This window comes from Rhinichthys klamathensis, unplaced genomic scaffold, assembly GCF_029890125.1.
Source record: "Rhinichthys klamathensis goyatoka isolate OS25496 unplaced genomic scaffold, OSU_Roscu_1.1 h1tg000485l_1, whole genome shotgun sequence".
Lineage (NCBI taxonomy): Eukaryota > Metazoa > Chordata > Actinopteri > Cypriniformes > Leuciscidae > Rhinichthys > Rhinichthys klamathensis.
Window position 1 is genome coordinate 2,092,570 of NW_026606972.1, and position 121,860 is coordinate 2,214,429.

The following is a 121,860-nucleotide window of genomic DNA, read 5'->3' on the forward strand; positions in this document are numbered from 1 at the left end:
AAAACGAAATAATAGCCTATATATTCTTTTTTATACTTGTCTCAACCTGTGTTTCTAACGATTTATAAGAAGTGTCAAATAAAATACAAGATCAGCTTTTGGTATTTGAAAACGAAAGAATGTAATGTGATAATAGGCCGCCGCCTAACGAATTAACTGATCTAGGAATGCATGTATGCGTTTTGCCTGTTTATTGCCGCCAACCACTTTTCTCCGTTTTGTTTCTTTTGGGATACGGTATAAAGATATTCCTTTTGTATGATCACGTATCTGATCGCATCCAAATGCACAGCATCGCTCGGGCATGATATGAATATTTCGCGACGAGCTGTATTATCACCGGCGGTTTAGCATTTTCTATACCGTCAAGATGGCTGCTCCAAATGGCGTGACGTCACGCGGGACGTCCCTATAAGGTTTTTTTAATTCTATAAATTATAGCATAAAAAGTGTTGTAAAAATAAAAAGTCTGAATGCAGATCGAGAGTGAGAGAAAAACCATTACCTTGTTTTAATAACACTCATATATCGATATAACATAATATTGTGTGCAATCTGCCAACTGGAGCCTCAATGAGCTGAACATCTCTGAAGTAAACCTAAACCTGGAACGGAGCTTATCCAGAGCAGGTTATGTTCAGAACCTTAGGTAACAGAAGAGTAGGTGGTTGCTATGGCTTCTTACCCTGAAAGTTAACTCCGTTATTGGAACCGAAAGTTGAGGTTCTCCGCTTACTTACCTTAAACATACCCGGGTATGTCACAACCTGCGTTCTGGAAAACACCCAAGGATGACAATGTCAAGATTTATCAGGCTCAAATTGTGAACGAATGGTTAGGAGGGACGGAGCATGAATAATTATTTTCACTCATGAATCCAGACCTTAAATTCATTGAAAGTCTTTGGGATGTGCTGGAGTATAGAGTGCTCAACTCTTGCATTGTCAATACAAGATCTGGACCAAAAATGTATGCATCGCTTGATGGAAATTGTCACAACATTTATTTCCTTTAGGAGGTGCATAATTTTCGGTCAAGATCTTGTATTGACAATGGCCATGATGGGTCTTCCTACATGGTCGTTTTAGAAATGAAAAGCTACTCAATGAATTAGGGTTAGAAGAACTGTTGCCACACATATAATGCTTGAAACATAATCACTACAATGATCCAGTCATAGACTCTTAAGCATTTGCCCATGTTCAAACAGATACTTTTTTTTTTTGGCCAAGCAGTGCATTAAGCACTGCATAGTAGGAATGACCTCCTGACAGTTGGGAGCCTGTATGCGTGCGGGATATGCCAAAAGAAGAATTAAAGGCCGATTCCAACAAAATTTTCAAGAATTAGACAATCATTTCACCCATTTGACCACAAAATTCAAAAGCACAGCATGTGTCAGCACAAAAAGGGTTTATTTTTATTAAAACATTTAAAAATGACAAGACAAAAACTTAAATCTAAATGTTATTTAGACTTTTTAAACGGGTCTTGAACGGTCCTTGGGCTGAATAAGAGGCTTGTATCTTCTCACTGGATGAGCTTTAAAATTTGAACTCTGGAAAATAAGTCAAAAATATTGATTTACACAAATTAGATAGCCTAAGTTATAGTTTCTTCAGAGTAACAGGTTTTTCAGAGGACAACACTCACCCATAGCTGTTCTTGCATCTGGCGCATCTCTCGCAATCTCCTCTCACGTTCGACTCTCTGTGCAGAATCACGCGCATCAAAAGAGAAAGGCCGAAAACTAGTCAAGCTCCTCCGTCTTGCACGCCTGCAGATAAGGTAAAAAAAATATATATATATAATTATAAACATAACTGAAACATTGTTGTAAGTGAATTTCACCTTTGTACCTTGGGATTTCAAAGGTGATTTCTTCTAATATGTTGTTTGAATGAGCAGGTGAAGATGTTCCAGAAGAGCTACCATCTGCAAAGACTGGTCAAGTCACAAGTGAATCAGATATAGGCCTTGTCACAAATGGTGCACTCATTTGATAGCACCAGGCCAGTGCAGTCAGGATGCTCAAACTGAGGTGAATACTGCACTGCATACTACCTACTGTATTCAGCTAAATTTAGCTGATATTATGGACTTAAATATTTCAAACAGGATCACCTTGTCCTGGCAGTCCAAACAAATGAAAAACAAAAATGTGACTTTCTTTCTTCGAAAGTGTAACTGGATTGATGGAAATTGTATTCTAGTCTGCTGCTGCACATTTTGGAAAATGTAGGTTATTAAGGTAATGTTAATGCAGCTTTTCTTTGCATAGTATGCATACTACACACTGCAGAAATATGCAAGTATACAATTTTGATCCAAAGAGTGCACACTTCAAGGGCTTCAACGTGTTCTCTTCATATTAAACTTAGATTTTAGTTTGGCCAATTGCTATATTTTTAAATCTCTACACTCATCTTTATTTTATACAGTATGGAAAGCATCCTTATTCCTTACCAATTTCACGGCTGTCGTGTTTTTGCAGAGGGGAGATAACGGCCAAACCGTACTGGCGCTTCGGCGAGAAAGTTAACGGCTTTCTACGTTTAAATACATCAGTGCGCCTCTTATCCGATGTCGTATCTGCAATAAATAAATAAACTATTAAAAAGGTTTACCAAGGAGGAGAAACCATAGTAAAGCTAAATCAGTTAAATTCTCTTATGCGCATGTGAGCAGGCTGGAGCAGTTGCTATAGAGACAGTGTCGCGCGCACCTAAACAATGACTGAAACTGCAGAGATTTAAGACTCCACGGCAAATGAACGTAAACATTGAGGTAAGTTTTAAATATTGTCGCACGAAATAACATGCTTGACTACAACAACATGGTATGGTTTGAATCAAAATAAACAAGTCTTAATTAAACATTAAGTTTTAACTTAACATTAAATAACTGTTACTACATTAAATAACTGAATAAACGGTCAGGAGAGTTTGAAAACGAACACACAGCAATGGTAGCTATAACGTTAGCTGCTAGCAGCTACCCGCTTAATATGACTAAAATACCATTAAAACTATTAATAACTTAACGTTACCTGAAAGACTTTGTGTGACGGTCTCTGGTTCTGCGTTATGTTGACCCATCGTAACTGTCGTCTGTTATTGTAACATGCATCGATTAAAAAGTTTTTTTCCCCCTTCAAATGCATGAGTCGAATTAGAGAAGAGGTTGATTGTTAAGGCCTAAGTTAATTGTCTACACCTGCAGTGAAACCTGCCACAAACGTGCTCCAAATCACGCAGAGGCATAGTTTAAGATTTAAGAGTCAAACTTAATTGTTTGTAAAGCAGTGGGAAATAATTCATGAATTGTTTTAGCTGATTAAAATATAATTTTAAAAGTAAATGCGTATGTGTGTGTGTGTGTGTGTGTGTGTGTGTGTTTAGCTCATGAGTCATGCAGAGGGGCGGAGCTCTACTCCACCAGAGGAGGAGGAGGAGGACGAAGGCTTCACTCCCATTTCTGCAATAGCTCCGGAGACAGATTCACATCTTGAACAACCTGCTGTCTTATTATCAAATCCAGCCCTGCAGTGCCTGGAACAGGTAGAAGCTCTTTTACATTTGTTAGTTCATTGTATCAATAACAGAACTTTTCGCATTGATCATCATCAGTCATTTACATTGCAATAAAAGGTGTCTTCAGAACTTCAGAAAAGGAAAATACAGGACAATCGTGGTTCTTCCAGCTTTGACAATCACCATGTTACAACCATCCCCAGTCCATCCCCAGTCTCCCACTATAGGAAAATAAGGGACACCCAAAATATTTGTACTGTATCACACAGTGTTTGTCATTTCAGTGTCTGCAGTTAAGTATGTGTATAAAAGTTTCTCAGACACTTAACCTATTTATGTACAATTTAATTCTAAAACAAATTTTAATGTCATACAAAAAATTTTACCATCGTTCAAAATAATAGCATTTATCTGAAATACATTATACATTTTTTGGGGTCAGTAATAATAAAAAATAAAAAAAACATTTCAAAGAAATTAAAGAAAGTAGCCTAATAGCCTACATTTATTCAGCAAAATGCATTAAATTAATCAAAAGTGACATTTCTAATGTTACAAAATCTTTCTATTTCAGAGAAATCTTTGAAATTTCTATTCATCAGAGAATCCTGACATTTATTTTTTAAACATTAATAATAATCAGAAATGTTTCATGAGCAACAAATCACATCAGCATATCATTCCCTCAGGTAGATTTTCATGTTTTCATGATGATGATGATTATGTTGACTGTGTGAGAAAGCTTTGAATCACATTCAACTCTCAATGTTGATTATAGTTTTATTTGTTTCATAAAAAATATGAATGTACCTTTAAAAGCACAATTTGAAATGTTTGATATAAATTCTCCAATATACAAAGTTTCTGAAAAAGTAGGCTAATAATTTCATTCTCTTAAGAAAACTCAGCAAAAAACATTCATAAAGGCCTGCCTAGTCACACAGCAATACTTAAAATATTCTTTAAAAGAAATCATCTGATGCTTTGAAAATAAATACTGTACATTTCCTCCTTCAATGTCACAGTTTCTTTTTAACAACCCTATGAGCCTTTAGTCCATGTCTGTTTGCTATCAGGCCATCTATATAAAAACATTTTTTTTTTAAATAGTAACTTTCAGTAAATATATGCATTTAAATTTTGAAACATTCGTACAGGAAAATGGAGTAATGCATTACTTATTTTGCATTAAAGGACATAAATGCTCTCCCTCTCCCTAATCCCACCAGCAAATCAGGATGGCTGTAATATAAATGCTCAATATGTCCCATGACTCCCACCAAAAGAAAAAAATAAGCTTATCAGGAGTCTACAAAGGCTTTGGTGTAGTAAACTAATTAAACACAAGATGGCAGTAGCAGGCACGCACGCACACACACACACACACACAAACGTGAAACCATAAATCAAAGTCCTGGTATTTAGAATAGAAGCTGGATTGTATTCCTATATGCCTATATTTGAAATACAGAGCTTTATAAAAAAATTTTTTAATGCAGTTCTTTTTAATATCTGAGGACTTTTGATGTATCAGGTTATTTAACAGTTATTGTTGAGGAACAGTACCCCCAAAATAATTCTTTAATTATACACAATTTGGCTTAGGGTGCATAATTTTTTGGCCTTATCATCATTTTGACATTTTTAAAAGTTTGTCTGTAGTTTGTTGGATAGTACTCAGAAGTCAGGTTGTGCCACGAGCCCCAGAAGATCCCATCCCTCTTCCCTTTGTACTTTGCTTTGTAGTATTTCCCATTGAGGTTTGCTGACATGCAGGCATCAAACCACCAGCCCGATCCGTAGTACGCCCCACAGTTCCCTGAGGGGTACAAGTCGTTGTCTCTGTCTGGCGTAGTGAAGAACTTCTGATCATGGTTGAAGTGTTTGCTAAATTGCAGAGCGTTTCCAGCAGTCCCCGAGTACCCACTTACAGACAACCGATAATTGAGGAACTCATTCGACACATAGAACTGTTCGTACTTGGCATACCCACGTGTGCCCTCAAAGTCTTCAAGCTCAATACGGAGGATCATGTCCTTGGTTTTGGTGAGCAAGTGGATTTTATCATTTCCAAGCCAGAACTCGCCTTTAGGGTTACCAAAGCCATTCTTGTATTCAGCCCAGGTGCGGTTGAAACTCACGCTGCCATTGATTCGACGCTGCAAGACAGTCCACCCACTACCGAATGACTCCATCTCACAATACACTGCAAAGCTGTCGTGTCTGGGGTCAGGAGTCACCTGGTACACCGCGTTTTTCCTCTGTCCCGGCATGCTGATATCAGAGCAGTCTCTCGGAGTGAGTTTTGAGAGGGCTGTGTAGAGAGAGACTTTTAAGCATGCTTTATAATTTTACATGCATCAGATGCTTAAGATTATTTATTTTTAAAATAGGGGTATCCATATCTGCTCCTTGACGGCCACTGTCCTGCAGAGTTTAGCTCCAACTTGCCTCAACACACCTGCCTGGAAGCTTCTAGTAAGACCTTGATTAGCTGGTTCAGGTGTGTTTAATTGGGGTTGGAGCTAAACTTTCCAGGACAGTGGCCCTCCAGGAGCAGGATTGGACACCCCTGTTTAAAATATAAAGCTTTATAAAATATATATAACAAAAATATAAAATGTATTTATGTTTCTCTTTTGATGCGTGATAAAATTGTGTAGATGACCCAAGACTCTATTATTAGATTTATTTCATCATCATGTGATTCTGTGGCCAGGGTTGATTCCTGCAGCAAGTTTTCATTTTTGAAATTTATGAAATCAGAGACAGAAGATTTCATTGAGGATTTGCGAAACTGTTCCTGCAGAAGCCTCTCTCCTGGCAGGCAACTTGCTTAATATTAAACAGAAGAATCTTCAATGCGATAGCCTCTGTTTGCGGTGGGAGCTTGAAAGCATTCCTTTGAGGAACTTCTTTGTAAATGGTCTAAATCAGTGGTCTCAAACTCGCGGCCCCCTACTTGACATTAAAGTTTAATGTTAGTGCGGCCCGTCGTTGCGTGTGCCGCGTAAAAAAAAAAAAAAAAAAAAAAAATTGTATCCCTTACGGGCTACCATAGATTGGTATGATTGGTACCATAAATTTTCGTGACAGCTGGGTTTGTTGTCAATAGTTGTCATAGACAACCGCGAAGTACAAACATACTGCGCCTGGAAAAAATGAGCGCGTCGCTTCAATTATGAGCGCGCTTGCCGCGCGCCTACATTTGAAATAACGAAAGCGCGCAAAATATGTGAGCGCGATATGTGAACGGCCCCTTGTCGAGCTACCACCAATCAGGCCACGAGCTACTGGCAGCTCGCGAGCGACGTGTTGGAGAGAGACCCTGCTCTAAAACAATGTGAGAATAATCATTTTGAGCTTGTAATATGTGTCCAACAGGTTGATAAGAAGGTTTGCTTTGATTTGTGCAGTCAGTAATTTGAGACACTATACATGTGTAAAAAGAATTCAATAAGACGGGCAGACATGACTGCAAATATTTGTATTTCAAAAGCAATAGTTGTTTTTCTAAGTATAATAAAAGGAAATGTGCCTTCCAAAAAAAACATTCAATATCGTTAATGTGTTGTATAAAGAAAATAAAAAGGACATAAGCAAATATAAATATCACAAATATGTGTTATAGACAAAGAAAGTTTGTAAAATGAACTTCAACTGTCAGAAGGACAGCTCATGAAGAACCAATCATGTACAGAAAGGAATGTTCAAATTCAGAGGAACAGTTCAGAAGAAACGTTAATAATAAATATTGAGAAGATTGGATCAGTTGTGCTCCTTTTTTGTAATACTTGAATACTATTTTTTGTGGAATACTTGATGCGGCCCAGCCTGACCCCGACTCTACCTCCAGCGGCCCCCAGTTAAGTTGAGTTTGAGACCCCTGGTCTAAATGATTCTCTAGTTTACCTCAGTTCTGCATGTCCTAAAAAAGCTAACGCCATTTCTATTTCAAATAAATTCTGTTCTTTTGCACTTTTTTTTTACATCAAAGAATCCTGCTTTCCTCACAGTTACCACAAAAATATTAAGCAGCCCAGCTGTTTTCAACATTGATAAGAATTTTTTTTGGAGCAACAAACCAGCATATTAGAATGATTAAGACTGGAGTAATAATGAATGATAGTAGCTATATATTTTTTAAATATAATAAAAATGTATATACAATAATATAAAAATATTAGTGGTCAAATCGCTTAATCGCATCTAACATAAAAGTTTTTGTTTATATAATATATGGCTATATAATATATATATATATATTAATATATATATGTGTGTGTGTATATATGTATACACACACACACACATATGTTATATGCACATATATAAAACTTTTATGTTAGATACGATAAATCACGATGAATCTAATTGACAGCAGCAGTAAAAAATATGTAAAATAATACATAATATTATAATATATATTATATTATAGTATTATGACTGCAAAAATGATCTTTTTTTGTCTTATTTAACTTACGTTGAGGTTGTTGTTGACCTGTACAATTTGAGGTGCAGGTGCTGCCAATTTTGATGACCATCCTGGTGACGTTCTCAACTTTTCTGTCCACTATATCCTCCACATTTTGCAGATTGAGGAGGTTAAGTTCCTCCAGACGTCCCTGAAGGGAGTTAATCTGCACACGTGCGTTCTTCAGGCTGTTAGACATGCGGTTCATCTTTACCTGCATTTGTTGTACATTAATGCTATTATCACTGTCGTTCCCATTCTGGTAGACTCTCTTGATGGTATCCCCTCGACTCTCCTCTGCGCTGTTTGTTGGAGGGTCTCCACTGTCCTTTTGCAAGTTGAGGTCCACTTGCTGCGAGCTGCACTCTAGACAGGAGCTCTTCAACCTGTTTACTGTCTCCTTCAAGCTTTGCAACTCCTTCATGGTCTTCTCCAGTAGTCGGAATTGCTTGGGAAGCTGTATGGTCAGCGGTGGTATTTGAATCTGGTATGGGCACTCCTCATCTTCACACTGCCCAGCTGGTTTCAGTCTCAACTGGGAGCAGCTGGAACTTCCAGACACCCTGTCTAGAACCCCAGAAGGGCCACTACCAGAAGCCTCTACCTCCTGCCAGACCATTATCAGCAGAGAACAGCACACGTACACCAGCTTCATGGTCTCAAAAACAGTGATCCAAACTGAGAGAGAGGATAGAAGAGAACTGCGTCAAAGTGCAACAGCTTTGCCATTAATATCAGAGAGAGAGAGAGAGAGAGAGAGTGAGAGTGTGTGTGGGTGGGGCAGCAGTGCATTGCATAATTGCACAGTCGACATCAACGCAGGAAGAATTTGGTGAATAAAGGACCTCTCACCCTTTCTCTTAAAACAGCACTATGACTCATGATATTTTTCTTTAATTTTAACCGTGAGTTTAATGAAAGATTCAGTGAGTCAGATAATCCAGACGAGCAGTTTAGTGTTGTGAAGGCAATTGATGATGTTTTTCATTAAGTCAGAATCAGATTTCACTCAAAAATTAACATTCTGTCATTATTTACTCACCCTCATGTCGTTCCTTACCTGACTTTCTTTCTTCTGTGGAAAAGAAAACAAGAATGTTTTCAAAAACTGTTTTTTCAGTTATTCTTCAGACTTCAGAAGAATGTTTTAACTAAAAGAAAGAAAGAAAGAAAGAAAGAAAGAAAGAAAGAAAGAAAGAAAGAAAGAAAGAAAGAAAGAAAGAAAGCCAAAGAGGTTTGAAACAACATGAGGGTGAATAAATAATGACAGAATGTTAACTTTTGAGTGAACTATTCATTTAAAATGAAACTTCATATTTCTTTCCATTTATTCCTGTAAATACTGTGGTGTTCTGCAAAACATTGTCTGTCATCATTCATTTATTGCTGTCATGTGTTTACATTACGCATTGCTAATGTGTTTTATATTGGCATAGGATCATGTGTTGTCACAAAGCTACACTTTACTGTAGTATTGGCTGTAATACAAACAAGCTTTGTTTGGGACTTTGTTGTAATAAAGAAACTGTATTTATTTAATCGTGTGCAGATGTGATCAGTCGTCTGCCAGAAATAGCTTCACAGTTTTTTCTTTTCTTTATTTCTGCATTGAATTGGTGCTGCAATTTTCTGCAGAAATTAAAGTCTGTTCTTTTGTTTTTCCCTACTAGTTTAGCACAGAGAAATGTTATCCAAACTGCCTATTAAATGTGCTCCAGTGTCTTACTTCAAAGCTGGTCCTCCACATGTGTTCCTCATGATTTCCCATAAATTTCACAGTAACCAACTTTAGATTCCTGCCTTGGCTTGGTGCAGGAAGTTTCAGAATAGAAGTGCTATAATATAGGAACTGATAAAGCACAAGCTGCTTTTTAAGATAATGTCCAGTAAAAGTCAACTTTAGCAAATTACATTTTTTGTGACATTATGACAAAAGTCTTTGAATGTGAAAATTAGAGATGACCATGAAGTTGTGGTCACATTCACCAAAGGTGTTTATTGAATTTTCAAGGCAAAATAGAATAATTTAAAAGGAATCCATGCAATTTGGAATTTCTTGTAAAGACAAAAGATTTCCACAATGCTTGTTTTGAAAGTGAGCTGTGTGAAATGTGCTTCATGCGTCGCTACATTATTGACAATAGGCAACGGGTCTTTTTTGTCCATGAAATTTTGCCAATTTTTTTTAAAATTGTGACAGCATCTTAAGAAAGTACAAACAGTCAGTGCATCTCACAGAGCCTGTTTTTCATTTGCGTATTGTCTTTAAGTGAAATTAAACTTACATCATAGCAGTTAATATTATTTATGAAGGACTTTCAACAATAGATGGATCCAAGCCTTGAACAGCAAGCATAATATTTTCAAATCTGGAAGATATTTACTGCATATATTGAATACGAGCTCTCCAACCTCATGTTTAGTTTGTTTGTCTCCACTATAAAGGGGAAAAACACACTTTCAGACTTTGATATAAGCATCTCTGATAATCAGAGATGCTTATATAGAAAACTTCAACTTCAGTGGTCAGATAAACAACACTCAAAGCTTAGATCCTAGCTTTCCATGCTGGAGTTCAAATGTAAGTTAATGTGTGGCACACATATGGATCCACTCTAAAACACACCTGAAATGAGTCCCAGCAAATCCCCATGAACCTGTGTAGCTTTTAAATGCATTTAGGCTAATGTTTATTCGGCTGTTGGATCATTGATAGTTCTTTTTCATCTTTGTCTTCAGCTGTTCTCCATGGGAAAGGTCAGTGGGGAGAAAGTGGCTCGTCTTAGGGCCAGTTTTAACCTCTTGCATGAAACTATGAGAAGTTCTCAGGAATCAGAAATGCATCTGCTGTTGGAGGCGAAGGCCTTACGCACCAAGCTGGAACAGCAGAGGCAAGAGTTGGAGAAGGCCGAGCTGTTTCCTGAAGGACCGGACACAGAGGCCAGCAGACTGAAACAGACACTTCTGCAGTACTACAACCAGCTGAATGAGGACGAAGAAAGAGATTATCAGATACATTTCCAGTTGGAATGGTAAGATGCTCTGCAGGACCACATCAAGTTGTGTGGCTCTGCTTAAGCTCCATGTAAAACACGCAGAAAGAAGATTTGTATATGTATTATTGATGACTTGCTCTGTGCATGGTGCATTTGGTCTCCTTGCAAACCAAAAGGCATTGACTCCAAGCCACTTTATCTTGGCTTCTTGACTTGCCTCCCTGTGTCCAGAAATGTAGTCTCGCCTCCAAAAGGCAGCATGGAAAGCACACTCTATGCTGAGTCACGGCCCACACTGCTGCTGGACAGCGTTTGCTGACATTTTTCTAAGTGGCTTGTGCAAAAAGCATATGTGTATAACTTTGAAATAGGGCAGAAGCTACTTCATCAAGTATTTTTTAAGGTGAGGGGATACCAAAGTTTAATACCAAAACCCCAGTGCTAACATTACATTATATATTAACTCATTAAAACAAAAAATAAAATATTTGTTACTGACAAAAAGCACAAACGGTAAATTAACTGATTGTGTTAACATTCATTTTATAATTTAATAAGTGCTTCAGTAGTCTCGCTTCAATAAGAGAAAACCAAAGTCAAACCAGCATTGGGGAAAAATTATGGATTAAAATAAAAATAAAGTTCATGATATCGGGTATAATTTATACCTTACTTAAAACTATCTGCAATTCTTTTGATGTTGCTGGTGGTTTTCACCAGACTTGGGAAGTGTTTCTGCTGTATTTTATAATGTACAGTACCGCTTTTTTTGTCTTATGCTCACCCAGGCTGCATTTATTTTATCAAAAATACATTAAATACTGTAGAACAATAATATTGTGAAATATTATTGCAATTGAGAATAGCTGTCATCTATTTTAATATATTTTAAAATGTAATTTATTCCTGTGATGGCAAAGCCGAATTTTTAACAGACATTAATAGAGAATAAAGTGATTCTCAAATGATTCAGATTTTTTTTGATGAATAGAAAGTTTAAAAAACAACAGCATTTATTTCAGAACCATTGTACTAGAGATATATTTTATGTATACTGTATCAATTGGTTAGTTAAGTATTCATACAGCAGGCATATTACAGCCAGATGTAGTTTCTGCACATGTGGCTATGTCCTGAGCGGATCCTTCATCCTTAGCCAAACTGACATGGATTCACCTTGCACAGCATACTTTTGTTCACTGTAATCTCTTTTTTTGATGGGACAGTCCAACTCACACTGACAGCAGTCCTAATGCTCAGCTAGAATATTTGTTCATGTGGCTTCAAGTTTTTGCACCGCTTAATTTAAAATGTTCAAAAACCCTTGCCACAAATGTATAATTGTGAAATATTCTTTGTGCTTACCGTGTAAATCTCACGTATTTGAGTTCCTTTTTGCATGAATTGCTTCACATCCTGATTTCTATAAAATGCATAAAGTTTGTTTCACAGAATTGTATTTCTCCTTTTTAGTCTCGAAGAGGAGAAGCTCTGTCTTGAGAAAGAATACCAAGACCAACCTAAACAGACTGTAAGTATCGTTGGGCCATGATGCTTCCGGATTAATACATCATTGGGTTCTCCAGACAATTCATGCTGGTTCACTAGGGAGACCAAATACTTAAAAACACAAAACAAATGATTAGTAAAATCCATCTACTTCATCTAAAATTCAAGAAAGTTCCTGACGAAAATCACACAAAAACATTCTGTTTATATTTTATATTATATCTTTTTATACTTATTAACTAATTTCAATATCTATAAATCAGTCATATAATCATTGTCATCATAATAATCCTAATCAAAGTTGTAATGAAAATGAATATTGTAAAATATAAGGAGCAGCTGTATCAGCTTCTTTATTGTGTGTCATTTGTTTCAAAATCACATGTATGTCTGTGTATGTCCTCACTCAGGAGCTAGAAAATAGGTACATGGACCTGAAGAACAGTTGTGAGGAGGTAAGGAAAGAGGTGGTTTATCTTAGACAGGAAGTGTGGACTTTAACTGAGAGCTTGGAGACTCAACAGAAACATATAAAGATGGAACAAAATGAGCTGGAGGATTTAAAAGATTGTGTTGAGAGCAATGAGGTAAGCAAGACCTGTTAATGACTACTATAGGTTGGAGTATTTAGGATGGGGATTTCAAATGTTAAAAATGTCTTTTACCAGGCTGAGCTGGCTCAGGTGCTTCTCATACCTGTTCAGCTGCGAAAGGAGGTCGACAGGGTCACCCACAATAAATCGTATGTGGCTTGTTATAGTCAAGTTACGCAAAGCACTGGCTCTATTTGACTGACTAATCTGCACTGTATCTATTTGTGTGTCATAGGGAGCTGGAGAAGCAGGTAACAATAATTGAGCAACATCGTATTGAGCATATAGAGCATCAGCAGAAGATGAAGGCAAAGTGCGAGAACCTGAAGGAGGTCCAAAGGGAGGTGGTACGAGAACTAGTAGGCCTTAAGGCTCAGCTGGTGGCTGCAGAGAACAGACAAGATAGACTTCTCAATGAACTGCAGATGACCAAGGAAAAAGAGGCCATCTTCATGGATCAAAGGTCATAATCTCACACCGTTTCTCACACTTTAAAGCCAAATTGATTCAAATTCAAATCAGAAGGCACCCAAACTGTGTTTGAGATAAAGACAATTCAGAAGTACCCATTTTAAAATATAGGGGCTTTCGCACTGGAGGAACCTACAGTAGAACTATTGGCGGAAATACCTGGATTTTCCTGCGTTCTCACAGCAGGAACTAGGAACGATCTTAGTTCTAGGAACTCCCTTTGGAGGAACTAATTTAGCTCCTACTACAGAGTAGGGTCTAACCCAATACTATAGAAACTACCAGTGACGTTAGTGTACGCTGATTGGCCGAAGGCACATGAAACACAAGCACCCGCCATTTTTGAAAAGGGTGTCTAAACACACAGATTATAGCCTATGTATTTACTCCAGAAACTAACTCTACGAACATGGAAAACAGTGATAGATGGGCCTCTTAGCCTTTACGCTGAGGAGAAAATCCAACGCAACTTTGAGGGGACCAAGCTCTGTTCAGCCAGCAGCAACACTGGACATCAACCACACGGCAACATGCCTTTTCATATACTGTCTACTTTATATGTATAAGAGTTCTATCTAATAACGTATTAGACAAGACTGTTAGACAGATCGTAAACTAATGAACACAGAGAATGTGAGCACTGTGAGTTCAGACACTGGCGTCCTCAGCACCATCAAAATAAAGTTCCGCCGCATCGTCAAAATAAAAGTCACTACAAGCACGGCTTACGTCAATTCAGAGTTCCTGCTGGCGGTGTGAATGCAACCAGCAAAACGTTTCTAAGGGTGGCAACACCCTCGTGGCTAGTTCCTAGAACTAATTTCCTAGAACTACCCTACCCTAAACCCCCTTATGTAATTAATGCACCCTTTTAACATTACAAGCGGAATTCATCATAGTTGGGAAAATGTCTGTAGCCAAAATAATCCTTTTTTATTTATTTATTAAATCTACTGTATTAATTGTTTTGGACTACAGGGGTCTGCTGGACATCAACATGGAACAGATTGTTGCTGAGTGCAAGTCTCTACGTGATAAACTGTCCCGAGATACACGGCTGAAAGACAAACTTATGCAAGTCCTGAAGAGGAATGAACTGCAGCTGAAACAGGCCAGAGACTCTCTTGCTGACACTCAACAGCAGCAAGAGAGGACCCAGGCTCAGGTGAACCAAAACAAAATCTAGTTTCTTATACGTATATACATCTAGAAGCCCACATCTAGATACAATATTGTCACCCACACTCAATCCTAATAAAAAATAAATAAATAATAATCAAACATCATACTGTAAGAGGATTTTCCGAGGTTTACAGATTTTGCAACATTTACAACAATTACTGCAGACGCAAATATTTTGTGATGTCCTGCATTTCAGAACTGCTGTGGAATCATTTCGTTCTCACGTTATGTACGGAAAGACTGATGAATCATGGTCATTTTATAATAACAGGAACTATCAGTTCCTTTGGATTTTAAAGATGTTCATTGTGTCATAGACGTGGCCTGGAGTTTATTGCAGCACTTGTTAATTAAGTATTAATTAATATTTTTTTCTTTTCAAATTTATTTTATCACACAGTTTAAATGTAGTGAAGCTACAAAGGTGATCTTTGAAAAACTTAAGTAGCAGTGACCAGTTACAGGACCTACACTTTGCATATATCTATAGACATATCAATTGATTATTTCATATATGTTAATTTTTTTGTGCAGAGAGACACAGTCCCAGAAGGTGACAGCTTGTTGCAGAAAAGAAAAGATCTGGAAGAGGAAGTGGAAATCCTAAAACGCAGTTTGATTAGCAAGGTACCATGCACATTATGACAAGTGACTTGAAGTTTACTTTATCTATGAACTGTTTGGCAAGATTCAGTATCACATTTGTGTGTGTGTGTGTGTGTGTGTGTGTGTGATGTAGCAATCTATGGCAGGGCTGAAGGTCCAGCTGGTTCAAGAGTATGTGGAGAAGGAACAGGCTTTGATTAAAGAGTCCTATCAGCGTAGAGATGAGCTTCATCACCTTTATCATCTCATACCTATCAAATCAGATGAGAGACAGCAGAAGAGCCATGAGCTGCACAAAGCGCAGGTTAATCCCTTTATTTACAACTCAATCCAAAACAGTTACATCAGCATTACTGAATTTTTTTCTGAGCTCAAAAAAATCTAAATATGAGAGCAACCAACTTTTTTACTATAAATTACATCCTGTAGCATTTACTCACCCTCATGTCATTCCAAACCTGTATGATTTACTTACAAAATTAAAGGTACAATATGTAAGAATTTTGTGATAAAATATCCAAAAATCACTTCATGCACTTATATTTCCTGCAGTTGTGTACTTAGAATATCCCAAAAGTTCCCAAAGATTTTTAATTTCAGAGAAATTCACATTTTAAATAATTGGCCGTCCTGGAATCCCTGTGTTTACTCGTCGCCTGTCACTGACGTAATATTCGCGTTATCCCTAGTTTCCTTGTACTGCCATTGCAACCATGGCAAGAGACGTGGACAACAGCGTTACGTCTAGCTGCACGCTGTTGTTGTTTCGTTCAAACATTATGGACCATGGCAAGCAGACTTTGGGAAAAAAGGGAGAACTTAACTGCGTTTTCGAGATGCCGAGAGATCCATGTCCATGACAAACTTCGACTTGACAGAGCTCATACATGTACTTTATTAGACAGGTGTGCAAATGTACATAAAACTAATCAATGTTATATAGTTCAACATGATGAAATGTTAGAATATGATCTGTATGTTATTCTAATGTTGATCAACTGTAGCTTACTGCTAGTCTCATATAGCCAACAAACTAACACATAGAATAACATTATAACTTTCAACACACTCAAATGCAATTTAGTATGATAGTGTAACGTTAGACCAAGTGAAACAGCGCTGCGTCACAAGCTTCATCCATCTAATAAACTGACATGTGTGACTATTAATTCAGCACTTGCGGGTAGTTTGATTGAATGAAACGTCCATTCCTTTATATGACGCGAGGCACGCAGGACTCGCGTGTGGCGCTGATATCTGTCTCTCATTAGCAATCGAGCCCTGCTTCATAGCACAGTCATGATAAAAACATTAACGTATATTCACTCATCCATAAACATTATTAGATCCATCAGCTTGACGACAAAATTACATATTGTATCTTTAAGTATACAATGACAAGGGCCAAAAAGGACAAAAAACACTATAAAATTACAATAAAATTGCTATATTCTAATTATATGTGTTAGTTTTTAAGTCTACATTGATTTAAACTTCTGTCTTTTTCTCATGCTGGTTTGGAACAACATGAGGTTGAGTAAACTATGTCTTAATGCTTGGTGATTGATATTAATATCGTTGCAGCTAAAATATAAGCGCTCCAAACAAGATCTGCAAGAGAAAGGAATGGTTATTCAAGAACACTTGAAACAGTCTCAAGAGACCCAGTCAAGGTACTTACTGGTGATTGGCATGAACTGTATATATGGGATGAAATTGAACTAAAACACAAGCAAAATACTTAATTATTTATTTTTATTATGTCCATTTTTCCTATTATTCAAACAGAAAATCACTGGCTCTTTTACCTGATTTAGAATGAATCCACTTTGTTAGCCTATAGTCTGCTCAGTAAATGCATTCTTAAATCCAATCTTACCCTCACCAGGCTGGGTGTGTCTGCTAAGCTGTATGAAGTCACCAAGGCTGAGCGGAACAAATACCTGAGTCTGATCCACATCTCAAACCAGAACCTGGCAGAGATGACAGAGAAGCTGGCTATCCTGGAAGAAAATAATAAGACTCTGCAATTGACTGCTATCAACACAGACAAGTACATTAGCTATCACGTTACATGCCTAGTATTTTCCCCCCCAAAATACATTCTGACAACACCACACATCATAAGATATTGGGTAATGCTTTACAAGTTTAATTTGTTAACATTAATTAACTATATTAGTTAACATGAACTAACAAAGTACTTCTGCATCATTACATCATGTTATTCTCAGCATTTACTAATAATTTTTTTAAATCAAAAGTTTTATCTGTTAACATTAGTTAATGCACTGTGAACTAATATGAACATGAACATTTTTATTAGCTAACATAACAAACAGTGTTGGGGGTAGCGTTATGTAAATCAAAGTTATGTAATCTGACTTTTTTCAAGCAACGAGTAAAGTGACACATTACTTTCCATAAAACGTAACTAAGTAATGCAATCAGTTACTTTTTAGGGAGTAACGCAATATTGTAACTCATTACTTTTAAAAGTAACTTTCCCCACCATTGTTAACAAAGGTTCATAATAAATGCTGTAAAAATATTTTTTTCAGCATTGATTCATGTTAGTTAATTCATAAATTAACAATGGTGACAAATTAAATCTTATTGTAAAGGGTTACCAGATAAGGTTTCTATAACACAGAGATACCATGAGAACAGATTAAGGTGTGTGACAGCAAAATATTTCCCCCAACGCAGATTTTGCAATGGTGAAAGTTGGTCACGCCACGCGGATTCACCGCATTGATCTTCATACATCGCTGTACTATTGACAATAGACAATGGACCTTTTTGGGCCATTAAATTTCTCCAACATTTCACTAATATAGTGCACCTTTATAAATCTTGTATTCCTTGTTTTCACTCTAGGAAGCTGCAAAAGTCCAATCTACGGCACTCTCAAAACTTAAAGCTCAAAGACCATATGACACGTGAAATCAAACGGGTGGAAAAGGTTTTGAAGGAAATGCACCAGAAACGAGAGGAGCAGAAATTGAACCTCAGCAAGCTCACGTACACAATCGACATGCAGGAGCAAAACCAGTTGCGTATTTGCAAGAGCTATGATGCCGCCTTCCAAGAACGCAAGAAGCGGTGAGAGAGAGTTTAGGGAAGTTTACAGATCTGTCAGGTGAATTCTTACAGTCTGGACTTGCATGTGCACCATAACTTTGTATGTTGTTCGTTTGTTTGTGTTGCCAGGTGTGTGCAGCTTGAAGAAAGAGAGCAGGAATTGTGTGTTTTCTATGAGAGGCTAAATGTGCTGGTTAAAATGATTGAAGAAAGCAACCTAAAGATACAGAACAAGAAGGATGATATTAGCAAACTGAAAATTGAACAGAAAGAGCAAGAAAGACAGACCAACCTGCAGAAGAAACAGTTGTCAATCAAACGGACCCTGGAGGAAGAGAGCATCTTATTACAGATACAGGTACCTGCAACCCAGTTCTGAAATCACTCTGCAACCCAGTTCTGAAATCACTGTGCAACCTCTATATGAAAAAAAATAATTAAAAAATATGACAGGCTTCTCAGAGGGTCGGCCAACTTTTGCATGAGATTGGGGAGAAGAAGCCAAAGAGACGATCTGTCATACATAATTTAAAAAGAAGGTCCAATAATATAAACATTGAGTAAATGAACACACTATAATGCAGTAGAATTAATGTAAGTAAAGGTTCGATTGTATATATTATTCCAAAAATGTATTGCCCTCTAAGGAGCCAATGGTACCCACAGATGTGTTCTTTTTACCATTTATAGTTCCCTTTAAAAGAGATAAAAGTGAAATAAACCATCCTGGAGTTTTATAACCTTCTGTGTTTAATCTACAGAGTCTCTTCATATCAACATATACTACATTAGAGCAGACCAAATAAACACTTAAATATTAGATCATGTCACTAGTTCTTTATACTGCTGTAGGGCTGTAAAGTCAGTGGTAAAAATGGCTTATGTCCCCAGCCACTGCCAACTATAGTTTACAATTCCAAACTATGGTTTAAGTGCAATATTTCTCATTACATTTACATTTATACATTTACATATCCAACACATTATGGCTACACTGGAAATGTCAACTACCAATCAAATGTTTAGGGTCAGTAAGAATTTTTTTAAAGAAATTATTACATTTGTTTAGCAAGGGTGCATTAAATTGATCAAAAGTGTGAGTAAAGATATATAATCCCCAACTGATTTCAACTGTAATAATAATAAGAAATTTGAGCACCAAATCAGCATATTAGAATGATTTCAAATGGATCACATGACAATATTACTGTTTTTACCATATTTTTGATCAAATAAACGCAGTCTCGTGAGAAAAAGAGCTTTCTTTCAAAAACATTAAAAAATCGTACTGATCCCAAACCTTTGAATGGTAGTTTAATGGACTTTGCAGAAAATTTGACAAAGAAAAAATCTGTTGGAGTAGCTGTTCAACACATCAAAATGGGAAGAAATAATAGGTAAGAAATGTTTTACTGCGTAGGCACAGACATGTGATGACCTTTCAATTCTTACTGGGTATCACAAAATGTCCTGTACTTGAACAAGTCCCTGAACAAGCAACAAGTCATCCTACTCTTCATGGAATGCCAGGGAAACCGCCAAGCAGAAACAAAGGATTAAGACTCCTGCATTTTTTTTTTTTGCAGAGAACTAAATGATGACCTTCAACTCCAGCCCTTGGCCTGTCATGGCAATGTGTCTCATGTTGGTGTGTTGGCTTGTGTGTTGCACTTCCTGGCTGTAGTCGCACATAGCAATAATATCATATATCTCTCCCAGATCAAGTCCACATAGACATCTAGCTCAATGTTTCAGCTTTTCTGAGATGCTTAACACCTGCCATGGCCTAAGAGACAATAAAAGCTTTTGTCCTAACCAGAGGTTCTAGCCAGTGGGCATTTTTAGATTATGATGTACAGTATAAGCAAATGATTTAAGACATCAGTTAACAATCCTTGATCCAATTACATCGGCTTTGTTATGTTTGTGAAGACATTTCAAACCATTTGGCCCTCAAATGAGTACAACAAAAAATTTTTCCACCAGATGATTCCTCTGTTGTAACATAGCCCGGAAGCCCCACAATATAGTCTGTAGTGACTGAAGAGCAAAATTACACATTTGCCGCCAGCCTGACGCCATCAAACCAGCTAAATGACTCTCAGAGGGACACAAACACACAAATAAACTGACAAGTTTACTCTCTAGGGTGGCCACACCTACAGAGGATCTATATTATCAATAAATAAGACAGAAAATACATCTGGTTTCTTCATGCAGCCTGTATATCTGTGTAATGAGAGCATAAGGGCTTTAAATGAGTGCACTGTTTTAATGGTGTCCTGATGGTGTGGCTGTTTTTCTATGCCATAGCTGTCTGAGACGAAAGACAGACTGACTAGTCTAGAAGGTGTGGACCATTACAGTGCAAGAAAACTTAGTGGAGAAGATGCATCTCCTGAGGAGCTCATCAAGAAGATTGAACAGGTATAGATAACAGATTTGCCATCTAGACGAAGGGAAATATTTGGGTTTAATTTTTTATTTGTAACACCTTGTTTCTTATGATAAATATTATTTTCAAGAATTATTTCTATTTTAGACCTAGTTTGTGTTGTACATATTAATATATACTCTTTTACAAATTTTATTGTATAACATGAGACGATGTTGACTTAATTTTAATTTGTTGGTAAGAAATTCTCAATGTAATCTAATCTAAAAATTCTCAGATTGACAATGTTAATGAACTGATTAAATTAAAGTATCTTCAATAAAATGACTACACAGATAGGTTTTATATGGTTAGAAAAATATGCATTTATATACAGTAGGTAAAAATGTTGCTCATTCGTGTGTGTGTGTGTTTAGTTTGAGGAGCAACTGGTAGATAAAGAGGCTCAGCTCTTGGAAATGGAGCTTGTGTATGAGCAGGTTACACGCCTTTCTCAGCGCATCCAAATCAAAGCTGAGAACGGTAAAGAAGACACGCTGGATCTGGCTAAGAAAGTAAGTTCACACATTTACTCTAACACACAGCTCAGCAACATGGTTGGTTTAGATCAGTCCTAGACTAGTTTTGCTTCAGGCCCCAGAATTTACATTGGACATCAAGTGGTGACCAACAAGAAGAGAAAAAAATACCTGATGCCTTAACACCATGCAGACCTCATTATCTCCAAAAAAAACATCAGTTGCCCACATTAATGAACCATAGCAAGCTCTCTTGCTCTTTAACCAATCCTTCAGCTTAACTAAACGTCAAACTCATGTACTGTGTTTCTGTAAATACAGAAGGTCATATAGCCAGTAGTTGTATCAAACTCATTTACAGTGTTGTTGGTGTTTTAGGTGAATGAGCTGCAGGCTCAAATCAGAGAGCGCACTCATAAATTGATGGCAGTTGTAGCGGAGCTGTCCATGCGACAGGCGGAGTGTATGACCCTAGAGCAGCAGATGAAAGAAAATGAACTACAGCTGGACTTGTGTCAGAGGCGTGTGGAGCAGGGCCTGCCCCCCTCAGACAACATAGAGAACGAGTGGTTGCGTTACCTTCGAGATCAGCACAGACGCCAGGCAGACGCAGAGAAAAAAGCCAGGGTAAGCCTCCAAATGCCATCAAAGAGACATAAAACAAATTAAACACACACTACAGGCACAAATGACTCAAATCTTACAGTAAGTGTTTTCATGAGATTTGCCCTCATATGAACTTCTCGGTCACAATTGGTTTATGTAAATTCATCCTACCGTTATATAAGATCAATGTGTCAGATCAGGTCTGTGCTAAAGCACTGATGTCTCTCAGTTTCTGTTAAACCTTCAAATGATAGTTGAATCATATTTTAATTGATATATATTGGTAAATATTTCAACCACAGGGCTATTAACATCACGTTTGTGTGATACAAATGTATTTCTATGTTTATGTTTGTTAGATGGCTGAAGAAGACGAGTGGAACCAGCTTCCAAATGGTGTTTACACCACAGCTGAGCTTCGACCCAATGCTTACATCCCAACTGATGATCCTTTGCCAGTGCCCAAACACTATGGAGTGCTGGCCCCCTTTAAACCCTCCGAACCTGGTGCCAACATTCGTCATATCCGCAAACCAAAATCCAAACCTATTGAGATCTAGCGTGAGTCTCACCTGCAAACTGATGATGCTTACAGATATAAATGTCATTTAATGTCCAGATGTGCTCCCATTTCTGAAGAATCTGGTCCATTTCCTCAGAACTAGTGATGTTAACATAAGAGTTGTTTGGCATATGGGTCTAATTTCTAAGCTTAGCAGCCAATGCAATGAAGCTTCTGCTGGAGGCATGCTGGGAATTCCGCGAGATTCTTTAGAGATCTGCCAGAGCTGATGGGTGGGAGAGCAGTTAGACATGATAATATGTCCTCTGGAGCCACGCACAGCTGAATTATACAGGGAAATTTATCACAGAACCAAATGGGACATTTAGTGGAATTGTTTAAGTGGTTTAAAGATTCTTATTCCTCCAAAAAATCAACTTTTTTGTTGATCACTGTGCATCCTACAGTGTATATATAAATATTTATACACACAGGCCCCATTTAAAAATAGGAATATGGACAATTTCAATGTAAAATAAAAATATGAATATCATTTAAAAAAATAAAATAATTTCCCTATAAGCCAGCTTAAAAAAAATAATAATATTCAGAATGTTGAAAAGAAACAATTTCCAGCATTTAATAGTTGCATTTGTAATAGTGTCCTCTATTTGGAGGAAAGAAAATGCTTCGCTTAATAATCGCATGCTTAATCTTTAGCCAAATCAAGATGGTTTTATACATAAGTATTTCAACAACCCCTGATCTAGACACAGCTGTAGCTTAATAATCAACTTCATTAATAGTGTGGTTTTCATACACTTTATGTACTTTATAGAAAAGTAACCAATAACCATCTAAAAACAGCTACAAAGTGAATACCATGCCTTAGAGGCTCAACAGCATAATTGCAAACATACAGGCAGCAATCTAAAATAAGCTTTCAGGAAATTACTATCGACAAGAAGAATCTTATTTTGCAAAATGAAGAGTCCAACGAATATATGATTTTTTATTTCTTGTTTGTGAAATATTTACAGATGAACCCACTTGACTCCATACAACATCTGAAAAAAAAAATCCCTTTATGTGTCTTTTCTTGGTCCTCTTCCATTGTGTGCATAGAAAAGTGCATAACATTCCCCTTACGTATTGGCATCAGTAGGAGTCAGTACGTGTCCACATGGGTACTAAAATGTGATATTTAAAGAGCAGACTGACAGCCAGGAAATAATCTTTGGTCAACAGTTTGATTTTTGTGCTTCAGTTTCTTGTATGACCTTCCAAAAACTGAAATGTATTACATTATTACATTACTACAGTCACCTAAATTAACCAAGCTTTGTACTTTGGCCAGGGGCCAAACATTTCCCATGTTTCTGTTTTTACTACTTTTTCGGTTTGTACTTGGCTGTTTTTACTTGACTTCGAAGCCCAGCTTGATTAGAGTCTGCTTTAAGGCCGTCTCCTCCACAAACCTGACATCCACATTCTCCTGCTCTTCAAAAGGGTTCTGAGCTGAAATACAACACCCACACGATCATTACCTTACAGTAAATAATAACATTTACTAACCCAGAACATATTTTATGATATTATCTCTGAAACCATGTACCTTGTTCCTCCCTGTTCGAGAGAATCTTGGCGAGGTAGTTTAGAGGCAGAAAGTCAGGATAGAAACTTGAATTGCCATAGTCCAACAGTACAGAGTCCTAAAAAAAAGAGCATGAGTTTAGCTGGTAAACATGGGAGCATTTGCTCTGATCAAAGAGCCAAGATCATGATTCAGATTCCTAAGAATTAAAACATGTTATTCTTTGTTCAGGAAAAAATACAATGTCTGAACAACAGCAGTCATAATATTTCATTCAGCGTCAAGTCTAATAAGCCGTTTCATCCAAGTATTAGTTTCAGTTGTTTGGCAGATATTCAAACCTCTTTTATGCAGTTGTGTTAAAATAATAAATAAAAAAAAAGACACCCCTTGCCATATTTACCCTGCTCTCTGGGTATTTGTCCAACAGAGTCCTGACGTATTCTCTGGAGATGCTCGCAGAGGTGATGGGGTGATCCCACCGCTGGCTCACTTTCTGCTCTATATGCTAATTACAAAAAACATAATATCAACATCAAATTGCATTTACAAGCCATTTTACTTCCATAGTGTGACCATTTGTGATTCAAAAAGAATATTCATTGAGTGGAAATGTTAAATGGGACTTCGGGAACTGATTTGATTATGAAAAGTGGGAGTTCCAACTTTTGAGAAGGTTTTTTACGTTATTTGCCATTATTGCTGTAACCTTTATCACATTAACGTTATCTGGCATTTAAATACTACTGTCAGCATTTTAGAAAAGCTGCATTGCTGTAGCTGGTTGGCAATTGGTTAACATTTTCCTGGCCCAGAGTAAGTTATATTATATTTTGATAAAAGATTCCTAAGAGAAATTTTGATTGTTTGGAATAACATGCACTGGGTTGAATCATTCAAAATGACACTAGGAACCAAAATGTTTCCAAAACAAAGGGAAGAGGTTGCAAATCAGAATGGATGACTGCACTACCATGGAAAACAGCAAGACTAATCACTAAGCTGGAAATTGGCTTATATTTTTGTAATACACCTGCCGCACTTTCTCACTTGGCTGCCTTAAGACTAGAAAACAAAGACTGAAGCCCAAGCATATCCTGTGACTCAAAACACAACCACAAACATGCTCACATTCCTTTTCTTCTACACAGGATAATAATTGGCATCTCCAAAAGCAGCTCCAAGCGGTGTGTGACTGGAAAGTGAGGAAAGGCGAACCAGGACTTTACATGACAAATATTTCAAGAGAAGAGTCAATTAGGAAAGTTACCTCTGGAAGTCTCTTCAAAATACTGAACTTCAGCTGCTCATTGGCATCACTGTTGTCTAAACCTGTCATGAGGTAGATAGAAAGAGAGAGAGAGAGAGAAAACGCACTGTAAAATTGTTCTTAAAATAAAGCACTGGCTCCTAAATGACCCTTGTTTTTTGAATAATGTGGACACATTTTTTATCTAAAGGCACTGTTTGATTCAAATCTAACAAATTTTCTCCAGGTCAGGGGTACGTTTTTGCCTATTGGAGTCCTTAATAGAGAGACCACGAATATGCTGTAGGAAAAAGTTCATAGGTGACAGGTAAAGTCTAACTATTGTATATATGTACACAATATATAAATAGCTTACATGATATATTAAAATGCATGTGTTTAAATTAGTACCTGTCATAAGGCGTGAAACAAATGGTTCTGTGAGCTGAAGAAGGCCGTGGTCCACATACTGGAGGAAAGTGTGCCGTGGGAGACAACGGACTCCGAGGACACTTAACAGTGTAGAATAACCTAGGAACAAATGCACGCATAATAAACCACTTTTCTGATTTAACTAGTTTAACCAGTTATGTGATGGACAGAACTGAAGAAGTCAATGATTTCTATCTAAATAATCTTCCACACGGGTCTGAGCCCAGGCCAAAGCATTCGTGTCAAAGAGCGGATCCACCCACACAGATCTGGCACACTTCAGATTTCAGAAACAGCTTTTTTTCCTCACTGGGTCGTAGAATCTGTCAAATCAGACACACCCAGCAGCTAAACTACATGGAATTCATTTGGATTTTGGAGAGATGCTCATTTGATTAATCTTCAGAATGTTCAAATGTCTTTGGCCTAGCATAGGAGAACTAAAGGTTCTCTTTTTCCTTTTGGCATCATTAAACAATCTCTAAAAGTGTATAAACATGGAAAGAAAACACAGCAGCTCCCTTTTTCTTAGTGTATAAGAATATTAGCTCTGTAAAACCCAGTGAGCAGCCTACCTAGACAGCATTCGAGACTCTTAATTTATGCAAACAATCTAATGCAGAATCGTTTTGTAGAGAAAGCAGTAAACCAAGCCCAATGGGAAAAACTGAGCTAGAATTGTCAATTTGTCTATCCCTGCATTCAAATATGCCTACTTCCCTACTATATAGTAAGCGAAAAGTAGTATGTGAAATGAGTAGCATGTCAGAATCAATGCTATTCAAAAAAAAGTAGGCGAAAAGTAAGACTTTCTACGGCCCTGTCCCAAATGGCACACTCCGGACTTGTGGACTTCCTCAGAGTCCACACTTCGGTGACGTCATGTATAGTGCAGACCTCTGTTCTATTTATTTAATGAATCATAATGCGATCGTATTATTCAGCTCGCTATTATTAGCCTATGTTTGAGACATCAACCACTGGTCGATGATCATAATGTTTGTATAAACTTGTCATAAAAACCGTAATGATAATTACACTTAAATATTCTTCTCAGCCATGTTAACAATTGTCCGTGAGCGAAATCTCCTCCCATCCGTTGTCTGATTGGCCTTTCGCAAGGATTCCTGGGTAGTTAAAGTGCGTGGAGCCTGCATCTATGCGGGCTTCGCGGAAGACCGCTTCAAGGGTACACAGGGGGCGCTGCTGAGCACACTTCAGAGCGTTAAAATGCTAAATGGGACGGCTTACCGACTCGTAGACTCGGCGAGCACGCGCAATTTAAGTCCACGAGACCGAAAGTCCGCATGAAGTGCGCCATTTGGGACAGGGCCTACTTCTGCCCAGATTCTGAAGTGCGCATCTGACGATCAGTTTGACAGGTTACATGACAGTGACAACATGGCAGATGTAGTAAGCCCGGATTACATTCATACTATGCAGAACAGGGGTGTCCAATCCTAGCCCACACTGTCCTGCAGACTTCAGCTCCAACCAACCCCAATTAAACACACCTGAACCAGCTAATCAAGGTCTTACTATTGTCATACTAGAAGCTTCCGGGCAGTTGAGGCAAGTTGGCGCTAAACTCTGCAGGACACTGGCCCTCAAGGACCGAGTTTGGACACCCCTGATAAAGAACATAATTTTCTATAGTCGCAAAGTTCTTACTTACCAAAATCAAATGTAGTACCTACTTAGACAGTATTTATTTATAGTATTATATTTTTTTAATTAAATACTGAGAAGTATTCATAAAAAAAACAGTTAAATCTAATTAATATTGACTTTTTTGTCCAATATTTGTTTGTTATGCATTTTTATGATTAATAGTGTATTGTGTTTTCAGCATAGTAGCATGCTAACATCAAACTCTATTGGAATAAATTGTGATTTGAGTCACTTCATGTGAGGAGGGATATTTGTGTGAGTTCCTGCCCATTTAGAGTGTCACTTATGAGGTCCAGTTAGGATTCTGTCTTAATAGGCAGCTTTTTATGTAGGTAGTAGACAAAAAGCCTGTTTTCTAAATGTAGTCAGATTGTCTGAGTCAGGCTTCCTCTTACCTGGAGGGAGTGGGAGACAGAGCCCTTTAGTTGCTTCCAGAATGCGAAACATCACATGAAACATCGCCCACTCTTCTGAACTACCCTGCTGCTTACTAGAACAGAAACAAGAATCGAAGGCTTTAGATTCAAGCAATCAAGCACTCTCAATGAGGAAGTAAAACATGGATAGGTACAGTACACGTACATGCAAAGCACCCAGGGGCCCAACTTCAGCTTCTGCCATACCAATTCCAACACATGCCAGATCAGTTCCAGCTAAACAGAGAATACAGCCATATATTACTAAAAATACTTTAGACAAAAAGCAGATACTAAGAATCTATGAGGATGTTTAGTGGAAATAAACTCTTGCTGTCCTCAAGTGACTGTCAGAGAGTGTGTTGGACAATCTGACTCACTTTGCCTTCCTGTTTTCACGGAAAGCACAAATTCACGAGCACCACCCCTGCTCACTTTAGTTTCACTTGAGCAAGTTCACTAACTCTAACATGCGCTTACACTAGGCAGATCACGCATGCCTTCTCACATCCTCATGCTCGCCCTGATCTGAAAACAGGAAAACGTCCATCTGCTTTCCCTCTGGTCTCCTGAATTTGGTGGAAACAGATATATGGTGCATGTCTTGAACTTTTCTTCCCTAACGTAATAGAAGGGCAGCACATTATGGGGGTCTGTTCCAATATTCCCAGCAGGAAAGAGATGACTACTGTATGTTTTGGCAACAGGACAAGAGTTCGTCAAACACCAAGTGCAAGTTCCAAGTGCACACTATAAGATAGAAGTCGTCACCCTTAAAGACTAATTTTAGCCCGCACTTTACAATCTAATAGCAGACGAGGTGTATCAATTAATCTGGAACTTCTTGTTGCAAACTACTCACAGAAAGGGTCACAAGCTTTAGTCTTGTAGTGTGCACTTGGCTTAAAGTCCCCATGAATTCAAAATTGACCATACTTTGTTTGCCTAAATTGATCGTTTTATGGTAAACAATTCAACCATGCAAGTCAATCCACACAAAAAAAAAAGTTTGGCTTCGTAATCTTTAATCAAAATCTGAAATTTCCCCTCCCCTCTGCATTGGAGGACCTTCCCTGATGACGTAGGTTTGACGGTTTGGGTGTCTGCTTAACATCCATAATCACGCCCCTCCAACTGACTGTAGACAGGCTGAATGAAAACACCTACTTTTCAATCCAATCAGGTGCTAGTTGGGGAAAAAAGCCACGCCCACTATTTTGCCTCATTTAGTATTCCGTTTCTCTCGGAAATACGTCACAACACTGGAGAAAAGTCGTTTGCAACTTCCAGTTCACGGGGACTTTAAGGTTCAGCACGGTTTTGTGTTCGACAGAGGAGATTTGTCTCGCAGTTGCCAATTGCTAACACGTGTATTGCGTCTGCGAGAGATCTCTAGTGTAATGATGCAAGAGCACAAACACATACCAGCTTTGCGGCATAATTCACCACCAGCAAATCAATCTTTTTCTTCCCTAATCGTGATAAATGTGTGTTCAAGTGTTCTCGGAGTTTGTCCACCATCTGAAAAAGACAAATATATAAACCTTGAGAACAAAGTCAAAACCGTAATTTAAGCCTATTTTAAACACAGGCTTCAAAATTACAATATAATAGTATCATTAAAATGTAATATAATGCTTGACAAATTAAGATCTATACAGTCTGCTGGTCATTATTGCCACACAAAAAAAACACCTAGCTGACAAGAGCAGGAATATAGCATTTAGAATACTTAAAGGGATAGTTCACTTTGAAATAAATTTTTGATGTTTTAGCTTACCTCAAGGGCATCCAAGATGTAGGTGTCTTTGTTTCCGCAGTAGTTTCAATTTTGATATTTTTAGGTCAAATCGTTCTTGTCTGTCAGTCATATAATGCAGGTCTATGGTCACCACCACAAAGAGCATGCACAGAGAAGTCCAAATTAAACATGATTTAATGACTCGTAAATGTAAGTACACATTGATGGCCTAAGACACGAAACGAGCGGTTTATGTGAGAAAACGAACAGTATTTATATCGTTTTTACCTCTGGTAACGCACAGACCGAAGCGCCCGCGCCCTCAGATCACTTGGACGTGGCTGTGGTTACAAGAGGTAAAAACGATATAAATACTGTTCGTTTTCTCACACAAACCGCTCGTTTCGTGTCTTAGGCCATCAATGTGTACTAACATTTACGAGTCATTAAATCATGTTTAATTTGGATTTCTCTGTGCATGCTCTTTGAGGTGGTGACCATAGACCTGCATTATATGACTGACAGACAAGAACGGTTTGACCTAAAAATATCAAAATTGAAACTACTGCGGAAACAAAGACACCTACATCTTGGATGCCCTTAAGGTAAGCTAAAACATATCAAAAATTAATTTCAAAGTGAACTATCCCTTTAAAAAAGAAAGAGAGAAAAAAGAACACCAATATATAAATAATAAAGCTGGTCCATTTAAATCAGTGAACGCTGAAAATTAAGCCCTAAAACGGATTTATCCAAATGGATGACCCACTTCTTATTTTGGTCCATTTTAGATTTGGAGTGAGTGGTCTGAATAAGCATAATGCATCTTGAGGACTACTGCAGTCACAGAAATCTCCATGTGATTAGGGCTTTTAGGATTTATCCTCACAGTCATTCTCATGGTTTGTATAATGATCAAGTATTGCCTATTCAATCTGATTTCAGCTTCTTTGACCTATGACATGTCAGCTGATTTTGTGTGGTGTTACAGCTGGCCACTGCTGGATGCTGGAAAACTGACAGGCTCACCACTCACCAGGCCCACCAGCACCCTCTGCTGTTGGTCTTCCTCCTGAAACAGTGGAACTACACGCCTATCTGAAAGGACAGAAAGAAGGTGAGCGTGTAACCTGTCATCATTTACTCACTTCATGTACTTTCAAACCCATACAGCTTTTATCCGAGGCTCTCAAATCTCATTCACACAAGCATTTAAATGTTGGACTCTTTTTCTTGGTCACTGTATAGAGCAGCGTAAACATTCTCCAAAGCATCTTCTTTTGTGTTCCACAGATGAAAGAAAGTCATACAGGTTTGGACCAAAATAATGATTAGTAAATGATGACAGACTTTCATTTCGGATAAAAGTCAGAGCTGACCTACCTTAATATTTCTGTCTATTTAGATTCTATTTGTAGGAACAGAAAATAAGCTTTGTGGGGACTGACAAGCTTTAAGTGAAAGAAACATCCTGCACTGAAAGGTATTAAGATAACACAGTAGATTTGTCTTGTGTGTGTTTTGTGAGTAGGGAGGAGGTACTGTAATCACTCTTATACAACACTATGGAATTCCTCCTCCCATTTCCCTCGATTTTTAACAAGGTTCTTGATCAACTACACATAAACCTGGAGACCGATTACATTCAAACCAGAGAATGTGACCCTGAAACTCCAGTCACTGGAACTTTCCATGAAAGTCTGAAATATTTCCAGGATTTTTTTAACAGGGAATAATAATCTCACAAGTGTACTTTTGTTGACACGACTGGCCATTTAAAAAAAAGTTTCACTAACCCAAACGCCAGGTGTCCACCATGGACAGAACTCTGGATATAAGACATAAACAGAGACATTTAAATTGCATCAAGCTGCGTTTCATTTGCCTTAGTCTGATCAAACATCAACAACAAACACACTCAGCTCAGATAGATTCATTAAATCATTCATTTTACACAGAAAAATGATTAGATGTACTGAAAAATGGTCTTGTTTTAAATTAAAAACTGTTTTGAAAGTATAACATGCTCTTCTTGCTTTCCCATGCCAGTCATGCACACAAAGCATTCGGTACATGCTGAACTCCACCCACTTTTTTGTGTTCTCCTCAATTTGGCGATAAGAGTGGGGAGATTTCTTCTTCTCCGAGTTCTGCAGCAATAACAAAAATGGATATTATAATACAGAGTTCTAGTAGGCTATAATCCTAGGTTCTGACCAGTCAATAATAGGCACTATGTCTTTTTTTACTATAAGGATGGCACTAAATGAATTTACTTAATAATATAATGTTTATTGAAACTTTTTAATTATCAATCATTTACATGTATGACAATATAAATATATAGTATACATTGCGTATAATATTTTTAAAAATATATAAATGTATTTATGTAGCAACCTATTCAATATGTTATAACTAGGGTAGTCAATAAATTAAAAACAATTAATTCATGTTGTTGTCAAAATGATTGGGTTCTGCAATTTGTTTGAATTGTATATTTTTTAAACTTCAATATTTCTCAAACCATCATGTAAATAATGCTGTAATTCAATAATAAAACAAATTTCCCATTGTAGCCATAATTTAATGTTTCAAGATGTTTTTGCCGTCTTCAACTGGTGTTCACATTTCCTATAAATGATGGGATTTCACCCGTGGGTAATATTTCACTTTTTGAGCTTCACAGATGATTAAATTTCACATGAATGCAAATGACTTTTGTTAAACCTCCCATCTGGGTTTAATTTAAAAAATAAATTATCTGTAAAGAATGTCTTTCTCCATTTACATTCTTCACTAGGGATTTTAGTGAATGTGTGTGTGTGTGTGTGTGTGTGTGTGTGTGTGTGTGTGTGTGTGTGTGTGTGTGTGTGTGTGTGTGTGTGTGTGTGTGTGTGTGTGTGTGTGTGTGTGTGTGTGTGTGTGTGTAATGTATGCTTGTGCTATGGCTCCGATCAGTTCCAATCAGATTTTAGAAATAACACAGAACAGAATAAAAGTTTTTGACCAAATAGAATAAACATTTGAACAAATTTGAGTGACGTTTAGATGCATTCAAATGCTTTGTGTATGTCCTGATGCATAATGTGTGGTCTCACCATAATCAGATTGGTCCTGAAGCGTGGGTTCGGTACCGCCTCGAAGTACCTCATCCTGTCCAAAACATGCTGTAGCTCCTCCCAGTAACCCTGCAGGCTTTTAGCCTTCAACGACAATTAAAACATTATCACAAAAGAAGATTTCCAAAACAGATTTTTCATAGATAAAGCAGTGCAGCATAAGTAAGTGTTCCCTTTTGGCAAATAAAGGCCAAAATCTGAAGAATCGATCTGGACTGAAGCCCTGCAAAATGTTTAGGGGGGGTTTGCACAATTTCATTCTAAATGAACAACTATCAATTTTTGGTTTCAGCTGACAGTTGAAATCTATTTCACAACTCAAACATTTCCTGTTGATGCATTTCCCTCTAACACCTCTCCCAAGCAGATTTAATGAATTAGATATGGATTCCCTTTTGTCTGCACTAGGATCTGAGACTCTCCTGCCACCTAGTGTTGAGTTGGTAAACTGCTGCTCTTCAAGTTTATTTGTCAGTCATTTTACCTGTTACATATGTGAATTGTGTACAATATGCTCAGGAACATGTATTAAAGTAAATTGGATCAAGTTTGACTTTAAATTTAAACAGTTATCATAATCCTAACAGCTCAATTAAATTAAATGCATAAACACATCCCCACACCCGAAACGCTGTCTGATTTTAAACATGCCCTCCCGTCTGCACGCAAATCATATTTTATGAAATATATGAATGCATGTGGACTATAGACTAGAGAGTATCTCTTACCTTGCCTTTGATTATTGGCTGACAGAGCAGTTCAGGGGTGCATTTCACCCCAGGGATTGCCGTCAGAGCCACCGGAAGCTCCTAGAAATGCAAGTGACACAAATGAAAAAAAGGAACATAAGATCTTTTAAGCTTACATTAAACAGATAGAAATCCCAAAAGATATTTTAAAATAAGTCATGTAAAAGCTTTTTATGAGTGGATAAAGTACTCAGTGCACCTTTGAAATAAGTACAATACATAGTTTACCTTCTTCTCAAGCACACAAGAGTATGGCAACAATTTATCTAGGCTCACACACTGCTGGTAGCTTATTCTGTACAGGGAGGCTGAAAAGAGAGTAATACAGTTATTTCTAACACTACTTTAGCATGCAAAACAGACATAGCCCACATGAACACAAACGCACTCACCTAGAATGAACTCCTGAATCTGATCAAAAGCATCAAAGCTCATGACATTCTCACTGATCCAGTTTATAATCTGGGCCGAAAGATAAATGAGAATCACACATGTGTTTCCAGCACATATCCTTGTTACAAATCTCTCTCTCTCTCTCTCTCTATCTCTCACACCTTGAGCTCTATCACAGGATTTGGCTGCAGGTAGACCAGCATGCAGTGCAGGGCAGCGAGCCGCTGGGCCTCAGGCCTGTCTGAACTGAGAAGCTCAAGCAGGAAGTCAGGGTTGAGTTCCATGGTGTACATCCTGCCAGCTCGGGCATCAAGCAGCCTGCTGCCAGACATACTCACAACCTCACTGCCCGAACCCAGTGCTTCAATATGACCATCTGCCCCTGTGAGAGAGCATAGAGTAAGGTAATACACACTGCAATATCAGTTTAAGCAAATGTATCAAGGACATATTATGTTACAGTTAAAAACACCCCACATATAAGTTAAATATAGAATTCATATTGGCCAGCCCTAAGTCTAACATGCATTACACAAAATAAAAATCACAAAGAAAAATAGTAATGTAAAACAAAATTACAACTGGTTTTACCCAAATGATGCAAAAGTGAAAATAATCAGAAATTCCCAAATAATACTGCAATAGTTCACATGAAAACAAAACACAAAAAACCTAACCCTAACAAAAAACACAACACAACAACACAAAACAAGACCGAAAACAAAACAAACAACAACATTAAAAACTAATCCTAACTAAAAAATACACACAACAACAAAAAACAAAATATGAGTCCTTGCCTGATAGGAAAAGACTATAGCAGAGCAGGTCTTGTTGTCTGCAGTTGATCAGGTGCAGGAAATGACCAGCCAGGTACACCACTATATAATAATCTGAAATGAAGGAGAGAATTGCAGACTGGCTTTGATAGATTTCTGTGGGTTAAATCAATGAGTGATGATGGCTGTACTGACCCAAATGAATGAAGATAGGATGGACGGTTGGCAAATTAGCAGGCGCAGAGCCTTTCTCTAGAGATACAGTGAACGTCTTACTGCAACCTATCAAAAAGTCCATTTAATCCTTTATATAATGATCTATGTGAATGCTTTTATCACTGTAGCATGATGTTTTGTACCTCTGTGCACAAATGCGATAGTGTATGTGGCGTCCTTATGCCATCGCACCGGATGGCTGTAGCACACACACATGGTTCCTTTCAGAGACAATCAGAGATTCAGAACAGCAACTTACATCAGTTCAAATCAAATCAATTAGATGTCACACACACACACAAATCTTAAGCCAATACAGGATGCCCTGAGGATGGTCTTTTGACCGAAAGCTTGGTCTATTAAATTTGCTTTAAGGATTTGAGTGTGCGGACAGTTTATTTATTGAGATCTTAAGCCAATACAGCTAAAATGCAGATCAGCAGAAATCATGTCAGCGATTTAAAGCATATAATGCATTTTGGCAATTTACAGTAGGCGATATCAGGAACTGATTATATGCCAGCTTTTATCAGCAAAGTGAAGCGTCTTTATGATTATCAATATATGCGAAAAAGCAGAGAAAACTTACTCTCTATCCCATGATAAATAAAAAAAGTGGAAAAAAAACAAACAGGTAAATATGGAGTACATGTGTTAGTATTTCACAGTATGAGTTAGTGTTGAAGAGCACATGCTAAGTAACTTGCCTGATGGGCTGGTGAACACCTCTAACCTGACACCCTCGTCCTTCAGGTCCTGATAATGGTCATACCCAAAGTTAACAAACCTGTACAAACCAAATACACAGCTTCATTCTTTTTTCATAGGGTTGTCACCATCATATGGTTCTGTTTTTATGTATAATGAGCTGTTTTGCATGTTTTTAACTGCAAATTAATTAAGTCACTAACCTCACAGAAGTGACAGAAGACATTTTAGGTATCTCCAATGGAAGCTCAAACTGTTGCACATACAGGCATTAGCTTTTTTAATTAATCAGATTCTCTAAATATTATTCAAATAAAGCAGTAAAAAGCTTTAGATGTGACACCAAGAAGTGCACAAAAATGTTTACCATGGTCTCAAAGTTGCGATCGGGGGAAAACTGTACACACTTCAGTGTGTGTTTCTCCTATAGGGTGGAGAAAAAAAAAGGGCTTACACATACTGGAAAAATGTATGTTTCTTCTTCAAAATGCAAAGAACGAGTGAACTGAAAGAGATTGTGACCCGTGCAGTGAGGTAAAAGAGTCTTTGAGTGTCCGAGTCCCACTGAACCCAACTGAACTCCTCAGCCACTCTCTCTCTGCTCAGACGCTCCGGATTCAGCATCACCTGTTTAAACCAGCACAAGTAAATGTGTTTCCTCAATGCATACGAGTATCATTTAATCACTATACATCCTTTTATCATGAATATCATTTCCACAGCATGTCACATACCACCCTGTAGCCCTCCTGCCTCGTCAGAGTTATGTGGTACAGATCAACATCTGCAGAAACAAAATAACCATTCATGATAAATTACTATAAAACTAGTAGCTTGAACAAAATATGGTATAGAGCAATGTATAAAGCATATTTATAGTATCTGAAACATTTTCACAATACATACAGCCATCCTCTGCCGCCAACAGCAAATGACTCTCCAGTACGGTGGTCCGGCATGTCTTAGGATAAAGAAACTAGAAAGGGGTCATGGGAAATATAAGACAATTTCAATGAGATCAACACTGGGCCAAGGAATTCTGTAACGTGTTTTTCATCACCGGCTTCACATGACGGCTGTTTATTACCTGCACTTTGACCTTGCAATCCACTGCTTTCAGGACCTTTGTGTTGTTGATTGGGTGTATTTCAATGAGAAGTGTTAAACATTTTGACACTAAAGGAAAAAGAAAACAATGTCAGGAGTTAAAGGATCATCTGGACGGCGTTACTAATCTCTGCACATTGATTTCAGTAGTTTTATCCTGCTAAACTCTTTTATATACATTTAGATTCTCTGCTTTTTGGCTGCACTTTGATTTCCACCTGTATATGCCTCTTGAATTAAAACAAAAACAAACCGAATAACCATTAAAAGTACGCTGTGTAACTTTTTTTTACATAGGACAAATCCTCATGCCACATTTATTTAATCTACATTACTGTTACCACAGCAACCAATAAGGGAAGTGAAAAAATAATGGTATAAAACTGCAACTGCCTCGTCTTCCTCAAATGGTCCAACCATGAAAATATTTCAGAAACAGAAACTTGTGGCAATCATGCCATGCAGTCAAATAAAACAATGTAAAATTGTAACTAATAACTGAAAAATGCAATATTGTGGAGTTCAGTCGAATGTATTCAAGAGTCCATTTGAATAAATACTAATGAAGGGCCCAATACAGGGCTTGACACTTACATTTTTCCCAACGAGCACATGTGCACATAAAAAAACATTACGGTAATTTAATTTCTGCTTTAAACTGTATTTATTAATTACGGTATGTAATTGTTTATAGGCCCAATTTAAACTGTGTGTGTGTGTATTATGGAGGCCAAAATCTGGAAATTATAAACAGATAATAAATAAATTAAAAAAGGAACAAATGACTTGATAAAACAAATATAACTCATTTCTAATTAAATAATCCTAAATTCATTTTTGTATTCCTTTTTCTTTTATTTATTATTTTATTTTTAAATGTATTTTTATTCTTTTCAACTTTTATTAATTCTTATTTCATTTATTTTTATTTATTCCCACAGTGTATTTAATTATAAAAAAATATATTTTTACTTTTCCATGTGCAACATGGAAATGAGTGAGGTAAACAGTATATGTACGCGTGTGTGTGTGCATATATATATATATATATATATATATATATATATATATATATATATATATATATATATGCCCTCTTGAAATGATAAATAAAATGCCTGTAATAATTACTTTTTATGACCTTGCATTTCATAAAACTGAACCTGTGGGGACTTTTTTTATTCACACTGTCACACACATCTATTTTTAGTAGCAATAAAACAGATTTTTATTTTATTTTTTAAGGACCTATGGGGACTTTATTTATTCACACACATCGATTTTTAGTAGCAATTACGAGTGAAATGCTCGCACTGTCGAGAAACCTGCCATAGATAACAATTAAAACAGTAAATAATATATTATAAATTATATTCTGTACCTGGTTTAAAGCGGGCTTCTCCCTGTGTGGATTGTGATAGACTGACCGCTAGCACAAAAGAAGCTCACATTAGTAATCACCTTCCCAAACCCAAAAAGTAATAATGTAATAAAAAAACTGATTTACAGTATGTATATTTGTCAGCAGTCTTACCCAGGAGTGTTTCTTCTTTATTTAAAGAGCAGCTGCTGACACACACCTGCTTGTCAAAAGTGTAGAGGAGCTGTGAACCCAAGAGACAAACGTGTGTTAGATGATCCTTCCTTAGCTTCATTCATGAAAACTGGAATAGATGGGCATTTATCATATTTTTAATATAGCAGGGGCCCAGTTGCATAAACTGCTAAGACTAGTCTGACAAGTTAGTCGTCAAACTTTGTTCTTTCAGCACATAAAAACTTTGTTGGTCTAATTTGATACCGAAAAGTAAGACTGATAACCCCTAACGAACTGCTAGTTGGTTATAATGGCTATGTTTATGCAACTGGCCTGAGAGTTTGAATATTAAACTGTAAATTTATATTCAGTTTATAATAATTTGTATATGTTTGGAGTTACATATTTACAGGCCCAATGTTCATCTCCAACATGGTAACCCATTCTGTACCTTATTCTCTGTACTGTGAGGATCATATTTCCCGATTCTTGTAGTTCCTGTTGCCCCCTAAACATATGATTGGGAAATCAGTAAGTAAAAAATAAAATAAAACTTTTAAAAAGTCAAAAGGAGCAAAAAAGTTAATAGTAACAGTAACATTCAGTTTGCGTGTGTATGCTATTTATTTACTACAGTGTCTATTGTGTATGTGATGCAGTGCTCTCGTCTCATGTGCTGTAGACTGGCGACAGATTGTGAACTATGAATGGAACGTCGCGCGCATGACCTGTCAAATTAAAGTGACACGTGAAACTATGGCCAAACTTACTCTCCAAGAGTACACGACCCCTCCATCTCTCTCCACACTCAGAATGCGAGGCTCAAGAACACCTGCACACATTTTAAACAAGTACATCATCTGTGCATGTTTAGAAATTAATTAAAATAAACAAAGAATGCCTCAGCAATATATAAACAATAATAATTGTTATTATAGTATAATAATCATTATATTAAATTATACTAATTATTGAGTTTATAAATAATAATATAACACGCGCGTAATGCATTTTTTAAGTCCTCTTACCTATATTCGCTCTTTCCTCTTTCGCCAAAATGCTTGACATGACATCTTTTTGAGTGTCAAAAGTGGGGTTTAATCTCAACATGTGTGTGACTTGAGAAGTTGTCCTGCACAGATTTAGCAGAAAGCAAGTACACTAGACTTGAGAATGAGGAAATGACCTGATTTCACGCGTCAGCAGAGACAATAACTGCACACAAACTTTCTGCCTGAACACATTGAGAACTAGAAATATTATTACATATGTAATAAAGTCGCTATAGTATATCGACGTGTCGAACACAGACAGTAACTTACGCTGAACATCAACCGACATCTATTACAACTACAATTCTTTTAAATGAATCGGTCGAACTTTAGGAGCTGGAAAACGATCGTGCTGACTGGCTATTATACTAAAAAAAAAAACCATCACGATCACTCAAAATGAACCGAAAGTACGTGAATCTGCCGCTCCCGACATCACTTTCGGTGTTTACCGAAGCTCTCTGCCATGAGCACATAGGCGGATCCCAAACACTGCTGAGCCAATACGAAATCACTCATTGTGCTACATGATGTATTATCATATATATTATTAATACACGTTCATTTACATTTAAATATAACATATTAAATATATAAACATTTTTGAAATATATAAACACTTTGAAAGAAGCATTGAGTAAACCTTTGGAAAAAAAAAAAAAATCCCATGTTGTTGTAGTTATAGAAATCACCACTAGGGGGCGCTTGACATCCATCGATTTTCAGTCGTGAAGTCTTTACATATTTTTAACATTTATTTCTTGCTTTTACATTTTTACACCATTCAACAAATAACAAATTAACATAAATGAATATATTAATTAATAATAAAAAAAGAACCCTGCACCAATCTTTTACACGTACGCTACAGCATTTGCTCTTTTCAGTCTTTCCATTGGGCCAGTCATTTGTAGTCATGCACAACAGCAGAATGATGTCAATATACTAAATATCCTCAACAACTAAGACAGCTAGTAAGAGATGTTTAAATTTGGATGAACATATTATTGGACTGCTGTATGAGGTTACTGGCTGAGATGTCTTTTATTCTGTAAATTATAACACAAACACTTCAACAACCATGACCTTTCTATATCACTAAAACTTGTAATCTTTAAACACAACATACACTGGCAGTTCACTCACCAATTTGTGTTCTTTACTGACCATTATGTTCTTGTTATTTGGTTAAAGTTTAGTTTATGTTAATTTTGCAGACAATATGCTAAAATGTTCTTCCAAATTAGAAATTAATTGTATCCTTTTAAACCCTGTAGATTTGTAAAACTTGGGAGGGCACGTTTTTATCATGATTGATCTTCCCTTAAAAACCACTGATTGAAGCTACATCTTGCATGAGTTACAACAGAACAACAAAAATGGTTGCATAGGTGAACAATGCTCACACTCAAACAAAACTGAATCAACTACATGACTTTGGGTGGATGAAATGCAAAGGAAATGCTGACATAAACCTCAAGTTCATCTCCTCATCAAGTTTCTTCTAGGTACAGTAGGTTGCAATCATACAACTGCACAAATACACTAGTGGGAAATATTCAGCATCAGGTAGTTAACTATATTATACAGTGTATACAGTATGTCTAACAATGTGCATCTCATTTGGGTCTATACAGATTCTCAACTTCCTGGGGGAAAGAAGCTAAAAAGTGACTGAGGGAAATCAACTTTATTGCAGTTTTGTCACCTAAGAGGCTCGAGGTTAAAACATCCTCTATTTTCTGAACATAAGGCTTCAGTGATGTATATGCTTCCCTTTTTTTTAATCTGTGACCCTGTTTGATCCAGTGTTGAAGAGCATTTGGACAAACTTTGTCTCCTTTTAGCTGAGCAGCAGGACAAGATATGCTCTCCATATGTTTGGCCATATAATTATGCTTTTTTTATTTTCCTTTTCCTTTTTATCGTCACCAGGGACTCCTCTGAGAACAGGTCTACAGTGTAGCACAAAGCGGCAGTGCATAAGCTTTTCATCTGCAGATATCTGCATATGAATTGTCATTTACATTCCTTCGATTAATCCTTCTCTTCCAGACCATCTGTTCCAGTTTCACGCCTTGCCCGCCTTCATGTAAGTGGGGATGGTGCCACGCTGTGTCAGTCCCTCAAAGCGTTTGTAGGTGTAGTTGAGGAAAACCCAGTCCTTGGACTTGAAGTCTGGTTCCGTTACATTTGTCACTGAAATGATTGGTGAAGAGGATAGTCAGAACAACCAATAGAGACATGAAATGCATTTAGAAAATTAAAGAGCTCTGATTTTAAAGAGCTCAAGCATTTAAAGCGGCAGACAACATAACTGTAGTGTGCACTGATAAACAGAGTGGCATCGTCTGTTGGTGTGGATGCTAATAAAGTTCTCTTTATAGTCATCTTATTAGAAAAGTAAATGAGTGCTTGAATTGAGAAAAAAAAGTGTCGGTACTCTCGAGCACAGGCTGGAACATGCAAATCATTATCACATTTGAAATATATTTTATACATGAAATATATTTGATACATAAAGTTTACATTTTTTAGAGCCAAGCTTATGGTCTTTGAAAATCAGCCAGTTGTTCTGGGAGCAAAAATACATAATTTGATCTCTTGGCCAACAGTCGGGCCACTCATGGTTACTGACGTTATTGTTAACATCATCATTGTCTGTGGTAGTAGCAGTAACGTTTGCGCTTCTGCTACAGCAAACTTCTCATTAGTACCGCTGGTTAGCTTAGTTTTCTGCTCACGGACGATGTCTAAAGTTATTTTCTCTGGTTGACTCACACGTCCCTTTGGTCCTCTTCTGAAGCCAGGCTAAAATAGTAATCACAGAACTGTATGATAGTAATACGGAATTCCTTGCACGACTAGCCTCTACATTAGCTGTCAATGTCGTTCATTCAGGTTATTCAAATTAGTATCATAAAAGAGAACTTTCCGATAGGGTAGGCCGACTCTGCTTGCAATCACGTGATTTGTCGAGATGAGACTGAGAGGTAATTCACGTAGTGTCCCCTGGGTAGTGTGATGTCATTACTAATCACCCTGACACTGATGCTTTGACTCTGAGTCAACATGTGTATGCTAAAGATTGCGTACTGGCCCACTTTGAGCACTGAACTATATAATATAGCTATCGTTATGATTATTCTGGCTGTGAACAGGTCTTACATTTGTGGAGATTTCAATGCCGATTCAATTTTTACAAAAGTTTTACACATATTTCTGATTATGTACAGTATGTCTGTAAGCTTTAACTTATTATCAAAAATGGTTTACGGTACCTGGCTGTAGAATATCTGACTCTGGAAACTCGTCAAAGTTGGATGTATCATCAATGCTCTTGATGTCAATGGAAATAGCAGCAGGTCTCTCTCTGTGAGCAGTGAAACAGTTAAATTTTAGTTATCAACATCAATCAGTTGTTCTCTATGATCATGCGCACAAAAAGCTTGATTACATTAACATTTTGAATGCTTTTGCCGTTCTAGACGACACTGCGGTGACGTAAAGAACACAGAAAAGTGTGAGTGCAGATGTACCTGATATGCTCCCAGTCCACGGACTCAAAGAAAAGGTGAGATTTGATTTCATCCACACTTCCTGATCCAACCCTGTTTTCTGCATCTGTACAATACCTGAAAAACGTTATCATACAGTTTGGTCAGATCAAATTTCATATGATCTCAAGTAATGACAAGCTAATTTTTGAAAGCGGTGACACTCTTTACTTGAAGGAAACAATTGTTTTTCGAATTGTACAGTAAATCGACTGCTTTCTCCTATATGGTTTGTGTAATGGATTTGGTAATGTTTCTGACCTAAGGATCAAGTCCTTGGCTCTCTCTGAAATGGGGACTTCTGGGGGGAAAATTAGCGTTTCTCGCCAGTTCATGACCTTCCTGTAGGTTTCCTGTGGCGTCTCGGAACAGAAGGGTGGGTAGCCTGGAACAGGAAAACAAAACAAACACCTGTTTCTGCGCAGGAAAAGACTACAGTAAAAGGCTTTTACAGAAAGCGACGACTGGCCTGATCTGAACACGTTCACTTAGTGTTTTGAAGTTACTAACCTATCAACATCTCATACATTATCACTCCAAGAGACCACCAGTCACACAGCTTGTTGTAGCCCGTCTGCAAGAAGACCTCAGGGGCGATATAGTCCGGCGTCCCGACGGTTGAATATGCCTGTATATGAGAGGAATGAGCCATTGATACTATCAGGAATTTTCTGTTCTGTAACACAAAGACACTCTCTTACCAGCTGTCTTCGGTTCTTCTTCCATGTTTCTGCTTTCCGTTTTGAATTCATGTTTTGGAAGGCTAAAGGAGGTTGAAGCAGAGCAAATACAGTTATTTTTTTCTTTAAAAGGGTCATACTTTTTTATCCCTTCAGGTCTACTTATAACATCATGTTTCCATCCAAAGTTGCAAATTTAACTTGTGCACAAAATTGGAATATCGCATAAAACATTTGCGAATAAAGCAGCGTTCAAGAGAACAAAACAGCAATTTCCTGGAAAATATAAAAATGGAAGTTGCTGCGGCTCTTTTTTCCTACATTGTAAATTATTTGAGTCTCAGAGCGCTCAGACAAAACGGAATTAACGCTGTCATGCTAACTTGCGTTTGGATGTCTGGTGTAAAGCCACAAAGAGTTTTTTGTTGCACATCGAGGGATTTACTCGGTAAAGGGATTAAACTCTTTTGTTTCCATTTAAAAACATTTATTTATCCACATTTTTAGAATTTATGCACATCTTTTTTTAATGCGATATTCCAAATGCGCACGTAGGAAACGTAGCTACTGATGTTTTTTTTGTGTCAAAGTCAGACTGGAATGATAAGGGACTCTGTTGGTAATTAGTCTATCCTATTTCCATCACTGAGAAGAAAAGCTTTCTGAGTATTGAATAGGCATCTTTGATAGGCATCATCTATAAATGTTTTTTTAAACTGATGAGGAAGTTGCAGTAGTGGTTCTTAACATTTTTAGCTCAATGCCCTCCACTGTTTACAACAGTTTTTGAAGGCCCTATGACTTTTCCAGTTGTTTGTGATTGACTGGATACAATTTTTGTTTTTAAATATTTAGGTTTTCCAAGACTGTGGGAAACACAGGACAAAAAAATAAAATAGGAATAAAAAAATAAAATAAAACTATCTAGATATTTACTTGTTTTGTCTTATTTTAAATGATTTTAAGTCACCCTTGGAAGTTTGTTGAGGCCCCCAAGTGAGTCCCGATTCCCTGGTATGCGAACCACTCAGTTGTAGTTTGTTTTCATAGTCAAGGTAAATTGATTTCTTATGATACGACTTCTTTAATTTTTTTTGTGGTAAAAGATTTTATTATTTCAGTACCGTTTCTCTGTGTAATTTGTGTACGTATGTTGCAGGGTTTCCGTTGTCCGGTAATTACCGGACATTGGCCAGGAAAAAAATGAAATGTCCGACAAAATTAAATCTCTCCGGTCAAATTGTCCGATTAAAATTGCGTAATAATCCCGCCCCCCTAACACAATATGAATTTGAGAATAATTCTAAAATGTATAAAGCAAAAATACACCGACCTTTGGCTATGTTATAAAGGAACAGGCTCTAGGGTTTGAAAGTTATAAAACAACATCGCATGCTGCATTTCAAATAAAGCGCACGCCTATAACGGCTGTAATATAGACCTAAACAACGAATGATTGAGTGAGACGTTTCAGATATGGCCAGACCCATTGATATTATTGATAAAGTTGATGATGCAGACTCGCCATCTTCGCAGTAGTGAACGCGCCTATAGAGAGAAGTGTGCACGCGCCGGCGCCTCCGGGTCCTGATTAGCCTATATTGTCCACTATTGCTTCTTATTTATTAATCCAGGCAAATTTGTTGATGAAACATTGATTAAAATTAATATACAATTTATACAAAACGAAATTTCAAGCAAAAATAATATTCGAAGATCACTGGGTTGATTATTATTCGAAAATCGCAGCCCTCCACCACATGCACGCACACATGCATTAGACTATACACCAGAGCATGAGCAAAGCGGAGCGGTGTGACGCTTATTATAAGTTAAAAAAACTTAAATATACGTTTCATATTTATAAATAATATAATGTTATTATTATTTTTTTTCATCTATGTTGATTAGGCTATATGAAAAGGGAACCGCATGAGATGAGTAAGATAGGATCATAAGATGACCAATAGGCCTATATATCGGAAAACATTTGGAATTGGTCAGACATGATTTTGACCACTTATTTAGTTTTGTTTTGTAGAAAGCCTTTCTTTAAAGTTTATTTCGTTTTGTATAAATTGTATCTTCATTTTAATGAATGTTTCATCAACAAATTTGCCTGGATTAATAAATAAGAATTTATTCATATGAAGTGAGCATTTCTCTCTCTAGGCGCGTTCACTACTGCGAAGATGGCGAGTCTGCATCGTCAACTTTATCAATTTATCAACAATTTAAATGTTTCATGCATAATCATTACTTTCGCCGGTTATTTGTGGCAAGCTTTATTTCAGGTGTTGCGTGATATCTCTGCGCCCAATAACAGTGCTTCGCCTGTGCAGAGTCTCCGCAACAGCGATAGATTGAAACGCGCGTCCGAGTGAAGATTGCGCAAGAAGCTTGATTTAAAAAACAACTGATTTTAGCGCTAGATCTCTTATTTAATAGCGAACTAAATGAATGATCTGCTAGTTAACTGGATATGTTTTATTTATTTGTATTAGGTACATCCGTGCCTCAATGTTTTAAAAAGTGAATGTGTGTGAAACCATAGTAAAAAACAATTGGTGTTAATTGACGCCAATCGGACGTTCATGGTTTTTTCCGTCTATTTGAAAGTTAGGCTAATAATAACATGTTGCATTCTATACGGCCTGATTATGTCATTTTTTTAAGTAACATAGCCTGCCTCGAGTTTTCCTCAACTTGACTAATTAAGAGGCGATATTTGACCGGCATTTCATCAAAATGTCCGTTAAACGAAACCTCTGTCGGTCACTTTGACCGGCACCATTTTTTTCTAGCGGAAACTCTGGTATGTTGGTTACTCACAGAAGTCACTGGGAGGGTTGTGCGTGAGGTTTCGATAAAATTCAGTCCGATGGGCCTTCTTCAAGCCTGTGCAGAGGCCAAAGTCAGACAGCTTGACATGGCCCTACAAATCATAAAGACACAGTCTGTTATGAGGTGTTCCTTTTTAGAGTACAATAGCCTTCCAGAAACACACTCATTTCAGTATAAAGATGTTATTTTGTTTGTGTGTGAGTAAATAAGAGAGATAAAGATGAATTCCCACCCGGGAGTCAAGCAGCAAGTTGTCAGGTTTGATGTCTCTGTGAATGAAGCCCAGCTGGTGAATGGAGTCAATGGCCAGAACCGTCTCTGCGATATAAAACTGCGTGGCTTCTTCCGATAGAGTGTCTTTCTTCATCAGCAGAGTCATCATATCTCCTGAACACACACTCAAGAGTTACAGCGTCTGGGCAGATGCTCTAAAAACAGGACTTTCCATAGTGCTGCTATGAGCAGACTGTTGTTAGTACTTTTCCAGTTCTAAATCTCTCACTGTTACATCAGTAAAGAACATGTGACGTTGTACATCTGTCCTCACCTCCAGGCAGAAACTCCATGATGAGATACAGATTGCGTTTATCTTGAAAGCTGTAGAACATCTTAACTACCCAGGCGCCATCAGCCTCCACCAGGATATCTCTCTCGGCCCGGATATGAGCCACCTGCCCCAGGGAGACATACAGGTGAGGAGAGATAATATCAGTGGATCGGTATGGCAGAGAGGTGACTATCGGAGATTGCTGAATTAAAGGTGCGGTAAGCTATTTCTGAGAAACGTTGTTAAAAGTGTATTGGACCGACCACCAAAATGCACTTGACCAATCAGCAGTACAGGGCAAATACACTCATTAGGGGGGAGGTGCCCGTGTTGCATAGCGTGTTTGTGAATTTGGGGATGGAGCTGTCAGGATGGGGTGTGATCCATTTGGGTAGGTACGTGTTTGTTTTGGTTTAGCAGAAATCGCTTACTGCAGCTTTAAATGGAATCGATTGTCCATACCTGCTCTTTCTCTAACATGTCTGCTTTCCTGAGGATCTTCATGGCATAAATGTGACCTGTGTCCTTTTTCTGAACCAGGCGCACCTGAATACAGCACAACATTTTTGGAGAACCTTTGGGATTTTCAATGAAATGTAAGTTTAACTTTACTTCATAGTGGTCAAAATCCTTTCTGAAAAAAGAAAAGAAAAGAAAAAAAAAGTCTGGAAAAACAAATAAGTCGGTGAGGATGAGTACTAAAAAACAGTGTTTTGTTAACTGAAACTATTAAAAACATTTTTGTTAATTTAGATAAAGCTGAAATAAAATATAAAAACATAACATATACATATTAAATGAAAAACTTTTCTCCTGGCAATTAACTGAAATAAGTTTAAGTACTAAAATTACTGAAATAAAAATAAATTAAAATGTAGAAATATGAAACAAAAATAATAAAAATAACAAAATTATAAAAAAGTAACAAATTAAAATGAAACCTGAAAAAATTAAATATAGGCTAATTCAAACTATTAATAAAAACTAAAATAGTACATAAATAGTACTTAACACTGGTACAAACACACAGTGGCTCTGTTTCAAATCCTAAAGAGCTGCCTAACTAGACAACATTTTAAGGCATTATAGGTGTGCTCCTAAAAGTAGATCAACATTATGATGCCTCATTGTCTAAGGCAGTTTATCATTGTACTTCAAGGAAAAGGAAATCCCAGAACGCATTGCACAAGCTCAGATTCATCCAATATGGCAGACAAGTTGAGAGAAAGATTATAAGCATACTTAGTTCATATAAAACAGGTCTACGTTTAACACCAAACTCTGGGCTCAATTGTGAGTCAACTCTCCACTTCACATGAAGAGAGCTATTTACAGTATGTGGCTTGCTTATGAAGAGCGTTTCATAACAGTCACTTCCATTTCGGCTAGGATATTGCCTGAGAAGACGGTACACGTCAAAGTTTAAACACAGCAATAGACACACCTCTCCAAATGCTCCTCTCCCAATCACTTTGAGGGACTCAAAGTCATCAAGACCAAGGCGGGTCCTTTTGAGGCGCAGAAACTCTGTCTCCTTACGAGCGTGCAGAGAGCGCCTCATACTCTTCTACGACAAAAAAAACAAAACAAAAACAGACACTACTCAGCCAAATATCTTGAATACTCTTTTGGTCAGTCATACATTAAATCTCTCTGGCGTACTCAAAGCAGGGCACTAAGCAAACAGTCTGAGTCCTATTCAAACCACTTCGCAGATAAGCAAAACTAGTTTTTTCTTTGTTGACACTTTCACTGTGATTATTGACTCAGAAAGTCATTCAGAATATAACTAGAATAATGTGAAGTAGCTATACGGTCAGTATAGATTCTCTGAGGGCATCTCACCTCTTCATCAGGTAAACCCTCCTCATCCATCAAATTCTCCAGCTTCTTCTGCCTGAAACGGGGGAGAACAGCTTCATTATGACCAGTCACAACAAACTAGATTTATTCTAATCAAATAACACTTGATTGAATTGATACGTTGAGTGATATGGCTGGAGGAAGCAGGTGTAGTGGGTCGTTGTTGCCATGGTTACCTCATCTCCCGCTCCTCGTGCTGGGTGAGCAGGGTGCTGTAGAAGTGCTCCAGCGTGAGTTTGGCCACCGTGACTCTCTCACGTGTATGGTTGCTCATGGGGAGGGGCGCTGCCATGCCTCCCGGCATGGCCACGCTGGTCTGTAACAGGAAAATCATTTGCAAAGCAGAGTTCCCAGAATACAAATGAATGCAACCTCCACCAAAGAGCCCTACTTATGAACAAAACACAACACATGTTTGTCTATGTAAATGGACACATTGTAAATTATATTATTTTGTAGATCATAATGTAATTATTAATAATATTCATAAGTATCGTCTTCATAGTCACAGCACCACCATGACCAACAATAAAACAAATATAGCCAAAAGATTCATTTTAAAATTTTGAATATTTTAACTATATAATTTCGTAAATAAGGGTTATTTGATTATCTGATTTGTATCGCAATTACAAAATAACACCGCGGTAAATCAAAATAGAGGCTCGTTCGTCATCGCTACGAGTGGGGTTCTCACATGAGTACGAAAATGGAAAAACCCGGAGTGGAGTTTGCAGTTGCAACGAGTGTGAATCATGGTGTGAATTCACATCGCTTTGTGAGGAAAGTCGGTGAGGAAATCTATATTCCAGACCGGTTTTCAGTCTGTGCGCGTTGCTGTGTACGCACGAGCATGCGCACGACAACTTGATGGTTTGGCATCTTTTGAACTATTTTCGTTGACAGAAGAATTATAGCAAGTAACTGACCAGTTTTTGCCTGAGACGTGAGTTATTTGATATTGATTGCTTGTTTATGACACTGTATTTTAAGCAATATCCCGGAAACAAAAATGTTGTTGTTCTGAAGCTCAAATAATTCCAGCCTCGTGCCTAAAAACCGAATCGCTCTTGTGATTTTGTTTAATTAGCATTATTGATGTCTAAGCATTGTTTGTTTGTTTGTTACATTTACCCGTTCGGGACTGAGGAGGACGTTACTGCACCTGCTCATGTTGCGGTCGTTTAAATGATTATGAATATGGGCCATTGTGGGGTAAACGAAAACTTGATTTGAGCGCGCGCGGCCTCGCATCTGCGTGCGTGACCTTGCGAACGTGACATGCAATTTGACAGGTTGATAAAAACAGACACATTGACGCGGATACACCACATAGATGGCCGTATTCAATAAAGACTGCCTTTATCAATATAACGTCACCTTGTCTATCAAAAACGCACAACATCGTAATGGACAGCAGGTGATATAACAACAAAAGCATTGCGATTATCACACATCTGCTTCTGTATCATGTATTATGAGCATTTAGTCTGCATAAAGCTAATGATTTACAACAGAACCACCACTGTGATTTATTTCCACCATCATATTTGTAAATTCTCACCTCCCCGTCCTCCTCCAGATTAGACAGTTTGCCGGACACCCGGGGATCAAAATAAGGATAAAATAAAGCCAACTGAATGGCCGTCCGTTGACAAGGCAAAGCAGAGTCGCTCAGTGATCGCTCATGTTTATTCTCTATTATTCAGGCTGATGTTTGTTGAGCTGCTGCTGCTGCGGCGGAGCTGCGCTGACTCTGATGACCCTCCTCCCAGTCCCCGCACGCGCTCACGCTGACAAATCAAGAGTCCCCGACGGCCCATGACAATTTTCCAAAATAAAAGTTGACAAGAAAGACGATAATACAATAGAATAATGGACAAAATAGCCCAGATATTAAGTGTTTTGATTTGTCTAAATGGGTTACTATATGGGCTATTTTGCCAATTTCTATTATTCTCCATTATATTATATTTATATATATATGTAGGCCTACTGGTCAAACGTTTGGAAAATTACTATTTTTAATGTTTTTGAATATAATGTGTTAGAAGTCTCTTATGCTCATCAAGCCTGAATTTGATTAAAAAAATACAGCAAAAACAGTAATATTTCACAATATTATTACAATTTAAAATAATGGTTTCATATTTTAAAATATCATTTATTTCTGTGATATAAAGCAGAATTGTCATCATCATTACTCCAGTCTTCAGTGTCACATGATCCTTCAGAAATCATCCCAATATGCTGATTTATTATCAATGTTGGAAACTGTTGTGCTGCTATTTTATAATGATAAAATATTATTTAAATTTGTATTATATTTTTTATATATTTTTTTTATAACCTCTGATATTTTTTTCAGGATTGATGCTGTTATCAGGATTGAATAAATTATATTTGAAAGTATATTAAGATAGAAAACCATTATTTTCAATTGTAAATAGTAAAGAAAGCTGCATTTATTTGGTGAAAAATACAGAACAAACAGTATTATTGTAAAATATTATTGAAAATGTTACGCAGTTGTCCACATCTGTCACCATGGTTACTATGGCAGTACAAGCGGAAACCAGGGATAACGACAGGCACTATTTACAATTTTTAATTTCTCTGAATTTACAAATTCTTGGAAACATTTAGGATAATGTAAGTACATAATTGAAAGAAATACATAACACTTTGCAAGTGGTTTTTGGATATTTTGATAAAAAAAATCTTACATATTGTACCTTCAATAATGCATAGTTATTGTAATTGACACATTGTGCAAGTTGCAGAACAGACAACCAAAAAACAAAGGTTTAAATACAACACATCTTCCTGAAACATCCTCTGAGAGACATTTTCATATATTTTATTAGTCCTCTGGTGACAAAGACAGCTGTGAAAAGCAATGTTAAATATTTCTGTTTTCTCTCTCTCAAACACAGACACACACACACACGTGCACTTTTTCCCTGCTTCATATAGGCTAGAGAGACAGTCACCTACTGGCCATAAATTCCCTTCTTTAATGTCACAGTTCAATGAAGCTTAGCTTCTGTTCATCCTTGTGTGGGTCTCTTTTTGGTCCATCCTCATTGTTGATACTGATTTTTCAAAGAAGTTTTAGCAGATGGTTTAGTTTCGATGTCAAGACAAAGACATAAAATCCACAAACTTGTCAAATGTAATGACTGAGTAAAGCTACATACAGTACACTTGATATTAAAGACTTTTCACTGTGTACTTCTAGTTTAAACTCATATTATTGCTAATTAAAACAATGCTGTGTTGAGTGTGGGTGACTCTCTTGGGCATTTAACAGGCCCTCTGTCATCGACGGATGAGTGCAGACACTGATAAACAGGCTAGAAACAGCATGATGGACAGGCTGATTGCCACAGCCCCTCCGCAGTCCTTGGCATTTTCCTAAAACAGACAAGATACACAGAATATGTATCAGAGATTTCTTATCTGAAAATCTTATTTTGTAGGTAGACAGATTGTAATCAGAAGGCAGCCTTGCAATGCATGTCTGAGAGCCGTCTAGTGTGTGTGTGTGTGTGTGTTTACTTGAGGGTGGTAAGCATGACAAGACTCAGGCCTTCTTCGTATCTTCTGAGATCTCATGCGGTCACATTTGACTGAGGCATTGTGTGCTCAGCGGTTAAGAAAAAAATGAAGAAAAAGCAAGAATAAAAACAAAGCATCGTTATAGCAGATCCTAATTTAAAATAGAATATACTTTGTTATACAGTTGGTTGCTTGTTTATAAAATATATAAAGATATATGTTTGAACATAAATTTGATCTGATTTCATAAAAGTGCACCCAGCAATTTGAGTGATATTTGTTCTTTCTAATGAAGTAAATTTACTGGTTGCACCTTTAAGTGACTAATCTGATCTCATTCAAAACTGTGATTCATCTCCTCAGTGTGTGGTCTGGGGAGCCTGATTTAGCTGGGTTTTTAAGGATATATTTGACCTCTTTGGGCTCCATGGTGATGGGTGCGTACTGCCGAGAACAGTCACAATCTGCCTGAATCACCACCAACAGCAAGTTACTGTCTGGAATCTGATTAATTACAAACACCCTGCGTGCAATAAAAGAAACAGAAAGATCAAGTTGGCATTCTTAACAGTTAATCCAAAGCAAACGGACTGTTTTCAATAGCCACAAAATGTAGATATAAGTTACATGAGCCGCTATCAAAATAAAGTCTCGATGACCTAGGGAGGTGTCACGATTTCCCTGTGTCTTGTATTTGTTTTTACTTTGTATTTTGTTTGTCTTGTTAAACAAGGTTCAGGTCCTGTATATTTAGTTCCCGTTTCCCTTGTCTCCATTGTTATCTTGTTAGTTTCCATAGTTGCCCTTGTTTGTTACAATGTCAACTAATCACCTGACCTGCACCTGTCTACCATTACTACTTTGTCATCAAGGGGCCAATTACAGGAGCTAAAAATGTAAAAAACTTTTTATGCATGTTGCCCATTCATTTATATGACAACAGCATTTGGGGGACTAAAAACTTTTGAAAACTGGTTTTTAAGTGCAAGTTTTTGAAAACGATACCATGATTATCTAAGGGTGTGTTTACACGGCAACGATATGCGTGAAGTGACTAAAACGACTAAAAACGCTGTATTCTGCTGCCAGGCCATTAGATGGCGATGAAACACTATAGATTGAACACGTAATATGCATGCATGTGCACGACGTCATCATCTTCAGAGATTCCGTTTTTGTTGTTTACACGGAGACCGAACTTTGCACTTGCACTTTGAAACCCATTTTCAAAACTTTGCGTTTTCAGACAGGCACCCAAAACGCCGTTGTCGTGTAAACAAACGGGCAAAAAAGCATAAAAAAACGGTGTAGTGTAAACAGCCCCCGAGTATAAACTACAAAAACGCAAATTTGTGAAAACGGTGACGTCATGCGCGTGCATATTTTCTTTACAAAGTTACATCACCAACTACTGGCCTGCCTGGGAGCATAATACAGCGTTTTAAGTCATTTTCGCGAATCTGTGTGAACGGGATCATTTTGACAATGTGTCTCTGTACGTGAAAAACGCACAGGAAAAACGTTTCCGTTTTAATACATCGTTGTTAACGTACCCTAAATGTGATTTCATGGTTCATCCGCGTCAAGCGTCTTGAATCTGGATTATCAAGTCAAGCCAGTAGGCTAAGTGACAGGAGGTAGGCCTAACCATAGCAACTTTCCGCTAGAATCAGTATCGCATTGTACATTTACCAAACATAAATAAGGTCATTTGTATTACTTCATTATAATGTTTCTAAAATATTCGATATTGCTAGTTGTGCTATCAGTGCCAAAAGAAAAACACACTACGCACGAAAATTACCTTAAGTGAAATCACCTTACACATAGTTGTATAATTAGCACACAAGTAAACTGAGAACTTGTACAGAAGTTTGATAAATATATGCATGTACCATATTCTTTTTTAAAGCACTATGAAAAAAGATGTGGACTATAATTCTGCCCTACAAAGCAAAAAGGCAGTAACTACGCAGAGTGCAGAACAGAGAAAAATGACTTTAAAGTTATCCTGTCATCCAGCCTAAGTAGTTGTAGGTAGATTATTGGACATGTGGCTGTTTTGTTACTTTATATTAGCTTATTCTTTGTACATATCAATCCTCATATTTAATTTGATATTTTACCCCTATTTTGCAGTTACTGTATTCTTGCTTTGTATTACTTACCAAAAACGTGGCACCATACGAAGGGAAAAGGCAGTAACTACAGATTCTCCCAAAACTACTTTGCCACAACTTGGAGATGGTCCTCACTGCGGAACATGAAATCCATGGGGAGGAGTCGGATCCAGATCCGACTCCTCCCACCTTACATACACCTAAACCTACCCAACTCCGCCCCCTGATCCCTAAACCCACCCCTAATCCCTAAACCCAACCCTAATCCTACCCATCTCCACCCCTTGGATCTTGATCCGACTCCTCCCCGTGGATCTCATGTACTGCATTGAGGTGCTACTGACAACTTGGGCTCTGGGTCTGATACACTGTGTTTGAAATAAATGGAACCATTTGGACAACATTTTCTAAATTTTTGTGTTGCGAAACTAGTGTTGCGGAGCGGGGGTGTTACGGATATGTGGTGTAAATCTTTAGTAATCAAAAATCATGTCTAATTAATTGAAATCATGAAACTTTTATTATAAACTATTATTAAACTCAGACAACATTTTAAAAACAAACATTTTTGGTCAAACAACATGCTGCACAATGAGCTTTACTGTTAAAATTAAAACATTGAAGAAAAATTAAGTTTTAATCTTAATTTATTTGTATTAGTGTTAGTATTATTATTACATTGAGACGTTTCTAAATTCTACTGTACAGCAGTAATATATTTCTGTCAAGTTAAACCCATAGACTGTAAAAAAATAGGTTAAACCGAACTTTTATTTTGACGGGTTGCCGTGAAGACCGTGTCCTCATATAGGCAAAAAAACAGCTCGAGCGTTACACACGTGCTTCAGCGCGCGCGCGTGTGTGTGTGTGTGTGTTAGTTTGGTAGGGGAACAATTAGGGGAAACACTGCATCTCAAACTAAATTTGTGTGAAGTTAGAAGCGTGAAATCGCAAATGTTAAAACCGTCCCGTGAGGATGCCGAGAAATCAGCTATGTGTTCACCATGGCAACAGTAACTACACTGCGCAGCAACACGGTTATTTTTTGTTAGGTTGTAACGGTGGTGGCCGCCCTAATACAAATAAATGACTTTAAAGAAAAGTTCGGGCGCCAGACAGGATAAAACCTGTCAAAATTTAAATGAACCCAGGATAGCCAAAAAATAACCACCTGTTACACACAAAAAAAATTATAGTAATAATCAAAAAAGAAAAATCATTTCACAAAGGATATTTATTCATAATAATACTAACACCACACAAAAAGTTCCACGGTATATCTCATCTCTGACGTTTCTTTAAATCCGTGCAAAACTTCCCACGTCTTCACTTCAACGCAACATCAACGCAACATCCACGCGTCCCATCGCGTCACAACGCGTCACACATTTGCAGGTATAGCGGCTGTAGACAACGCAAAACGAAAACCTGCAGCCGCGAGGGGCTAAACACTGAGAGACGGAAAACACTGTGACGCGCAGCAACTCAGTTCCACTCGACGATCTCATTTCAATCCTTTATTCCACTTCGACACATAAAAGTACAACAGGCACTGCAGTTACCATGTCATAAGAATTCCGTGGAAGTGCGCGAGTGCGAGTGCGAGTGCGGATGCGGGTGCGGTCAACAGAAAGTGTTCGCTCCCAGGCTCACCCCCTCTCTCTGTCAAAGCCATAAAACCCAGGTGATCCAGTGAAGCAAACATATAGGCCACTATCACTTCCGCCCAAACTCCGGTGGACACGCCCACCACCTACAATACGAGTGCTGTGAATATTATGAATGAGACATAGAACACATGTGAGACTTACGCTGGCTCCTACATTCCGGCCCCTAATTATTTTAACACAATAATTATACAACTACACATTATGTAGGAGATCAACACACATTTTTTTTTTTTTAGGATAAGACAGTCCGTTTAAAAGTGTCCTTTCTTCTTTAGACCAAACGAAATAAAGAGACAGAGTCCTTTGTCTTTGTAAAGAATAATCTTCACAATCAGAGTCAGTCATATAAAAGAAAAAAGGCCCGTATGACAGTCAAGTTTAAAGTCAAAGTCTATGAAGTTCAAAGGTCAGTTGGATATCCTCATGGCTCCTCTACTTCCTGTAAAAGACAAATCTTAGTAATAGGCCTGTCCAAATAGCTGGTCTTTGTCCTAATTCGCACTTGACGAACAAGTCCTCTTCTGTCAGAGATAGTTTGCACAATCCTTCCTGTAAGCCATGAGTTGCGAGGTGCTGAGTCGTCAACTATGAGTACAATATCTCCAGTAAGGAAGTTGCGCATGACACCAGACCACTTCTGACGCTCCTGAAGAAGAGGCAAGTATTCCTTAATCCAACGTTTCCAAAACAAGTCAGAGATGTACTGAACTTGTTTCCATCTGCGACGAGCGTAGATGTCCTCCTTTTTGAACTGACCCGGTGGCAAAGATGGCATGATCTTGAGTAGCAACAGATGGTTAGGGGTTAGTGGTTCCAAGTCGTTGGGATCAGTGGATGCCTTAGTAATAGGACGGCTGTTAATAATAGCCTCAGCTTCACAGAGAACTGTGTGAAGACTTTCCTCATCAAGGGTCTGCAACTTCAGGGTAGAATTCAGGACCTTCCTCACAGACCTTATCAACCTTTCCCACACCCCTCCATGATGTGATCCTGTGGGAGGATTGAAAACCCACTTAATTCCTTTCTGAAGGAGAGTGTTGTTGATTAAAGCAAGATTCCAACCTTCCATTGCCTCTCTCAATTCTCTCTCTGCACCGACAAAGTTGGTTCCATTGTCTGAGCGCAGCTCTAATACTTGTCCACGTCTTGCTATAAAGCGTCGAAGAGCATTAATAAAGGAATCTGTGTCCAAGGACGATGCAACTTCGATGTGGATTGCTCTTATGGAAAGGCATGTGAAGAGAACCCCATACCTCTTCAATGTACTCCTTCCTCGCTTAACTTCAAAAGGTCCGAAGTAGTCAACTCCAACCCGAGTGAATGGAGGTTCATCTGGAGAAACTCTATCGCGGGGTAAATCTGCCATCTGCTGCTGCCCTGGAGCTGCATGCAGTCGTCGACAGACAATACATTTAGACAGGGTTTTCCTTATAGCCACACTAGCCCCAAGGATCCAATATCTTTGGCGCAGGCTAGCTAGCATGTGATTACGACCACTGTGTCCCACCTCTTGATGTATGTGCTGAAGAATTATGTCAGAAATGTGTAAATCTTTTGTCAATATAGCAGGATGCTTCGATTCTTCCGGCATAGCCGCTCTGCTAAGTCGTCCTCCAACTCTCAGAACACCATCTTCAAGTATTGGATTGAGCTTGTAAATGTGACTAGTTCCTTTCACACTTTCTCCCTTTTGCAAGCTGTTGAACTCTCCTGGAAACCTCCTTCTCTGACAAAACTTAATAATCTCCAACTCAGCTCTTCTGAGTTCATCAACTGAAAGAAGACCACTACCAGTTTGAGCCTTGATACTCTGCATCTCCTTTTCTATTTCTTTTCCTTGTTGGTCCTTATCCAAGCCGGAATGAGCAAGAGTCATGCTCATTTGCTTCCTCTTCTGACTGAAGTACAGTAATAGACTCTTCAGCTTAAGGAACCAACCAACCATCTTCTTCAGACGGATCCAAGAGGAGAAGTAATTAATCAAGCGAGTGACTGCATCGATCTTCTCTTCAGCCAGCACGGCATTCACAATCAAACTCATCTTGACCTCAGGGTCATCTGGCAGGATTCTCATAGAGCCATCTGGGTTTTCAGGCCACCCTTCTTCAGGCCCAACAAGGAACTTAGGTCCAGACACCCATGTGTTATCTTTCAGGAGTGATGTCACCTTTACTCCCCTGGAGGCTAAATCAGCAGGATTGCTTGTGGTGTTAACATATCTCCACTGCGATGGATTTGATACACTCAGTATCTTTGAAACCCGGTTAGCTACAAAGGTACGAAACCTTGTGGTCTCATTGCTGATGTACTTCAGTACGGAAGTACTATCAGTCCAAAAAATTGAGTCCTGAAGTTGCATCTGCAGCTCCTTCCTCCACAGCTCATCCATTCGACCTGCAACCATGGCAGCCGTCAACTCCATACGAGGGATGGTGATTGGTTTTAATGGAGCCACTCTAGCTTTACCCATTATGAAAGCACAGTGAACTTGTCTGTCTATGTTGTTTAATAACAGGTAAGTCACTGTTCCGTAGCCACTCTCACATGCATCAGCAAAGTGATGCAACTGAGCAGAAATCACTTCCCCAAAATCCATTGGTTTTAGGCATCTGTCAACTTCAAACTTTTCGAGCTGCCAGAGCTCTTTCAGCCAACTTCTCCACTCCTGTGCAGACAAGTCTGGTATGAGGTCATCCCAACCAAGGTCCTTTCTGCACAAGTCTTGAAGGATCTTTTTGGCAGATAAGACCACAGGTGCCAATATTCCTAAGGGGTCATAGATTGAACTGACCGTGGAGAGGATCCCTCTTCTGGTTAAGGGTCGATCTTTGATGAGGACTTTGAATTTAAAAGTGTCGGACTGAACACACCACTGTATGCCCAATGCTCTTTCTACAGGAAGTGTGTCATTGTCCAAATCCAAATCCTTAACCTCTTTTGCTCTCTCTGTTGCAGGTATAGCTGCCAGCACGGCACGTCTGTTGCTGATCCACTTCATGAGTTGAAAGCCCCCTTTCGAACAAAGGGCACGAAGGTCTTGGTAGAGTGCTATCGCCTCCTCCTCAGAAGCCACTGATGTAAGGCAATCATCCACATAGAAATTGTGCAGGACTGTTTCTATTACTTTGGAGCTGAATTGCTCCCGATTATCTTCCGCACACTTTCTGAGAGCAAAGCTTGCACAACTTGGCGAAGATGTTGCTCCGAACAGATGCGCAACCATTCTGTGCTCCACCAGGCTCTGCTTATGGTCTCCATCCGGCCACCAGAGAAACCTCAACAGATCCGAATCCTCAGCTGGTACTCTGACTTGGTGAAACATAGCCTCGATGTCTGCCATGAGTACAACAGGCTCCTTTCTGAATCTGGTCATGACTCCAATTAGCATGCTGGTTAGATCGGGTCCCTGTAGGAGCTGAGCATTCAAAGATGTTCCCTGGAATGTAGCACCGCAGTCAAAAACGACCCTGATCTTTCCTTTCTTCGGGTGATATACACCATGATGTGGTATATACCATACCCTGCGGTCGCTCCGATCCAGATTCTCAGTTGGTACCTTCTCTGCATAGCCCTTGGAGATGATGTCATTCATAAATGCAGTGTAATCAGCATGAAATGGGGCATCCTTTTCAAACCTCCTTGTGAGACTCATAGCACGTTGTTCGGCAACTCTTCTATTGTTTGGCATATTTACATCCTTTTTTCTTAAAGGTAAGCCAACACTATAATGGCCATCCACCAACTTAGCAGATTTTGTAACATACTCCATGAACTGACAGTCTTCTCTTGATAACCCCATCTGCTCATCCTGACTACATTCAGGAAAATCTGCCTTTAGCTGCTGTTTCCACAGATCGTTGAGGTTTGCAATAGAGATCCTATTGACAGTGACATCTGGCCGCCCACAAGAAGTTTCTCTACTTTCATAGCCCCTAAGAGGTCCATTTACAGTCCAGCCCAGCATTGTTTTGACTGCATATGGGCCCCCCTCCATGCTGCGAACGACTTGCCATGGCTCCAGTGCTCTGGGAACGTTGGTTCCAATCAGCAGGTCTATATCTGAATCAATCTCCCTTATATGGACATGTTTCAGATGTGGCCATCGCTGGAGGTCTTTCTGGCGAGGAATGTTGCCTCGATGAACTGGCATGCTTTTCTGCGTGTAGATATCAGGCAGTTCACAAAAACAATCACTATCTAATTCAGCCACTTCTAAATCTGAAACAACATGGCTTCCAACGACCTTCTCCTGACCCATAGTCCTAAGGAGAATACCAGTTCTTCGTCCCCTGACGTTCAGCTTGTTCATCAGCCGTTCTGTACAGAATGAAGCTGAGCTCCCAGGATCCAAAAAGGCATATGTAATCAACACCTTATGCCCTTTCCTAGGTTTAACTTGAACTGGAACTATGGAGAGTGTACAGTCTTGGTCACCAGCCCCAGTGAGACCACTGGATTGAACAGAGATCAGAGCACTTCCCACTGCTGTCTCAGATTCTCTTTTCGTTTGCACTAAATTAATTTCTTTCTCTTTTGGATAAATGTGGAGTACAGTAGGGTGCCTCAGACTGCATACTTTGCATGAGAGACGCTTCCTACAGTCTCGGCTCATGTGCCCAATGCACAAACAGCCAAAACACACCCCCTCTGTCTTTAAGAAAGTAATCTTCTCATTATGCATCCTCTTTTCCAACTGGCGGCACAGATCCAATGTGTGCTCACCTCCACAAAACATACAAGCCTTCGTACCACCTGAACTTCCCTCTTTTAATTTTGTTACAGGTTCAACTTTCCTTCCCACTGTTGCAATGGTGGTAGCAAAGCTACTCCCCTTGGCTCTAGAGCGAGGCTCAAACCTAGATTTCCTTACGTCCCTGTTTACTGTTGTTGATGGTGTATCCTGTATATCCCCGAACAGTGGATCACTTGCGATCTTCACTTGTCTTTCAATGAAGCCAACAATATCTGTAAATGTGGCTCTCCGGCCACTCCTTTCCTGCAACTCACAAGCCACAGTTCTCCATCTGTCCCTATGTTTGTAGGGCAACTTTTTTACGATGGTCAGCATAGTGGTAGGCATGTTCAACTCTTCCATATATCTAACATCTTCCATGGCGTTACAACATCCTCGTAGAAAAAGACTATATGCCTGTAGAGATTTCACATCTTCAGGTCTTATTGGTGTCCATGAAAGAGCCTTTTCCATGTAAGCTGAAGCAATTTTCTGTGCATTACCAAAATGCTCTTGTAGCAAAACCTTAGCCTTGGCATATCCTCTATCTTGTGCCGCATGTTGACAGCTTCTGACAAGCTCCCTTGGCTGCCCCCTGGTGTACTGTTCTAAGAAGTACAAGCAGTCTTTAGGATTGTCAGCCTTCTCTTCGATGCTGTGTTCAAAAGCCCTCATGAAGGTATGATATTGCAAAGGATCGCCGTCAAAAACCTGAATGTCTCTTTTAGGCAGAAATGAGAGAGATTGCTGCTGAACCAATAAAGCAGTTATTTCATTTTGTTTTTCCAAAACCGTAATTATTTGATTTTGATCACTGCTGCTTGTCACCAGTGTTGCCGATTGATGACTCCTGTGCTGAAACAGTGGACGTGACTGTACTGTATCTTGAGGTCCCGTGGCTTCGGGACGTCCTGATGATGCGAGTTGAGATTGTGCTGGTTGTATAACATTTTTCACTTGAGGTTTTGTACCCAAGAAATGTGGATTGGGCTGACCCAGTATTGGGATATTCCTATCAGGCACAAATGTTTTTGCATCAGCACTAAGTGTTTTGGTTTTCCTTTGTCCCCTTTCTAGATAAGAATTCATGCCATTGGACTTCACAGATAGATGACTTGAAACACGAGACCCTCCTGAGCCTCTCAGCACATTCACTTTAGCCACTGATGCAGCTATTTCCACTTCAAGTTCAAACTCTTCACGTTTTTTCCTTAGCTGTTCCTCTTGTTCTTCTAATGCATGTTTGTCTTTTAGTAGTCTTTGTCTTGCAATGAGAGCAGCCATATCTGCCTCGGCTTTAATGCGTGCTGATGATGTTGTTGACACACTAGACCTTGATCCAGCCGAGCTCTGCCTACCATTAGAACATTTGCTTCCTGTGTTTGACACACTATCACTAGGTTTGACTTCATCTTGTGTGACGGAGGCTTGAACATCTTGCTCAGCGTGATTTGAAACATTGGGCTCATTATCATCATGAGGTTCAACCAACTTGTGCATTGATTCCTTTTGTGATACGGGAGCATCACTTGTGACAACGTGAGCAATAGTACTGCTTGTTGGTCTCCCCAGTTCAGAAAGCCATCCTTTTGCATCCTCCATAAATCCATTGTGGCATTTTAGTACATTTACAAACCATTCATTTTGCTTTTCCTGCTCCTCTTCAGGAAGTATGGGAATCACAGACTCATGTAACGCAGTAGTTTCATCCACCATTTGACTCATTTTCTCAAGATGAGATCGCACTTGTGGTGCATTGTCATCCTTTTGCATGAGATCCTTTATTGTCTGTATTAGACCTTTAATTTTATGAACATTTTTTCTACGTTCCTTTTGCAGTGTTTCAATTTTATTCACCAAGGCCTTGGAAGTGAGTTTGATTTCTCTCCTTTGTTCATCCATCTCTGAACCATTGACATTTAAATTCAATTTTGATCCACTTGTTGCCATTTCCCTATGTACCACAAATCATCCAAGAATTCACGCCGTTCAATCAATCAATCTTTTCTTCAATCAATCCACCGCTGCATCATAAACCACGTCCAAAGACCAACAATAAACAACACCGGCAAGCAACAATACGTCCCCTATGGACAAGCGGCAGTAACCTATTCACACTGTGTTCAAACAAACAACTTACACAGCACAAATTGTCAAGTTACTACATACCGCTTCAGTTGCTGCGTTGATTGTGGCCGAGTCTTTATCCTCCGAGTGGTAACGTTAATGAATGAACCGCCATCCAATACAGCGGTGCTCCAAACATTTACGTGTTTCCTCTGATATCCAAAGCGTTCCGTTGTGATCCGCGAAATCCGTGTGAACGGCTCGTTTCCGTAGAACAACACTCTGGTTTTAAACTTTTCTGTTGACTAAATATAGCGGCTGTAGACAACGCAAAACGAAAACCTGCAGCCGCGAGGGGCTAAACACTGAGAGACGGAAAACACTGTGACGCGCAGCAACTCAGTTCCACTCGACGATCTCATTTCAATCCTTTATTCCACTTCGACACATAAAAGTACAACAGGCACTGCAGTTACCATGTCATAAGAATTCCGTGGAAGTGCGCGAGTGCGAGTGCGAGTGCGGATGCGGGTGCGGTCAACAGAAAGTGTTCGCTCCCAGGCTCACCCCCTCTCTCTGTCAAAGCCATAAAACCCAGGTGATCCAGTGAAGCAAACATATAGGCCACTATCACTTCCGCCCAAACTCCGGTGGACACGCCCACCACCTACAATACGAGTGCTGTGAATATTATGAATGAGACATAGAACACATGTGAGACTTACGCTGGCTCCTACAGCAGGCAAGAAACAGGTGTAGTGAGTATCGAGTGTCCTCTTCGACACTAGGATAGGCGGATACAGCAGCTTTGGCTTGTCTTTAAAACAGCTCCATCATTGTTTGTCTGGGAATGCACCGACTTTCGCGACGCACCAGACTTCAACCACAGGAAACAACAGATCGACAAGCGGCCGTCTCTCCCCAACGATCCGTCACGATTTCACTAAACTTCTCAATGCACAAACGGGTGACGCCTTTCCCAGGTACGACACACTTCCTTATATTCAATTTCCTTCCGTGATTAACGTTAATTTGTTTGACATACTCCTCCCATTTTGCGTAACGTGACAGTGAAAGTAAACAATCAATTATGTGACTCGCGGCACAGATTTTCTTCATTGCCACAAGGTAAAACATAACAAGAATACAGTAATGGATGTTACTGTACTCTTGCTTTGTTTCACTAGGGCTTTTTGCAGTTACTGTACAAACGACTACCATTTTTCGCCAAAACGACACACATTTGAGATAAGATGTTTTGTCACATAACAAAGGATGCCTTGAATGTCATGAAAATGATAATAACTCATTTTTGACCAAAAATGCAGTTACTGCCTTTTTGCTTTGTAGGGCAGAATACTCCTAGCTATTAGTTAGTAAGTTAAATATTCTGGAAATAAAGTAATATGCTTTGAAACGGTTAGTTTCTTTCATATTTTGGCATATCCCAGGGGCGATTCTAGGATTTTAAGTAAAAAATAAAATAAAATAAAAAACCTGGGCTTACCCCCCAGTAAGGGAATGATCATTAATAATAATAATAATTATATATATGTACACACACACACACACACACACATATTAGTTTGTATACTAGAGTAGGCACGGACAAAACACTACCTATCAAGTCTACCCTGAATATTGATTTAATTTCAAAACATTTTAACTAACCAGCTAATATTAATTAATATTCATTAAGAATATAGTCAAACCGTATTACTGTAATTGTCTAGATTGGCAATATGCTCAATCTGGCCTATATTAAATCATTACTTTTTAGTTATACTGTAACCTTATTTTCCATTAAATAATTTGACATTACCACTAGAGGGCGTCAAATAGAGAGGAATGCATTGAGCTGTCTGAGAGCATAGGACTTCATTTGCTGATACATTAAGTGTGTGAAAGAGTCCCCCTCCGTCTCTTGTGTCTTGTAATTGTGACTTTATAGTTCCACACTTAAATATAAAATATACTGTTAAATATATTGAGCACAGAATATACTGTATTTCTAAAGTGTGGTTGAAAACTACAGTATGTATTTATAAATCTAAGAACAACTTAAGGCTCTCGTAATTACAACTTTACATTTTGCAAATGCGACTTGAATTATATACATACAAAAATATATGTATGAATAACAAGACATTGCATTGCAAATCCATCCATGGCCAAATGATCTATGCGAGTTCTTACTTTTGACATCTCCCACACTTGATCAGGCTGTTGGTTTCTTTGATTGACGGCTCGTAGACGAAGCTGGGATACTCAGTGTCACATGGCTGCAGAATGCCCCCCTTTGACTTCTTACCAGCTACAAAGCAAACCCACAGTTATCTACAGTATGGATTAAAGAATGGAATGGCCTTTTATCCTCAAATAACATCAGCAATTGGATACTTTCATTATAAAATCACTTTTGATCATGAATAACAACATGAAAGCCAAATCTTTCTCTGCTCTCTCTTTTCACACACAGCACAAGCAATATCACACACAGTGATGGAAACGGCACTTACATGAATGGAATAAGGTCTTGGCTGTGACACATCAAGATGAAGGAGGGTTACAGAATTAAAGAAATAAAAGGGCAAACGATGAAGATGAAGGAAGACACAGGAATGGCCATACAAACAGGTGAGTAACACAAATGAATCTTTGCAGTATTTATATCTAGTTTACTTTACACATACCCTCCACAAAGTGATCGGAATGCCATAGACCGTAGATGTTGAAGTCCAGTAAAAACCTGGCGGAGAAAAAACGTCTGATTTTACAAGGGATGAACTGAGTCACTGATGTTGTAAAGAGCAGAAAAACAGCCACACTTACAGCAAGAAGTTCGATAGGAACCATCTCAGTGCTGCCAGGAGATTATAAAAGGGCTGAGGGAAGAAAGAAAAGCAGAACGAGGGGGGGGAAAGAATAAAAGAATCAAATGGCATTCTTTCATTTCAGTTACACTGAGAATTTCTGTGCAAGAGCTCATGACACATATCTCGTCTTTTTTTTTCTCGACACCATCTTTGTGATCATGGTGTGAAGGCCAAGTCTTTTTATTTTAGATCAGCCCTGACCTGTGACCTCCACTCATATAGTCATATACCACAATGGATTGCAAGAGCAGCAAAATATTACATGTAACACTGATAGCATCTGACTGTTGTGTTCTGGTAGACGTTATTAAAACAGACAGCAGAATGCTTACACTTAGCAGGGGTCGAGCGCCGCTAGCAGAGTGAGTATTCGCCTTACACATGCCCTGATAGTCATACAGTAACACTCTGTGGAAAACACACACACACACACACAGACCTTAATACATTACATCACATTTACATTAAATGCACATTTTAAAAATAAAGCTTTCAAAGTTTGTTTGTTTTTTCACACTAGGAAAAATGGTTCACTGAAAGGTTCTTTCAATGAACCATTTTTCCTAGTGTGAATTTCATAGATATAGTTCCACTATAAAGAGCTTGTAAAGGTGCAATTGTAAGGTTCCATGAATGTTAAAAGTTCTTCATGGAATCATTAGCCACTTTTCCATTGCTGCCTTGGTAGCGCAAGTATTTGCATGATATTACATGTAAATAGTGACCGTGTTAGAGAGGATGATCAGATATTTCTTTTAATTTTATTATTAACTAATAATGTGCTTGGCCAGCTACAGGAAACTGGCAGCCAGGCAACAGGAAAGTGAGTGGGACGTCACTAGACGCTACCAGTATCATGGTTTCCACAAAAAATATCAAGCAGCACAACTGTTTTCAACATTGATAATAAATTAAGAATTCTTTCTTAGAATTCCAGTTTGTAATCATGTCGTGCTGAACCAATCTCAAGTGTAAATATAACTGTAATCGTTCCTTACTGTTCTTAGAACCGTTCTGCCCGACGGTGGAAAAACGGCTAAGTGTTTCGTAACAAAAAAAAGTTCTCTAACCTTTTAAACATGCCCATTCTCAAGAGCTGTGACATTACCGACCCATCGATTTCCCCCAGAAACCTTCCAACCTACAGATACAGAGAATAGAGAGACTTCAAGACATTGTTATTTATTTATTTCACCAGGATCTCTTTCTCGTTCACGATAGGAACAATGACAGTTCAGAATGAATGCGTCTGTAGCTTTAACGCCACATCTTGACTTAACTGTTTGATAAAGCACTGAATTCAAATTTTAAACGTCATTTGGGCCCTGTAAGGCTGCAGCCCAACATCAGAGTCAGCGTTTACCGCACCAGCACGCTGAATTATTCAGATAACCTGTGTTATCCCTCCCCTTCTCTATATTTACCCTGATGATGCACTGTTCTCCTTCTCTCTCTCTCTCTTTCTGTCTCTCTCATAGGACCACTATTAATGATGGAAAACACCTCATGCATTTATTTATTTATTTATTCATTTCCACAGTCACTTTCCTATGCTGAGTCAGTGGTAAGAGCTTTTTTTAATCTGTGTTATTCACAGCACAATGTCTTTATTTAGGAACCGTTTTATTTCATGACTTCATTGATTTTTTTTTTCTGTGACCTGCTTTAAATGGAACCATTTAAATGGCAAAATACATTTTTACTGCGTGTCATTTCCCCATCTTTGTAACAGTTATGTTCAGGTTGGTTTTGTTGTCACTGTCTTCTGTTCTTGTGCTCAGATATTTGTGCATATCTTCATCATCATCGAACCAGAACGTGACAATTTTAACCTAAATTTCCAGTGATTTACACTACAACACACACACACATTGGGCCCTATTTTAACGATCTGAAACGCAAGTATCAAGCGCGAAGCCCAAGTAACTTTGTGGGCGGGTCTTGGGCGCTGTTGCTATTTTACCGGCGGGATAAATGACTCTTGCGCCCGACGCAAGTTTAAAAGGGGTTGGTCTGAAATAGCTTCATTATTCATAGGTGTGGTTTTGGCGTAACGTTAAATAAACCAATCAGAGCCTCATCCAACATACCATTTTAAGAGTAGGTGCGCATGTTGCATGGCGGATTGTTATTATTATGGCGGATTTATTATTTCGTTCTCCCAGTTTAAAACTAAAGACGCATCTATTTAGCCAGGCATTCATATACTATTTTTTATCTTACAGTTACTGTAAATTCGGCCTCTACTTCATAAACGCCAGAGGAGAACTGGCCCCGACTGAGCCTGGGTTCTCCCAAGGTTTTTTTTTCTCCATTGGGTCATCTGATGGAGTTTTAGGACACCATCGGGTCACTTGATGGAGTTTTTCGGTTCCTTGCCACTGTTGCCTTTGGCTTGTTCAGTTGGGGATATTCAAATTAAATGACCCATCATACCACTGATCAGCTCTACCAAACTTGGATGTCTTTTCCAGTAATAAACAAACACTGTTAAGTTGTTTTGATTGATACTGTGAAGCAGCTTTGATACAATCTGTGTTGTGAAAAGCGCTATATAAATATATTTGACTTGACTTGACTTGAATTTACCAGGCGCGCGCCAAGAGCGGTTCACAGCCGAGGAGACCGACGTTCTTGTCAGGGATTTTTTTTCTTTTTCTGGTTCTTGACGGACAAACTAATTTGTCAGATGTCCTTATATACATATGTGTCTTGCCACTATTGGGCAAACAGATCTGATCCGTCATTACTACAATTAGCCTGAAACATTTGGGTAAATGTGTAAGCTAGATTTTTTAGGCCAACATTTTTTTACATCTTCATGGACACCACAATGATTTCCCTCATGTGTTAATATTTTTCCTTGTTATAATTTATGATTTGCAAAAATAAAAACTGCTGCATCTGTGTTGATGAGAGAATCAAAGTGTATGCGCGTTGTGCACCCGCTACATTATGGCCAAACATGCGCGCTTAAAATAGCATTATGAACAACGTGCAAAGCGCCACTGACCTTAGACTAGTTTTTTTCTGGTCAGTGGCGGAATTGTTTTCTGGAACTGCAAAATAGCACTAGGGAATGTTTGCGCCGAAACACGCCTCCTTTTTGCGCTTTTTCATTTCCTAGTTTACCGACCTGCGTCTGTGGAGGGAAAAGCCCGCTTTGCGCGGGTGCAAAATAGGAATAATACATGCATCGCATCGGTGTACAAAGTCATTTGCGCCGAGTGCAAGATACGGCCCATTCTGTCCCTTTACACTAGCCCTACCCCTAAAATTGCCCATTTACACAAAACTTTCTGCATTTTTACATTTAAAAAAAAACTCATTCTGTATGATTTATAAGCTTGTTTCCTCACGGGGACCTCGATTTAGGTCCCCACAGAGACACGAGTCCCCATGAGTCTGTGTGCATTCAGTTTGAAGTCCCCACCGGTATAGAAAACCAAGCAAGCGCGCGCACAGACACACACACACACACACACACACACACACACACACACACAGTAAAGAGGCCTTTAATATATATATATATATATATATAATCCTTATAACCGTTCATGTAAAATTTTCTTAAATGTGATAGCATGTAAATGGTAGTCAGTAGGCCTATTGAACTTTCAGGTCTGGCTTCATTCTGGTGTGTACCGGACACTTTTCACAGTCCAATCCCTTAACAGTGGATAAAAGGACTTCTTTCCCTACATGTTAATATTCAGTTTCACTCGGAAATACCTATTTTTGCATCATTACAGATGTTTAGTGGGTTGCAAATGGCATTTTGTGTTGACCTTATCCTGTCACTTTAAGTGCTCTTACATCAGTCCTGTCCTTAGAGATGATGATGAAGCCATTACTGTCAATGACGTAGCAGTTAATGTCCTGTAAACACAAAAAAGAAAAAGCATTTTGTCACATTGGATTAGTTTGATGGAGGAATGGTGATACATATTTTCACCGATATATCCACAAATGCTCTAGAGACCGACCACTTATGCATTATTAATACTATATTGTATAATACTCACCGCATTATCAGTACAGCTTAGAGGACAAAGCCCCTCTACACCAGAACACTGTGATAGACAGACATTGACAAAGACTGAGCATTAAGTTTTGTATAGTATCGTGTAAATTATCTTGTTTGTATTGAGTACATACATCTTTGTCATTCGCCTGGTGTCCATCCAGATAATATGCAGCAGTAGTGAAAAAAGGAAAAAAAACATTTATTGATATCATATCACTGGCTCAGGACTGATAGCTTTAAACTCAACTCTTGCTTATAACACTGCTGTCCTGCATTTGAGCCTATATCACATGATCTGTGCAGGCTCCTGTGTGCGTTTATTCTAGCCATATATCAGATGAAAATAGGGACAGGAAAACAATCCTCTCATAAGGACCTGTGAATATTTACTACAGCTACTGTTAAAGATCCATAGATCATATCTCAATTTAATTTGGATTAATCCATATCTAATTGATCTTATCTCAATTGAAGCATTTGAGTGGCCTACTGAGAGACTATTGTTTTCCTGTAAAATATAAATGTTCTTAATAATGCCATTAAGAGTTTTCGGATCAATATGTTTAATATACACCACTGTTGAAAGAAATTTATACTTTTTTTCAACAAGGATTATGTATCATGATTTCAACAAAAATATTAAGCAGCACATTGTATTTAACATTGATAATAAATTAAGAAATGTTTCTTGAGCAGCAAATCAGCATATGAGAAAAATGAAAAAGAAAATTTGTAATGATATTTCACAATATTTATTTTTGATCAAATATGCAGCCCTGGTAAGCAAAAGAGACTTCTTTCAAAAACATTTTAAAAAAAAAATCTTACTGACCCCAAACTTTTGAACTGTTGTATATTTTCTCATAATATTTTGTCTTTAAAATTAAACTTGTTATTTAAAATTAAAAGTGAACTTATCTTGCTTTAAGGATGATGCACGTGTGTTCTTGTGACAAACTAAGCTTGTGTTTGTGTCTCATGTAAAACTATCGCTGAAAATAACCTTGGACAATTTACACACAGACATGCTGGTCTCTTTTTTTAACAGCATGCATGTTTCACCTAACAGTGTGTCATGTTCTGCACTGTTGTTAATCATTATGGATTCTGCACTGTTATTGATCCTTTAAGATTTACTTAATGGATTTGCATTTTAACATTTCAAACATTTAACAGTAAGAATAATCACTGTGGTGGGATTAGTTAATATTGCTGTCAGGAGTTAACACAGACTCAGTGGTAATGTGCCAGCTGAGGTGGAAGAGCGTTCAGGCATGGAAAATCCCAGGGGTACTAAAAAAAAGGGAGAATGTTCTCCCTGAGGAGGATGTAGAGAGTGATATCACCTCCTCTCCTTATTCTTTTCGAATGCCTTCTGGACTCTTCCACTCCTCTCTCAACACTTAACATCTTCTGTTTGTATTATAAATATCAAACAAAAGCCTGTGCTAGGAGTGTCACCACTAACAGTATTGTGTTTGTTTTCACTTCCCATCAAATGCACAATGTTTAAACAGATAAGACCCATCCGGCCAGTATCGCACACATGCTGGTGTACATATCCTTGTGGAGAGAGAAATCCTGTTGACATCTGTTATATAATATAATATAAAATAAATATATAATGTATCTATATATATATATTTATATTTATGTATTAATACTTTGTACACAGCCACAAAATTAAACATAATTACAGGAACAGCTAGCAATAACTGTAATTGCAGTAGATGATATATTAGTTTTAGTACCTGAGTGGCTACGGACCAAAGCCTTTTTTCCAACATCTCAAGAGACACCTGTACACCTATGGCTATGCAGGAAAGAAACACAAAAAGATAAGAAAATTGTTTTCGTATTCTAATAGTATCATAACATCTCAAATGAAATGCAAAAATTAAGAAATATGTTAGTAGAAATGCATATGTAAATACTTAAAATGACTGAGACTGAGTTTTTTTGTCCCTGAAGATTTTTTTGTCCCGTTTTTTCTCCAACCCTATTCCGTTCGACTTGCAAATATATAATCCCAGCATGCATCAGTGGGTGTCCATGCACTCTTACAAGCTTAAAAATGCTAAATGTGCTGATATGATATGATATCCCATCCTGATACTTCATATATAACCTCAATCTGTACATCCACGTCCCCCCATAAACTGCTGCATTTTACAGAACCAGGTTTTGTTGTTTAATGACCCTGTGTAATTAGTAGGACAGTAGAATTTGCAGTGAGCTGACGGGTCTGATTAAACTGCTGTAAATTGTTCGTTTGAGTACAAATCTATTTTAACTTCAATAATTCAGAGAGAGAGAGAGACAGAGAGAGAGAGAGAGAGATGACCAGAGTTGAAGCATCTATCATACAGAAGCTAATTAATAGATGTGGATAATAAAGAGGCAGAGAGTGGAAGGTAGTGTTGGTAATAGCTGCTCGGGGCAGGGAAGATGGCTAGTGGAGGGCAGACAATCTCTTGAATGAGTAGATGTGTATTATAAAGCTCTAGACCTAGCAGACATACTGTAGTAATACTGGAAGATTACAGTCACCATGTCTCCTCCAGCATCCTAAAGATTTGGACAACCCTGCAATGAAGATTACCCAAAATAGTGACGAGCGAGCTCGCAGACGGATCCCAGCACAGTTAGAAGTGTGAATGACGGAAGACATGTGACTCCAGCAGAGCAGATAATTCAGTAAATACCCAGTTTTCTGAGCTTCCGTCATTCTCTTTTCCACACAAACATCCCACACACAAAAACAAACACAATGATGTGATACAGCATGAAACCTCAACCAAATGTTTAGAGCGACAACATGGCAAGCAATCAGTCCTACTAAAAAATACACAGATTTTACAACTTGATGGGTAAAGACAGAGAGAAAGAGAGAATAGGCTACACCATCAGAGCTTGAAACTCTCCAAAATTAAATTATATAGATGATAGACTTTATTTAACAACTTTTAATGGATGCATGAATACATCTATCTGAGGGGAAAAACCCCTTATTCTTGCTCCCTTGTTATGGATGGATGGAGGGAGGGAGAGAGGGATGGATGGATCAGATGTTGCTATTTCAAGTATGTAAAACAATACCTCGTTAATTAAAAATGAGATTCTTCTGGTCATAATAAGCCGGGGCGTGCCGGGGACTTAACAGTATGGTTTTATGCTTAGCTTAATATGCATTTCAAATTCTAAATGATATTCAAAATTATGCTAATGTGGTTCATATCTATTTGAATATGACAGGACTAAACTGCAGTGTGTGTGTGTGTGATGGCAAACAGAGCAGCAGGGTCTTTACATTGCAGATTATCACGAAGAGCTCAAGTAGCATACGCTAACAGTGAGTCAAAGAAACACCCTCTCAATTCCCCCACCTCTCTCTCTCTCTCTCTCTCTCTGTTGCTTAGGTAACATGATGTCAGCGCAGCCCCTATCGACACCTTGAAGACTCACCACCCAAATATGACACTGTCCTCAACGTGAGCAGCACACAGTATGTACACACCCCCACATACACTCTTCATAACATAGAGGGCTTCTGATAAGGAGAGAAATGGCATGGTAAGGATTTAATGGAGCTGTAGTGCTTTTTCTTGTCAATGTCTGGCATGTGAAAGCATGTGGGTGGCACTGAGGTCCTTCTGAAGTACACGGTGCGTTGCAACAGCCCACAACATACAGGAGGTAAACGCTTCTGGTGTCGCAGAATGCTTTTCCTCTTATAAATAGCTGCAATGGCTGCATTTCTTATTTTTTTGAGGTGCTGTTGCTGCAGCGTGGCCTGTATGCCTTTATGCATTATTCAGCACACCAGGCAATTGCAGAAATGTTTGTATACATGGGTGACATTTGGTCCAGTTTGTCCACTTGAACAATGCTGAGTACATGCATGGTTATATTCCTGAGCTGTTGCATGATGTCAGCACTCTGATGACATCACAGGGTGTAAAATGCATCACTGCTGGTGATGGCAACATGTGATTGGATCCATCCATCCATCCATCCATAACAAGGGAGCAATAATAAGGGTCCCCCCCCCCCCCCCCCCCCCCCCTGAGATAGATTCACATGCATCCATTAAAAGCAGCAGTGTTGCATAAACTCAGCACTCTCATGACATCACAAAGAGTAAAATGCATTGCTGTTGCCTCTATTGGCTGCATCTATCTATCTATCTATCTATCTATCTATCTATCTATCTATCTATCTGTCTGTCTGTCTCTATCTATCTATCTATCTGTCTCTATCTATCTATCTATCTATCTATCTATCTATCTATCTATGTATCTCTATCTCTCTCTCTCTCTCTCTCTCTCTCTCTCTCTCTCTATCTATCTATCTATCTATGAGAGAGAAAGAATCAGCTGTTTTCTCTACCCCTCCTCACTCCCCTCATCCCTCACTAATGTTACTATCTTTGACAAGGCTGGCACACGCTTACACTGCACGCCTCACCACATGCACATATGGAGAAAGCAGCACACAAACACACACACACTTACTCACACACATACTCACACAGACACACATGCGCACCAAAGGCTAGCCTGAGGACAGTATGCGCTTAAGAGGCAACCTCCTGACACACACACTGACACACACACACACACACACTCAAGTGCATTCTGTGGACTCAATATACAAACACAGAGGCGAGTCGATCTGCTGGAAACAACAGATAATTGAAAGACTGGAGCACGCCTCCTCCTCCCCTCTATCTCTTTCTCACTCACTCACTCACTCACTCACTCACTCACACTCTCTCTCTCTCTCTCTCTCTCTCTCTCTCTCTCTCTCTCTCTCTCTCTCTCTCTCTCTCTCTCTCTCTCTGTCATCCTCTCTCTGAGCATTACAGCAAGGCATTGCGCAGGATTTAACTCCCCTCCTTCATCTCCTTCTTCTTTATTTTAATCGTTTTTTTTCCTTCCTCCAATCCATCTCTCCTTCTGTGGCAGCCGTTGCTCTTGGCAGCGGAAGGATATTTTCATTTCCATATTGGAGCGTTACGAGAGCTGCTATTCGCTCATTTCTCCCACAACCGTGTGTGTGTGCGTATGTGTGTGAGAGAGAGTGTGTGAGCTTGGGGGGGACGCCGAGAAGGACAGCATCTATAGACGGTGAGTGAAACGCTGTTAACCTATAACACACATATACAAGCACACATTACAATTTGCCTTAATTATGATTACGTTGTCTGTGCATGATGTTTGCCGAGGGATGTTTTTTTTAGACCGACACATTCGCCTGTTGTTTTGGGTTACAGAGCATGTGATGTCCAGTTTTTTATTTGGACACAAAGGAAATGTAAAGATGTCTGTGTGACCACAGGTGATGTTCTGGAATGCTGCTTTTGAGTGTATTTGAGCATGTTGGAGTGAGATGGTCTCTACAATATGCAATCCTGTTAACACTTGCATATGTACTGTATAAACAAAAGCATTTGTGTAAGAGGTTTGTATGTTTTTACGCATACTGTATGTGTGTTGCTTGAATGAGTGTTTATGCGAGCGTGTCTTTGTTTGTGATTCTGCTCTTAATAATTCATCCCCGTGGCCTCCGTGTCTTTGTTTCTAACGTTTCTTCGCTCTGTTCTTGCCGCCGTTGACTTTGATTGCCGCCTTCTGTGTGTGTGTGCATTAGAAAGAAAGAAAAGGGATCAGCAGGACTGGTTCAGAGGTGAACATCTAAAGGGCGTTTCTATTTACTTATGAACACACATGCATAGTTGACCTGTGCATTCACAGGAAGTTAGTTTGGCGTGGGGTGAGAAAGTGTGAAATATGTGCTGAACTGGATGTGGAGAGAGATGCTGCTAAAGTGAGAGACTGTTACATCACGTGTGAGTGTGTGAGTGTGTGTGTGTGTGTGTGTGTGCTGCATGCTCGGGAGTCAAATGACACATCCCTCAACTAATTATCCTCTCTTCACACACACTCACATTATCACACCCTCAAACTTGCATGTTCTAGGAAACGTAATGCGCTGAAAATATTCACGTGTTGAGCAACTCCAAAAGGTGTTTTCAGAAACTCTCACTCACTCACACACACACATGCAATATAACCTCTAAATGTCTGCACATTTTTCCACTGTGCCGTTTCAGATGACAGGCTGGTGAATTGGTGTTGCGTTGCGCAAATACGCACACACAGACACACACACACGCACGCTGTGATGGATGTGGCAGGTGACAAGGCCGAAGTGTCACAGTCTAAGACAGCAGCGGCCATTTTACAGCAAACTGGCCTGGCATAAACAGAAGCAACTTGTAACCTTGTGCTCAATGATCTGAGACAAACACATTCACAGCATTGCGTTACACAACTAGTATTACATAATGGTATGCCGTTATAATAATAATATTGCCGTCTCTGTCATGTGCTGTAAGGGTTTCAGTGTCATATTACTGTACCTCAATTAACTAAATCGCGTCTGCAGCGCCAGTTCTACTACGGTTTTGTACCCTGGAGAGCTGTATTACAGTAAGCTCCGATGTATTACAGATGGCTGTGCACCGGGAGGAAAGTTCTGACTCTCAGATTCAAAGGATATTTCAGTTATGTTTTTGATTGATACATTAAGTTTTTCTCAGATATTTCTCCTGTAATTATATATGAGAAATACAAATAGAAACAAATGAGGCAATTGCTGACAGAGCAAGGATTCCCAAACTTTTTTTTGTCATGTAGTATTTCAATATTTAAAAAACGTGAAATGGAAGTTGCAATAGACTTTTCTTTCCTACTGTGATGTATATCCGAGTGAAACGGCTTCTGGAAAGAGAAAAATGGAAAAATGTTGATTTCGTCCTTTGGGAATTGATTGGATCGTAGGAAGTTGGGCGTTGCTACCTAAATAAAGGCTGATCTGAATGCCAGTTTGCAGTCAGTTGTGGAGAATATTAAGCTCCACCCTCCACCGAGACACGTCATGAAAAGAACAGACGTTGTTTCGAGGGGGTTAATGTTTTTGATGAAAGATTATGAGTATGAATTTAAAAAAAAATAATGATGTGTAGTGATAAATTATTTATAATGAGCACTGAAATATTCTGAATTTTGATTTCATGGAAACTTAAAAAAAAGCGAGAAGCAGGAGATGTAAGCAAAAGTCTCCATTTAATCTCATCTGATGAAAATAATATTAAATATTAATAGTATTATTCAATAATAAAATATTTAGATCAAATTAAAACACCATTCAAGAGCTCTCATATGTGATTTTTCTTTCTCGTATAGGTTAGAATGTAACTGTATTGTCCATCACCGCACACTACTGGAAAGTGTTAACTAGTCTAATAGAATATTGAACAGATTCGAGAAGCATTATGTTGCAAGGTTTGTGTGTTAAAAGTTAATTGCTAATTTGATCTTTCCTAATTTTAGATGTTTTCCATTGAGCCTAGAGTAGAGAGCACACAACTTTCACGGGAAGTGAGCTGATTCAAAAAATAAGCTTTGACATGACAGTGATACTGCCGTTACCAACATGTCAAGGTTTATTTGAGTTTCACCACAGATACTTATTGGGGGAAAAAACACAAACCACACAGCTCACACGCTCAGCAAGTCATCTATGCTAACACGGGCAGAAAACATTTAAGCGTCAATTTACTGACTATCCTTCAAACTCTCTCTGCAGTCTCATCACTGGCCCCGTATCGCTGCCTGTGGAGGCTGGCATCAGGGCCAGCTGATGCCACAGCGAATCTGAGGCAGCTGCAGTCGTAGAAGCGCAGACATGCAGCTCAGCACTGCACCTACAGTGGGTCGCAGGAGGAGAGGAAATCCGGACAGTCAAGGTGAGCCCAGCTAACACACACATTCACTCTTATGAAGGTGTTGGGGCTTTAAGAGGATTTAAGTACCGATTCCATTCATACGGTTTTAAATGCTTTGTCCAAATAGTGAATATCAATTATCTAAATGATTTACATTGATCACTTTCCGAAATGCATCAGTTTACGTTCTGTTTTATTAATGTGTTTGTGGAAAGAAAGGTAGTGTGTGTTGACGTATGTGCCTGTGTGGGTGTGTAGTGGTATAGAGTGCGGCATAGATCACCAGCTGCCCCTGCAACAGATGGATTAGGATGGCTTTAGTTAATGTGTGTGTCTGATTCAAGATCTGCATGAAGCAATGCAGTGGCAACTCACACACACACAGTTTTGCTGCATTGTCACAAATACTACGGTATAGTGGAAAATATTGACCTGCTACCGGTTTAGAGTCCAACTTAAAATCTCTATGCTATATATATTTTAAGCCAATACTTATTCTGTATTACTTTCTTTGGGAACACAATGCTTTTTGAAAGAATATCCTAGCCACTGTTTTCAATTTAATGAAAGTTGAAGGTCCAAAAAGACACTATTTATCAAAGACGCTATTCAAAGTCTTCTGAAGTCAAAATCTTGTTTTGTGTGGGGATTGGGGAAAAGCCTAAAATTTTAATTATTTACTGATTATCTTGACATCCGCACTAGCTCTACTTGACGCATTCATTAAGAGATCACGTAATGAATTGTTCTCTTGAGTCGGATCCTTTCAATTAATATGTTGATCCATTACATAAAACCTGTCTGAAAGATTTAATCATAAATAGGACAGACCTGGTTGTTGAAATCAATTGTCCACTGGAGGAAAATATTTTAAGTAAATAACAGCTTTAATAAAAACAGACTACTGTAGAGTATAGAATATAGAGCAAAGAGAATGTCTTTTCTGTAAAGCTGAAGTCATTGTCATTGCATAGAAAGAAGCAACCAACACTTTTTTTTTCTTTTGTGTTACAGTAATCTCCATTATTTATTCTGAAAATCGGAGACCTGCTTTTAAAATGAGCAAATCCAGTAGGGTAAAAAAAGAGGTAGACATCATAAAATTCAAGATGAAATATGAATGTAGGCACAAAATAGACATTCATCCTATTTTTAATCTAGGTCCACTCACAAGAAGATTTCCGTCCTCACCACTTACATAAAGTCAGTCTCTGTGGTTTTCAACGGCGTTCTGAACACATAGGGAACAAGACAGAGAACGAACATTGTGTTTCAATGTCAGCAGTCAGTCATATGCCTATCCTGACACATTTTTTCTCAGCCAAACAGAATAAGGGATGAGAGAAGAAAGGGATATACTGGAAATTGAAGGTTGACAGGCCAAAACAGCAATTCTAGAATAATTCACAACTACATAGTTTAGAAGGACGGATTAATTATTGAGATTACACAGAATTGTGTGAGTGTGTATTAGAGAGAGCGTGTGTTCGTGACGATTGTGTGTGTCTCTGATTACAAAGGGATCAGGGTGTTGAGGCTGGTCAGGATCAGATATCCGAGTGCTGTAACTGCATCTGTCTGCACTTAAACTGCCAAACACTCACACACACACACACACGTTCAACGAGACAACTGGGATCTCAATGTTTAAACCGTCATATCCATTGATAGCATCTGATTGTCTCAGACACAGAAACATTGCCCCCCACCACACTGTTGCATAAAAGAGAGAGGTGACAAACAGTTGGCAAACGTTTGCTTTGTAATAGCAGAGCAGAGGACGTTCTCTGTTTAACTCTGAGGCACATTATATTCCCATCATACACTCTTACAAAAAAGAACGGAAAAGCCTGATGCCGTGAGAGAACCTTTTTAGGTTCTTTAGGTAGAACTGCATAGGCCCAAAAATATGCAAAATTATCCAACAACAAAGATATGGGAAGCATTTTCTCATACCTGGTAATTTATTTTACTATCCTCTGCATTGTTTTTCACTGCTAACTTTAACCCTACCGGAATAGACCTATGCAGGGTTGGAAGAGTCCAGTAACCCAATTGCAACCCACTAAATGTCAACCATTGCAGTTTTTTTTATTTTTTTAGAAAACTCTTTACCGATGCTTTACTGATGATTTACTGATCTCAAGAATCTATAATGCTACATCAGCCAAGAAGAAACATTTAGCCAACTCAAGAATCCCATTCAGGAAACCACAAAAAATTCACACGTCATCATTTACTCACCCTTATGTTGAATGTCGTTCTCAAATCTCATTCACACTCATATTCAATTAAACTAATAGAAGTTTGATGTCATGATGTCAAATGTGTGTCGTGTGTCTAATTGATTTTCAGTAAAAAAAAAAAAAAGGTACATTTGGGTATTTTCCTCACACAAAGCAACTGTATGGTTTCAGAAGACTTATGACTGAATTAGCATACAAGTGATATTAACTTTTTTTTTTTTTTTGGTGCGTTTGTTGTCATTTTTGGAGCATTTTGGTCATGCAGTATACTTCTTTTGTGTTCTAAAGAGAAAGAAAGTCATAGAGTTTTGAAAAGACATGCAGGTGAGTAAATAATGACAGAATTTTCATTTTGGGTAAAATAAACCATTAAGAGTACATCATACAATAATCAAAACACATCCTGCGCAAAAACATCCTGAAGGTGCTGCGACACCGACAGTAGCTACTTGCAGCGAGTGCATCAAAAATACTGCTATGTCTACAGGTTTGTTTGTAGGTTCACATAAGCTCCAGTTTAAAACAGTGTGGTTGGAGCGGAAGCCACAGGTTCAGTTGTGTTGAGCACTGGTCTAAATCAACAGTGGCACTAAATCAACACCTGTCACATCTTTGACATCAATCTTTCACATCTATGTCAACTCTTTCAGACGATATACACTTCTCTTTTTTTCTTCATTCACACAGGTCTGCTGGGTGTGCTGAGTGTGTGTGCTACGTTGCTGCAGTTATGCACTGGCTGTCCTTCAGAGTGTGTGTGTAACTCACTGGAAGCTAACTGCAGTGGGCGGAGTCTAGTATCTGTGCCCGCTCTCACTTCTCTCCCGGAGGGCACACATACCCTCTTTCTGGCCAATAACCGCCTCTCCTCCCTGCCCGTCTCGGCCTTCGCCAATCTGAGCACCTTTGAGAGCCTCGACCTGTCCAACAACTATCTGGACAACCTGCCTTCCAGACTGTTCCGTGAGCTGAGTAACCTGAGCGATTTGAGTTTGCGTAACAACAGCCTAACGGTTTTGGATCGGGAGTTATTTCGTGGCCTGACCCAGCTGCGGAGGCTGGATCTGTCTCTGAACGGCTTGGCCACTGTGCCGCTGGGCCTGCTGGATGAGCTGCAGGGGCTCACCTGGCTCTCCTTGGCTGGGAACAGACTTCACGCCCTGGAGAGAGCCACATTTGAGCCTCTCGTCAACCTTCAGCACCTGGAGCTGGGCATAAACCCCTGGGAGTGTGACTGCAACCTGAGAGACTTCAAACACTGGATGGAGTGGCTAATATACCGAGGTGAGGGTTGTGTGTGCGTAGTGTTTTTATTCTCTGGAGGTGTAAAAACACGTCATTTGAGCAATAAGCCACAAGAGGCTGTAGGTTACTAGGATTTTACCATAAGTAAGGTGTGTTCTTTGACACAATTTAAAGTGGGCTGCCTTAACGCCTTTAACAAAGGTAAAATCAGTGTCTTCAGTGAATTATTGCACCAGTAAAGAGGTGACAACAGCAGTATGATAATAGACATCAGTGTTCAATTGATAATTAAACCTTTTAATATTTAAAATCTGAATAAATTATTCTTCCATCAAGTAATATATTTCAACTTTATCGAATTACTGTATTGCATTAAAATTGTATGTACAATCATGTAAAGTGCATGTTTATTGGCATTTTGCAAGGGCTATAAACCATTGAGGATTTAGAGAATTATCTGTTTTAAAAGAGGTTTATTAAGCCTCTTAACAGATGGAGCTGTAACCTAATGGTAAGTGCATGTACTCCAGACTTATTGTAGGAAATGTACCCACTCTCTCCCTAATAATTTCCATCCTTTGTCTACCACTGGCAATGAAATGTGGCAAAACCCCAACAATAATTGTGAAGCAGAGCTTCTTATTCTCCATACCTCTCACTTTCTATTTTTCTCTGTCTGTCTCAATCCTTCTACTCTGAGTCAGAGAAACTCATTTAATTCTGTTTCAGAGCAGCTTTGAGAGGGAGGGGGATTTGAAACAGACATAAGAGGCTGAGTCACAAAGCTTTTAGTGTGTGAGAAAGAGACTCCAGTCATGGTGGGCTCTGAGTCTCTTGCTTTGTTCCAATACCTAGTGAGCTGCCTACAGATGTGGCATTTAAGGCAACCAAAATACTTTCTTGACCTTACTTACACTACATTCCAAAATACTTTGTTTTGACCAACTTCAGGCAGCATTGCATGTTTTTATCATGGAGAACCCACGATGCAACAAACTTAATGAGAAAAAACAAGATTTTGAAGGAAATGATAAAAAAAATAACATTATAAAAGTAACACATTACTTTTAAATTTAGAAGAAAATGTCTAAGGTACTTTTTTAAATAAGTAAAGCAAGTTACTTTGGTCTCCCATTTATTGACTGACATCTCTCCTGTCCCCATGTTGAGAGAGTAAGTGCAGAGGCGTTGTGTGCGCTGTGTAAACATGATGGTTATTGTAGTTCTAGACTAATTTTGAGCAATGCATTTACTCATGTCACTTGCACAAAAACAGATTCAGTTTTCCTCAAAATGAATAAAAACTGTGAAATGCAAACTCAGAATATTACGCAAACCTGCAATAATTAATGTTAAATTACACAAACGTTTATTAACTAATGTCTTTAATGCTGACCTTCGATGATTTAATTCAACCATACAAATAAGAAAAAATGGCTTTAGATAAACATCACATTTGTGTTTGATTTTTTGTTTTTATTGCTGAAGAGTGAAATTTCTTCTCCTGTGTCCTATTCTTCTGCAATCCAGAATGGCAGCACAGCGGAAAGGTTTGTTTGAGCTGTGCCCTCTACTGTACAGGTGTGAATTTGCATTTCCCTCAGCCTGAGGCTTATTCATTTCACTTTTGGTGTGAAAGGGCTTTAACATTTGAAAAACAAACAAGCAAGCCCAGCCCAGATGAGAAAAAGTAACATAACTTTCCATAAAAAGTAACTTTTTTAGGGAGTAATACAGTTTTGTAATGCATTACTTTTACATTATATATCATTCGGTAATTAAAAATATTCCGAAAAAATAGATAATAAAAAATAAATTATATTTTACCCCAAATTTGTTTGTACTGTGTGTTTTATGCATACTGGATCATTGCACCATTAGCTGTGTGATTTGTACTGGATTATTGCACCATTCGTGAGATGCCAATTACAAGCTATTTTAAAATCAAGTGCGAGTCAACTACCCTGTACAGAATTATATTTGTGTGGCATGTGGAGTTGCTGCCTATGCACTCCAAATTAGTCACTCCATGACAGTTAGCATGTTGGCTTAGAAGGCAGCTGCCCTATGTAGGCAGTGTGGCAAATCACTAGGTTTTGGAACAGAGCTTCTGTATGCATGTCAGGCTTTTTAATTATACACCAGCTACCACTCTTTCTCTCATACAAACACACACGCACATTGAAGAGGGTTTCTGACCCTCCTAGCTTTGCGGTGCTATTTTGCCACCATTTAAATTCATTAGAGGTTACTATTGTTTACCTTAGAGAGTATTATTTTTGATTTATCTTTCTCTATTGCTTTCTGTCGTAGGCGGTTATGTCGATGCCGTTGAGTGTACGCTTCCGAAGGACTTAAGGGGCCGTGACATCAGGGGTGTTCCTGTGGAGATGTTCAACTACTGTCTGCAATTGGAGGATGAGAATGGGGGCGGGGCTGGGAGCAAAGGTGGATCTCCACCATGTTTTCGTGGGACACCCACTCCATCGTCCGAAGGTGCAGTGGTGCGTACGGAGGCAGAGCTACCAGACTGTGTTAAGCAGCGTTATCGGCCCGTCAGTGTTCGCAGGGCGATCGGTACAGTGGTGATCGCTGGAGTCGTCTGTGGAATCGTGTGCATTATGATGGTAGCTGCCGCAGCATACGGTTGCATATATGCCTCTCTAATGGCAAAATACCAGCGAGAGCTAAAGAAGAGGCAGCCATTGATGGGTGACGCAGAGGCAGAAGGCGACTCGGAGGATAAACAGATCTCATCAGTTGCATAGGGGAATGGGGGAGAGATTCAGAGTTCAGAGGTCATTCACAAATATAAAGAATCCTTTACTGGTTGGTCTGCACATTTGATGATCATTTAGCTGCCCAGTAGAGGATTTATAATCCCTGTTTCCTGTTTCTCTGTCCTTCTTAAGACTCTCTCTGACTCTCAGACTTACACTTTACTCAATCGCTAAACTTTGGCCTATGACCTTTGACCTATTTGCCCCAGGACAAGAGGGACCACTCAGCACTTTAGAACTCCCCCACCCTCCCCCAATGTTGAGAGGATCTCAGCATAGGAGGCGTGGATGCAACTGTTCACAGTTCCTGAATCCTGATGTTTCTAGAGGATCACGTGCTCTCATTAGCATTTGCCTCTGTAGCAGCCTAGCTATCAATCCAAACCTACAATCATAACTCTAACCCTCAACACTAATCCCAACCCCAATCCTAGACCTTTAACTCTAATCTCAACCCTCACAACACTAATCCAAACCCCCAACTCTAACCTCACGCTTCAATACTAATCCTGATCCTTACCATAAACCTCCATCATTAATCCAACCATCACCTCCAACACTGTGTTCTACACCGGGTGGTACGTGTGAGTGGCACACTACACTAAATGCCAATAACACTCATTATAATCGATGCTATCTACAGTGGATACATTCCAATGCATTGCACCGAGTCACAGACCATAATCGGATGCCCAGATTTCTGACATACTACATGCGCTTGCTCTGCTTCCGGCAAAAGGACAATTTGATTTGGAAAATTCACTTTTAAGTTTCCAGTGTAGGCAGCCTCAAGCCGTTGCAGCATCAGTGTAGACATGGTGTAATCTTAAACTTCTAACTCTACTCCCAAACCTAAACCTATAACACAAATCCTTATCCTTACCATAAACCTCCATCAATAATCTGAACCCCTAACCCTAAATATCCATCACTATTCCTAACCACCAACTCTAACCCTAAATCTCTAACACTAATCTGACCCCCAACCCTAAACCTCCAACACTAATCCCTACCCTTACAATTACCCTCCATCATGCCCCTGGTTTCACAGACAAGGCCTAAGATAGTCTCAAACTAAAATGCATGTTTGAGGTATTTTAACTGAAATCAACTTGCACTGACATTTCTTAAAAAAAATGTCAGTGCCATTGTTTTGTCTCAGGATGCACACCAGTAAAGTTTTTTTTATAAAGATTATAACATATAAGCTACTTAATTGCCATAATTGAACTAGGGCCTGATACTGGCTTAGTCTAGGGCCTGTCTGTGAAATGGACTCTAACCTTAAACCTCCATAACTTATCCTATCCCACAACTCTATCCCAGTCTCTACCACTAACCTAAACCTATAGCTCTAAACCATAAACACTACCCTTACCATAAACCTCCATCACTAATATGAACCCCAAGTCTAAAACTCCCGCCATCGCAAATCCAAATAACTCTTACGCTAAACCTTCAACTCTTATCCAAACCCAAACATTAAACCCCCAATACAAATACCACTACCAACCCTAATTTGAACCCTTAAAGGAGCTGTATGTAAGAAATTTATTTAAATTAATCATAAAATGGCCCTGAAATGTCACTAGACATTAAGAAATCATGTTCACTACAAATACTTATATCACTGACAACAGTAGTCTGGCCAGGATATTGTCATTTAAAAAGTGCAGTTGCAGCCCTCAACTGATGTTGATGTTGTCATGTTGTGTTTTCGTCTGATGCTCCACCCTCCACCTATCTACCAATCACGAAGTCAGTAGTGTTGCGGCATCCGGGTTGCCAGCTCTGCTCAGTTACCACAGCTGCAGCTCGTCACCTTCCTGCTGGATCCTGCAGCCTATCTGGCAACCTCGAGTCAGGGAGGAGGGGGAGGGGATACACCACTCTACAGTAATTTGACAGTGATTGCAGTACTAGTTTTGGCCACAATCTTACATACAGCTCCTTTAACCCTACCCCAGTGTGAACTGAACATCATAACCCCCACATATCATATTTGAAATATTCCCACCTTATTTATCAGCTAATAATATATTCTGTACAATGTGACATGACCCCAGTTTTATGTTTTTAAGTGTGAGGTTTGTCCTTTGTATTGTGTAATAATTTGTGTTGATAACATTGTTTACGGTTTGTTGTTTCTCCATGTTCATCTCTAGAGTTCAGACATGTTTTTGTAAGACTAGAAGAATCCAGCCCTGGCGTCTATCGTGAAGTGTCTTGAAGTATTGTGAAGTCAAGTGCTAATATAGAGCAGGCTGATGACTCTGTTGATGTTAGTGGAGGGTGGCAGATTGTGGCTATTGGAACTGTTAATTACACCTTGGTGGCTAAAGAAGCACAGTGATAGCTACCCTCTAAACAAAAACAGAAAGGCAATAGATGAGAGGGAAATAAACCTTACATTTATTAAGATAGACTTTTTCTGTGCAATATAAATCAATGTCTTTGTTGATCTGTTGTTTAATTCTGGACTAGGATGTCATAGCTGATTTAGTCTGATCTTTTCTCTTGGGCTGGCAATGGAGGAGAATCGATTGAGTCTGTGTGATCAATTTTCTGCTTGTGGACCAATTCGCTTTTCCTTGAGGGCAGATGTTGTTTAGATTAAATAATTCAGATAAATTTGACTTGGGCTTTCAGAAGCCCACAGATATAATAGAAGCTTTTCTGCGGCAAGCAGCCTCAGCAACTGGTCGAAAAATGGAAAGAAAGACTGTCAGAAACTAGCTGCACACTGTTAATGTGAACCAGCATTTTTTTTTCTCAGTATTATTGAAAATTTAGAAACAGATTATAATGTCAAGAGTAAAGTCATCATTGGGTGTTTTGCACAATGCTGCCATCTATAGGAAGGATGTGCAGTAGGCACAAGGGTGTGGAGCAAATATCACACCACCTCATCTGGATTTAGGAGATGCTCTTCCGCTGTAACTATAGCAACAATCTTTCCTACACACTATTCATTACCAATGCAAATTACTGGTAAGGTTGCTGGCGGCAAAAAAATGTAAATCAAAGTACAACTAATTTGTGTGCTAATACCCACACCAGCAGTTAAGCATCTCTGACTTTTATCTGTGTGTTCAATGATATTTGCAGCCATATGCTGAGTATATATAAGTACAGATATACATTTATTCAAAAGTATGTTGAATATATGTATCTATTTTAATCTGTGTCTTACAAATGATTTATGAACAATAACTTGATTGCAAAAAATTGAGTATACTTTTCCCTGTGTTTCCTGTGAAAACTCCTTTTGTAGAGGAACTCCTAAAAATTCTCCATAAGAGAATTCAGAGAAAACTCATGAATTATTAATTAGAGGAGTTTTGTCTAATGGTTGCAGTCTCTCTTGCCATTAGCTCTTATTTTATACAGCATGTGTCATGGGCCTGTACTCTGCACGGGGCGACAAAACACATACCCTGTATCCTCCGTTATGTAAAAAGAAAAGACGAAAGCACTTTTGCCACTGGTGGACTAATACTTTCCCGTCAAATAGCACTTATTGCGAATAATCTCAAAAGTGAGCACATGCTTGTTTATTGACTGTCAGCAAATATGCCAGTGAAAATGAAGGGCGGTATATAAATGAGCAATGACTCTGCTGAGGTGTGTTTACTCTCGGTCCTGGCCTTACATTTAAGAGCAGGGACACCACACACACACACACACTTCACTACACACTTTGTAAATCCCATTGGATTGATGAAAGGAAAGGATTTGCCCATTTGACTGAGCTGAAAGCATCTTCAAGATCTTTATAAAGTTCTGGTTTAATATCTTATAGCTATTTGATGTGACCCTTTCTTCACTTGACCTTTTTTCTAAGACTGATATAAGATCCTTCTTTATATTTTCGCTTGATGAAAATCAGTTTGAAATATGATTTGTGATCTGTGATATATTTCTGTGTTAAAAATGAATAAAGAATGTATTTCTGTAAACGTTGAAGTGTAATATCCAGCAAGCACTCACACACAGTTTGCTCAAAGTAAAATGATCAAATATGCTTCTTCAGATTCACACACAAATGGAGAGATATCCAGAATTAAAATCTAAACGGATGGATAAATGAAGGGGTCAAGCGGTGGCTAATTAGCATGGCACAGTTAGCCCCTGCCGGTTGATAATGTAACTACACCATTATGGTGGCATTAAAAATCATTCTCCATTGACTGCCATTCAAAATAACCATGTATTTCTCCAGAAAAAAAAACATTTATATTACAGTAGACAATAGCTTTGACTGTGACTATTTTTGAGGGCTCTAAAAGCTTGAAACAGGGTTTCAAAGCAAATGCTAAAGGAATGAGAATACTAGCAGATAACGTATCCCAACTTCCTATCCAGTGACTTTCTGTCCTTTCATTTATTTTCCTTTTCATGAATGCATTAATACAGTACAAGTCATCAATTATGTGTGTCTGCGTGAGTAATGAGAAAATAGCACAAGCCAAGGTCGTGTTGGGGAAAAGAGATGTTCGTGTTGGAGAGGTGAACTCCATACATGGTGGCGCATCCAAACATGGGCACATGTGCTCACACACATACTTAAAATGAACAAGGATAATAGCAACTCGATGGGTGTCCTTTGATCAGCACAGACTAATAAAAAAGATTAAAAGATAAGAATAACCAGGGAAGATCATACCTCCAGCAATTGCTGTCTTTTTGTTTACAGTGACTGTAACAGACGTGACTGCAATCACAACCCTTCCATCCACTGCAGGGAAAGAAAAATAAATACTGAGCACAATACATTCAATAGGGTGTAAAGTCTTTTGATATGGACTGCAGGGTGCGGACTACCTCCTGTGTTGTCCTCTGTAGGAACGTAGTACAAAAAGCTTCCAGCTGGATTCTCTGCTGCACGCCGATACCAAACAGGGAAATGGTCCAGAGTAAAAATATTCTCCTTATCAGATGGAGTTAAGAATTTTCTGCAATGAAACCATCAAAAAGAGATTCATATTTTATTGTATATAAACCTATGTATGTTGATTATATACATTAGCATTTGTTCAGTGATTTATGTATAGCCACATTAACTAATGTTTATTTTATTAATACCACATTCTGTTTTTCATGTTACTGCCTGTTCCTCTTTACCTTCCCGAAGTTGAGAATTTTAGAGAGCATATTATGTGAGGCACTGTGGCCATGGGTGGCCTTAAAGGGATATTTCACCCAAAAATCTGTATGAATTTCTTTATTCTAACGAACATAAAAGAAGATATTTGAAGAATGTGGGTATTAAAATAAATTATTCTTCTCCCATTAGCAGAAGAAAGAAATGTATACAGGTTTGGAACAACTTAAGGGTGAGTAAATGATGACATAATTTTCATTGTTGGGTGAACTATCCCTTTAGGAATACCTATGGCAATGCAGATGTGGTTTATGCGGTTGAGTCGTGATGCGAAGCTCTTAATTAAATGTACTCACTTCCCCACACGTTTCTCTTCGCCAACATATCTGGTCATCCTCATGAGGCCGGAGCGTGTGCCCAGGAACGCCGTCTCCACACCCGCATCAATACTGCACATCGGAGGCGTGCAAAAGAATGAGAAAAGTCACATATTTCACTAATGAAACTTGTCTGTGATGCTGTGTGTGTGGGTGGGAAATAGTACCCGGAGGCGTTGAGCAGCAGTGCAGTCCAGTAGGCTTCCATGGGAGCTGTGATGACTGCGTCAAACAGAGTCTGCTGCAGGAGTCTTTCATCACCTGAAGAACAGACAGAACAGAACGAAAGAGCAGATACTGTATCATCAAGCATCATCCAGATCAAATTGTGTTTAATTGCCTACGAAAGTGGTTATGCTGTACAGAGAATAACAGTTGCAAAGATATGAGATGATTTATAAGTGCAACTAATTATTTAGCTTTGTGCCAAAACCTAGCAAGTGGCCACTATGAAACACTACATAGGCAACAAGTAGGTGCTTTGTTTTTACTCATTTGTAATTCTACATGAATAAAAATTAATGTAATGATAGAAGTAAAAACTCAAATACTATGTTAAAACTTCGAGTCTAGTGTCTAAAGGCCTCTAGAGGCGGAACTCACACTCCAGGTCTGGTTCTTTCCCTAACAGATATCGAACCACGGCCTGAAACTGTGTCAATTTGCGGTGATGTGGATCGATGTCTGTCTCGCAGTATGTCCTGAAACAGCAAAACACTTAAAATCAGAAAATATCAAATCATTTCAGATTCTAATCTAGTTCTTAGCCTTAACTAACACCCACCATTCATTAGCAATAGTGACATCAGATGCTGTCAGGTCATGTAGGCCTGTAGACAGAAAAACATCACGGCTGAGAGGATTTACAAATGAAAGCAGTAAACAGAGACAGGATATATTATTTTTCCAGACAATAATTTGAAAATCTTTACCCTCTTCAACTGAAACATTTCCGATGAAAACATTCTTCCCGTGACCATTGGTAAGTACAATTCCAAGACTAAAAACATAGTCACACAATATGTAACACATACAGTAAGCAGAATTTAAATAAACACTCAGCATGTTTTAGACTCCAAAACATTTAACTCACCTGAATGGAGTTTCGTTGATGATGGTGTAAAAATATTCATTTTTCAGGAAGACAACTCTCTTCTGAGAAGGGAAGACGTCGGCATGTGAGTATGACAGTCACGGCTAGGTTATTATGGGATAAAAATGAATGAATCAAACTAAAGTAATCTTATAAGAAGCAAATTAAAGGACAAAATCAACTCACTCCTTTATCTACTGTTGCTCTGACATCCAGAGAGATTGTCCCACTTTCCCCTCTTACCATTGCCGTTCTCAACTGGAGGATCAACACACACAAACACCTTGAAGCAATTGATCTAAAAATGGTGTGATGGATGTGTGTGTGTGTGAATGTTTATGTATGTGTGTGTTGTTCCACTCACTGCATATTCTGTATCTTCCCACTCCACCTCTGACAGATCCACACTATTATAGTTAGGCTTTGGCCTCAGCTTCTTACCGTCTTTATACTAACACAAAGTATAGAAAACATCAACGTTAATGAGATACAAAAATAATAACACAATGTAATCAACTCTTATAGACAATAGGTAATAGGTGTAACTAAGATCTGTGGAATTTTGTGGAGCTTACCAGAGGTCGAAGGTCAGGATGAGAGAGTATATAACCATTATTAGTATTTAAGAATGCATAGCCGTGAACTCCCAGCTGAAACGGCAAAGAAGTCAAAATAATAAATTCAGTAAAATCACATTAATTAATCAGTCAGCAGTTTAAACAATCTCTGTATGCAATAGTCTACATGATATAGTCTGCCCTGTGAATGAAAAGACCTTAGATGTGATCAGCATTATTGTTAACAGAGGACTGATGACATTATGAAGGCACCTTGTATCGAGGAGCCAATCTCATGAGCTCTTTTAAAGGGACATCAGTGCCAACCACACCAAGGAGGATGCCGTGAGACAGCTAACGTTACACACAAAGAGAAAGAGCAAAGTCAAAACTATGAACAATACAATTTTAAAATAAACAGATGAATTGAACTGATGTTCTAAAATTGTCAATGGTCAAAAACAGGTCTCATCACATCAGATTGTTGTAGAAAGAGTTTGTAGCATGAACTCATGGCGATATCTATGGACTTTTAAGGTAATCAGCTAACCAAACTTTTTTTTTAATTCAGTTTTAACATATGAATGTTAATGAGAAGAAGAAAAAGTGAAAAGCTTTTAGATATCAATTTGCATATGCAATTTCCATCGGTTATGCTCATCTTTGGTAGGCCTAACTTCTTTGAAGGCTTCTCAAGTAAAACAGTTCTATATTTAACAGACCACATAGCCTAGACCTAGACCGGAAGTAATGCAACCTTCATGATTTATAGGTTTTTGATTAAATTCAAAAGCAATTTTTGAATAATTCACTTATAATCGTAATGAAATTGTATTAGATGCAAAAAAATATATATTAATTTTAAGGATTCCCTGCTGTCAAGGACATATCAGTTGATTAGTTCTGTCTGGTTATTCCCGTCTTTATTCGTCATCAGTCTTGAGAAAGCCGTTTGAGGAAGCGTCGACTGAGTGTTATTTACATGGTCATCATCCTTTTTAGGTAGAAAGTCGGGTCACATATTCAAATTGTAGCGGAATAATTTGTATAAACATGTTAAGAGTGTTTAATGGTGTATATTTAATGTTTTCGCTGGATTATGAGAGTTTATGTTAGATTTATAATCAGGGATGTGACGAACTCCCAGTAGGCTATAAGTTAGTATACGTTAGTTCAGTGGTCTCAAACTCGCGGGTGATATTTTGTGGCCCCCTACTTGACATTAAAGTTTAATGTTAGTGCGGCCCGTCGTTCCGTGTGCCGCGTTTTTTTTTTTTTTTTTTTTTTTATGCCTTATGGGCTACCATAGATAGTCTCGTGACAGCTTACGGTGGGTTTGTTGTTCAATAGTTGTCATAGACAACCGCGAAGTACAAACATACTGCGCCTAGAAAAAACGAGCGCGTCGCTTCAATAGGCTTTATGCACAGCTTCACTACTTCCTGAACTTCAGCCAGCCCTTTGTTTCCTGTCTGTCATTATTGGACAAACTGATTAATCCAGGTGTGCCTGATTATTGTTACTGAGGCCAGGCACACCTGGATTAATCAGTTTGTCCAATAATGACAGACAGGAAACAAAGGGCTGGCTGAAGTTCAGGAAGTAGTGAAGCTGTGGCATAAAGCCAATTATGAGCGCGCTTGCCGCGCCTACATTTGAAATAACGAACTTGAGCGCGCAAAATATGTGAGCGCGATATATGAACGGCCCCTAGTCGAGCTAACAGCAATCAGGCCACGAGCTACTGGTAGCTCGCGAGCGACGTGTTGGAGATCCCTGCTCTAAAACAATGTGAGAATAATCATTTTGAGCTTGTAATATGTGTCCAACAGGTTGATAAGAAGGTTTGCTTTGATTTGTGCAGTCAGTAATTTGAGACACTATACATGTGTAAAAAGAATTCAATAAGACGGGCAGACATGACTGCAAATATTTGTATTTCAAAAGCAATAATTGTTTTTCTAAGTATAATAAAAGGAAATGTGCCTTCCAAAAAAAAACCATTCAATATCATTAATGTGTTGTATAAAGAAAATAAAAAGGACATAAGCAAATATAAATATCACAAATATGTGTTATAGACAAAGAAAGTTTGTAAAATGAACTTCAACTGTCAGAAGGACAGCTCATGAAGAACCAATCATGTACAGAAAGGAATGTTCAAATTCAGAGGAACAGTTCAGAAGAAACGTTAATAATAAATATTGAGAAGATTGGATCAGTTGTGCTCCTTTTTTGTAATACTTGAATACTATTTTTGTGTGGAATACTTGATGCGGCCCTGACCCCGACTCTACCTCCAGCGGCCCCCAGTTAAGTTGAGTTTGAGACCCCTGCGTTAGTTAGTCCCAATATCACAAAAAAAAGCTACATTAATTGTTATGTAACATAATAAATTAGTGGTGAGCATTTTGAGTTAAGTTTTTAATCATTCAGTCAACCAATTCGTTAATTTTTATTATTATTTATTTAAACATGATTTATTCTTTATCTTTATTTAGAGATGGACTTTTATCATGACAACAACAGTAATAACCTAAATAATGTAATTTTAACTATGTATAATTTCTTAATTATTTATTTTTAATTAATTATTAATTATGAGCCATTTTTAGACATTCATTATTCTTCCGCCCCTTTCTATCCTTGTTGAATGAGACTTAATTACATGATGAACTGAAGGAAAAAGATGTTTCTGTTTTGATTGTCCAGACTTTTTTTGTGGAGCCTCACTTTCCCTTATATATTCAACTCACTGTTTCTTCTTTCTTGCTGAACACAGGCATGGCCACAGAGGTCATCAACAGCAAACTCTCAGCCTGTGTGTTAAAAAGCTGAAAGACGAGAAAGAGAGAGAGAGACAACACAGACTGAGCTAATGGTAAATCCCAGCCAGGCCTGTGTGTGAAGTGGATGAAACCCTGAATGAGACCGGATACTTCCATTAAGAGCAGGTGCTTCACTGGTAGGTAGATTCAGTTCCTTATTGTTCTACCTTGCAAAGGCAAAATACGGTAACGCTTTGCAATACAGGTGCACTAATATGCATTTATTCATGCTTAACTAATGCACGGATAATGTTGAGTTAATATGACTCATGAAGAACTAAACCATTCATTAATGATTACCGCAAGAGTTACCCAAAAATAAAGTGTTACCCAAAATACAGTAACTACGCCAACACTGAAACTGAGAAAAATGGCTTCAGAGTTTTTGAATGAATTGATATAGCCTAATTTTTCTCTCTAAATTTGAGCATAGCTTACCAAACAAATTTGTCACAAGACAGACCTGATTTCAGTCATAACTCAGTTTTGACCAAACCTGTAGTTACTGTCTATATTGCATTATTTGCATGGCATGTATAGTCATCGGCATCAACAGAATTATAAAGAAACTCTTGTAGGTTTCCACAGAATTCAAATATTCAAAGAATTCAAATCTTCCACATTCAGATTTCCCCTCTTGGCTCAATGTAGCACACGTATCATATTTAAATCCCCATAATCAATGCAGAAAATGTGTCTGTAGCTCCTTTTTGCTTCTGTAGCTATCATATTAAATATAAGACTTGTTGATCACCCATTAATACACAAATTAACAAAACAGCACAATCACATTTAGAACTGCAATCCTGTTGATTTAGACTCTACCAGACATTTGATGAGGACCTTGATTAAATTAAAAACTTCACAGAGATCAGAATTTCTAAATACAACTAAAATGTATCTAAAAGAGAAGCTATGAACTCTAAACTGCAAGAACACATGAACTACAGTATTGCATTTGGATGTACTGTATACAGGATATATTTCGATCTACTGCGGAGAACGAGAGAATTTACCTCAGCTGTATTGGGTAGCTGGAATGGGATGACAGGAAATAATGACAGACATAATGAAGTAACAGACATAACAAGATCACATTCGGAATCAGATAATGAAATCACAACATGAGAGGTTCAAGATTAATCTAGACAAAAATGATCAATATGAAGGTTTGGGACAATATGCAACATCACCTTTTGTGTACAGTACCGACTTCTGCAAAAAGAAAGAGAGAGTGAGCGAGAAAAGGTAAGCAGCTCACCACACTGTCCATGTAAGCCTCTGTCCAGATGATGTCATGATCATGGTTGATGACCATTGGCCTGCTCAGCACATGAAGATATTCCATTACATTCTCCTGTACATCCGCCAGAGTAGAGATATGGGTGTAGTAACCTAATTACAAGCACACAAAAACAACGGTAATGTAAAAAATGTGATTTATTTATCCGTTACCAGCAGAGGGCACAGCTGTCACAATATTTAATTAAATTATAATAGAACGGGTCGTGGAAAGCATGGAAATATCAATAATTTTTAAAATTGTTGTTTCCAAGCTTGGAAAAGGCAGGAGAAAAATAAATAAATAAATACTTTTTTTTTTTGTTGAAAAAGTCGTGAACATTTCTATTGCCAATGTAAGTTTGCTTGGGTCTAACATATTTCATTGGCTTGAAACTGCTCTTTGTTATTAGTGTTGTTATTGTTAAAAAAAAAAAAAAACTATTAAAAATGACTAGTAAGTGAACTAAATATTGATGAAATAAATGAATAGAGGAAAAACTTAAGCTTAAAAATATTTAAATGAAAATTAGAAATGTTGTCTTGCCAATTAACTTAAATAAGTTCTAGTTGAAGTACTAAATTACTAAAAATAAAATAAAATTAATTAAAGATTAAAATTAACTAAAAATTATATATATAAAAAAACATGCTACAAAAATTAAAATGTAAACTGAAATTAAAAAAATGAATAAATACTATAATGATACATAAATAAAACAAAAATATAAATATACATTAATGCGATTTTTTTAATTCTGTAACAAATGACTGGAAAAGAAATGGGAATTGAAACCATTGTGCTCACAAAAACATTTGGATTATAAAAACTGTACAAAGTGTGCACACCGCACATTTTCTGTACAAATAATAGAACTCACTAGCTCAGGTAGTTTCCCACAATGCTCTGCTTTAATTGCAGTAGGATCTCACCTTTATTGTTGCAGGCAATCCATTTGACATTGTCAGCAAATGTTAGCTCTCGTCCAATTAGATATGAGAACACGCGCACCTGTTTGATAGTGTATTATGTTATCAGATTATGTACACAGGTAAAGCATGTATCCACAGTGACTCTTTGTTTGTTTGTGCACATTTGGTACCTTGCGGTCTGGCCAGTTGAACTCCTCAAACACCTTCTGGAAATCCTCCATGGCTCCATCAGTAATCAGCATTATTGCCTGGTTACATAAACTACCCCTGCCTTCTGCTGCTGCCTACGCACACCCAGAGCCTTTTGATTTATCAGTATTTCTATATGGATAAATATACATCCCTCAAACACCAACACACACTCACCTCGTTCAGAATCTTAAAGGACTCTTTCATGGCTTTCTTCACCTTTCCTTCACCTTTTACCTGCAATTCCTCCACCAAAAGTTTGAAGTGCTAGAAAGAATTAGAATGCATGAATGCAGCAAATATTAAAATCTCAACTGGCAACTGAAATCACTGCTCTGAGGAAACGCTACCTCGCGGTTATCCAGGTCGGCCTGTACCAGCGTGCCTTTAAAACAGGGCTCTACATACCGGACATAATCACTGTACTGGAAAGAGAGAAAATATTATATTGAGGATAATAACTTAGATTTACATTGAAATTGTATTGCTTGCCACTTGTTTTGTGTAAAGCCTGCCCTTACGAAAAATAAGTTTATTCAAGTCTTCTATTAGTATACTTCTTTTCAACAAAAAAAATAAAGCATACTTTCAGTCTACATTTTATATACTTCTCAAAAATATACTTTATGTACTTCTCAGAAATACACTTACAATTACACTTAAGTGTACTTGACTTATACTGAGAGAATATATAATATATTTGGCCTGTACTTGTACTCAATCTTTTGATCTAGATATGCTTAAAAGTATAATTAAGTATTCAAAGTATACTTGGCTTGTAGTTGTGTTAACTCTTTTGATCGAGGAGCCTATTAAATATACCTTTTTTTACATAGTTTTTCATATAAAGTCTTATGAAACTTACATTGTTTGAAAATATTGATTAAAATATTGATATAAAAAAGATATGTTTCTAATTCTGAATTGTTGTGTAGGCTAGTCCACTGGTATACAAAGGAATTTACTTTAATTCTACTTTACTCTTTCTTCACCATTGACTGAATTTTCCAGCTATCCATGTTTTCACTGTTATATGGTAGGGGGCGCTATGACATCTTCTAGTACAGAATCTCCGGATCAAAACACAGGAGAAGAAGAAGCTGAAACAAATGATAGAAGATTGCTCACTCAAATGTAAAATAACGTGATCATCAAACATTAAACAGCGTGTAAATCAAAACTGCTTAATGTTTCCAAAAAGAAATGAAGCGTAACACATGAAGAGAAAACGACTGTGAAGCTTGGGGGTGTTGGACTCGATCTACTCCATCTGTGTTTTGATCATCGTTCTGAATCTGATCAAGGCGTAGTCTTTGACACAAATGAGATTTTCTCAACTTTTTTGTTTAAAATGTTGCCTTTCTTTATGAAACTTACCAACATTCAGTGTTGATAAAAAAGGATGCATGAAGCTAATAAAATGTTTTTAAAATTAAAGTACAGTTATAGGTATTTTTCAAGTATAAAACAAGTATGAACATAGTAGTATAGGCTTACTGCAAGTGCAAAAATAATAGTAAACTATAAGTATAATGTTAAGTTCACTTAAAGAAAACTTGTAGTATAAAACTACTAAACTAGTAGTTTACTGAGAGTACGGGTATACTTCAAAGTGTACTTCCATAAACTAAAAATGTGCTACAAGTATTAAAATAGTAAACTACTAGTATACCTATAAGTTCACTTGCAGTACAAATGAGAAACATAATTATGACCTACTTGTGCACTTAAAGTTTACTACTGTTACACTTATAGTACACTTAAACATATACTTTTATATACTAAAAGTGGGCCAATTAAGTCCCAAGCAGTATTAAAATAGTACACTTACAATTTTACTACTAGTATATATTGACATTAGTATACTTACTACATAATTATACTTAAAAATATACTTGAACATTACTTACTGTAAGTTTTAAGTATACTTCATAAAATGAACTTGAAGTATACTTATTTTTCATAAGGGTGGTTTAGTTTGGAAATTTCTGTTCTTACCGCAATGACGTTGACAAAGTCGTTTTCGCCGAGTGTGTCTAGAATGGTGTTGATGGTGTGTTTTGCAATAGTGAGCCTCAGACCCTTCATGCTGCCGCTGATGTCCACAGCGATGATGATGTCTTTGGGGGACGTGGCTGCCTGGATGTACCTGAGAGAGAGAGAACAAAACAGAAGTGTTCTCTTAAATGAAGGATACTTTGTCATACAGTTTGAGAGAAATGTTTTTAAAGGTCTTTTTTAAATGCTTGCGAGCTCAGATCAGTGTTGTTAACTAAAACTATTACAAATCGTTAATTGAAACAAAGCTGAAAATAAAATACAAATATTTGATGAATAAACTAAAACAAGATTAGAAATATTGCCCTGGCAATAAATGAAATAAGTTTTAAGTTGAAGTACTAAATTGACAAAAGCAAATAAAGTTAAATAGAACTGTTAAAAAACTAAAACTAATAAAGATGACAAAAAAACAACTAAATGGCTAAAATGAAAATATAATACTAAAATAACTCAGATGGCCATTGACAAACAGTCAAGACCTTTCACAGTAATAATTCCTCAACCGGATAACAGTGTGTGAAATCTCATCTGGGTAATGTTCTGAGAGAAGGAAATAATGAGATCACTTTGAGAAAGTGAGAGAGAGACTGAAACTGAAGACTGAATATTACATCAATAGTCCGTTATTCACATTTTTAATTGGCTTACTTTTAGTTTTTTAACTTACTCGTGTCGCAGAACTACTCAAATTATATATACACACCAAGTGATCATTGTAGCTGTTAGATATAGGAACGTAACACAATACAACGGGTCAGTACTTTGCGTTCATTACTGCTAAAGAGATTGTGTGCATTAGCTGTAATAGTGTTAGTCCTGGCAGAAGGTGTTTAAGGAAACTGGGCAGATGAAGCAGTCAGTCACGGAAAGGAACCTAGATTAAAATCTTTCACTGAGATCCGACCTGCTGCTTGACCCTGGACTGCAGCCAAATCACTAATCTTTTGATGTTGCCTTAAGTCCTTGACAGTTTTTGAATTTCTGTCATGAGCGTCACATTTTTAAGGTGTGTCAGGTTAAAAATAATTCAAGACACAAGACCCCTTCATTTTGATTAATTCTTTTGGATTACATTCAGCTGCCACTAACACATCCCACCGACTAGTTGATGTTGAAGTGTACACTGCCGTTTAAAAGTTTGGGGTCAGTAGGATTTTTTTTAATGACTTACAAAGAAGTCTCTTATGCTTACATGAGGCTTCATAAATCATTCTAATATGTTTTGTTTTGTAATGTAACAATGTAAATGTCTTTAGTGTCACTTTTTTCGCATCAATTTAATGCATCCTTGCTGATTAGGTGTTCATTTCTTACAAAAGAAAAAAATACTGACTGGACAATGGACACTATTGTAGTTTTATACAGTAGTACATCCACACACACACACACACACACACAAACACACATTCAAACTCACCAGTTGCGATTCCTGCCATCAAAAGTGACAACTCCATTTTCATCAGGTGTCCACTGGATACCTTAAAAATCATAGAATTGAATTAATTTACTGTCTCCTCTCCATGAGAGAGATGGAGAAGGAGTTATGTGTCCATATGCATGTAAGATCTGGGAAGCCTGAGTTTATCAGTTTGGTTACTGTGTCAATACTGTGATGACATGATGATGAATGAGAGAGGCAGAGAGAAGAGGCCTGAGTCATTGTCACAAATAATTACACCAGTAATTCTGTGTCAATCAGACTCTCATCTCTCTGTCCTGTGTCTGAATGAGCAAAACTGCATGTTCAGTAACCTGCAATGCTGCATTTGAAGGGCTAAGGCTGTTGATGATTACCAGGGTAAAGTCTGAAAAATCCCGATGAACTGCCGAAGTATTGCCAGGTTAGAGTCGGGTCCTTCTCAAAGTTACTGATAAATACGTCATTCAGTGCTTCTGACATAAACACTCCGTTCAGAATATCAGGATCTGAGAGACAGAGAGAGATCTGCTTTATCTTCGGTTTCTAATCAGGGATGAGAATGCACTGTGTCTTACCTTTGTTATAGACATTGGTGGGCACTTGTATGACACTTTGCTGAGTATTGACAGGCAGTTTGTTGAAGTGTTCATTCTCCTCCAGAGGAAATTCACCCCCCAGCTCCACATTGTTCCCATCCTCGTTTACTTTGTTAATCATCATGGAGTTGTAGTAGTCAAACTGCAGAACAACAAGTGTAAATATATGAATAGACTGAGGGATGAACAGGAGAATAAGGGGAAGGATGGACGATGGATAGCTCACCTCTAATGTGGCATTATATTCATGATATAAATCTGCATCCTCTGCTATCTCTGCCATTCTCTGTATAAAACACATTAAAATAAATTCAGGAGATTGCCTCCTTTTTGATCATCCAAAAAACAACAAACAACAAATAATTTAATTAAATAATTAAAAATGTCTCATATTTTGTTTCTATAACTGTTTAGAATTACACATTACTACAATATACTGATTTCTCTGACCTTGACCGACTTCATCTTCCTGCCCAGCATGTTCTCCATTTCTTCAGCAAATTCCTTCACCATCTTTATACCATCCACTTCCACCATCTTGATAATGGGCTCCACATCTTTATATTTCTACGCACAGATGCAAACAAACACACACGCGTTTTATGGGAACTTAGACATAATGATTTTTATACTGTACAAACATTCCCATAAACCCATAAACACAACCCTCAGAGAAAAATGTCTGCATTTTTACATTTTCAAAAAACATAATTTAGTATGATTTATATAAGCTGTTTTCCTAATTGGGACCAAAAAATGTCCCCACATGTTAAAAATTGCTAGTATTACTATCTTTATGGGGACATTTTGTTTAAAGCAAAGCAAAGGTCAAACTCTAGATCAGCACTCTATCAAAGGCCACTGAGAGCAGAATCTCCATGAATCCTGCTCTCCACCAATTGGCCATTGGAACACGAGGTCAGACAGGGATAATCCACCTCCACAAAACACTGTAAGAGTACCAGGCTTTATTCTGAGCTTAGATTAGACCCACAAAAACAAAAAAGAGAGAGAAGGAATAGAGGGAGGAGGAGATGCTGCAGTCTGGGAAGGTTAATCCTCTTCCTGCCTCACTGTTCAGGCACATCCTGCTGATGTGCTGCACTAATAAAGGGCCTTAAGGTGAAAGAACGCCTACATATTCAGGTCAGATACAGTATAAACTGGTCGTTATATGTCTTTCTGGTATGCAGATGGGCTGCTCGTATGGCACCGGGTCTGTGGTTAACAGTACAAAGTAGTGTTAATTAGAGTGTAGTGTGAATTCAAACAGATGCCAGATAACTGGACACAGCTGCACATAACATTTACCAGCAGTTAGACTCATTGCTAATGTAGTGATTTACAGATAAAACCTGCTTCCTCTGCAGATTATCAGACAATATCAGAAATGTCCCTGATTGCTTTGATATTAGGATTGAAATAAGGGGGTAAAGACAAATTTCAGTAATAATCAGGAGTAAAAAAATATAATTGCAGTGCTAAACTGCAGAAGAGTCATAACTCATTCTTTTACTGTCACAATAGACAAACCTTCTGTAAGAGTTGGGCACCTGAGTATCTGTTTGACAAGGCCCGAATCTGTTTTCCAAAGGCACTGGCCCACTGTTGAACCCTGTTCAAAACACAAACGAAAAGCATTAGACATTAAATCTAATTAATTTTAAAATGGATCTTAAAATAAATATCAAGTAACTGCCATTTCAGACAATAAAATGTCTAGGGGAGGGACTTTCTCATTCTAGAGAGCATTTGATTGGATGAAAATATGTAGTATAGTCTAGCAGTTTGGAGTAAGGAAGATTTTTTTTGTTGTTGTTGAAAGAAATGAATACCTTTATTCAGCATGGACATACTAAATTGATCAAAAGTGACATTAAGAACATTTATAATGTTACAAAAGCATGCTGGTTTTTTTTCTATTCATCAAAGAATCCTTAATTTATCACTGTTTCAACAAACATATTAAGCAGCTCAACTGTTTCCAACACTGATAATAAAATATTTCTTAAAGCAAATCAGCATATGATTTCTGAAGGACCATGTGATACTGAAGACTAGAAAAATGGCTGCTAAAAATTCAGCTTTGCCATCACAGGAATAAAACATATTAAAAGAGAAAACAGTTATTTTAAATTGTAGTAATATTTCACAATATTACAGTTTTTACTATAAATAATAAATAAATGTACCCTTGGTAAGCAGATTTCTTTCAAAAACATTACAAAATCCAACCACAAACTTGAATGGTAGTGTATATGTTATCTAACACATATGGACTAAAACCTAGAAAACTCATATTTTGATTAATGACAAGGAGATCCTTGAAATCAGAAGCAGTTAGCCATTTATTTCTCAAACATGGAGGATTTTAACTGATGGTGAGGGAAAACATTGTTATTGAAAACACAGAGGCACAATTTTCTGCTTTTGCTGCCAGTGTGACTAAAGATTTTAAGCTTATTAAAGTTAGCTTGTTTTCCATAATTTGACTTTCAGGAACTAAATTAGCCCTCAGAGAGATCAAAAAGTCTGTTCAAACAGGCTGTGTGTGTGGATTTTGAGCGAATGTTGCCAATTGGAGGTTAAGCTTTGGCTTACAGTGTTTTTACAGTAGCTGTGTTCAAGCAGTGACAGGAGGTGTGCGGGTCATGACCTGCACGCATTAAGATGAGATCTGGGGACATACTGCAGTTCTGCACAAGGATTCAGAGGAGTGCTATGGTGGTTCATCTGTACTATGAGTTTCTTAAATGTGTGAGGGCAAAGTCCATATTTATGTTACATTTAGCAATACAGGAGCCTAAAAAGATGATAGTTTCTCTCACATTGTGCATATCTTGTAGCTGTGGGGTTGTTTGGAAGTGTTTTGAGGGTTAAGCTAAACTTGTGCTGAGATGAACTGGACTCACGTTTCAGGCGATATCCTCATCTGAGCTTGTGTTTGGATGGTCCAACTTGAAAACAGCACCCAAAACAGTGTGATGCCCTTCATCCTACCCATCAACCCCTGACACGTGCATAAAACAGCAGTTTGTGTGATCTCCAGCTCACTGGATCCTGAAGACAGACTATCTGCGGTAATCCCAGTCTAGTCTTGATATCAGATTGTAGCCAACAGACACTCCGGAAGCTTCAGAAGTGTGTTTTGGATGGCACAGAAATTCTTCCCGGAAAGTTCTTGTGAAATAATGACATCCGGCTCTTTTATCCCCATTCCTGATCATCCCCCCTTGATGTTTACATCTCTTCTTTCCATCATTCTCTTCGTCACACCATTTCTTTATACAAATCCTCTAAGAGTTCCACCGATTTCTTCTCTTCTCTCTCATGCTCATCTTATGTTCAACACAGCTGGGAGGAACTGAAACAGAAACACTTACACACTGCCTTTGCCCTCCCCACTATGATAATCCACATGGATTACACTCAACTTCCACAGTGGGGGAGAGAGACAGGGAGGGAGAGATGTAGAGTATGTAGGGTGGGTGAGGGGCAGATGTATTGGAATAGAGAGATAAAAAGAAAGAGAAAAGGGTGAGCGGGAGAGGGTTTCTGTTAGAGGATTATTAGTGTTTCGGGAGATAGCCATTGTCTGTCCAGTCAGAAAGAAGGAAACTAAACCTTGCACCAAAAAGGGACACTGAAGCTGCACTTGAAATGTATGAATGTCATTGCGCCAGTGGAACCTACAAGCAAATTATGCTAGATATTTCCTCAACTTTTCTAGCCATTTATGTATTGACTTTTAAACAACTGCCCAAAGTGATTTTTACTGTATGGAGCTCCTAAAGGGACATGGTGATGGTTAAAAAAAAAAAAAAATATGGGATGGGATATATTTCATTGTTTTTGCATTCTCTCGCAAAAGTATTGTATTCTCTCGTAATAGTATTGCTTTCCCCCGAGAAACTTTCAGTTCGCTTGCAAAACATTTGCGCTTTCACTCTAAACTATTGCGTTCCCTTGAGAAACTTTGCGTTCACATGCAAAAGCATTGAAATATATATTTTTATATATATCTATTTATAAATATATATATTCTCATTTTATTTCATCACAAAAGTTTTTCAAGAGAGCACAGTTTTTCAGCAAAATGGAAAAGGTTTGTGAGCAAACATATTTTCTTGGGGAACGCAAAACCATCTTTACTGGCACTTTTGATCACTTTAATGCCTCCTTGCTAAATGAAAGTATTTTAAGTAAAACAAATCTTACTGACCCGAGTTTTGAACAGTGCATGCTATAAAGTAACAATTTCACATGTGTTGTTCATCACATTAACTATGAACACATTGCACTAATGTAATTTTTGATATCTACTGAAGAAGAGTCCAAATTTTTGTCTTCATTTTATACCATGACTTCTACTTTTCTTTAAAACAATCATCTGTATACATCACTCATCCTGTTTCCCTAAAACACACACACACACACACACAGGATTGTGAGTTTCAGTCTCCAGATGGCATGCTCTGGATTTCGTCCGCTGACCTAGTTAGTGTAGATAACAGCTTCCATCCTTCAGAAAGATGCACACCTGTGCTTGTGCTTGCAGATGTGAGCTGAGGATTTCAGTCTTGTGACAATGAAGGAGACCGTGACTGATTACAGAATGATGCATTTTGCACTGCTCATGCAAGAGAGAACAATTTTAAGCTTTATTGTGAAAGATATATTTTTTTATTGTGTTTTTTTTAGATTGGTTTTAAGGGATTTAATTGCTATGTATTGACAATATGACTGAGGAAAAGAAGAAAGTTCAAAATGTAAGGGTCAATAAGATTTTTTTTTTAAATTAATACTTTTATTCAGCAAGATAGCATTAAATTGATTGAAAAAAGTGTCAGTAAAGACACATGTAATGTTTCAAAAATATTTAATAAATTAATAAATAATTAATAAATATTTCAAATAAATAATAATAATAAGTTTATTTTATATAGCGCCTTTCTCAAACCCAAGGTCGCTTTACATAGTGGAAAGGCAAGTATACACAACAGCAACAACCAAAACAATACAACAAAGACAAGTAATCTGTGTGAAGCTATGAGTTTGGTGTGGAAAAATGTTCCTTAAACAAAAAGGTTTTGAGATGAGCTTTAAAGAGGGAAAGTGAAGGACAGTCACGAAGAGATTGAGGGAGGCTGTTCCAGAGTTTGGGGGCCAAGGCACTGAAGGATCTGCCACCCAGGATGGAAAGTCTGGAGCGGGGGATAGCCAAGAGATTTTGGTCAGAGGATCTGAGTGAGCGGGATGGAGTGTACGGGATCAGGAGGTCGCGGATGTAGTGGGGAGCAAGGTTATGGAGCGCTTTGAAGGTGAGTAGTAGTACTTTGTATTTGATCCGGGATGGAACTGGTAGCCAGTGGAGTTGGTAGAGAATGGGGGTGATGTGTGCTGATCGTCTGGCATGGGTGAGGAGTCTGGCTGCCGAGTTTTGAATATATTGTAATCTTTGAAGTGATTTCACAGGGAGACCAAAGAAAAGTGAGTTGCAGTAGTCTAGACGGGACATAATGAAGCAGTTAACCAAAGTGTGTGCATCACTAACAGAGAGGAAGGGTTTGAGGCGAGCAATGTTGCGGAGGTGAAAGAAGGCAGTCTTAGTGAGTGATTTGATATGAGGATCAAAGCTAAGGGTGGAGTCAAGCAAAATGCCAAGGTTTTTGACAACAGGGGTAGGGGTGGACAGATGAACCATCAATATTAAGGGTGAGACTGGGAGATTTAGAAAGGATGCTTTTAGGGCCAATCAGCAGAATTTCAGTTTTATCTGTATTGAGTTTAAGAAAATTGTTTTGCATCCATAATTTTAGGTCAGAGAGGCAGTCAGTGAGGGAGCACGGTGGTGAATCAGTTGGAGAGTGAGTGGTCAAATAGAGTTGGATATCATCTGCATAACAGTGGAATTTAAGACCGTGGCTGCGTATGATCGGGCCAATAGGGATGATGTATATGAGAAAGAGGAGGGGCCCAAGTACCGAACCCTGGGGGACACCACGGGTGACAGGGGACTTGGAAGACTGATGAGGACCAAGCGTCACAAACTGCTTTCTGTTGGAGAGGTAAGACTGGAACCAAATGAGGGCTGTACCAGAAACACCAATAGCAGACAGACGGGTGATTAGAACATTGTGGTTGATGGTATCGAAGGCAGCACTAAGGTCAAGGAGTATGAGAATGTTAAGTGAACCAGAGTCAGCAGACAGTAGAAGGTCGTTAACGATGCGCAGAAGGGCAGTCTCTGTACTGTGACAAGAACGGAAACCAGATTGAAAGGGCTCATACAGGTCATGGTGATTCAGAAAGGTGTGTAGTTGTGAGGCCACCACTCTTTCCAATACCTTGGCCAGGAAGGGGAGGTTGGAGATAGGGCGGTAGTTACATAGTGATGTGGGGTCGCAGTCCGTTTTTTTGAGAATTGGTGTGACTGCAGCAGTCTTAAGGGCAGCAGGCACAACACAAGAGTTGAGGCAGGTGTTTACAATAAATGCAATGGGTTCAGATAAGGATATGATGCAAGTTTTAAGTAGAGGGGTGGGGGCAGGGTCAAGCTGACACGATGAGGAGTTAGACTTATTTATAATGTCAGTGATAGTGAGGGAGTCTATAGCAGTGAAATGGGAAAGCTGAGGGCCTAGAGAGGAAGGAGAAGAAGAGAGAGAGATAGCATTTGGGTTGAAGCATTGGTAGATTTGGCTAATTTTGTCATCAAAGAAGTGTAAGAAGGCCTGGCACTGCTCAGGGGTCTTAGGACAGGCAGTGACAGGGGGTTTAATGAGTTTGTCCAAGGTCCTGAACAGGGTTTTAGGCCTGGACATAGAGGAGGTTATGAGTGATGAATAATAGTTTGAGCGGGCAGCATCGAGGGCATCCCTATACGTCTGAGTATGTTCGGTGTAAAGCATGGAGTGAATTGTAAGGCCAGTTTTCTTATATAGCCGTTCGAGACGGCGGCCAGCGGCCTTAAGTTGCCTGAGCTCAGGGGTGAACCAGGGGCATGTACGATTTGCTGGTACAAGTCTAGTCCCAACTGGCGCTAAGCTATCAAGCAGGCTGGTCAGGGTGCCATTGTACAAAGCAACCAAGTCATCCGCAGACGAGAGCTTGTCAAGGTCAAACAGTGGCGAGACATTATCACAGTTTCAAATTTATAAATCACGATAAGTCAAATCGGTTTAAGTGCGATTAAATGCTGTTCTTTTGAACTTTCAATCAGTTTTGCTCATATTTGGGTGCAAATATTTGTGAAAACAGTCTTAGCATAAATGGCTTCTTAAAAAAAACATGAAAAAACTTGACCCCAAACTTTTGAACAGTAGTGTGACAAAAGTTATCCTTTTAACGCTGGTCTTTTAATCTCCCAGTTTTCATCCAAGTAGGCTACATATTTCTGTAGAAGGCAACCTACAATTTTCAGCATATTGTTGAATAAATTCATAATGTATTAACCATGCATCTGGCTAGAACTGTTATGATTTTTTATTGTAAATTTGATTGATTTTAATAAACTGATGTTTATTGTTGATATTAAAGGAGAACTCCGGCGCAAAATGAACCTTTGGTCTAATTACACATTGTTACCTAGTCAACCGTTATCTGAGATTTGTTTTCATGATTATCGAATGTAAATAGTTTTATCTCTAAAAACAGTTTAGCCTATAAAGCTAGTATAACGCTAGTATATTGGGCATAGTGTAATGACAAATAAAAATCGCTTGTTAATACCACTAACAAGGCTCAAAATAGCCCCACACTAACACGGTAGCATAATGAGGGTCCCTACCTTCAAACCGAAGCATTGAGAACTTTGTAAGTGTACAGACAGTTTAATAAGAAGATATTTTATACATACAGTCAACTTCGCGTATACAGGCAGAAGCCATCTTTGAAAAACAGTCTCTACCAGTTGATCTACGAACGCCGATCCAAGTGCGCTGGTGAGAATGTGAACGAGCTATAAGTTGTGATAAGGTGAGCGCGAACAGCAGGCTTGGATCGGCGTTCGTAGATCGACTGGTAAAGGCTGTATTTCAAAGATGGCTCCTGCCTGTATACGCGAAGTTGACTGTATGTTTAAAATATCTTCTTATTAAACTGTCTGGACACTGACAAAGTTCTCAATGCTTCGGTTTGAAGGTAGGGACCCTCATTATGCTACCGTGCTAGTGTGGGGCTATTTTGAGCCTTGTTAGTGGTATTAACAAGCGATTTTTATTTGTCATTACACTATGCCCAATATACTAGCGTTATACTAGCTTTATAGGCTAAACTGTTTGTAGAGATAAAACTATTTACATTCGATAATCATGAAAACAAATCTCAGATAACGGTTGACTAGGTAACAATGTGTAATTAGACCAAAGGTTCATTTTGCGCCGGAGTTCTCCTTTAAGTCTTGGTGTAGAACCCCATTATCTAAATGTCAGGAGAATAAATTAGACTGATGTCAAACATAAATGCTGTAATAAAACTAATCGGTTACTGACTTACACAGGGTACAAAAATACCCGGAGTGAAACACACATGCATGTGATCCTCCCTTGTTTCCTGTATTCAAACATTTGGGTCGTAATGTGACCGTGTGTGAGTGGGACAGACCATACAAATCAGCTGAACCCAACACACAAAGTCTAAGCATGAAGCATTCGTTTATAATATATCACCCATAACAGCACATGCACTCCCGGTAGCACTCTGGCTGTGGGCATACTTATTTAGATTAAAGCACTTATTTTAGATTGCTTATGAGTTCATCAGCTCTAATGCTTATGATAGCTGCTAGCTCATAAATCCACACAATCAGTTATTAACTGGGAAGACTAGAGGGCAGCAAGATGTCTCGTTAAAAGGGTTCCCACAGCCTTTAACCAATCAAATTCAATGACTTTTTCAGTTGTTTGTAATTACTGTATAAAGATTTCTATTTGTATGTCAGGTAACAATCCTCGGAATTAAACAGATTTAAACAATTATACTTATTAGTGTACAAATGTTGACAATAAAGGCAGATTCACACCAAGGACAATAACTATAATGATATAGATATATTTTAATTGTTCTAAAGAGAGTCCACACAACAAATATACAGGTAAACTCCAGCTGATGAATGATAAAAACATTGACAGCCAATCAGAATCCATCCTGCTTTAAAGAGCTTGAGCATTAAAAGCGACAACAAAACTGCAGCACACGTAGAATAAACAGAATGACATCGTCCGCCAATATAGTTATTGTTCTTGGTGTGAATGGGCCTTAAAACAAAAAAAGTCCTGAGATTTAATCCGGTCCAATAGAGGACTGTATAAGACATCATGCTACCCCTGGCCAAAGACCGCTTTGTTTTTATTTAAGCCATCAGCTAGTTGATGTGGATATGGTTTAGACAAACCTGTCAACAGGCATGTAAGATTTTTTCATGTTTTTGAAAGAAGTCTTATGCTCACCATATTTGATAAAAAAAATAGTCTCAAAACGGTAATATTGTGAAATAATATTGTTATTTGAGTTTTCAGCAGCCGTTACTGCAGGCGTTAGTGTCACATGATCCTTCGGAGATCATTCTAATTTGCTGATTTGCTGCTCAAGAAACTGTTCATATTATTCATTTTAAAAACATTTGTGCTGCTTACTATTTTTGTGGAAATGGTCATTTTTCTTTCAGAAATTTTTGATGAATAGAAAGTTCAAAAGAACAGAATTTATTTGAAATAGAAATCTTTAGTAACATAAATATCTATATTGTCCCTTTTGATCAATTTAATGCATCCTTACTGAAAGTATTAATTTCTTTCAAAACAAACTAAAAATATCTTATTGATCTTAAACATTTGAATGGTAGTGTATGATGAAACCTTTCACACAGGCTTCAGCCATAACAGATCACATGTAGCATGTTAAAACCAATAAGATCAGAGAGCATACACTATATGGGGTGTTGAGACATTATTTTAATAAGAAAAACAAATGGAAGAAAATAATTGTTTTAAATTTTAACCCGTTGATTGGAAAACACTGATGACATGGTATTGGGTTGTTTTTAAAAAAAGGGAACCTAAAAATATTCCAGCATGTTGATATAAGAACAGAAGTAACACACCATAGAAAAATAGAATATATATATGTACACTCTTGTTTGTACATTTAAACAAAATCCATTTTCAATTTAAAGATGTGATTAAAATGAATAAACTCTTCCTGCTGGCTTGTGAATGGATGAAGAAGCTTTCTGTCTGTCGGCTGTGATTTGAAGATGATAGAAACCAAGACAAGACATGTTTGTCTTGTTATTCGTCATGTTATTTCTATTATATTTGAGGCTAGGGTCCTGTTTTTTTCTTTTGTGGGTCTGTTTAGATATGCAAAGGTAAAAATGCCTTTATAAAAAGAAGAATGTCTTTCCATCTCAACAGACAGCACATTTCCAGCCCTGATGTCTGAAAGCTAAATTAAATTTCCATTATAAAATTCTCCTTCCAAAAAGTAAAATACTTAAGATTCCCAATTGTTAAAAAATTTAAATTCTAAAATTCATACAATTTGCAACCAAACTGGTTTTCCTGTTGTGAATCTGTTGCTGAGGAGCTGAACTCATTGGACGCTACACTCAGAACAGTAGGGTAGTCCTGAGATGGGATGCAGATATGTGTTCAGAGCGTGCAAGCTGCATGTATGTACACGCTCAGATGGTGTTCCTGCTTTAGAAAAGTTTTGAGCTGAAGTCTGTTGCGAGACGGGAGACGTATGCTTCATAGATGGTGTCCAGGAATGAGGCATCATTCTGAATCACAGAAAGAGAGAAACAAATCATTAGAGGTAGGGCAGCTTTCACAGTCAAACACACTAAGACGGAGGGTCCCTTTTGATAAAAAAAATATTGCTGGACTTAAATAGAAAATCAAAAATTCTATTAATGTTAGATATACTACTGTTCGAAAGTTTGGAGTTTAAAATAATAATAATAATAATAAAAAAATAATAATAATACTTTTATTCATCATCATCAAGGAAGCATTCAATTGATCAAACGTGACAGTAAAGTATTATTTTGTAAAGTACAAAATATTTATTTTTCAAATTAACACTGTTTGGACAGTGTGGAACGTTCTATTCATCAAAGAATCCTGAAAAAGAGTATCATAGTTTCCACAAAAATATTAAGCAGGACAACTTTTTTCAGCAATCAAGAATGATTTCTGAAGGATCATGTGACACCGAAGACTGGAGTAATGGCTGCTGAAAACTTAGCTTTGCCATCACAGGAATAAATTACATTTTAAAATATATTCAAATAGAAAAGTTATTTTAAATTGCACTAATTTCACAATATAATATATAATAAATTACAATTTTATATATACATGTATGCAATTTTATATGTATATATATATATAAAGTGTTTTGAGTCAAAATGTTGGTGCATCTCTAAACTATATTATTAATATTGTAATAATCTAGATGGACATGGGTTTGGTTCTGACCTTGATAAGGTGGATCAATGTAGCCTGTAGTTGAATCTTGCTAAGTGCTCTGGGTTCAGCTGGTTCTGGTTCTGCTCGCGTGGCTTTAGTCTGGGCGAACACACTGGGTGACAGGAGGGTGGGGGCTATAGTTGCTGGGATACGCTGCGGTGAGATCACCTGCACCCATACACACACACACACACATTAAATCCCAGGTTACAGATACAGGATGCTTCAGAATGACTTGCTATTTATCTGAAAGTTGAAGATGTCTGTGTAAGAAGCATAAATGCAACAGATGCCTAAAGATTCCCAAATAGTTTAATCAAAATAATTGACTGATTTATTTCACCTGAGTCAAATTGGGTTGGCTGAGACTGGAGGTGCTGACGGTCAGGCTGGGCTGTAGGAGCTCCTGACGGGGATGGAGCTCTTGCTCCTGCTGTACCAACGTGAGCCTCTGCAGAAGCTCATGAGGCGACACCACATTCCCTGCCACTCCAGCAGTCGGCGCTTTAGTTGGGACATAGATCAGGTGTTGAGCCAGTGCCGGCCCGGAGGCTTTAGCCATATGGTGGAATTGGGGCCCCACTCCACACTCTCCCTGACTTAATAATAAGGAAGGCATCCCAGGGGTGCCTGCCACAGGAGGAGGGTTCATTAGCAGTTTTTGTATTGGGTCAGGCTGGTTCTGGGCTGCCCCGTTTTCACACAGACGGCTCTCTGGGGATTCAGACAGAGGCTGCAGCAGCGAACCAGACATGAGCTTGTGGATGGCTGGACAGTGCTGCATGGGGGTGCTGGACACCACAGCGCCCCCTGCCGGAGAAGGATCATCATAAGACAGGGAGCGGGCCACCGCAGACCGTGCTGGACCTACCCTGCTGACAGTCGAGCTGGGCTGCGGTGAGACACAGTCCAGCTTTGACTGAGCACCAAACAAAGTGACAACTGAGAGGTGCTTTGAGTCCATTTCTGTATCCTAAGAGAGAGTAAAACTTTTTTTTTTACACATTTAAGCATTTACAGATAACACAAACTGAGTCACAAACATGCTGAGAGATTGCACCTGCTGTGTTTGTCCCTGAATGTGTGCGTCCTGTGCTGGTTTGAGGGGAATGGGTTTGATCAGATGGGGGTTTCCATAGATGACACCACCACTGCCAATTTCTTTCGGCTCGCTGAGTTTTCCCTAAAACGAAAGAAAAGGGGGGAAAAAAACATGAGTAAGAGACCTGTACTGTGCACTGGTGACCTCTAGTGCATATGAAGCACCTTAATAGTTGTGTAAGAAAAGAAAAGACTTTAAGACTTGTGTCTCACCTTGTCATAGTCATCTCGTGCTTTAGTAAGCATCTGCATTATATCCACACCCTGCTCTGCTGTTCGTGGAGAGACATAGCCAGTCGCTATTTGTGGCTGTAAATGCTGTTCAAGCCCTGCCAAACTGACACACACATAAAGAAAGAGTGAGTGAGAAAGTGAGAGCTAGGGTTAGAAATCAACAACCCGTTCTTTTTTAACTGCTGTTTGTTTTTTATAAAGGAATCAAAAGATTGTAGTGACATTTGGTTTTTGTTAACGGTTTTTGATTATATGCCAAAATGGAACCAAGTATTAAAATTCTCAGTGTTTCCTCTTCCTCAAAAAGAACAAAATAACAAAGACAAATTGTAAGCTTGAAGTTGGAATTTATTGTGATGAGATAAAAAGATTGGGTACTGCTAAATCAGGGATGTCTAATCATGCTCCTGGAGGGCCAGATTCAAGCATATGCTGCGTCCCAATTCGCATACCATCCGTCCTAAATATTATTCAAAATTAGAATTAGTGTGTCTCAAATTGTAGTATGTTGAAATGAGTATTCCAAAGATAGTCTATTTTTTCTGGTTAGAATCTGAAGTACAGATCCATGCACACGAAAGGCTAATATTGTCCACAACCCATTGAATGTTGGATGAGAAATTTCGATTAGAACAACAACAAAATCAACAAACATAGCAAATGTGCGCGACTGACGGTTAAGTAGAGAGATTTAGTAATTACTGTAGTCTTGAGATGACAACACGTGACATTCTATTAGAAACTGTTCATGTCCTCGGACTGGGAATTATGTGTTTCTATGGCAACACTAGATGCTTAAATTAATCTGCAGCGGTCAGAAGGTACAGCATTGTGAACTTTTATAAAGATGCTTTTGGTCATTAACTTTTAAATGCATCATTACGCAAATACATGAGGAGAGTTCTCTGCATGAAAGACCCACGACTGGGAGATCGCGCATTACTTCATTTCTCTCCAATACAGTAGTAAAATTAAATTAAATTGAATGTGGAGAATTTTAACTGTGAAAAGATGATTGACAGGGCAGTTTAAATAGTAACAGGATGCACATAACTAAGCGACAGAGTGGTCCGTTAAAGATGCAATTATGATGAATTAGGTCCCAAAGCTTGCCTACTTTTCTGCAACTTACTCAAAAGTATGTCTTTTTTATTCACAAAAAACAGTACATACTTTTAGGGCATAGTATAAGTAGCCGAATTAGGACGTAGCAAGAGTTTAGCTCCCGCCCTATTTAAACACACCTGAATCAGCCAATCAAGGTCTTCAGTATCACTAGAAACTTCCAGACATTTGTGTTAACTTTGCAGGTCAGTAGCCCTCCAGAAGCAAGATTAGACACCTCTGCAGTAAATCAGGTTTTTTATTGCATCGTTTGCAGCTAAACAAGGTGTAGCCCAATTTGGGAATTAATGAATTATGAGTTGGCTCTTTATGAAAGTCTAAAAAAAGTTAAAAGTCTTGAATCAGTCTCAAATGTATTGTTACTATGTAAGGTTTAATTATTAGACACATTCTGGAAATAAAAACATTAGCATGTGTTAAGTATATGTTATGATTCATCATAAATGTACTAGAAGACTAATTAAGAAAATTAAAGACTAGGAATCATTACATTTAATTTAAATCAGAACCAGAATCATCCCAAGTTAGAGCAGAGAAAGTTGTGTGAGTTTGCAAATAGAGGAAAAACTCACTTCTTCATGAGTTCCGCTATACGCTGACAGTCTTCTTTATCATAGAACCAGATGCCAAAGATGGACACTGCCAATATATATACACACACATGATTAATATAAATATCCATCACATTTAAACCAAAACCAATCATGATCAGAAGAAAACACAAATGTTTAGCACATGATCAGAATAACCCGTGGAAAAGGACCACTGAAACTGACAGCATACATGCACTAAAAATGCCATCGTACATACACACACTCCACTCTAGCCGACATTCCTTTCCCAAACAGTCCAAACTCCCAAGTGCCCAAGCAGAACTGGAGCCAACTGCTGTGCCAGTACACCAAAATGTCCTTAAACACCAAGATGAACTCTTCAGATGCTTGTATCAACAGTCACTGGTCAACCGTATTGGGAACAATTAACAGAGATTTCAGTGATGGGTTCAGACTGTGGTTCCTCATGAATCCCTTATGAACTAACCTCAGAGCCTGGTGCTGACAGCTGAATCAGGACCTGTTCCATTCACCTCCAGAAGTAGCAGAGTGATAACAAAACCCAGAGCAGTAAAAAAAAAAAAAAAAAAAAAAGAGAGAGAGAGAGAGAGAGAGAGAGAAAGGGCTGGTGCTATATTCACAACCGTTCATTCTCAGAGCAGAGTGCACCACATGGGTCAGCGCCTGGGGGAAAAACCCAAACAAAATACTGCCTGGGAACCGAGGAACACATCTCAGAGAGAGTGAGAGAGGGGGATGAGAACAAGGAGGAGGACAGAGAGAGTGATGAGAGGACACAGCAAATGCTTTTGAAGTTGAACTTCGCAAAACACAACAAAGAGAAAAGAAAAACAGAGACCCAAACTCTATACCCAGACAGAGTATCGTGTCAGACAGAGTGCAGGAGCGTTTGCTGCATGTTTTTCTGAATGGAGCTGAATCCACACACACACTGAGGAGACTGAACTTCTGACCGACTTCAATCTGCCAACCAAAGCTTCAATCTGCCGAGGATTCAAATCTCAGAAAGAGAAAGAAGATGCTGCGGGGGCTGTTCAGTCGGCGCAGGCCGAAGCACGAGCGACTGGAGGAGGAAGTAGAGGTGCGGTTCAAAGGAAAGCTTGTGTCGGAGAGAGAGCTGGGCTACACGTTTGTGCGGCCAGGAGGTAAGAGCTTTGTATACTTAACAGTCCTGCTGAAAGACTCCAGCTACACTGTCACAAATCACAACCACAACACTGCGTTTGTTTAAGAGACGAGCTGACAGAATCCAGCACCCTCGGCACATGAGGGAAAGCGTTGTGTAGAAGATAAGACAGTGCAGGTCTTACTTCCCATTGTCTAAAACCTCATTAGTAGTGTTTGCAAAGTATTATTGTTGCCCATACCAAGTATTAAAAAAAGTAACTCTGGAACCGTTTGTTCGGTTGGGATATGAACAATACATCAAACTAGGTCAGCGTGATTTGAAATTGTAATTTTCTTTTTTTAAATCCAGGTTTTCATAGTTTGTAGGGCTGTACAATTTGGCAATTGTGTGATTATATATCATTATGGTAATTATATAAAATAATAATAATAACAATCATTTTATAATAATAATAATTATTATTATTACTACATAAGAAATTACTAAAAAACTAAAGAAATTACTTGGTGTAATTTCTCTTGAATAAAAGGAGTATTTAAGAAAATAATATAAGGATCATTTTATTTTACAGCTATAAAATTACAATGCTAATATTTATGTATGTATTAATTTATTTTGTGAACCGAGCCACTCAAAACACTGGCAGATAATGTGCTGCTAACAGCTACCCTAACAGTGCCGTGCTTCACTCTAAAACATGCAGCGCTTTTATTGAATTAAAACAGGCAAAAGAGATTCCTTTTACTTGCATCGAATGAGGGACAAAAGCCATATCTAGAAACCAGAATAGAGTGCAGCAGGAACGATAAAAAAAAAAAAAACTGTTAATGAGTTTTTCTGTACTTTTGATTCCATCACCTGAAGTCAGTAGGTTTTTTGAATGGGTTTGCTAATAAGTGGGAAAATGGGACGATAGAGGTTGTCGGGTACATTAAATGTCATCATGTCGAAAACTCATCGACTAACTAGTCCGCTTTTACAGCCTTGTTGTGTTTATACTTGCGTTTATTTCAGGCAGTTGTATTTAGACATCAAAATTCATAAACATTAATTTGTGAAGATTATCTTGAAGAACAAACAGTGTAAGAACCATAAACTTTTGTGGGTCACAGAGCTTATTTTCTGCAATAATCTCCAAAAGTCAAGGGAAAAATCCTACATGCTTTTTGTTGAGGGAACCATGATGTTAACTTCCAGGTTGGCCTACAAAATTATGTCATCCCTGGAGAACTCTATCATTGAGACTTGTTGGTGGGCTCTTTGACTGTAAGAAACTACCCAGAACACCCTAGAATGAGCCAGAACACCTTAGTAGTCACATACAGTATCAATGAACTAAGAACCACTTAAAACATCCTTACAACTGCAAAGCAAGGCTTTGGCTACCACTCACAACATTCTACCATTGAGGCAGTGGAGATAAAGAAAACACTTGGTTACAAATCATTTCTATATGCCGACACGGAGGCAGCGAGTATAAAGGTTCCCGTCAGACAGTTAGCAGTAGGCAGCACAGTTTTTCATCATTACAGCAAAGCTCAAACATCAGTTTTGGACTGTCTGAAACATCAGGATCTACAATGATTCATGTAATCAGCCTGAAGTACTTAAGGGCTTTTCCGCATGCACTATTTGCAGGTCCCTTTATCATGAATTTCCTTGGAAGTCTGTGCATGTGTGCGTGTGAGAGGGGCTTGTTATCTAATCACGATTGGCTGGTCGGGTCTGTGATGCTGGCAGGAAACTGGAAGAGAAACACACACTAATCTAGACCATATAAGGCACTGTGGCTCTGGAGCCTTTTAATGCAGACAGGCCTGCCAGCGATCTCTGATCTCTCTCTCTCTCTCACACACACACACACACACACACACACACACAGACGCCAGTCTGACAGCTCTCTCAATCCAGACACACTTTTATTGCTGTTAAGTTCATTTTTTGAATGGATACAACCGTGTGCTCCCTGCCCTGTTTATACCTGGTATTAACATCCGTTTCCAGCCATCTGTTTGACACTGGGTGCTAAATACACACCCAAATGGGGTCCGAAACATTTTTGAAATTCATTCACATCAACCACATTCAGGGTGGTCAAAACCATTGCACTTATAAAGCCAGAAGTTAGCTTCCCTTGTCCGCATTTTGCTTCAGCTTTCGGACAGTCTGAGTGATGTGATTTTTGTCATCAGCACAGTCGGCTGATGTCTGATTTGTGTGTCTGCGCTGCCTTGTGCGTGGATTTGCAGTGATTTGAACACGGAAAATTAAGTATACCGGGGTCTTACATGCTTATGAGTTTGAACAAAGCAAAGAACCACCTATTTCAGATTCAGATTCAACTTAAGTTTATGCAAATTAAGTGCACATTACTACAAGGTGTTAACATTGATGTCTCAGCGGACTACTTATAATGAAATCACCCAAGATGGGTCTTAACAACAGATGTAAAGAGAGAGTAATTTTGTTTGCTGAACACCAGAGTTTTAAATTTCCCTGAAATCATAGACCAAGAAATAATAGATTTAGGCCGAATAGGCCATCTCCCAAAATCTCATGTACAATCCCTCAAGAAGGCATTCTTGTAGCTTAAGCATTAGAGCATGGCACTAGCAATGGCAATCGGGTTTGATTCCTAGGGAATGCATGAACCGATCAAATGTATATCTTGAATGCAATGCAAGTCACTTTCGATAATACTGCATAAATGTAAATGTATAATGCACATTGAGTTTTTTAATCTGGTCTGTTATAACATAGACATTTCTGACATGGATACTTTACTCTCATCTCATTATGTAAGGATTCATTTATGAAAAACAACTCGATATTTTTTTACTCTTTTAGTTTTACTTTTTAAAATATTTGACAAATATAGAGACTTACGGCGAGCATTCCTGTACAGGAGAAATGGATGCTGCAGCTGGAAATCTAAGTCTTTTGTGATGGGTTCGGTCAGGTTGTCCATACTCAAGCGATTTAGGATGGTGAAGCCATGCCTGGGGGAGGCAAGCCTGATGCACAGAAAACTGACATTAAAACTCACAACATGAGTGGGAAAATAAACCTTATAAGTCTGAAGGACCTAAACATCTGTGAGTGGGAGTTTTGCAGTGTTAGTGCAGTCAAGTGTATTATATCAGAAGGCTGAAAAATATCATGAAGGTTATTTCTGTGATCCTTTGAACCACTTCAGATATCTAGGGCTCTGATTCAGGACCACGTGTGTGTGTGTGTGTGTTGCTTCACTGCTGAAAACATACAAACCTGTTATAGACAAACAGAGTTCCCTCCACATCTGTCTTTTCCTGCAGAAAAAAAAAATTACATTTGTATTTGTTTATTTATTCATATTTTACGTAGACATAAATAATTCTAACATTATATAACAAATCCAACTTTTTTCCTTTTTTTTTTTTTACATTCAATCATTAAAATTTATAGCTTCTTAACAATAGTAATTAATCTACCATTAATACAGTCATTAATGGTGTTGATATCATTGTTTACCCATTCATTAGTGGTGTTGTTGAAGGTGTAGAGTGCTACTTGGCTGGCCAGGTCTGTGATGCTGCTGATATAAGGATCGAGTCTCTTCAGGGCAGACAGACTCATGGACAAACAGTTCCCGACGCCTCCTGTGATTGCAGTCATGGCTCCAGCCCTGTTCTAGAAATAAAAACATTCAGACTCAAGATTACAATTTAAAAAATTCAAATCAAAGAGTTTATTTCCGACAGCTGTCAGGCCGCTCAATAAATAGTCTTAAGAGTAACTATATTACCCCGCAGGCACTTGTTTGCATGCACACCATCATAGCCTATTAGGAATATTTGTACAGAGCTACTGCACAGAAATCTCCTTTATCTGAAATATATTTCAGTTCAGTGATCTTTATATTGCACATTGTGTTTTTTTCTGCATACCTGCATATTGTCTTGTATGTCTTATACAGTATATGATCAAAAAGCTGTACCTACAACAATCTCCACCAGCCCATTTGTCTCAACTCTCAATAGTTAGCTTTTTACCTCTAAAAATGTACATATAAAATTTAATACAAATTATAGTTTAAAACAAAGGTTTAAAACGATCAAACCCGAATGCATTTAAATATTTGATAAAAGTAGGCCTGTTGAAGTTGTGAATGTCATAACATTTAACAAAAATGTACACAAATCAGGGCTGTATGTTTATGCATTAAATTAATGGAATAATAAAGAAGGCATTTTTAAAACAAAACAAAAACAAATGTGTGGCACGTGCCCGTGCAAAACACATCAATGATGAAGTGAGGTTGATTAGGAGATCCTATGCGGTTGCTACAGTATTCTCACTGTTTGTTTACTTGCCCGGGTCAAAAGATCCCACCGCCAAGTATTTTAATGTATTCAGACTCCTTGATTTGGTTCGGGTCGCACGCCAAGCCGTAAATACGATTGCTTTAAAATATAATAGCGCGTCTCGATTTGAGTCACCATTCTGTAGCACATTGTGAAAGTAAACTACACACAGAAGTTTCATATTGCGGATTAGCAGTTACCCAAATCCACAACAGTGTATGAAAAACAGTAATACTGATGCTTGCTTTAGAAAGTACCACTAATAATGGAATAATTCATGCATCTATACGTTTACAAATAAATAAAATGAGGCCTTGGTGAGCTGCTGTTGCTCCGTTATAGATAGAACGGGAGTGAAACTTACCTGCACTTCAAATATCGCACAAATCTTAAAATTCCTTTAAAACGAGGTCCAACTCTGTAAAATAGCACGGAGGCACTTTATTTCACGCTCCGATCTACTGGTATATGTTTCCAATGTTCTGCAAATCAGTAAAACAGGAATATAGCGCTTCATTTCACTTATCTAACTCCTGACCCACTGCCGTTCTCGCCATGTTTGCGCTGTCAAGAAGACAGAACGAGCTGATCTCTGAGAGGGTGCGCACACAGGAAAAGTAATCAACGAGCGCGAATAACCGATGAGCCTGAAACACCGCCCCCTAGAGCTGTATTGAGCTCACCTGAAACCCCGCCAGATCTTTAATTTACATCATGGCCATTGATAATATACAACCGAAGTGAGCTGACGCTGCATGCAGTGGAGATCTTGAGGATTTGAAATTCTCGCATTCCTGCTCTATTCCTGTTCTGGTAGGCATTTTGCAATTGTTTGTTTGAATATTCTCTCCAAAACATATTTCGCAGCCCAGAAGCCATACTGTCTTGGTGCAGTTTTAATAGTCAAACCTCTGTCATTTAAAAGGTGGTAATTTTTTTAATGGCTCTTCACATGGAAATCACATATTTGTTTGATAATTTCCCCCATATTATCTGACTCTTTTGACTTAATAAATTGATCAAGTCTTACTGCAAATAATTCATTTTTACAATTGCACTAGTAGCTGAATATATTTTTGCATGATGCTGCAACATAAACAAACAAAAACCGAGTGCACTTTCAACTTAGGACTCTAAGGTTGCAACAGGGAAAACCTAGAAAGTGAATGGTACTATTGTGCCCTTGAGCAAGATACCAGGGTTGCTTCAGGGTGACTGTCAAATTATATAGTGTTTTTTTCCAAGTCAATTTACCATATAAAGGTCAATTTACTCAACAGCACTTTACTCACACGACACTAGAGGGCATCACTACACAATTACTCGTGGTTTATCATCGTTCTCGGCAGGATTTTGAAACCTTTCCCAGAAAACACATCAGCCAGTGCAGTTTTTTTTATGTTAAAAATATTAGCTGATAAAATTTTGTTCAAAAAAGTTATTTAACTTTGTCAGTTAACATTTACTTTAGACCTAAAACAAATAGGTTAAGAAACAGTACAGAAGGGAAGAGGATGTGTCGCCTCAGTTATGTTCAGTTAATTAGTAAATTGGTATAATTATAGTATTAGTAAAAGAATCATGTAGAGCACGAC

General features: G+C 38.3%; 8 protein-coding genes across 8 annotated transcripts; 2 read left to right on the forward strand and 6 right to left on the reverse strand.

Moving 5' to 3' along the window:
* Nucleotides 1-1,451: 1,451 nt before the first annotated feature.
* Nucleotides 1,452-3,139, reverse strand: sinup (siaz-interacting nuclear protein). Its single transcript, XM_056237375.1, has 5 exons — nt 3,050-3,139; nt 2,467-2,592; nt 1,860-1,935; nt 1,654-1,777; nt 1,452-1,558 (listed from the first exon to the last, which is right to left on the reverse strand). Exons 1-5 carry the CDS (start codon nt 3,096-3,098, stop codon nt 1,481-1,483), a joined length of 453 nt encoding a protein of 150 aa, XP_056093350.1. The 5' UTR covers nt 3,099-3,139; the 3' UTR covers nt 1,452-1,480.
* Nucleotides 3,140-3,404: 265 nt separating this feature from the next.
* Nucleotides 3,405-25,481, forward strand: ccdc146 (coiled-coil domain containing 146). Its single transcript, XM_056237307.1, has 18 exons — nt 3,405-3,560; nt 10,747-11,039; nt 12,477-12,534; nt 12,923-13,099; nt 13,181-13,254; nt 13,341-13,568; nt 14,555-14,741; nt 15,293-15,385; nt 15,498-15,668; nt 16,949-17,037; nt 17,253-17,417; nt 18,245-18,469; nt 18,578-18,806; nt 20,762-20,875; nt 21,260-21,397; nt 21,740-21,988; nt 22,327-22,528; nt 25,215-25,481. The coding sequence occupies exons 1-17, from the start codon at nt 3,405-3,407 to the stop codon at nt 22,525-22,527; spliced, it is 2,847 nt and encodes a 948-aa protein (XP_056093282.1). The 3' UTR covers nt 22,528; nt 25,215-25,481.
* fgl2a (fibrinogen-like 2a) lies at nt 4,296-8,737 on the reverse strand. The gene is made up of 2 exons (XM_056237310.1): nt 8,017-8,737; nt 4,296-5,847 (listed from the first exon to the last, which is right to left on the reverse strand). The coding sequence occupies exons 1-2, from the start codon at nt 8,660-8,662 to the stop codon at nt 5,135-5,137; spliced, it is 1,359 nt and encodes a 452-aa protein (XP_056093285.1). The 5' UTR covers nt 8,663-8,737; the 3' UTR covers nt 4,296-5,134.
* On the reverse strand, nt 23,469-39,490 carry gsap (gamma-secretase activating protein). The gene is made up of 31 exons (XM_056237313.1): nt 39,212-39,490; nt 38,954-39,015; nt 38,635-38,691; nt 38,181-38,250; nt 38,028-38,075; nt 36,627-36,715; nt 36,446-36,515; nt 36,274-36,323; nt 36,062-36,166; nt 35,907-35,963; nt 35,743-35,792; nt 35,539-35,618; nt 34,975-35,052; nt 34,811-34,897; nt 34,637-34,729; nt 33,998-34,218; nt 33,836-33,905; nt 33,672-33,751; nt 33,423-33,503; nt 32,674-32,778; nt 31,664-31,722; nt 31,369-31,400; nt 30,609-30,670; nt 29,257-29,352; nt 27,998-28,068; nt 27,811-27,905; nt 25,724-25,843; nt 25,334-25,395; nt 24,467-24,571; nt 24,085-24,181; nt 23,469-23,987 (listed from the first exon to the last, which is right to left on the reverse strand). Exons 1-31 carry the CDS (start codon nt 39,291-39,293, stop codon nt 23,887-23,889), a joined length of 2,535 nt encoding a protein of 844 aa, XP_056093288.1. The 5' UTR covers nt 39,294-39,490; the 3' UTR covers nt 23,469-23,886.
* A 1,303-nt stretch (nt 39,491-40,793) lies between these two features.
* On the reverse strand, nt 40,794-50,508 carry stk38l (serine/threonine kinase 38 like). Its single transcript, XM_056237308.1, has 14 exons — nt 50,291-50,508; nt 48,903-49,042; nt 48,709-48,760; nt 48,308-48,430; nt 47,326-47,409; nt 46,864-46,987; nt 46,549-46,703; nt 46,305-46,407; nt 43,494-43,555; nt 43,303-43,420; nt 43,054-43,177; nt 42,775-42,870; nt 42,517-42,608; nt 40,794-41,434 (listed from the first exon to the last, which is right to left on the reverse strand). The coding sequence occupies exons 2-14, from the start codon at nt 49,028-49,030 to the stop codon at nt 41,307-41,309; spliced, it is 1,389 nt and encodes a 462-aa protein (XP_056093283.1). The 5' UTR covers nt 49,031-49,042; nt 50,291-50,508; the 3' UTR covers nt 40,794-41,306.
* Nucleotides 50,509-52,445: 1,937 nt separating this feature from the next.
* Nucleotides 52,446-103,628, reverse strand: cacna2d4a (calcium channel, voltage-dependent, alpha 2/delta subunit 4a). Its single transcript, XM_056237312.1, has 37 exons — nt 103,197-103,628; nt 101,818-101,899; nt 100,735-100,851; nt 100,511-100,570; nt 100,264-100,426; nt 100,063-100,194; nt 99,686-99,746; nt 98,206-98,356; nt 96,558-96,632; nt 96,385-96,474; nt 96,189-96,302; nt 96,019-96,097; nt 95,066-95,199; nt 93,733-93,810; nt 91,250-91,330; nt 90,995-91,069; nt 90,784-90,870; nt 90,606-90,677; nt 90,420-90,481; nt 90,259-90,326; nt 90,111-90,156; nt 89,930-90,027; nt 89,494-89,587; nt 89,306-89,398; nt 88,670-88,800; nt 88,512-88,583; nt 71,534-71,595; nt 69,914-69,928; nt 69,784-69,828; nt 69,572-69,634; nt 66,823-66,893; nt 66,085-66,160; nt 65,709-65,761; nt 65,570-65,625; nt 65,396-65,416; nt 65,073-65,190; nt 52,446-52,810 (listed from the first exon to the last, which is right to left on the reverse strand). The coding sequence occupies exons 1-37, from the start codon at nt 103,286-103,288 to the stop codon at nt 52,639-52,641; spliced, it is 3,159 nt and encodes a 1,052-aa protein (XP_056093287.1). The 5' UTR covers nt 103,289-103,628; the 3' UTR covers nt 52,446-52,638.
* lrtm2a (leucine-rich repeats and transmembrane domains 2a) lies at nt 74,637-84,322 on the forward strand. The gene is made up of 4 exons (XM_056237311.1): nt 74,637-74,911; nt 77,436-77,595; nt 80,508-81,104; nt 83,379-84,322. Exons 2-4 carry the CDS (start codon nt 77,535-77,537, stop codon nt 83,831-83,833), a joined length of 1,113 nt encoding a protein of 370 aa, XP_056093286.1. The 5' UTR covers nt 74,637-74,911; nt 77,436-77,534; the 3' UTR covers nt 83,834-84,322.
* Nucleotides 103,629-110,217: 6,589 nt separating the features above from the next.
* dcp1b (decapping mRNA 1B) lies at nt 110,218-120,847 on the reverse strand. Its single transcript, XM_056237358.1, has 10 exons — nt 120,630-120,847; nt 119,433-119,591; nt 119,190-119,230; nt 118,809-118,936; nt 114,791-114,857; nt 113,073-113,196; nt 112,819-112,941; nt 112,102-112,731; nt 111,768-111,926; nt 110,218-111,067 (listed from the first exon to the last, which is right to left on the reverse strand). Exons 2-10 carry the CDS (start codon nt 119,574-119,576, stop codon nt 110,987-110,989), a joined length of 1,497 nt encoding a protein of 498 aa, XP_056093333.1. The 5' UTR covers nt 119,577-119,591; nt 120,630-120,847; the 3' UTR covers nt 110,218-110,986.
* Nucleotides 120,848-121,860: the final 1,013 nt, after the last annotated feature.

Coding starts and splice junctions, on each gene's coding strand:
- sinup (XM_056237375.1), bottom strand. CDS start 3,098: ATGGGTCAACATAACGCAGAACCAGAGACCGTCACACAAAGTCTTTCA. Junction 2,593..3,049: donor CGTCACACAAAGTCTTTCAG/GTAACGTTAAGT, acceptor TATTTATTGCAG/ATACGACATCGGATAAGAGG. Junction 1,778..1,859: donor ATCACCTTTGAAATCCCAAG/GTACAAAGGTGA, acceptor CCTTATCTGCAG/GCGTGCAAGACGGAGGAGCT.
- ccdc146 (XM_056237307.1), top strand. CDS start 3,405: ATGAGTCATGCAGAGGGGCGGAGCTCTACTCCACCAGAGGAGGAGGAG. Junction 18,470..18,577: donor TTCCAAGAACGCAAGAAGCG/GTGAGAGAGAGT, acceptor TTGTGTTGCCAG/GTGTGTGCAGCTTGAAGAAA. Junction 21,398..21,739: donor CGCTGGATCTGGCTAAGAAA/GTAAGTTCACAC, acceptor TTGGTGTTTTAG/GTGAATGAGCTGCAGGCTCA.
- fgl2a (XM_056237310.1), bottom strand. CDS start 8,662: ATGAAGCTGGTGTACGTGTGCTGTTCTCTGCTGATAATGGTCTGGCAG. Junction 5,848..8,016: donor AGGTCAACAACAACCTCAAC/GTAAGTTAAATA, acceptor CTCTCTACACAG/CCCTCTCAAAACTCACTCCG.
- gsap (XM_056237313.1), bottom strand. CDS start 39,293: ATGTTGAGATTAAACCCCACTTTTGACACTCAAAAAGATGTCATGTCA. Junction 35,964..36,061: donor TCTTTTACCTCACTGCACGG/GTCACAATCTCT, acceptor TCCACCCTATAG/GAGAAACACACACTGAAGTG. Junction 33,752..33,835: donor GATTCAGGAGTTCATTCTAG/GTGAGTGCGTTT, acceptor CTCTCTTTTCAG/CCTCCCTGTACAGAATAAGC.
- stk38l (XM_056237308.1), bottom strand. CDS start 49,030: ATGCCGGGAGGCATGGCAGCGCCCCTCCCCATGAGCAACCATACACGT. Junction 48,431..48,708: donor AGGGTTTACCTGATGAAGAG/GTGAGATGCCCT, acceptor TTTTTGTCGTAG/AAGAGTATGAGGCGCTCTCT. Junction 47,410..48,307: donor GGAGAGGAGCATTTGGAGAG/GTGTGTCTATTG, acceptor TGCTGTATTCAG/GTGCGCCTGGTTCAGAAAAA.
- lrtm2a (XM_056237311.1), top strand. CDS start 77,535: ATGCAGCTCAGCACTGCACCTACAGTGGGTCGCAGGAGGAGAGGAAAT. Junction 77,596..80,507: donor AGGAAATCCGGACAGTCAAG/GTGAGCCCAGCT, acceptor TCATTCACACAG/GTCTGCTGGGTGTGCTGAGT. Junction 81,105..83,378: donor GGAGTGGCTAATATACCGAG/GTGAGGGTTGTG, acceptor TTTCTGTCGTAG/GCGGTTATGTCGATGCCGTT.
- cacna2d4a (XM_056237312.1), bottom strand. CDS start 103,288: ATGGGTAGGATGAAGGGCATCACACTGTTTTGGGTGCTGTTTTCAAGT. Junction 93,811..95,065: donor AGGCTTACATGGACAGTGTG/GTGAGCTGCTTA, acceptor CTCGTCTTTCAG/CTTTTTAACACACAGGCTGA. Junction 90,028..90,110: donor GTCACTATTGCTAATGAATG/GTGGGTGTTAGT, acceptor TTGCTGTTTCAG/GACATACTGCGAGACAGACA.
- dcp1b (XM_056237358.1), bottom strand. CDS start 119,576: ATGACTGCAATCACAGGAGGCGTCGGGAACTGTTTGTCCATGAGTCTG. Junction 114,858..118,808: donor CCTGTACAGGAATGCTCGCC/GTAAGTCTCTAT, acceptor ATATATTGGCAG/TGTCCATCTTTGGCATCTGG. Junction 112,732..112,818: donor TTCAGGGACAAACACAGCAG/GTGCAATCTCTC, acceptor ACTCTCTCTTAG/GATACAGAAATGGACTCAAA.